Below are 144,179 nucleotides of genomic sequence, written 5' to 3' on the forward strand. Positions count from 1 at the left end.
AAGTATTGAGAAACTTTTGTTATTGACCAAATACTTATTTTCCACCATAATTTGCAAATAAATTCATTAAAAATCCTACAATGTGAATTTCTGGATTTTTTTTCTCATTTTGTCTGTCATAGTTGACGTGTACCTATGATGAAAATTACAGGCCTCTCTCATCTTTTTAAGTGGGAGAACTTGCACAATTGGTGGCTGACTAAATACTTTTTCCCCCCACTGTAGTAACATCTTCTAGCAAAGATTCAGAAAATAACTATGAACTCTGGACTTACACATGAAGTGTAAAACAGTAGGACTACCATGTTTAACATTAGTCCACTGTTGGTACAGTGTCAAATTGTGCATGTCAGTATTCAAGACTTCAAAATATATTGCTTTCTGTCTCCTGATGTCCATAAGTATATTGTGAAAATGTTGGACATACCGTTGGTGGATCTCATTCCCCTCACTCTGGGATCTGGTTGATGTAGCAACCACGTCCTCCTCAGGAGGCCCTCCGTTACAAGAACTGTCTGTGTCGGTGGGAAGGTTCACATCATCCTCACAGTACACACGATCCCCTTCCTCATCAGACAGCGATAGGTGCCTCTTCTTACTGTAGAGAAACACGGACAAATAGAATGATGTTATTCACCATCAATGTAACAAACTATTAGTTGTTGAAAACAATTTTAGTGAGTTTTAAATGCTTTTAGATGTGTTCAAATACAACTTGTAAATATTTAGTTTTTATAACAGAGTTTATTTTCGTAAAACTTTCTGTACTCAAGAACAGGTTAAAAAAACACCTCTATGGTGTTCATTGGTTTTAAAATTCATTGCAATTGAACTCAAGGTAAACTTAGAGTTGAGTTGCAACCAGGTAGATTTAGCAACATGACATCAACACACACAGTGTGGTGACTTCCTGCTTACATAATTCATCAACTGAATTCAAATCTGACAAGACTGCCACTATTGTCTGTTCCCAATGTGGGAGGGCGCAAATTGGGCATACCGTTGGTGGATCTCCTTCCCCTCACTGTGGGATCTGGTTGATATAGCAGCCACGTCCTCCTCAGGATGGCAACTATCAGAAGAACCGTCTGTGGTGGGAGAGTTCACATCATGCACTTCAGACAGGAGCCTCTTTTTACTGTAGAGGAGCATGAAGGAGAAATATAAACAAATGTATCATTATTACAAATGTAACTCACTTACAAACACACAGTGCCCCCCTCCTGGCTAAGTAGGTTTCTGTTTTTTTCCTCTATAAAGAAAAGTTGTATATGTAATAAGTCCTTAATTAATACCGTCATAACAAAGAACTATGTGGCAATAGTTTAAAATGCATAATCTGTGTCTTATAAAGATGGTTGTAGCACTTTACATGTGTGGCTCTACAGCGATCTTGGTAGCACTTTACATTACAGTAATAACATGGTAATAGTATAGTAACAATTTATTGTTACTTACAATAAATACATTATTTTGATGGTGAGTAACCATGTGTTACCATGTTATCACCACTTTATGCTGTGCTGTAATTTAAGTGCTACTAAGTGTCACGGATTCAGCCGAGGCTGCTCCTCCTCCTTGCTCGGGCAGGCTTCGGCGTTCGTCGTCCCCGGAGTACTAGCTGCTGCCGATCGATGTTTCGGTGTTTGTCTAGTTTAGCCTTATTGTTTACACCTGTTCCCCGTTATATTTGATTGTATTCCCTATATTTACCCCTGTCTCTCATTTGGTATTTTGTGTGTTATTGTTTGTTGTTACGTGTGTCATTGGTGAGCGGGTTAGTTCCTCCCTGTGTGGAGGTATTCTGTGTTGTGTTCTTTACTTATTTTAGTAAAGTACGTTTTTTAGAGTTCTGTGTCCTGCGCCTGACTTCTATCCACCGCATTACACTGACACTCGTGACACTAAGATGGCGGCAGTGCCCCAAACTGCTGCGTCACTCAGAGATCTTTTCCACTTTCAAGATAACACCAGTGGAGTCAGTACTCAAACTACAGCAGGTGCCGCCATACACACATTTGATCTAGTAAAACATTTTTCAGAAATACAAGGAACACACATGACGTATTCAGAACATCTATCTTTGTCATTTTAGGATTGGTCATAACCACAATCTTTATGATTTCAGATGCTGCAGGACATCCAGCATGAGGGTTCCTTCTATGGTCACTGTAGCGCAGAAGTAAAAATCTGCCCAAGTTTGACCTGTTCAATCACATTCATTCTCTTAAACAAAATATCATTACTGTTTTCTCATTAGTTGGGAATGTTCTTTGAAATGTTTCATACAACATATTTTGCACATCGTTATCAACCTACTGCGTACCCATTGTGTACATGGTATGCTATTAGCATGCTAACACTCATTAAGACAGACTGGTAGCATATCTAGCATAACTAGCCATTGCTAGCATTCACTGGTTGAAGTTGAAGTAACTTTTGAGTGTCATGGAGTTGACTGGTGACTATGACATGAAAATATATTCATTACAACGTTTGTACGGAAGCTATAATCCGGTTATGACACAAAACCATTTGTCATTTTTTGAAAACCCCCGGATAAGATGTCTCGACCAATATGGTCATTTCTCTGGGGTTTTCTGTAAAAAGGAATCAAAGGAAAGATAAATGTATATACTTACGGAAAGCAAGCCATCACAAAACTTTCACTTGCAATCTCGTCCATGTTTGTGTCTTTCGGTTTGAGGTTCACTGTCAGTCTACAACAGGGTTCTTCAATTCCGGTCCTGGATGGCCGAAACACTTCTGTTTTTTATTTCTACCTGGTAGTTAATTGCACTCAGCTGGTGTCCAGGGGCGGCAGGTAGCTTAGTGGTTAAGAGCGTTGTGCCAGTATCCGAAAGGTCGCTGGTTCTAATCCCCAAGCCGACTAGGTGAAAAATCTGTCGAAAAGTGCCTTGCCCTTGAGCAAGGCACTTAACCCTAATTGCTCCGGTAAATCGCTCTGGATAAGAGCGTCTGCTAAATGACTGAAATGTAAATGTAATGTCCAAGGTCTGAATTAGCCCCTGATTAGAAGGAGAGGATGAAAAACAGGTGTTTCGGCCCTCCAGGACAGGAATTGACGAACCCTTGTGTTTTTAATCTCTTCTGAATTTCTCGCTCTCTTCTATCTCTCTTTCTCAAGAAGAGGCATTTTAATTGGTCAGTGATAATCCAATAACAGTTGATTTCCTTGTCCCAGTCCTGTAGGACATTGCTCAGTAGAGAAGGGGATTTCCTCAGCCAGGTATTCTGACATTATGTGTTGGGTTACTACCAAACAGAAGTCATGTAGTCCCAACCTGTCTTTTACACTGGTCTGTTCTTCCCTTACTATCAGGCTGGTTACCTTATCCACGGCAACAAGGCAATTCCTTGTTTCATTTTCTCTATTCTGTTCTGCTACAGTATGCACTGAAGAAAAGATGGCACACTGTCAATACATTCTTGCTGTCATGACAACACTACTTGCCATTATTTTAACAAGTTATTATTTTTTAAATGTTTTATTTTTTGTGTGTGTTTGGAATCAGTATTATTTTGTACAGGAACTATCATTGCGAGAGAACATTCTGCATTAATATATTTTATGCTAACTATTAATACTCCAATGTTATTGTAACAAGTGTAGAGAGGAGTAGGCAGGAGGCAGTTGCAGGTTTAGAACTACTGAATTTATTAAAGCACCATAGCTTTAAGCAGGAGGAAACCCACAGTGCAAAATATAAAGTACTCAGGAAATAGTAGGAGATTCAGGAAAAAAAGCAACATATACAATGACCAACAAAGACAAATGACAAAGGGAGTATATTTACAGTGATAGAGTGGGGATTGGAACCAGGTGTGTGTAATGATGACAAGACAAGTCCGGGGTTGACGAGTGAAGGGCGTTTGCCAGCAGCAGGTTTGGCAGCAGCTAGAAGGCCGGCAACATTGAACACCTGAGCTGGGCAGGAGGGAGAGCCAAAGCGAAGGCTTGTGTGATTAGTTATAAAGGATGACGTTTCTGTGCTGAGATAATGGTATTTAACATGGACTGAATGACAGCCCTGTACCAATACCAATGCTACTAATAAAGAAAACAAATGTTTATCTATCATGCATTTTCAATTATCTATTACCTTATTGCCGATAACTAATAACTAATAATTCTTAAGTGAAATTCTATTATAGGCCCAATGCAGCTGTTTTTATTTCAATAGCTTTTCAAATACTTTCTTGGTAACAATGAAGTAAATGCAGAAGTGTCATAGTTTTCCATTAAAATGGTCAAAAAGAAGCAAAACACTATTTCTAGAACTTACTGAAGCTTGACTGCTACTTTCTACTTGAAAAAAATGGCAGTGATTACATAATAATTATTGTTTTTCCCCCCACCAGCCCCGCTTCAGAGGACCAATAGTATTTATAAATCAATACAATGATATAAATGACGAGTATAAAAAAAGAATGCACATACAGTACAAATGAGGAATTCACTTTTTTTATTAAAGCATAAGTTTACAGTACAGCAATTCACCATAGGGGGAGTGGAGACATCATTATCATGTCCAGCCCCCATACACATTCCCACCACCTTGAGTCAGTAGGTGTGATCTCCCACAGCAGAGGGTCTGGGTCGCTGCGTGTCCAGCTCCCATTCCCATTCCCAACCACTGAGGAGTGAGTGTCTGTGCTATGTGTAGTTAACTAGTATAATTAGTGTTTGTGAAGTAAATATGGAGATTTATTAAGGAGTCCTGTTTGGAGCTGGAATTTTTACTAGGATTAAATGTCAGGAATTGTGAAAAACTGAGTTAAATGTATTTGGCTAAGGTGTATGTAAACTTCCGACTTCAACTGTATATTTGAATAATCTTTAGCTCACAACCTCAATAAATGAATACGCAGCATGTATTCACATGTAGTTATTCAATAGGCTGTGGAAAGTGTTTAGTGGTAAGTGAAAAAACTGTAAATATTTCACAGGGTTCCTCCTGATGTGATTGAGGACTGTGATTCTATTAATATATTCACTAAGACCTCTAAGAATGGCTCGTTTAAGAAAAGTAGCCAATTGGTCTTCCATTGTTTTAGTCCACCATTCTATGAACTTTACTTTAGATCGATCTAAATCATTACCAATGTGTTTTACCAAATCAAATTTTTTAGCTAGACACTCCGAAAGTCTTAGATATTGATTAAGAGTTCCAAAATAGGGTATGGAAAAAGTTAGGTCAAGACTTTTATTTTTTTTTTTCTTATCGGTTTTCACATTTGTTTTATTATGATAATTGCTAATTGTCTTGAAAAAATTTGTCACTTTTTTATTGACATCGTTATGTTTTAGCAATCTGAAAGGTACTTCTGAAATGTTATTGGGCATAAATTGTTTACTAAAATCATAAAGTTCTTTGGGAAGTTCTACATCTTTAGAATTCTCATTCAAATTGACTAATTTATCACAATAGTCTGCATAATTAGAACTACTGAATATATAATTAAAGTGACTAAATGAGGGACTATTTTTATTCTTAAAGGTTTTCAAATCTCCAGTCAAACCGTACCATTTGCTGTATCCAACAATAGTTTCTATACCATAAGATATGTTCAGTTCTGCTGAAACCTTAAACAGTAAATCCATGCATGACTCATGACCATTATTTTGCAAACATGGAGAGTTGTATGTATAGATAAACAATTTAGTATTTCGCAATTTCTCATCGTTTTTCAATATTTTTTGGACTTCATCAAGAAGTAACTCTTCAGTATGAATAATAAAACATGTGCCCTTATCATTCTTCTTCCTCCCATCTTCTAATTTAAATAATCCAACAAATACAGGTTCTCCACCACAAGGTGACTCTATAAATGCCCATGCATGTTGCGTATCAAACTTTTGCTTGCAATCTGCATTTACTGATGAGTAGAACGTATCAATACATTCTCTAATGTTTTTAAAAGGACTTGGGATGTTTTGGTTTTCCATTGGCCAGTCTGGAACGATAGTTATTTGATACGTGTCTAGTTCTACCGCATACTTTATTTTATGACCTGTATATTGAGAAGGAGAGTTGAGCAAATAGATGGATATTTGTTTTTTTTTTAACATTTCTTTATATTTCTCAAAAAGAAAGTCTTTGGTATGACTAATATCTATTAGAGGTTTGTTTTCTATATTCTCAAGTTCCAAAATTGCAACATACAGAACACCAGTTGGATTTAAGAATGGCCATGTATATTTCTTATTCATTTTTTGAATGCAAACTTTTTTTTGTAAAATGCAAAATGTTTCACGTAAATCAAAATCAACTTGATTTTGGGGGTCCGTTGGCTGGTCTGGAGCGTTGATGATAATAGGACTGGGGCTCTCTCTGTAAGGGGAATCAAAATAGCTAAATTAGATGAGCAATTTGTAGCCTGTTAGTGAGGGGTGAAAGAGAGCTAAAGATACAGTGGGGAAAAAAAGTATTTAGTCAGCCACCAATTGTGCAAGTTCTCCCACTTAAAAAGATGAGAGAGGCCTGTAATTGTCATCATAGGTACACGTCAACTATGACAGACAAAATTAGAATTTTTTTTCCAGAAAATCACATTGTAGGATTTTTTATGAATTTATTTGCAAATTATGGTGGAAAATAAGTATTTAGTCACCTACAAACAAGCAAGATTTCTGGCTCTCACAGAACTGTAACTTCTTCTTTAAGAGGCTCCTCTGTCCTCCACTCGTTACCTGTATTAATGGCAACTGTTTGAACTTGTTATCAGTATAAAAGACACCTGTCCACAACCTCAAACAGTCACACTCCAAACTCCACTATGGCCAAGACCAAAGAGCTGTCAAAGGACACCAGAAACAACATTGTAGACCTGCACCAGGCTGGGAAGACTGAATCTGCAATAGGTAAGCAGCTTGGTTTGAAGAAATCAACTGTGGGAGCAATTATTAGGAAATGGAAGACATACAAGACCACTGATAATCTCACTCGATCTGGGGCTCCACGCAAGATCTCACCCCGTGGGGTCAAAATGATCACAAGAACGGTGAGCAAAAATCCCAGAACCACACGGGGGGACCTAGTGAATGACCTGCAGAGAGCTGGGACCAAAGTAACAAAGCCTACCATCAGTAACACACTACGCCGCCAGGGACTCAAATCCTGCAGTGCCAGACGTGTCCCCATGCATAAGCCAGTACATGTCCAGGCCCGTCTGAAGTTTGCTAGAGTGCATTTGGATGATCCAGAAGAGGATTGGGAGAATGTCATATGGTCAGATGAAACCAAAATAGAACTTTTTGGTAAAAACTCAACTCGTCGTGTTTGGAGGACAAAGAATGCTGAGTTGCATCCAAAGAACACCATACCTACTGTGAAGCATTGGGGTGGAAACATCATGCTTTGGGGCTGTTTTTCTGCAAAGGGACCAGGACGACTGATCCGTGTAAAGGAAAGAAGGAATGGGGTCATGTATCGTGAAATTTTGAGTGAAAACTTCCTTCCATCAGCAAGGGCATTGAAGATGAAACGTGGCTGGGTCTTTTAGCATGACAATGATCCCAAACACACCGCCTGGGCAACGAAGGAGTGGCTTCGTAAGAAGCATTTCAAGGTCCTGGAGTGGCCTAGCCAGTCTCCAGATCTCAACCCCATAGAAAATCTTTGGAGGGAGTTGAAAGTCCGTGTTGCCCAGCGACAGCCCCAAAACATCATTGCTCTAGAGGAGATCTGCATGGAGGAATGGGCCAAAATACCAGCAACAGTGTGTGAAAACCTTGTGAAGACTTACAGAAAACGTTTGACCTGTGTCATTGCCAACAAAGGGTATATAACAAAGTATTGAGAAACTTTTGTTATTGACCAAATACTTATTTTCCACCATAATTTGCAAATAAATTCATTAAAAATCCTACAATGTGGATTTCTGGATTTTTTTTCTCATTTTGTCTGTCATAGTTGACGTGTACCTATGATGAAAATTACAGGCCTCTCTCATCTTTTTAAGTGGGAGAACATGCACAATTGGTGGCTGACTAAATACTTTTTTTCCCCACTGTAGTAACATCTTCTAGCAAAGATTCAGAAAATAACTATGAACTCTGGACTTACACATGAAGTGTAAAACAGTAGGACTACCATGTTTAACATTAGTCCACTGTTGGTACAGTGTCAAATTGTGCATGTCAGTATTCAAGACTTCAAAATATATTGCTTTCTGTCTCCTGATGCCCATAAGCATATTGTGAAAATGTTGGACATACCGTTGGTGGATCTCATTCCCCTCACTCTGGGATCTGGTTGATGTAGCAACCACGTCCTCCTCAGGAGGCCCTCTGTTACAAGAACTGTCTGTGTCGGTGGGAAGGTTCACATCATCCTCACAGTACCCATGATCCCCTTCCTCATTAGACAGCGGTAGGTGCCTCTTCTTACTGTAGAGAAACACGGACAAATAGAATGATGTTATTCACCATCAATGTCACAAACTATTAGTTGTTGAAAACAATTTTTGTGAGTTTTAAATGCTTTTAGATGTGTTCAAATACAACTTGTAAATATTTAGTTTTTATAACAGAGTTTATTTTCGTAAAACTTTCTGTACTCAAGAACAGGTTAAAAAAAACACCTCTATGGTGTTCATTGGTTTTAAAATTCATTGCAATTGAACTCAAGGTAAACTTAGAGTTGAGTTGCAACCAGGTAGATTTAGCAGCATGACATCAACACACACAGTGTGGTAACTTCCTGCTTAGATAATTCATCAACTGAATTCAAATCTGACAAGACTGCCACTATTGTCTGTTCCCAATGTGGGAGGGCGCAAATTGGGCATACCGTTGGTGGATCTCCTTCCCCTCACTGCGGGATCTGGTTGATATAGCAGCCACGTCCTCCTCAGGATGGCAACTATCAGAAGAACCGTCTGTGGTGGGAGAGTTCACATCATGCACTTCAGACAGGATCCTCTTTTTACTGTAGAGGAGCATGAAGGAGAAATAGAAACAAATGTATCATTATTACAAATGTAACTCACTTACAAACACACAGTGCCCCCCTCCTGGCTAAATAGGTTTCTGTTTTTTTCCTCTATAAAGAAAAGTTGTATATGTAATAAGTCCTTAATTTATACTGTCATAACAAAGAACTATGTGGCAATAGTTTAAAATGCATAATCTGTGTCTTATAAAGATGGTTGTAGCACTTTACATGTGTGGCTCTACAGCGATCTTGGTAGCACTTTACATTACAGTAATAACATGGTAATAGTATATTAACAATTTATTGTTACTTACAATAAATACATTATTTTGATGGTGAGTAACCATGTGTTACCATGTTATCACCACTTTATGCTGTGCTGTAATTTAAGTGCTACTAAGTGTCACGGATTCAGCCGAGGCTGCTCCTCCTCCTTGCTCGGGCAGGCTTCGGCGTTCGTCGTCCCCGGAGTACTAGCTGCTGCCGATCGATGTTTCGGTGTTTGTCTAGTTTAGCCTTATTGTTTACACCTGTTCCCCGTTATATTTGATTGTATTCCCTATATTTACCCCTGTCTCTCATTTGGTATTTTTTGTGTTATTATTTGTTGTTACGTGTGTCATTGGTGAGCGGGTTAGTTCCTCCCTGTGTGGAGGTATTCTGTGTTGTGTTCTTTACTTATTTTAGTAAAGTACGTTTCTTAGAGTTCTGTGTCCTGCGCCTGACTTCTATCCACCGCATTACACTGACACTCGTGACACTAAGATGGCGGCAGTGCCCCAAACTGCTGCGTCACTCAGAGATCTTTTCCACTTTCAAGATAACACCAGTGGAGTCAGTACTCAAACTACAGCAGGTGCCGCCATACACACATTTGATCTAGTAAAACATTTTTCAGAAATACAAGGAACACACATGACGTATTCAGAACATCTATCTTTGTCATTTTAGGATTGGTCATAATCACAATATTTATGATATCAGATGCTGTAGGACATCCAGCATGAGGGTTCCTTCTATGGTCACTGTAGCGCAGAAGTAAAAATCTGCCCAAGTTTGACCTGTTCAATCACATTCATTCTCTTAAACAAAATATCATTACTGTTTTCTCATTAGTTGGGAATGTTCTTTGAAATGTTTCATACAACATATTTTGCACATCGTTATCAACCTACTGCGTACCCATTGTGTACATGGTATGCTATTAGCATGCTAACACTCATTAAGACAGACTGGTAGCATATCTAGCATAACTAGCCATTGCTAGCATTCACTGGTTGAAGTTGAAGTAACTTTTGAGTGTCATGGAGTTGACTGGTGACTATGACATGAAAATATATTAATTACAACGTTTGTACGGGAGCTATAATCCGGTTATGACACAAAACCATTTGTCATTTTTTTTAAACCCCCGGATAAGATGTCTCGACCAATATGGTCATTTTCTCTGGGGTTTTCTGTAAAAAGGAATCAAAGGAAAGATAAATGTATATACTTACGGAAAGCGAGGCATCACGAAACTTTCACTTGCAATCTCGTCCATGTTTGTGTCTTTCGGTTTGAGGTTCACTGTCAGTCTATAACAGGGTTCTTCAATTCCGGTCCTGGATGGCCGAAACACTTCTGTTTTTTATTTCTACCTGGTAGTTAATTGCACTCAGCTGGTGTCCAGGGGCGGCAGGTAGCTTAGTGGTTAAGAGCGTTGTGCCAGTATCCGAAAGGTCGCTGGTTCTAATCCCCAAGCCGACTAGGTGAAAAATCTGTCGAAAAGTGCCTTGCCCTTGAGCAAGGCACTTAACCCTAATTGCTCCTGTAAATCGCTCTGGATAAGAGCGTCTGCTAAATGACTGAAATGTAAATGTAATGTCCAAGGTCTGAATTAGCCCCTGATTAGAAGGAGAGGATGAAAAACAGGTGTTTCGGCCCTCCAGGACAGGAATTGACGAACCCTTGTGTTTTTAATCTCTTCTGAATTTCTCGCTCTCTTCTATCTCTCTTTCTCAAGAAGAGGCGTTTTAATTGGTCAGTGATAATCCAATAACAGTTGATTTCCTTGTCCCAGTCCTGTAGGACATTGCTCAGTAGAGAAGGGGATTTCCCCAGCCAGGTATTCTGACATTATGTGTTGGGTAACTACCAAACAGAAGTCATGTAGTCCCAACCTGTCTTTTACACTGGTCTGTTCTTCCCTTACTATCAGCCTAGTTACCTTATCCACGGCAACAAGGCAATTCCATTGTTTCATTTTCTCTATTCTGTTCTGCTACAGTATGCACTGAAGAAAAGATGGCACACTGTCAATACATTCTTGCTGTCATGACAACATTACTTGCCATTATTTTAACAAGTTATTATTTTTTAAATGTTTTATTTTTGTGTGTGTTTGGAATCAGTATTATTATGTACAGGAACTATCATTGTGAGAGAACATTCTGCATTAATATATTTTATGCTAACTATTAATACTCCAATGTTATTGTCACAAGTGTAGAGAGGAGTAGGCAGGAGGCAGTTGCAGGTTTAGAACTACTGAATTTATTAAAGCACCATAGCTTTAAGCAGGAGGAAACCCACAGTGCAAAATATAAAGTACTCAGGAAATAGTAGGAGATTCAGGAAAAAAAGCAACATATACAATGACCAACAAAGACAAATGACAAAGGGAGTATATTTACAGTGATAGAGTGGGGATTGGAACCAGGTGTGTGTAATGATGACAAGACAAGTCCGGGGTTGATGAGTGAAGGGCGTTTGCCAGCAGCAGGTTTGGCAGCAGCTAGAAGGCCGGCAACATTGAACACCTGAGCTGGACAGAAGGAAGAGCCAAAGCAAAGGCTTGTGTGATTAGTTATAAAGGATGACGTTTCTGTGCTGAGATAATGGTATTTAACATGGACTGAATGACAGCCCTGTACCAATACCAATGCTACTAATAAAGAAAACAAATGTTTATCTATCATGCGTTTTCAATTATCTATTACCTTATTGCCAATAACTAATAACTAATAATTCTTAAGTTAAATTCTATTCTAGGCCCAATGCAGCTGTTTTTATTTCAATAGCTTTTCAAATACTTTCTTGGTAACAATTAAGTAAATGCAGAAGTGTCATAGTTTTCCATTAAAATGGTCAAAAAGAAGCAAAACACTATTTCTAGAACTTACTGAAGCTTGACTGCTACTTTCTACTTGAAAAAAATGGCAGTGATTACATAATAATTATTGTTTTTCCCCCCACCAGCCCCGCTTCAGAGGACCAATAGTATTTATAAATCAATACAATGATAGAAATGACGAGTATAAAAAAAGAATGCACATACAGTACAAATGAGGAATTAACTTTTTTTATTAAAGCACAAGTTTACAGTACAGCAATTCACCATAGGGGGAGTGGAGACATCATTATCATGTCCAGCCCCCATACCCATTCCCACCACCTTGAGTCAGTAGGTGTGATCTCCCACAGCAGAGGGTCTGGGTCGCTGCGTGTCCAGCTCCCATACCCATTCCCAACCACTGAGGAGTGAGTGTCTGTGCTATGTGTAGTTAACTAGTATAATTAGTGTTTGTGAAGTAAATATGGAGATTTATTAAGGAGTCCTGTTTGGAGCTGGTTCTGGCCTTCTAAGGCAGGGGTACTCAACTCTGACCCTACAATGTCTGGATTCTACTGGTTTACTGTTCTACCTGATAGTTAATTACACATAACTGCTGTCCCAGGTCTAAATTAGTCCTTGATTAGAGGGTGTTATGACGAGTTTCTCTGGTATTGAGTACTTCAGGATGTAAGAGAATAGTTGAACACTTTATATGGAGAGTTGATTCATAGTTATTTAATAGTTACAGTACTGGATTTGTATGACAAGTGGTACGGGCGAAGCCTATTGTCATCCGAATTACTTACATAGAAAATATCTCAGTTTATGTAATGCTTTTCCGAGCTACTTCGATCCAACAGTTGCCAACCATTATTGAGTGTCACTCCTCTCCTACAATAGGATCCCCCTACATGTGTGGCACCCTAGCCAGGCTATTCCATCACACACCCCTTCTAAGATTAGCACAAGTGGCCCCCAATCTATCTTGGCACACAGACCTTCTGTCACCCACCAGTGACATAAATAACACATGGCTTGTCCTTATACTCTCTCCCACCTACAGCTCTGTCAGGAGGAATGGGCCAAAATTCACCCAACTTATTGTGGGAAGCTTGTGGAAGGCTACCCAAAACGTTTGACCCAAGTTAAACAATTTAAAGGCAATGCTACCAAATACTATTGAGTGTATGTAAACTTCTAACACACTGGGAATGTGATGAAATAAATAAAAGCTGAAATAAATCACTCTCTCTACTATTGTTCTGACATTTCACATTCTTAAAATAAAGTGGTGATCCTAACTGACCTAAAACAGGGAATTTTTACTAGGATTAAATGTCAGGAATTGTGAAAAACTGAGTTTGAATGTATTTGGTTAAGGTGTATGTAAACTTCCGACTTCAACTGTATATTTGAATAATCTTTAGCTCACAACCTCAATAAATGAATACACAGCATGTATTCACATGTAGTTATTCAATAGGCTGTGGAAAGTGTTTAGTGGTAAGTGACAAAACTGTAAATATTCTACAGGGTTCCTCCTGATGTGATTGAGGACTGTGATTCTATTAATATCTTCACTAGGACCTCTATCAATGGCTTGTTTAAGAAAAGTAGCCAATTGGTCTTCCATTGTTTTAGTCCACCATTCTATGAACTTTACTTTAGATCAATCTAAATCATTACCAATGTGTTTTACCAAATCAAATTTTTCAGCTAGACACTCCGAAAGTCTTAGAAATTGATTAAGAGTTCCAAAATAGGGTATGGAAAAAGTTAGGTCAAGACTTTTCTTATCTTTTTTCTTATCGGTTTTCACATTTGTTTTATTATGATAATTGCTAATTGACATGAATTTATTTTCCACATGTTTATAGACGTCGTTATATTTTAGCAATCTGAAAGGTACTTCTGAAATGTTATTGGGCAGAAATTGTTTAATAAAATCATAAAGTTAATTGGGAAGTTTTACATCTTTAGAATTCTCATTCAAAATGACAAATGTATCACAATAGTCTGCATAATTACAACTACTGATTATATAATTAAAGTGACTGAATGAGGGACTATGTGTATTCTTAAAGGTTTTCAAATCTCCAGTCAAACCGTACCATTTGCTGTATCCAACAATAGTTGTTATACCATAAGATCTGTTCAGTTCTGCTGAAACCTTAAACAGTAAATTCATGCATGACTCATGACCTATATTTAGCAAACATGGAGAGTTGTACGTATAGATAAACAAATTATTATTTCGCAATTTCTCATATTTTTTCAATATTTTTTTGACTTCCTCAAGAAGTAACTCTTCAGTATGAATAATAAAACATGTGCCCTTATCATTCTTCTTCCTCCCATCTTCTAATTTAAATAATCCAACAAATACAGGTTCTCCACCACAAGGTGACTTTATAAATGCCCATGCATGTTGCGTATCAAACTTTTGCTTGCAATCTGCATTTACTGATGAGTAGAACTTATCAATACATTCTCTAATGTTTTCAAAAGGACTTGGGATGTTTTGGTTTTCCATTGGCCAGTCTGGAACGATAGTTATTTGATACGTGTCTAGTTCTACCGCATACTTTATTTTATGACCTGTATATTGAGAAGGAGAGTTGAGCAAATAGATGGATATGTTTTTTTTTTGTTTTTTTTTATTATATTTCTCAAAAAGAAAGTCTTTGGTATAACTAATAACTATTAGAGGTTTGTTTTTCATATTCTCAAGTTCCAAAATTGCAACATACAGAACACCAGTTGGATTTAAGAATGGCCATGTATATTTCTTATTCATTTTTTGAATGCAAACTTTTTTTTGTAAAATGTCAAATGTATAACGTAAATCAAAATCAACTTGATTTTGGGGGTCCGTTGGCTGGTCTGGAGCGTTGATGATAGTAGGACTGGGGCTCTCTCTGTAAGGGGAATCAAAATAGCTAAATTAGATGAGCAATTTGTAGCCTGTTAGTGAGGGGTGAAAGAGAGCTAAAGATACAGTGGGGAAAAAAAGTATTTAGTCAGCCACCAATTGTGCAAGTTCTCCCACTTAAAAAGATGAGAGAGGCCTGTCATTTTCATCATAGGTACACGTCAACTATGACAGACAAATTGAGAAAAGAAAATCCAGAAAATCACATTGTAGGATTTTTTATGAATTTATTTGCAAATTATGGTGGAAAATAAGTATTTGGTCACCTACAAACAAGCAAGATTTCTGGCTCTCACAGACCAGTAACTTCTTCTTTAAGAGGCTCCTCTGTCCTCCACTCGTTACCTGTATTAATGGCACCTGTTTGAACTTGTTATCAGTATAAAAGACACCTGTCCACAACCTCAAACAGTCACACTCCAAACTCCACTATGGCCAAGACCAAAGAGCTGTCAAAGGACACCAGAAACAAAATTGTAGACCTGCACCAGGCTGGGAAGACTGAATCTGCAATAGGTAAGCAGCTTGGTTTGAAGAAATCAACTGTGGGAGCAATTATTAGGAAATGGAAGACATACAAGACCACTGATAATCTCCCTCGATCTGGGGCTCCACGCAAGATCTCACCCCGTGGGGTCAAAATGATCACAAGAACGGTGAGCAAAAATCCCAGAACCACACGGGGGGACCTAGTGAATGACCTGCAGAGAGCTGGGACCAAAGTAACAAAGCCTACCATCAGTAACACACTACGCCACCAGGGACTCAAATCCTGCAGTGCTAGACGTGTCCCCCTGCTTAAGCCAGTACATGTCCAGGCCCGTCTGAAGTTTGCTAGAGTGCATCCAGAAGAGGATTGGGAGAAAGTCATATGGTCAGATGAAACCAAAATATAACTTTTTGGCAAAAACTCAACTTGTCGTGTTTGGAGGACAAAGAATGCTGAGTTGCATCCAAAGAACACCATACCTACTGTGAAGCATGGGAGTGAAAACATCATCCTTTGGGGCTGTTTTTCTGCAAAGGGACCAGGACGACTGATCCGTGTAAAGGAAAAATGAATGGGGCCATGTATCGTGAGATTTTGAGTGAAAACCTCCTTCCATCAGCAAGGGCATTGAAGATGAAACGTGGCTGGGTCTTTCAGCATGACAATGATCCCAAACACACCGCCCGGGCAACGAAGGAGTGGCTTCGTAAGAAGCATTTCAAGGTCCTGGAGTCTCCAGATCTCAACCCCATAGAAAATCTTTGGAGGGAGTTGAAAGTCTGTGTTGCCCAGCGACAGCCCCAAAACATCACTGCTCTAGAGGAGATCTGCATGGAGGAATGGGCCAAAATACCAGCAACAGTGTGTGAAAACCTTGTGAAGACTTACAGAAAACGTTTGACCTGTGTCATTGCCAACAAAGGGTATATAAGAAAGTATTGAGAAACTTTTGATATTGACCAAATACTTATTTTCCACCATAATTTGCAAATAAATTCATAAAAAATCATACAATGTGATTTTCTGGAATTTTTTTTCTCATTTTGTCTGTCATAGTTGACGTGTACCTATGATGAAAATTACAGGTCTCTCTCATCTTTTTAAGTGGGAGAACTTGCACAATTGGTGGCTGACTAAATACTTTTTTTCCCCACTGTAGTAACATCTTCTAGCAAAGATTCAGAAAATAACTATGAACTCTGGACTTACACATGAAGTGTAAAACAGTAGGACTACCATGTTTAACATTAGTCCACTGTTGGTACAGTGTCAAATTGTGCATGTCAGTATTCAAGACTTCAAAATATATTGCTTTCTGTCTCCTGATGCCCATAAGCATATTGTGAAAATGTTGGACATACCGTTGGTGGATCTCATTCCCCTCACTCTGGGATCTGGTTGATGTAGCAACCACGTCCTCCTCAGGAGGCCCTCCGTTACAAGAACTGTCTGTGTCGGTGGGAAGGTTCACATCATCCTCACAGTACCCATGATCCCCTTCCTCATTAGACAGCGGTAGGTGCCTCTTCTTACTGTAGAGAAACACGGACAAATAGAATGATGTTATTCACCATCAATGTCACAAACTATTAGTTGTTGAAAACAATTTTAGTGAGTTTTAAATGCTTTTAGATGTGTTCAAATACAACTTGTAAATATTTAGTTTTTATAACAGAGTTTATTTTCGTAAAACTTTCTGTACTCAAGAACAGGTTAAAAAAACACCTCTATGGTGTTCATTGGTTTTAAAATTCATTGCAATTGAACTCAAGGTAAACTTAGAGTTGAGTTGCAACCAGGTAGATTTATCAACATGACATCAACACACACAGTGTGGTGACTTCCTGCTTAGATAATTCATCAACTGAATTCAAATCTGACAAGACTGCCACTATTGTCTGTTCCCAATGTGGGAGGGCGCAAATTGGGCATACCGTTGGTGGATCTCCTTCCCCTCACTGCGGGATCTGGTTGATATAGCAGCCACGTCCTCCTCAGGATGGCAACTATCAGAAGAACCGTCTGTGGTGGGAGAGTTCACATCATGCACTTCAGACAGGAGCCTCTTTTTACTGTAGAGAAGCATGAAGGAGAAATAGAAACAAATGTATCATTATTACAAATGTAACTCACTTACAAACACACAGTGCCCCCCTCCTGGCTAAGTAGGTTTCTGTTTTTTTCCTCTATAAAGAAAAGTTGTATATGTAATAAGTCCTTAATTTATACTGTCATAACAAAGAACTATGTGGCAATAGTTTAAAATGCATAATCTGTGGCTTATAAAGATGGTTGTAGCACTTTACATGTGTGGCTCTACAGCGATCTTGGTAGCACTTTACATTACAGTAATAACATGGTAATAGTATAGTAACAATTTATTGTTACTTACAATAAATACATTATTTTGATGGTGAGTAACCATGTGTTACCATGTTATCACCACTTTATGCTGTGCTGTAATTTAAGTGCTACTAAGTGTCACGGATTCAGCCGAGGCTGCTCCTCCTCCTTGCTCGGGCAGGCTTCGGCGTTCGTCGTCCCCGGAGTACTAGCTGCTGCCGATCGATGTTTCGGTGTTTGTCTAGTTTAGCCTTATTGTTTACACCTGTTCCCCGTTATATTTGATTGTATTCCCTATATTTACCCCTGTCTCTCATTTGGTATTTTGTGTGTTATTGTTTGTTGTTACGTGTGTCATTGGTGAGCGGGTTAGTTCCTCCCTGTGTGGAGGTATTCTGTGTTGTGTTCTTTACTTATTTTAGTAAAGTACGTTTCTTAGAGTTCTGTGTCCTGCGCCTGACTTCTATCCACCGCATTACACTGACACTCATGACACTAAGATGGCGGCAGTGCCCCAAACTGCTGCGTCACTCAGAGATCTTTTCCACTTTCAAGATAACACCAGTGGAGTCAGTACTCAAACTACAGCAGGTGCCGCCATACACACATTTGATCTAGTAAAACATTTTTCAGAAATACAAGGAACACACATGACGTATTCAGAACATCTATCTTTGTCATTTTAGGATTGGTCATAACCACAATCTTTATGATTTCAGATGCTGCAGGACATCCAGCATGAGGGTTCCTTCTATGGTCACTGTAGCGCAGAAGTAAAAATGTTGACCTGTTCAATCACATTCATTCTCTTAAACAAAATATCATTACTGTTTTCTCATTAGTTGGGAATGTTCTTTGAAATGTCTTGTCGTATCGGGTGAATGCTGGCAATTATTGCTGTCAACAAAGAGTCCGCTTAGGCTGCACCATGATTAGAGGCTTTTATTAATATCACAAGGTTACAGCATAAGTTACAGACCCGCGATGTCTGGAGAGCAGTGTCCTCGAATTCTAATGGCTGCTCTGCCCTTTCTTTGTCCAGCCCCTATTTATAAACAATGCAAAAAGATGGGTGGCTCCCTCTTCTGGCCAATCACCAGTCTCCCCTGGGGCGTCACCCTCCAAACGGCTACATTTGACCTAACATAAACAACATTCCATTTCTTCAGGAAAAACATTTAACAAAGACATCATCCCAATACACGACATTTCCCCCCTTCGAGACTAAACAGTCTCGAAAACAAACAGAATAGGATTATGACTAGTAACAATTTATCTTATTGAGTATCTTTAACATTAAACCAAAAACATTCTTCTCTAGAGTGTAAATACCTTTCTATGAAATATGAATAACTGTTTATGAAGTGTGAATACATTACTATGAAGTATGAACAAATCTTTATGGAGTGTAAGAGCGAAAAACTGTCTGGCAACCTTCGTTCCAAATCCATCCATCAATCAAGACAGTAAAATTCTCTCACGGTCCCTCTGCCCCAGGCAACCACCTCGGTACTCCAGATAAACTCATAAACAATGTAAATGCATTTGAAACTATGATGCAATTAAATACACATGTAAGCCCCTGCAAACAAAATCCTATCCAAAAAATATCCACTCTAAGGCTGGTCAACCCATTGGACCCTACAGTGGACCTCTCCCTGCCTAGACTCCCTGTCCCTAAGCATTCACGAAATAAACAAAAACATCTAAGATCCTCACATGTATTCAATAACATCAAACATCATTCTACAAAAATTAATACCTAAGAATATGACACAATTATGTATTACACATGCAAATATGTCTATATTTCATTGCAGACACTGGAATGTAGTCCACTACACTTCATCTCCCCGTAGTCTCCTCTTCCAATGCATTGTTGATGATGGAATCGGAATCTCTCCACACCTTCTTTGTTTCATCTCCTCCAGTCATTGTCCCTTCATATTGTCCTTGTTTGAGTATTTCAATCTCCACATGTTACCCCAAATGCTTCTGAAAGAAAAGAAAAGACCAAACAGTATATTTTGCAAAACAACACTTTCAAATTGAACATCAATATCAACTAAGAATATAGAAATGATATATAAATGATGTATGAATCACATTAAATAATAGAATAATGAACTAGGATAATTATTCATTCATACACTTCCCCCCTTTGATTCATAAAATCATACCAAAATCACCCTAATATTGAACAAAAAAATAATAATTTGAAAAATGATCAAATCATCAAAAATGATATTTATCCATTCAGTTCCACTTGTCCATCTTCATCCAGATCAGGAACAGTCAACACCGGCATCTGAGTGTTGTCTCCAGGCATCACTCTCCAACCTATCTCAATATCATAGCTTTCTCAAAGGTCAGTAACAAATTACAAACATCACACACAGTGCTATCAAAGTTGCCATTAAAATCTGAACCATCACTGCCCCTACTGGGCCTACCTGATCTTGCGACCAAGTCTTCGCTGACTTCCGCTCCTTCAGATCTACCAAATGCATCCCTTATATTCTTCAATGCATATATAACCCTAGTGATAATATCTGAACTATCTGGACTCAAAGTATAACTAATATTATCAATATGATCTTCCCAAATGTTACACCATACCATGGAAAAAGTCCCCCCTTCTCCCTTAGATTTATCCTTCAATGATAGGCTTGAAGACTATGACATGTCTCCATGTCTCTTTTCATCCTATTTCCAACCCTAGATTTATCTGTGTCCGGTGGTACCCCTCTTTTAATGGTAGAAACCTCATATGGAAGCTTCAACGTTGACATGTAACAACATCCTGTCCATCCATAGGGTAAGAATATATATGCTTTATCACCACAAACCCTCAAAATAGCTCTAAAATTCCCCATAGTCACATTGTCAGGCAAAAGCTAATATTTTAACCATCAAAGTCCTGCTCTTCTTACTAACTGGTACATAAAAAGTAACATATTATTTGTCATCTCTAACCTTATGTTCATGCTTATCCAAAGTCATCATATAATCATCACAATCTGATATTCCCATAAACATACCCCTTACATCATATGTTTTATTAGAACCAAACAACTTTTAGCCCTCAATGGTTTCACCTCAAATGCTCCAGGGTTTGCTGTTACCTGAGTTTCCTTCCCATCTAACAAATGCACACAAGTTAATTCACTTAACCCAATACCACCTAACCCTAGGCTTAAACAAATGTTTTGACAACGACATTATTTTATCGGTTACTGATTGTTGCTGATACCACAGTCATGACAAAGCATAAGATTGACACATACTTGATAGAGGTCGAGCGACCGTCTCTAACATGTTTGTCTGGAATTCTCAACAGACATGGACCCTCAAGATTCCTCCCTGATCTTACAGAATGAGTTAACCGCTGGAACCAAAGATTCCTACCTGGCCATCTATCTCTAATTTCCACAACAGAAGAATCAAACTACATGCATTTAGTTTCTCTCTTCCCTAACGAGCGGTACTGCAGATACCTCTCCTTGTCTGTCATCAAAATCAAAGACCTCATCCTGTACCTCCATGATGAATCTATATTCTCTCTACTACTATCTGTTCTCCTATTTTAACCCTATTCGTACTATCATTGACAGCACTCTCCATCCGTAACATAAACCCCTGAGTCCTTCTTGCTACCCCCTTTAATTTCAGAAAAGTTGTTGTCGGTGTCATACTTCCTACATTTGCTATTGCCATCGTATCATTAATCTCTTCCAAAGTTACCATTAAAGTAGTTGATCTAGTTGATGTATCAACCTTAATTATTTATAGTAGGAAAGCTACCGATATCCTATGTGCATTATTTACTGTTGGAGTGACTACTGTAATCTATCTACTTCTCCTGAACTCCCTCGGTGACTGTGGAAGCTTCAACAGACTTCAAATCTTCCATTATAAGCGTCACTTTACGAATTACATAGCCCTTTAACCAATCATTCTTAACCGGAACAAATTTTAATGCTTGCACTAGATAAGTATATTCTCCCTGATCTTTCTCTGTAACATTATGCAAAATGAATGAACAATCACTCATAACCCTCTTCCACTTCATATTGTTGTACAAACTATACCTCCTTTGATTAGATGCAACAGCTTGCTTCTACTTCTGGTCCTGATAACAATACTTCTTCTCCATAATTATCTCTCCATGTGGGAGGAACGTCCCCATCCTAACCCTAATACGTCTTTTTCCTCTAAAATTGGTGCTGGAGCCATTGGCTCCCTTATAATCAAATGCGATATATTTATGGCTTTAATAACTATCAATGTTGAAAGAGTTAAATTGCTTCCCACTGTTGTTTTAATAGACTGAAGTGTTAATGTCCTTAGTTACTTCATCAATTTTCCCCAAAGATTTGAAGTCTTTGCTTGTACTTCCATCTATCACCACTAGTGTCACTTTTTCCCAACTCTCAGTCCTACCTCTCAAACTTTTGATTATAAAAATACACCTATAATTACCTTGATCTCCCTGCTGGAACTGTAAATATAGATACTCAATCACCCTCAATCTTCTCTTATTTTTCAGCAACACATACTTTCTCAATGCATCTGCTCCTAACAGATCTAAACTCCTACCATATCTTCCCACTAAACTCTAAAATGTCCTTCACCACTGTTCTCTCTCTTACTACTAACTTTGAAACTTAGCTTACTGTCTTAGAATTCCTTCAACCCTAGTTCTCCTAACTTTTTAATCTAATCTTTTCTCCTAACCTTTAAAAACCTTTTCCCACTGATTTATTCACAAAATCCCTTTACCACCAATTTTTAGGATATGTGATTGGGAAAGTCCCCACCTGCTTCTGACTTCTTTACACACAGACTTGGCAAACGACTAAACACCTTTTAGCCTAGCCTGAAATCCCTTGGTGTAAGAATGTAACCCAGAATAACAGTCACCCCTTTTAACTTTATTTTTCAGACAGATTGTCTAATAGGCAGTCTAATAGATTATCATCCTTCCTATGATATTATCTTTTTAAGCCAATATGATTCCCAAAAACCCTACTTTTTTAAAATCTTCTACCAGACAGCCGTTAGTGTACATCTTATTGTACAATTCAATTTAAACAATGCATCTCTTCCCAACAATGCAATAGGTACTAATATTAGTATGTCTATTTTGATTTCTCTTTGAGTTCTATAGCAGAGCTCAATTGGTTCCTTAAGAGTAGCTGTTTTACTACCTCAAATCCCTATCCTTAGTTGATTTTACATAGTGAGATGTTTAACCTCTTTAGGCTGAACACAGATAAGTTTTTCCACTATTCACTATCACTTCTCATAGTCCTGTTTTTACTTCAATTGTTGGATATTTTCTCTTCTTCTCTAATCGATGCTATCAGCTGACACCCCCCTTCGTATCTTCTAGGCACTCTAGAATCCTTAGGGTTCACCTGGAGAACAGGTGATCTTGACTTGCTCCTTCATCTTCCTTAAAAATGTTCTCTGTTGTTTCCTCCTGACTTGTTGCACTCACAGGTAAAGTGACCAACCTGTCCATAATTATAACAGTCTTCTGAAAGTTGCTGGAAGTGTAGCTGAAATCTTCCTCCTCTTCTAAGCCTTCTCGTCCTCTTCCTCTCCAATTCTGTGTCTGTCCAGAAACTGTCTGTGGATATGAAACACCTGGTACCCCCCTTGGCTGGTACAATTGCATTTGATATTGTTCAGTTGAAGCTGTAGCAGTGATTGTTGATTTGGTTCACTCTGATTCTTCCTAACCAAAGCTTCTCTTCTCCACCATTTGTATGATTGAGTTTTCTGAGAGTTTCTTGATCCTGTTCTTTCTTGCTGTTGACATATCAGGATTCTTCAAAAGCTTATATTCTAAGTTCTGTCCTCGAAATATCATCTTCCATCATCTTCTTCCTTTTCTTCTGTGCCAGTCCTTGTAGGATAAACTCATTTTGAATACACAGCACCTCTAGTCTCCTCTTTATCGCTGTCTTCATCTGAACTCGAATCTCTTGTATCCTTCTTCCTTCAACTTCCATCAGAGATCAAATCTCTAGTATCCTTCTTCTTTCCTCTCTTGCCAACTTCCTTCTGATCACAGAGTCATATCCACCCATGACCTCTTCTCAATCACTCTCATCTTCATCATCCTCGTCTTCTTTAACCTCACTCTTCTCTTCCAGACATCTCATTTTCTTCCTTCTGGAGTTTTGGATTCATCTTTATCGTCGTTTCTGCTTGTCCTCTATCTATTATTCGTTCATCTCCATCTCTGATGCAATAATCACCCTCCTGGATGATCACTGGAAGCTGAGGATAAACATCTCTAAGCTCTACTTCCCTTAGCCTTATCTCTATAGCTTTGTTTATCTTATCGCTGGAATCTTTTATCAGTTTTTGTTTGAGAATGAAGGGCAACTTTTGTTTCACTTGCCGGATAACCTCGCAATACTTTAGTTAAAGGATTACCATTTTGCACTATATCAACCGGTGTAATCACTTTCATAGCCTTGCTGTCCTTTCTCCCCATTGTAACTACTCTTTTATATTCCTTTATTATGAATTATCTTATTTTAGACTATATAGCCTATGGCTTCCCCCCTTTAATTATTAATATAACTAAACAACTCCAAAAAAATAAAAATAAAACATTTTTTTTACCACAATCCATCAGGAAAGTAAATGTAAGTTAGTCAACTTCAAAGCAATCCCAAAAACAAAGCCTTCTAACCTTACAACACTACAATTCCCATAAACTCCATTGTTTAATATGCACCCAAGTATCTTAATTCCAGAATACTGTCAGTACCTGATTTCCAACCGAACTGTAATCCAGCCCAGTGATGCACAGAGACTCCAAAATGCAAATTTTATTCAAATCAGTATTTGCCAAGCCTATGTGAAATTGTCATAACATCACATATCCTGTTAGGGGAAGATTTTGTGAACTAGCCTGATATCTGATCCTCTGTCGCGTCACATGATGTCACGTCAGCACTTCCTGTATCTCCTCTCTCTCTCCTCTCGCTTATCGTTCCTCTCATATGACAGAAGAACAAAGACACAGAATAACATTTTAGTAGTTAATGCAATTACTGAGTATTTCCAACCATTCAATATTCGTTCGTTCTACATTTGCTCTAAGAATTAACTCAGGAATAATTATTGATCGCTCAAAAACATTTAATTTAATTTTAATCGTCTTCTAATTCAATTTATTATAATCCGTCAACATATCTCTCTCATTTATCAATTCAATAGGTCACAAAACAAGTTTCATCTTTAACCAACCGCCGCTTTACAACTAGAATACTCGTGTCCAAATATCTCTTTGTCTGTGTGTTTCAATCAATCAATCAATTTTATTTTATATAGCCCTTCTTACATCAGCTAATATCTCGAAGTGCTGTACAGAAACCCAGCCTAAAACCCCAAACAGCTAGTAATGCAGGTGTGTCTTCCTGCAGCCCCCAACAGAAATATGACCCATTAGCAAAAACGTGTTGTAATTTAGTACCGTCACACGCATGCGCATTACATTCAGAAATACAATTTCACCGTGGACGGGCGATTTTCTACTCTCTCCCCAAACCTAAACAGTTAACAGTCCTACTGTACCTCCATTTTCCCCTCATAGTCAAACAACATTTAACAGCGCTCACAAAACATATAACCTGAATTACACACACACACAGACAAGTTTAAGAGGCTTATCCCATCGCAATGGCCCTCTAAGGATATCCGTTAGCATGTAGCACGCAACACAATTAGCATTTTAGCATTTAGCATTTAGCCTTAGCCTTTGCGTACAATGTAGCCTGAAACACAACCCAGCATTTAGCATTAGCATTTAGCCAACCTGTGGCTTGCACCACGCAACATACATCCTGCACTGCCCTTTTTATTTTGACATATTTTCCTACCGTTTTGTGCTACCGTGGATTAATGACCATTTCACCGAGAAATTAGACCCAATCAAACCCCCCGTCGGACGAAAGTCGAGCCATAATCACAATCAGATAAACCCCATCAAACCGAGTTTTCTTTAAAACCCACCGACTGCACATTCTATCGTGCAAGCGGATTTGTCGGTCCATCATTTTCTAAATGGCCCCCCCGGGGTCTTAAGCGGTACAGTGCCCTAATGAATGCGCATATCTGCTTAATTGTACACCTTCAATACTTAATTCCTACCGTTTTATGCTCTAAAATTCCAATTACCTGCCGTTTACCAATGGAATATATTATTACAGACTCTAGTCGACCGCAATAACGCCACATGAGGCACATTTCGGTCGTATGGTACACCCCTCCAGTGTACACACGCAGTATCAAAACCAACAACTTAGCTGTGAGGAACACTCACCCTTGTCTGGTCATGACATCAGACCGAAGTTAGCTTGGCGGCTACGAATGAGCAAAGGAGAGATGCAGACCAGCCCCACGTTGGGCGCCATTTGTCGTATCGGGTGAATGCTGGCAATTATTGCTGTCAACAAAGAGTCCGCTTAGGCTGCACCATGATTAGAGGCTTTTATTAATATCACAAGGTTACAGCATAAGTTACAGACCCGCGATGTCTGGAGAGCAGTGTCCTCGAATTCTAATGGCTGCTCTGCCCTTTCTTTGTCTAGCCCCTATTTATAAACAATGCAAAAAGATGGGTGGCTCCCTCTTCTGGCCAATCACCAGTCTCCCCTGGGGCGTCACCCTCCAAACGGCTACATTTGACCTAACATAAACAACATTCCATTTCTTCAGGAAAAACATTTAACAAAGACATAATCCCAATACACGACAGTCTCATACAACATATTTTGCACATCGTTATCAACCTACTGCGTACCCATTGTGTACATGGTATGCTATTAGCATGCTAACACTCATTAAGACAGACTGGTAGCATATCTAGCATAACTAGCCATTGCTAGCATTCACTGGTTGAAGTTGAAGTAACTTTTGAGTGTCATGGAGTTGACTGGTGACTATGACATGAAAATATATTCATTACAACGTTTGTACGGGAGCTATAATCCGGTTATGACACAAAACCATTTGTCATTTTTTGAAAACCCCCGGATAAGATGTCTCGACCAATATGGTCATTTTCTCTGGGGTTTTCTGTAAAAACGAATCAAAGGAAAGATAAATGTATATACTTACGGAAAGCGAGCCATCATGAAACTTTCACTTGCAATCTCGTCCATGTTTGTGTCTTTCGGTTTGAGGTTCACTGTCAGTCTACAACAGGGTTCTTCAATTCCGGTCCTGGATGGCCGAAACACTTCTGTTTTTTATTTCTACCTGGTAGTTAATTGCACTCACCTGGTGTCCAGGGGCGGCAGGTAGCTTAGTGGTTAAGAGTGTTGTGCCAGTATCCGAAAGGTCGCTGGTTCTAATCCCCAAGCCGACTAGGTGAAAAATCTGTCGAAAAGTGCAAGGCACTTAACCCTAATTGCTCCTGTAAATCGCTCTGGATAAGAGCGTCTGCTAAATGACTGAAATGTAAATGTAATGTCCAAGGTCTGAATTAGCCCCTGATTAGAAGGAGAGGATGAAAAACAGAGGTGTTTCGGCCCTCCAGCACAGGAATTGAAGAACCCTGGTCTAGAGTATACCCACTTACATTGGCCCATTATAATGTGTTTCTCAGTTTGACCAATCCATTTTTACGTCAGGTGTCAGTACATGAAAGAATGCTGTCCTGTCCTGATGGGTGTGACAGATACTAGTGATAGGAATGCCCCATTGCCTGAGAGGGTGTGACATTATACCTTATGAAAGTGACACGTCATTTTTTGTATTAGACAGAGAGGGATTTTTTGTGTGTGTGAGAGAGAGAGCAGGCGAGGGGAAGGAGGAGAGAGACTGCCAGATGTGGGAATTCCCAGATTTTCTCCTCAGCGTGGAGTTGGTGATGAGAGGGAGGATGACGAGGAACCATCACTGCTTCGCACCTGCTGTTCTCTCACTAAGGGGGGTTGATGAAAGGGTGTGGGGAAAAAATCACTTTGTCACTCCTCTCTCTCTGACACACACACCTCCCTCTCTCATGCCATTCTCTCTTTCAATTCAATTTAAGGGCTTTATTGGTATGGGAAATATATATTTTACATTGCCAAACCAGTGAAATAGATAATAAACAAAGGTGAAATAAACAATATAAAAATGAACAGCAAACGTTACACACTCAGAAGTTCCAAAATAATAAAGACATTTCAAATGTCATATTATGGCTATATACAGTGTTGTAACGATGTGCAAATAGTTAAAGTACAAAAGGGAAAATAAAGAAACATATATGGGTTGTATTTACAATGGTGTTTATTCTTCACTGGTTGCCCTTTTCTTGTGGCAACAGGTCACAAATATTGCTGCTGTGATTGCACACTGTGGTATTCCACCCAATAAATATGGGAGTTTATCCAAATTGGATTTATTTTCTAATTCTTTGTGGGTCTGTGTAATCTGAGGGAAACATGTGTCACTAATTTGGTCATACATTTGGCAGGAGGTTAGGAAGTGCAACTCAGTTTCCACTTCATTTTGTGAGCAGTGCGCACATAGCCTGTTTTCTCGAGACAGGTCTGCCTACGGCGGCCTCTCTCAATAGCAAGGCTATGCTCTCTGAGTCAGTACATAGTCAAAGCTTTCCTTAATTTTGGGTCAGTCACAGTGGTCAGATATTCTGCCACTGTGTACTCTCTCTTTAGGGCCAAATAGCATTCTAGTTTGCTCTGTTTTTTGTCAATATGTCAAGTAATTCTCTTTTTGTTTTCTCATGATTTGGTTGGGTCTAATTGTGTTGCTGTTGTGAGGCAGACTGAGTATACGAAGACGCAGGAATTAACAAGGTCAAGGTTCACTTAACAATGAGCAAGAGAAATAACAAAGTTAGAGTAAACGACACGAAGGTAAACAATCACACACAACATCATCCAGAACAGTCCAGGGCTAAATAGGGGTGGTGATGAGATGATGAGGTGCAGGTGCACTGGAGGTGATTAGGGTGCATTGGGTTTCCATTCCGGTGTTGCCGAGGCGGTGCGCTCAGACCAGTGTCTCAGTAGACCGGCGAATCACAGCTGTCCTGGGGCTAAGGGGACTTTTGTCCAGGTTCATCTCTCTTTAGGTCATGGCTTTGTAATAGAAGGTTTGGGAATTGCTTCCTTTTAGGTGGGTGTAGAATTTGATGGCTCTTTTCTGGATTTTTATAAATAGTGGTTATCGGCCTAATTCTGCTCTGCATCTTTAATTAAAGGAACAATTCTGGGAGGAGTTGCCCTGTTGGAGCAGGGAAGGGGTCTCTTTCGAAGGAGGGACATCTCTGATTAGGATATTTTTGTTGAAGCAGAAGTATCCTGGTCAAAGACAGGGGTTGAGTTTCTCTGTTAGAGCAGAGGATTGGCCATGGGATGACATGACATGGTTTAGTATCGTAAGGTGCAAATCTACGGGTTATGTGATCCCAGGGCATAATCCTGAGAAAATATTCCTGCAGGTTAGAAAAATATTGTAAAATAAAATTAATTAATCAGTGGACTGGTAAAACAGTTGGTTATGATTGGGAAACCAGCTACACATTTAAAACCTACACAGAAATGTGCATAGGGGGAACTACCATGTGGGTACAACATTAAAAATTACATAGAGCAATTAACAAATATTTTGATGAAGAAGAAAAACTCCCTTTGAATTATAAGAAAGGAAGACGTTCCTAACCAAATACTGTTTGTTTTGTGTGTTTGTTTTTGTTTGTCTCTGAGTGTGTGTGTGTGTGTGTATGTATAGATGGAGTTTCATAATGGGAGCCAAGAGCAGCAGGGGAGAACCTTGTCTGCCCGACCCGCTGACCGGACCGGTGAAGGTAATGGTGGAGAAGTGGGGCAGGACATTCTGGAACAGGTACCGCTCTGCCACAAGGTAGTAGATTTTCCCTTAAAAGGCAAATTGGGTGAAGCTTTATTAGCAGAATGTAGAAAGAAGTTACAGGACTTTGAAGAAACCATGTGTTGACATTGTGTCAATGTGCCCTTTAACCTTTAAAGTTCCTCACGCAGTTCATGCTCTCATCTCACAGGCACGGACTGCCCACCTCACTCCAGCAAGGCTGCTACATTATCAAAATGTGCTGCACTTAACAATGTTCTGAAATCTATTTTCCAAAGGGTAAAAGTGGCTTAGTCCCACGGCGGGACTTAAATAACAGCCACTCCAGCTTGAGCCAACAGCAGGCTCAAGACGGGAGTCCAGCAAACAATAACCGCCCCATTGCTAGAAAAAGCAGGAGGTCGATGCTGAACCCTGGCAGTGTGGACAGTGTCAACGTGATGATTGTCCTCTTTGTACATCCAAAGAGTGTACTCCTTGTAACTGTTTAAATGATTTGTAACTGTTTAAAGATTCCCTTAAGAATGTTTTACACCATGTGAAGGAAAAAAAAGAATGCTCAATGGCTCAACGGAAGCCATTTAGAAAGATAATGTACTAGTGTAAGAAAGCCCTCTCCTACAATGTTTTATATTTTGCTTGGTTGAAGTTTAGCTTAGATTATGACATAATTGTCTTACTGTCACACCCTGGCTCTGGGACTCTATATGTTGAGCCAGGGTGTGTTCATTCTAGGTGTTGTATTTCTATGTTGGGAGTTCTAGTTTGTTTATTTCTATGTTGGCCTGAGTGACTCCCAATCAGAGGCAACGAGTGTCAGCTGTGCTGGTTGTCTCTGATTGGGAGCCATCTTTAAACTGTCTGTTTTTCCCTTTGTTTTTGTGGGTTCTTGTTCCGTGTTGGTCTATGTTACCTAGGACGTTACGAGTCGTTTGTTGTTTTGTTCATTGTCAGTATTTATCACTATAGATAAATAAACATGTTAGTTCATCACGCTGCGCCTTGGTCTATTCCCTACGACGATCGTGACAGAAGAACCCACCTTACAAGGACCAAGCAGCGTGTCCAGATTAGGAGAGGAGGCCACCGGGTTTTGGGGGCCTGAAGGCAGGTTGGCGGAGCCTGGATGGAGAGCGGAACCAACTTCCCGTACTCAGGCATGGCAGCATGGGACGGGGCAGGTTCCGCGGTATGCGGAGCGGCGTACTGTGCCACGAGTGGTCCGGCATAGTCCTGTACGTCCTGTGCGAGCACCCCGCACGAGTTGTGCGAAGGTGGGCATGCAGCCAGGACGGAGTGTGCCGGCTCAGCGCTCGTGGCTTCCAGTGCCTCTCCTCGGTCCCGGATATGCTGCGCCAGTGTCACGTGCTGTTATGCCAGTACGGGTACACAGCCCTGTACGTCCTGTGCTGATGCCTCACACAGAGTGTGTGAAGGTAGGCATTCAGCCAGGACGGGTTGTGGCAGCTCTTCATTCCAGGTCTCCTATCCGTCTCCACAGCCCGGCCCGGCCTGTCCCTGCTCCACGCACCAAGCCTACGGTGTGCGTCGCCAGCCCGGTCTGGCCTGTCCCTGCTCCACGCACCAAGCCTACGGTGTGCGTCGCCAGCCCGGTCCGGCCTGTCCCTGCTCCTCGCACCAAGCCTACGGTGTGCGTCGCCAGCCCGGTCCGGCCTGTCCCTGCTTCTCGCACCAAGCCTACGGTGTGCGTCGCCAGCCCGGTCCGGCCTGTCCCTGCTCCTCGCACCAAGCCTACGGTGTGCGTCGCCAGCCCGGTCCGGCCTGTCCCTGCTCCACGCACCAAGCCAGGGGTGCGCATCGTCAGCCCGGTCCGGCCCGTTCCTACTCCACGCACCAAGCCAGGGGTGCGAGTCGTCAGCCCGGTCCGGTCCGTTCCGGCTCCACGCACCAAGCCAGGGGTGCGCATCGTCAGCCCGGTCCGGCCCGTTCCTACTCCATGCACCAAGCCAGGGGTGCGAGTCGTCAGCCCGGTTCGGCCCGTTCCGGCTCCACGCACCAAGCCAGGGGTGCGCGTCGTCAGTCCAGCACAACCTGTGCCTGGGTCACCGGTGCCTAATCAGGTACCGCTCAACTGCTCCACAACGGAGCTGAAGCTAACCGCTCCTGCTACGTCCACTGCAGCTCCAGCCAGCGGGGCCAGACCGGACCAGGGGCGCTATGGGGGAAGTATTGGAGGGTGGTGGGCAAGGCCGGAGCCAGAACCGCCGCCGAGGAGGAATGCCCACCCAGCCCTCCCCTGTTTTGCTCTAGTTGAGGCGCGGTCGCAGTCCGCGCCTTTGGGGGGGGGGGTACTGTCACACCCTGGCTCTGGGACTCTATATGTTGAGCCAGGGTGTGTTCATTCTAGGTGTTGTATTTCTATGTTGGGAGTTCTAGTTTGTTTATTTCTATGTTGGCCTGAGTGACTCCCAATCAGAGGCAACGAGTGTCAGCTGTGCTGGTTGTCTCTGATTGGGAGCCATATTTAAACTGTCTGTTTTTCCCTTTGTTTTTGTGGGTTCTTGTTCCGTGTTGGTCTATGTTACCTAGGACGTTACGAGTCGTTTGTTGTTTTGTTGATTGTCAGTATTTATCACTAAAGATAAATAAACATGTTCGTTCATCACGCTGCGCCTTGGTCTATTCCCTACGACGATCGTGACACTTACATTATGAATGATTTCTTACATGCTTACTTGTAATTTTATATTAGGTTGAGATTAGTCTCAAAAGGGAGGAATGTGCTGGGAAAATTACAAAACTCTGTTATACACATGCGCTGTATAAGTCTTAAACCTGTAAACTTCCACTGTCTGTTTCTGTCATGTAAGAAGCTAGTGTTTTTCCTCTCTTGTCTCTGTGTAACTTGGTCATGAGGCCAAAGACAAAGGGCCGTCTAAGAGTGACCACAGTTTTTGGGTCCATCCTGTTGCTTTCGTATCTTTCAAGGGCGCAGCTGTGTGGAGATATGAAGAGAACAGAGGCTAGCTTGAGCAGCAGTGACAATTCTATCAACAGAAAGGAGTAACAAAACTGGCGTTATCACTTGTTTGTACGCTATGTTCCCACCATGATCTCACAAACCTGAGATTTTAATGGTAGGTTTATTTGAACAGTGAGAGACAGAATAACAACAAACAAATCCAGAAAAACGCATGTCAAAAATGTTATAAATTTATTTGCATTTTAATGAGGGAAATAAGTATTTGACCCCTCTGCAAAACATGACTTAGTACGTGGTGGCAAAACCCTTGTTGGCAATCACAGAGGTCAGACGTTTATTGTAGTTGGCCACCAGGTTTGCACACATCTCAGGAGGGGTTTTGTTCCACTCCTCTTTGCAGATCTTCTCCAAGTCATTAAGGTTTCGAGGCTGACGTTTGGCAACTCGAACCTTCAGCTCCCTCCACAGATTTTCTATGGGATTAAGGTCTGGAGACTGGTTAGGCCACTCCAGGACCTTAATGTGCTTCTTCTTGAGACACTCCTTTGTTGCCTTGGCCGTGTGTTTTGGGTCATTGTCATGCTGGAATACCCATCCACGACCCATTTTCAATGCCTTGCCTGAGGGATAGGAGGTTCTCACCCAAGATTTGACGGTACATGGCCCCGTCCATCATCCCTTTGATGCGGTGAAGTAGTCCTGTCCCCTTAGCAGAAAAACACCCCCAAAGCATAATGTTTCCACCTCCATGTTTGACGGTGGGGATGGTGTTCTTGGGGTCATAGGCAGCATTACTCCTCCTCCAAACACGGCGAGTTGAGTTGATGCCAAAGAGCTCGATTTTGGTCTTATCTGACCACAACACTTTCACCCAGTTCTCCTCTGAATCATTCAGATGTTAATTGGTAAACTTCAGATGGCCCTGTATATGTGCTTTCTTGAGCAGGGGGACCTTGCGGGCGCTGCAGGATTTTGGTCCTTCAAGGCGTAGTGTGTTACCAATTGTTTTCTTGGTGACTATGGTCCCAGCTGCCTTGAGATCATTGACAAGATCCTCCCGTGTAGTTCTGGGCTGATTCCTCACCGTTCTCATGATCATTGCAACTCCACGAGGTGAGATCTTGCATGGAGCCCCAGGCCGAGGGAGATTGACAGTTATTTTGTGTTTCTTCCATTTGCGAATAATCGCACCAACTGTTGTCACCTTCTCACCAAGCTGCTTGGCGATGGTCTTGTAGCCCATTCCAGCCTTGTGTAGGTCTACAATCTTGTCCCTGACATCCTTGGAGAGCTCTTTGGTCTTGGCCATGGTGGAGAGTTTGGAATCTGATTGATTGATTGCTTCTGTGGACAGGTGTCTTTTATACAGGTAACAAGCTGAGATTAGGAGCACTCCCTTTAAGAGTGTGCTCCTAATCTCAGCTCGTTACCTGTATAAAAGACACCTGGGAGCCAGAAATCTTTCTGATTGAGAGGGGGTCAAATACTTATTTCCCTCATTAAAATGAAAATCAATTTATAACATTTTTGACATGCGTTTTTCTGGATTTTTTTGTTGTTATTCTTTCTCTCACTGTTCAAATAAACCTACCATTAAAATTATAGACTGATCATTTCTTTGTCAGTGGGCAAACATACAAAATCAGCAGGGGATCAAATACTTTTTTCCCTCAGTGTATATGGACATAACCTGAAAGGCCGCTCAGCAAGGAAGAAGCCACTGCTCCAAAACCGCCATAAAAAAACCAGACTACGGTTTGCAACTGCACATGGGTACAAAGATCGTACTTTTTGGAGAAATGTCCTCTGGTCTGATGAAAGAAAAATAGAACTGTTAGGCCATAATGACCATCATTATGTTTGGAGGAAAAAGGGGGTGGCTTGCAAGCCGAAGAACACCATCCAAACCGTGAAGCACGGGGGTGGCAGCATCATGCTGTGGGGGTGCTTTGCTGCAGGAGGGACTGGTGCACTTCACAAAATAGATGGCATCATGAGGAAGGAAAATTATGTGGATATATTGACGCAACATCTCAAGACATCAGTCAGGAAGTTAAAGCTTGGTTGCAAATGGGTCTTCCAAATGGACAATGACCCCAAGCATACTTCCAAAGTTGTGGCAAAATGGCTTAAGGACAACAAAGTCAAGGTATTGGAGTGGCCATCACAAAGCCCAGACCTCATGCCTATAGAAAATATGTGGGCAGAACTGAAAAAGCGTGTGTAAGCAAGGAGGCCTACAAACCTGACTCAGTTACACAAGCTCTGTCAGGAGGAATGGGCCAAAATTCACCCAACTTCTTGTGGGAAGCTTGTGGAAGGCTACCCAAAATGTTTGACCCAAGTTAACCAATTTAAAGGCAATGCTACCAAATACTAATTGAGTGTATGTAAACTTCTGACCCACTGGGAATGTGATGAAAGAAATAAAAGCTTAAATAAATCACTCTCTACTATTGTTCTGACATTTCACATTCTTAAAATAAAGTGGTGATCCTAACTGAACTAACACAGGGAATATTTACTAGGATTAAATGTCAGGAATTGTGAAAAACTGAGTTTAAATGTATTTGGCTAAGGTGTATGTAAACTTCCGACTTCAACTGTACCTCAAGAGAAGACAGAACATAACAGTTTAGTTGAGTTCATTTCTAATCCAATAAATCCATATAAGCATTGACTATATGACAAATTATAATGTTTTATCAATTATTCTTAATACCAATTTCTAATATACTCCCCAATTTCTGTTAGGTAAACCCTCCACAGACAGAGAAATCAATGGTCTGAAAGTCAGTTGATTCTTGAAATTCTGGAAGATCTTGAAGTTCTTGGAGGTCTGTCCCTCCACCAAGGGAATCAGCCAGAACAGGTAGCTCATCAGTAGCATTCCCCTTGCCATCGTCTCCCATCACCTGATCCTTGCCAGCTCCAGCGTCCTCAGCTCCCTCATCTCTAGGTCGTCGGTTTCCTCGTAGTACTCTGTTACAGTGGTTTAGATGATACCAGGTCGATCTCCCCTCTATCCGTACATCTGTTGCTGTAGCCTGGGTGATGATTTATGGTCCTTTTAGCTCTGAACCTTCTTCAGTCACTAGGTCTCGGATCATGCAGAGTCTCTATTTATCAACATCGCACTGTGGAGTGTGTCCTTCTGGCAGCGTACCAATTGGGAAGTTGAGAGTCCCTGCTGCAAAGACACACAGACACAGACAGACACAAAAGAAAACAATGCTCCGCAGAGGCGATGTCATCTTCCTCCTCTGGGTTGGAACACTCCTACAGTGGGACATATGGATGCAGGTATCTCTCTCTGCTACTTTCCCCTCCATCGATGTAGCCAGCAACACCTAGTACTGACCTCCCTACCTAGGTTCTGTCCATCTCTTACTTCTGTACTCCTTTACCGCCAGTCTCCAGGGCGCATACCATGCCCAGATTCTCCTGTTAGGTTGGGCAGAGAAGCCTTCACCCGTAGGAAGAAAGTCTTAACATCATTGTTAGGTGCGGCACCGTATGCTACTATATCCTGTCTTCTTATCAGACAGGAGAAGCCTTGAGATTAGGAAGTGCACAATCCTGCAGCTTGTTATAGGTCACTAGTTTCATAGACAGGCCTCCTCTACACCCTGCCTCCTACCACAAATACACTTGCACCTAAAACATTTAATCTAACCCATAACACATTAATTACTACTGCTCATATTCTTGATATAATTTGCATATTTACCAAAAAGCCCCATGCGACCAGTACTTCCCCCCTTTGTACACATGACTCACATCGTGATTCATGCGTTCAAAAAACCAAAACAACAACATTGCCTTTTAAACCAAAAATAATACATTAAATTAAAATGACAACATTTGATAATACCTTAACTTAATTGTATCCCATAAAGTAAATCAAGGAATATTAAAATTAACTAGCGACAGGTGTTCCTCATTCAGGACTAGCTCTCTCACTCTGTCCTTGTTATGGTCCGATTCATATATGTATGACTATTGCCAAATTATAAACTTCTTCATAATTATCAGTATTATAAATTACCCTCAACTCGGTATAATAAATTACCTTAAATTCCTCATCCTATGCCTCTTGGCTTTCCAGTGTGGGTGATCAATTCACACTAGAAAGTCAGGACAGAGTTCAGAGGTCATTCAAACCCTTCAAAGAAGTGTTCCATTCTATAGTATAAACTAATCATTAACAACAGTCAAAACATTTCATACATTTTGTATCCCAAGTTTACAGTAAGTCCTCATTACATTTCTTCTCAAAGGAAATCACATGTTTAGCCAAAACTCACTCATTTAAACAAAAAACTTTAGAAAGTTCCATGTGTGTGCTCCTTTAAGACTTATCATCTCTAACCCGTTAAAACCTTCTAAAATATGCCTATATGCCCATTATGATAGGTAGGTTGTGTGTGGTTATTTGAAAAAACATATTGGAAAACAACAAACAAAAATGGCCTTATTTAATTTGGTAGCTCTTTCTTACGACCTAATTATGAGACTGCCGAATTTTACTAACTGCTCCCCCTAGCCCACAGACTTTGGAAGAGAAAGTATACATTTCGTTATCATTCAGTTATAATCAGCAATCCCAAAATAGTAATTACACACAAAACTTGATGCAGATATACACTGTCCTACCTCACATCAATAATTGTTTGTTTCACTCTAATTCCTCATAAATACTCCAAAGGAAGATTACATAAAATCTCTTAAAAGATGAAAACCACTCAAGGTTCTCTGAGTTTACAATGAGTATTTTTAATTGATAACCCTTTAGACCTCATTCTCTGTAATTCTCACAATGATTATTAAACCCCAAAATCTGCTCCATTTGATCCCATATGAAATTATCATGGTATCGTTAGTTGATCACTTTCCACCAACATAGTAAATATCTGTTTTCACTTAGATTGTTCCTGTCATCCCTCTAAATGTAATATTTTAGACATTCGCAAATATAATCAATTACTATGCGTAAAGAATCAGTGATATTTGATTCTAAGCGTCTATTAAAAAGTTGTTTGAGATGTGATCTCCTACGTCTTCCTTAACATACCTACTGTAGGGTACTTCCACCAATCCTATAAGAAATCGTTCTACTCAAAACACATCAGATAATACCACGTTTCATTAAGTGGACTACACCTTCTAATCTAAACCTATAACCCCTTTTTGTTAATGTAATCATCTCAACTTATTGCATTGATGTTTTAAAATATAAACCTATTGTTTAATAAATCCAGAACTTACAAAAAAATATATACTTCCCCATCAGCATAATAGTAAAAACTACCTCCCATTGTTCAACATACCAAAAACAGATTATTGTTTTAGAATTAATTAACTGTCTGCACAACTCACTGGAGTTACGCAAACTATAGAATTGAATAATAATAATAAAAAATTGTCAAAGAACGTTTCCTATTCACCTATTCAGAACTGTACTTACATTACCCTCTGCGTCCTTTACATCCCGATATAGCCCAGCGAGCACGACTCTGTCTTTCCATCTAACGTTACTTTAGCAGGTGACACATTATTGTGAAGTTATAGTCAAAACAAACAAAACATCTATTCACAGGGATGCCACTAATTACTATGTTATCCTATGCCGCCATGGGTTGGTAGCCCAATCTCTTTCGTATAATCTTATCAATTCAACCAGTGATTCTGGTCAACAGCATCAATGTAACAGTTTTCCTTCCTTCCCTACATGGTCTTTAACCAGGGACCCTCTGCACACATCGGCAACAGTCACCCTTGAAGCACCATTACTTGTTGGCCCACAAAAGGCACGACCTTGCAGAGCAAGGCAAACAACTACTTCAAGGTCTCAGAGCAAGTTATGTCTCGTAATCGAAACACTACTAGTTAACACCGCTAACTAGCTAGCCATTTCACACCGGTAACACTTTTACTTCCTCCTTTTCCGCAGCAACCATTGATCCGAATACACCAAACTTAACCCATTATGACACGTACAGCTCGCTCATGTTCAGCGAGCCCCAGTTGCTAACACCCACAGATCAACACCTAGAAACTTTCCAGACAACAAAGAAAAAACATTCTCAAACAGCGTTCTGTATTTACCTCTATGGTAGGGTTAAAAACTAACTTGACAACTTTCCCAATTCTAGATTGCTGTTGTAGCTTCATGTTTTAGTTCAGTGTCTCTGTTACGATATTGGGTCAGTAATATTTCTGTAGTGATCTCAGCTAAAAGTTGCTATATTCCTCAGTTACTGTTATCTTTCATACTCTGCTTCCTTCCAACACTGCTTCATTATCCCTGGTGCTTTTTTTAATACTCTTTTTATTATCTTTGTCCCCTTGCTTCACTTCCCATTAAGATACGACATTCACTTCCCTGTTCTTCTGCACTATACTATTATTATCCCCTGTTATCAACCAAGATAATAGCCACAGCTCTTATGAAACCACCAATACGCCATTATTAGAAGTCAGCAGATCTAGGTAACTTTCCTTTCTAAGTAGGCTACAAGTAATAAAAACCAAACAATTGCTGTAGTTGACAAGCATATATTGAATTTGTATCCATAGTATTAATATTCAATCTATTCATTGACCTTACGCTACCATTCTCAATCATTTAATCTAGCAAACCATTAGGCAACGCAAAAAAATGACTACCTCGAAATCGTCTCTCCATTCCAATGGCATAAGTGAGTCTTTCAATTTGCACCAAGGACGCTGCTAAATCTTCCATTGTACAGTGGGGAAAAAAAGTATTTAGTCAGCCACCAATTGTGCAAGTTCTCCCACTTAAAAAGATGAGAGAGGCCTGCAATTTTCATCATAGGTACACGTCAACTATGACAAACAAAATGAGGGAAAAAATATCCAGAAAATCACATTATAGGATTTTTAATGAATTTATTTCAAATTATGGTGGAAAATAAGTATTTGGTCAATAACAAAAGTTTCTCAATACTTTGTTATATACCCTTTGGTGGCAATGACACAGGTCAAACATTTTCTGTAAGTCTTCACAAGGTTTTCACACACTGTTGCTGGTATTTTGGCCCATTCCTCCATGCAGATCTCCTCTAGAGCAGTGATGTTTTGGGGCTGTCGCTGGGCAACACGGACATTCAACTCCCTCCAAAGATTTTCTATGGGGTTGAGATCTGGAGACTGGCTAGGCCACTCCAGGACCTTGAAATGCTTCTTACGAAGCCACTCCTTCGTTGCCCGGGCGGTGTGTTTGGGATCATTGTCATGCTGAAAGACCCAGCCACGTTTCATCTTCAATGCCCTTGCTGATGGAAGGAGGTTTTCACTCAAAATCTCACGATACATGGCCCCATTCATTCTTTCCTTTACACGGATCAGTCGTCCTGGTCCCTTTGCAGAAAAACAGCCCCAAAGCATGATGTTTCCACCCCCATGCTTCACAGTAGGTATGGTGTTCTTTGGATGCAACTCAGCATTCTTTGTCCTCCAAACACAACGAGTTGAGTTTTTACCAAAAAGTTATATTTTGGTTTCATATGACATTCTCCCAATCCTCTTCTGGATCATCCAAATACACTCTAGCAAACTTCAGATGGGCCTGGACATGTACTGGCTTAAACAGGGGGACACGTCTGGCACTGCAGGATTTGAGTCCCTGGCGGCGTAGTGTGTTACTGATGGTAGGCTTTGTTACTTTGGTCCCAGCTCTCTGCAGGTCATTCACTAGGCCCCCCCGTGTGGTTCTAGGATTTTTGCTTGTGATCATTTTGACCCCACGGGGTGAGATCTTGCGTGGAGCCCCAGATCGAGGGAGATTATCAGTGGTCTTGTATGTCTTCCATTTCCTAATAATTGCTCCCACAGTTGCTTTCTTCAAACCAAGCTGCTTACCTATTGCAGATTCAGTCTTCCCAAACTGGTGCAGGTCTACAATTTTGTTTCTGGTGTCCTTTGACAGCTCTTTGGTCTTGGCCATAGTGGAGTTTGGAGTGTGACTGTTTGAGGTTGTGGACAGGTGTCTTTTATACTGATAACAAGTTCAAACAGGTGCCATTAATACAGGTAACGAGTGGAGGACAGAGGAGCCTCTTAAAAAAGAAGTTACAGGTCTGTGAGAGCCAGAAATCTTGCTTGTTTGTAGGTGACCAAATACTTATTTTCCACCATAATTTGCAAATAAATTCATTAAAAATCCTACAATATGATTTTCTGGAGAAAAAAAATCTCAATTTGTCTGTCATAGTTGACGTGTACCTATGATGAAAATGACAGGCCTCTCTCATCTTTTTAAGTGGGAGAACTTGCACAATTGGTGGCTGACTAAATACTTTTTTTCCCCACTGTACATAACCAAACCAAATACTTTGTAGTATCTGTCTAAGCAACAGTTGAATTACACTCAGAAACCCAGATTTCATTCTATGCCAATGGCAAAATGGCTTAAGGACAACAAAGTCAAGGTATTGGAGTGGCCATCACAAAGCCTTGACCTCAATCCTATAGAAAATGTGTGGGCAGAACTGAAAAAGCATGTGCGAGCAAGGAGGACTACAAACCTGACTCAGTTACACCAGCTCTGTCAGGAGGAATGGGTCCTTAAAATGTCAGGAGGAATGGGTCCTTAAAATGTCAGGAGGAATGGGTCCTTAAAATGCAAATCAATTTATAACATTTTTGACATGCGTTTTTCTGGATTTTTTTGTTGTTATTCTGTCTCTCACTGTTCAAATAAACCTACCATTAAAATTATAGACTGATCATTTCTTTGTCAGTGAGCAAACGTAGAAAATCAGCAGGGGATCAAATACTTTTTTCCCTCACTGTATTTACAGTTGTCACATACCACAAAATGCTTTCCACAACCTATTGAAATACAAGTGAATACATGCTGCATATTCATTTATTGAGGTTGTGAGCTAAAGATTATTCAAATATACACTACCGTTCAAAAGTTTGGGGTCGCTTAGATATTTGCTTGTTTCGAAAGTGTATATACAAGTATTAAATAAAGTCACATTTTAATTGTTCCCCTCTAATCAAGGACTAATTTAGACTTGGAACAGCAGGTGTGTGTAATTAACTATCAGGTAGAACAGTAAACCAGTAGACTCCAGACATTGTAGGGTCAGAGTTGAGTACCCCTGCCTTAGAAGGCCAGAACCAGCTCCAAACAGGACTCCTTAATAAATCTCCATATTTACTTCACAAACACTAATTATACTAGTTGACTACACATAGCACAGACACTCACTCCTCAGTGGTTGGAAATGGGTATGGGAGCTGGACACGCAGCGACCCAGACCCTCTGCTGTGGGAGGTCATACCTACTGACTCAAGGTGGTGGGAATGGGTATGGGGGCTGGACATGATAATGATGTCTCCACTCCCCCTATGGTGAATTGCTGTACTGTAAACTTATGCTTTAATACTAATAAAAAATAGAATTGATGAAAACATTTTTGTTTCCTCATGTTGTACTGTATGTGGATTTCTTTTTTTATACATGTCATTTCTATAATTGTATTGATTTATATATACAATTGGTCCTCCAAAGCGGGTGGAGGGACAAACATTTTTAATTATGTAATCGGTACCATTTTTTCAAGTAGAAAGGAGCAGTCAAGCTTCAGTAAATGTCAAAAGCAAAGTTCTAGAAATAGTTTGCTAAAAAGCTATTTGTTTCCTTTTGACCATTTTAATGGAAAACTATTACACTTCGGCATCTACTTCATTGTTACCAAGAAATTATTTGAAAAGCTATTGAAATTAAAACAGCTGCATTGGGCCTAGAATATAATTTCACTTAAGAATTATTAGTTACTAGTTATTGGCAATAAGGTAATACATAATTGAAAACACATGATAGATGAAGATTTATTTTCTTTATTTGTAGCATTGTTATTGGTACATGACTGTCATTCAGTCCATGTTAAATACCATTATCTCAGCACAGAAACGTCTTATCCTTTATAACAGTGGAGTATTGACAGCTGGCACAAAATATATTAATGCAGAATATTCTCTCACAACGAGAGTTCCTGTACACAATAATACTGTTTCCAAACACACACAAATAAATCAACAATAAATATTTTAAAAAATGAAATGAACACTGGTTAAAATAATGTCAAGTAGCGTTGTCAGGACAGCAAGAATGTGTTTACAGTGTGTTCCATCTTTTCTTCAGTGCAAACTGTAGCAAAACAGAATTGAAAAAAGGAAACAATGGAATTGCCTTGTTGCCGTGGATAAGGTAACCAGCCTGATAGTAAGGGAAGAACAGACCAGTGTAAAAGACAGGTTGGGACTTCATGACTTCTGTTTGGTAGTTACCCAACACATAATGTCAGAATACCTGGCTGAGGAAATCCCCTTCTCTACTGAGCAATGTCCTACAGGACTGGGACAAAGAAATCAACTGTTATTGGGTTATCACTGACCAATTAAAATGCCTCTTCTTGAGAAAGAGAGATAGAAGAGAGTGAGAAATTCAGAAGAGATTAAAAACACAAGTAGCACTCTTCACAGCATAAGACCTTACAGAGGGGCTGAGGTGTCTCCTCTTAAAGAAATCCAATTTGATTTGTCCAATAAGAATTTAGATTAAAACCCAAAGAAAAGAGAGAACAAATACAAATCAAGTTTAAAAAAGCGGGAAAAAATACAAACCTGTATTCAAGAACAGAGTGATATAAGGCAAGCAGACTCATTTATACAGTTAGAGAATTGCTATTTACATACACTGTGTACATGTAAGTAACTCCGCAATCACTTCAGTAGCTCTAAAATGGTTGTGTGGGATATGTCTCCATCTACTGGTTCAAATCAGTGTCACACTGCAGACGGTGGCCCTGCCCCAGGCAGGCAAGGGCATGTCTCACATAAACCAACCCCTAACACACGTCCAATCCAGAGTCCAATCCAGAATCAACCCCTTCGGTTCCAACCCGAGACACACTAGATTTGAGAGAAGCACATGGTGGAAACTCAATGTAGCCTACAAGGAAGCTAGGTGGAGTTCTTATCACATTGTTTTGAGCTAAATCCATGCAATCCTTTGCAACCTACCAGAGTACCAGCAGTACCTAGGGGAGATTGACAAGAAGTTTCTGAAGGTTAGGGGTACTGCCCAACCAGTATGCTATGGACGGATGAATGTCTATGTCTTTCTGAAGTAAAACACTAGCAGAGCACATCGTTTTAACAGCTTTAGACCCTATTGGGAGATGGCATTACTTATCCAACTAAGATGTAATAACTTATCCACAGTATCCTATCTAACAGGGTAAGACAGTTTCCACCATGTTTGAGGAGGCTACAGTCAGAGATGACACATTAAGAGGATATGCTAGCATAGCTGCTCTCCTTATGGTTCAGAGAAACAATGATATGATCGAGACCCATAAAGCGTCTCAGAGTAGAGGGCTGATCTCGGATCAGTTTGGTCTTTCAGATCATAATTGATAAGCTCATATGGACCGGTCAGCACTACTACCCTGAGATGCTTTGTGGATACGGTCCCAGAAGTAGACGTCAGTCATGGAGAGCTAACCCATTCGGGAATATAAGTGAAAACACTCAACAAAATACTGTAAAGTGACAGTCATATATTATACAATACCTAGTGTGACAGTCATATATTATACAATAGTAGTAGACCCCTCAGATATTTGCCTAGTCAGACTGGGGTGATCTCACCCAGGTAAGACCCAGACGTAGCTAAGCCAGGCTCACCTGAAGGTCTTCCTAATAGGGTGCTACACCAGCCTGACACAGCCAGCTCTGATAACATAAACACATTGAAACAAGACAGGGATCCACAGCGGTGTTCCATAATGTAGCCTGGTGTCAACAGAGCATTAACATTAGCTTGGTGACCACTAAGCAACTCGTACATCCTATATGTCAGCCAACTTAGAGTAAACAAAAATAACCCTAAGAACAAGTCTAACAAAGTTAAATTAACTTTTGGTTGTCAGCCACAGGACTGTACTGTTTAGCTATGCTATGAGCTGCAGTGTAAGAGCTTGTGGATGGTTATGTTATTATAAGTGGTCATAGAACTCTAATGTCATTCTGTCTCTATGCAGTTGGGTCAACAGAGGAGAGGAAAACAGAAGCTTGGTCATGTTCCAAAAATATACACACGTCCGAAGCACACATGCACATCGTACACACACACACACAGTCAGACAGAAAAGGTAATGATGCCTGAAGCTGTGTGTCTTTCTGCTGGCCCGTTCTGTTCTGAGCTGAATTGAGTGAGGGTGGAGCTGTCCAGAGGGAGAGGAGAGAAAGAGAGAGAACAAACAGATTTCTTCATCTCTCTGTGGGCGCGTGACGAAGTGTTTATCAGTCTCAGAGGCTTCTACTGCTCCATTCCAGTAGAGTGAATGATATGATAAACCATGGCATCGGCTTAACACAGTTAGAGATCAGTGCTCCCAGAATGTCCTCTGCCTTTCAGAGATGACACGACCCCGTCCATGTAGTCAGACAGACTACCCAAAAGGGACAGAGACCTGCCCTGTGGACTACTGCTACAGCCAATGGTGAGACTGTAGTAGGGACATGTTGAGTAGAGGCTAGTTAGGCCAGGCCAACAACACTGATCCTATTGCACCCATCTCTCTCTCCTCTCTTCCCTGGCCTCCCTCTCCTTCACACATGCCTGGTCCACTAGTCTATCTTTCCATACATGGCGGCCCCCAGCTACCCTCCAATAGAGAGTTACCATACTCTGACTGGAATGTAAGCTTATAGAGAAACAATGCATCTCCAATAATCCAGTGGAGATCTCCTGGTAAGAGAAAAAGCCCTAGTATAGTGAGGGAGGTGGAGAGCCGTGGCGGATGCCCTAGCATAGTGAGGGAAGTGGAGATCCGTGGTGGATGCCCTAGCATAGTGAGGGAGGTGGAGAGCCGTGGTGGATGCCCTAGCATAGTGAGGGAAGTGGAGATCCGTGGTGGATGCCCTAGCATAGTGAGGGAGGTGGAGAGCCGTGGTGGATGCCCTAGCATAGTGAGGGAGGTGGAGAGCCGTGGTGGATGCCCTAGCATAGTGAGGGAGGTGGAGAGCCGTGGTGGATGCCCTAGCATAGTGAGGGAGGTGGAGAGCCGTGGTGGATGCCCTAGCATAGTGAGGGAGGTGGAGAGCCGTGGTGGATGCCCTAGCATAGTGAGGGAAGTGGAGAGCCGTGGCGGATGCCCTAGCATAGTGAGGGAAGTGGAGAGCCGTGGTGGATGCCCTAGCATAGTGAGGGAGGTGGAGAGCCGTGGTGGATGCCCTAGCATAGTGAGGGAGGTGGAGAGCCGTGGTGGATGCCCTAGCATAGTGAGGGAAGTGGAGATCCGTGGTGGATGCCCTAGCATAGTGAGGGACGTGGAGAGCCGTGGTGGATGCCCTAGCATAGTGAGGGAGGTGGAGAGCCGTGGTGGATGCCCTAGCATAGTGAGGGAAGTGGAGATCCGTGGCGGATGCCCTAGCATAGTGAGGGAGGTGGAGAGCCGTGGTGGATGCCCTAGCATAGTGAGGGAGGTGGAGAGCCGTGGTGGATGCCCTAGCATAGTGAGGGAGGTGGAGAGCCGTGGTGGATGCCCTAGCATAGTGAGGGACGTGGAGAGCCGTGGTTGATGCCCTAGCATATTGAGGGAGGTGGAGAGCCATGATGGATGCCCTATGCTCCCAAGGGGGCCAAGAGGATTATGTCAAGTCAATCCAGTGTGGGGCCTTGGATGGCCTGGGAGGGCCCCAACCGTACAGGAGGAAGGAAGCAACTCTTTTTCAGTCCAGATAACAGGCTATCACTGCCACACACCCACTGCGGGTAATGACTATAAAACCTAGAATGTAAGCAGCAGGCTAAATAAAACAACAGTGTTGTTGAGATCTACAGTAGAACTAAACCTGCTGGCCATAACCTACTGGCCATCTACAGTGGAACTAAACCTGCTGGCCATCTACAGTAGAACTAAACCTGCTGGCCATCTACAGTGGAACTAAACCTGCTGGCCATCTACAGTGGAACTAAACCTGCTGGCCATCTACAGTAGACCTAAACCTGCTGGCCATCTACAGTGGAACTAAAGCTGCTGGCCATCTACAGCAGAACTAAACCTGCTGGCCATCTACAGTAGAACTAAACCTGCTGGCCATCTACAGTAGAACTAAACCTGCTGGCCATCTACAGTGGAACTAAACCTGCTGGCCATCTACAGCAGAACTAAACCTGCTGGCCATCTACAGTAGAACTAAACCTGCTGGCCATCTACAGTAGAACTAAACCTGCTGGCCATCTACAGTAGAACTAAACCTGCTGGCCATCTACAGCAGAACTAAACCTGCGAGTTGCGCTTAACTGGCGAGAGTGACACTCCAGAGATCCGTTTGTGTGTGGACTGGAGAGACAGACAGAGGGTCTGCTGCGTGGCTGTAGTGGTGTGCAGTACAGTGTAGATGGGGACAGACTGAAGTGGTGTGCAGTACAGTGTAGATGGGGACAGACTGAAGTGGTGTGCAGTAAGGTGTAGATGGGGACAGACTGAGAGGGCCTGCTGCGTGGCTGTAGTGGAGTGCAGTACGGTGTAGATGGGGTCAGTAGATACAGGTATCATGGTGACTCAGCGTTGTTGCTGGCTGTAGCTGTGGTGGTTGTCTTCTTCTTTGGTGTCTTTTTCACCGTCTTAGTCGTAGTCTGACAGGAGGAAGAGAGGAGAGGGGGAAGAGAGATGGGGAAAAGGAAAGTTGACAAAACACCAGAGGACATGAGAAGTAGAAATAAAAAAAGGACAGAGAGATGTTCAGGAAATAACTAGGACAGGGGCTTATTGTGCCCTACGTGGGTAGACTTCTCTCAGTCAAACAAGAGTTGTTTCACAACCTACACACTGCATTCCCAAATTAATCCATGGCGCATACACAGAAATCTTCCAGTACAGTGTACATAACTCATTACTGATGATACAGACGGCAGTCCCGTATTATTGAGCCGTATATAACCCTGTGTAGGCTGTTACATAATGAGTACATCAACATGCTTCTATCATAGCATCTCTTCCATGGGAGCACATCTGATGGAGACTGCTTTAAATACCACAGGCCTGTCTGTACTGGTGTAGATGAGGTTGTCTGTACTGGAGTAGCTGAGGTTGTCTGTACTGGTGTAGATGAGGTTGTCTGTACTGGAGTAGATGAGGTTGTCTGTACTGGAGTAGATGAGGTTGTCTGTACTGGAGTAGATGAGGTTGTCTGTACTGGTGTAGATGAGGTTGTCTGTACTGGTGTAGATGAGGTTGTCTGTACTGGAGTAGATGAGGTTGTCTGTACTGGAGTAGATGAGGTTGTCTGTACTGGAGTAGATGAGGTTGTCTGTACTGGAGTAGATGAGGTTGTCTGTACTGGTGTAGATGAGGTTGTCTGTACTGGTGTAGATGAGGTTGTCTGTACTGGAGTAGATGAGGTTGTCTGTACTGGAGTAGATGAGGTTGTCTGTACTGGAGTAGATGAGGTTGTCTGTACTGGTGTAGATGAGGTTGTCTGTACTGGTGTAGATGAGGTTGTCTGTACTGGAGTAGATGAGGTTGTCTGTACTGGAGTAGATGAGGTTGTCTGTACTGGAGTAGATGAGGTTGTCTGTACTGGTGTAGATGAGGTTGTCTGTACTGGAGTAGATGAGGTTGTCTGTACTGGTGTAGATGAGGTTGTCTGTACTGGAGTAGATGAGGTTGTCTGTACTGGTGTAGATGAGGTTGTCTGTACTGGAGTAGATGAGGTTGTCTGTACTGGAGTAGATGAGGTTGTCTGTACTGGAGTAGATGAGGTTGTCTGTACTGGTGTAGATGAGGTTGTCTGTACTGGTGTAGATGAGGTTGTCTGTACTGGAGAGTGTGGAGCGGATATTCATATGAGCTAATATATTCTAGTATTTCTATTGGAGGAGGATTATACAGTCAAACTGTGGGTGTCTGACTTGCACGCACCCACCCACCCACCCACCCTGCATATTTAGACACATTAGTAGTTAGAGGGGGATGAGAATGCATTAGCTTCCTCTTTTACAGAGGGTTAGTGTTGTTACTTCTAGACAGAGTGGTGTGTGAGATTTTCCTCTTTTTGATGTAAATATTATAGACATTCACACAATGCTGGCACACACACACTGTGCACTTAAAATGATGTATCTTCTGACTCACCTCCTTAGCGCAGAAGAGGCAGTCACTCTCCTGTCAGAATGCCTAAACCCTGGTCCAACTCCTTTGTGTGTGTGTGTTTAACTATACTTGTGAGGACCAGAAGTGCCCACAAAAATAACGAACAAACAAACATTTGACCAACTGGGGACATTTTGTTAGTCCCCACAAGGTAAAATGCTATTTCTAGGGGGTTTATGCTTAAGGTTAGAATTAGTGTTATAATTAGGTTAAGAAGCAAGGTTTAGTTTTTTTGGGGGTTAGGGTTAAGGTTAGGTTTTGTGGTTATGGTAAGGGTTAGGGTTAGGAGCTAGGGTTAGGGTTAGGGAAAATAGGATTTTGAATGTGACTGAATTCTGTGTCCCCGCAAGGTTAGTTATACAAGACTATGTATGTATGTGTGCCCCTACTTCTGTCTTGGCGGCGGAGGGTTTCTTGGTTGCCTTGACGCTGGCCGTGCGTTTCACGGGGACCTTCTCCACGATGTCCTCATCAGAATGCTCTGTGGTGATGCTCCTGGTGTCTGATTGGTCTGAGCTGTGCTGCGATGATTCGTCGAGATGAGGAGTCGCAGATGAGGAACGAGCTGTGGGATTGGACAGAGGGGGATTGTGAGCTGTCATAATGAGAGGGATTGTGGGCTGTCATAATGAGAGGGATTGTGGGCTGTCATAATGAGAGGGATTGTGGGCTGTCATTATAAGAGGGATTGTGGGCTGCAATTATGAGAGGGATTGTTGGCTGTCATTATGAGAGGGATTGTGGGCTGTCATAATGAGAGGGATTGTGGGCTGTCATAATGAGAGGGATTGTGGGCTGTCATTATAAGAGGGATTGTGGGCTGTCATTATAAGAGGGATTGTGGGCTGTCATTATAAGAGGGATTGTGGGCTGTCATTATAAGAGGGATTGTGGGCTGTCATTATAAGAGGGATTGTGGGCTGTCATTATAAGAGGGATTGTGGGCTGTCATTATAAGAGGGATTGTGGGCTGTCATTATAAGAGGGATTGTGGGCTGTCATTATAAGAGGGATTGTGGGCTGTCATAATCAGTGAAATCACATTCCCACCAGTGTACCAGGTTTCTAGGTTCTCCTATCAGACACATAGGGAGAATCTCAATTGCATTTCCTTGATTCCTTGCATCCCCTCTCCTTACCCTCTTTCTCAGAACCTATTGGATGAGAAGCTCAAAAGGGAGGGAAGTCTGACCTCATCCAATGGTTTTGAGAAGGTGAGGAGAGAGGACGTGAGGAATAAAGGAAATGCAATTGAGATTATCCCATGGTTGGTGAACAAGACTGAAGGAACAGGCACCAGTCCTATATCTACTAATAGGAGCCTGCTCTTTAACCACATGACTGTCTTCCTTGTTTTATGTCCTGTTCTGCCTCTTTTACAGACTGCCTATCAGTCTGTCTCTCTGCTACACCAGTTTTCCCCTTTCCTGGCTTTCATCCCACAGTGCCCCTTAACTCAATGTATTCCCTTTCTCCATCCTTTCTCTACTTTCCTCCCTCAGTTTCCCCCCCTGTATTCACAGACTGCCAACCCCACAGAGACACAGACAGAAAGACCTCCCTCCTCCTCCCCACTGACATCACATGCTTTCTCTCCCGCTCTCTCCCTCTCTTCCTCCCCCCCTCCCTCGTCTCCCCCTCTGGAGAGTTTCCTCCCTGGCATTTTGCAGTGCTTTAAATCACATGACCCCTCCCTCCCCCCACCCTGTACCAATAAGAGCTATTACACAGACAAGTCAGCGTACTGTAATGCTATGACTAAAATGGCTGTCATTTCTTGTCTTCTTCCTTTCTGACCACTGATCTGACATATCTTTGTCAGATGTTACTATGTTATACTGAAGTATAATTACAAGCATTCCATAATTGTCAAAGGCTTTTATTGACAATTACATTAAGTTTATGCAAAGAGTCAATATTTGCAGTGTTGACCCTTCTTTTCAAGACCTCTGCAATCCGCCCTGGCATGCTGTCAATTAACTTCTGGGCAACATCCTGACTGATGGCAGCCCATTCTTGCATAATCAATGCTTGGAGTTTGTCAGAATTTGTGGGTTTTTGTTTGTCCTCCCGCCTCTTGAGGATCGACCAATGGGATTAAGTTCTCAATGGGATTAAGGTCTGGGGAGTTTCCTGGCCATGGACCCAAAATGTCGATGTTTTATTCCCCGAGCCACTTAGTTATCACTTTTGCCTTATGGCAAGGTGCTCCATCATGCTGGAAAAGGCATTGGTCGTCACCAAACTGTTCTTGGATGGTTGGAAGAAGTTGCTCTCTGAGGATGTGTTGGTACCATTCTTTATTCATGGCTGTGTTCTTAGGCAAAATTGTGAGTGAGCCCACTCCCTTGGCTGAGAAGCAACCCCACACATGAATGGTCTCAGAATGCTTTACTGTTGGCATGACACAGGACTGATGATAGCGCTCACCTTGTGTTCTCCGGACAAGGTGTTTTCCGGATGCCCCAAACAATCAGAAAGGGGATTCATCAGAGAAAATGACTTTACCCCAGTCCTCAGCAGTCCAATCCCTGTCCCTTTTGCAGAATATCAGTCTGTCCCTGATGTTTTTCCTGGAGAGAAGTGGCTTCTTTGCTGCCCTTCTTGACACCAGGCCATCCTCCAAAAGTATTCGACTCACTGTGCGTGCAAATGCACTCACACCTGCCTGCTGCCATTCCTGAGCAAGCTCTGCACTGGTGGTGCCCCGATCCCGCAGCTGAATCAACTTTAGGAGACGGTGCTGGCACTTGCTGGACTTTCTTGGGCACCCTGACGCCTTCTTCACAACAATTGAACCTCTTTCCTTGAGGTTCTTGATGATCCGATAAATGGTTGATTTAGGTGCAATCTTACTAGCAGCAATATCCTTGCCTGTGAAGCCCTTTTTGTGCAAAGCAATGATGACGGCACGTGTTTCCTTGCAGGTAACCATGGTTAACAGAGGAAGAACAATGATTTCAAGCACCACCCTCCTTTTAAAGCTTCCAGTCTGTTATTCTAACTCAATCAGCATGACAGAGTGATCTCCAGCCTTGTCCTCGTCAACACTCTCACCTGTGTTAACGAGAGAATCACTGACATGATGGCAGCTGGTCCTTATGTGGCAGGGCTGAAATGCAGTGGAAATGTTTTTGGGGGATTAAGTTTATTTTCATGGCAAAGACGGACTTTGCAATTAATTGCAATTCATCTGATCACTCTTCATGACATTCTGGAGTATATGCAAATTGCCATCATCAAAACTGAGGCAGCAGACTTTGTGAAAATAAGTATTTGTGTCATTCTCAAAACTTTTTGACCACGACTGTATAGGGAGCTGGTGAGTCTATAACGTTATATATCTATCAGCGAGTCTGTTGTGCGGCGCACAAGGTGATGAAGTTTTACACTTGTATGCAATTCACTACTAAATGTTTGCCATTAGATATCTTATAATGGCTTTCTGCCAGAATACAAAAGAGCCTACGCCTAGCAAACAGTTTTTGAAATTATGAGAGAAAAAATATTCAATTTTATTTAGAACGGCAAGCCAGACAAAATTAAACGGGCCTATTTATATAATGAATATGAATTTGGAGGACAGGAATTATTAAATATTAAAGCATTAGACATATCACTAAAAGCTTCAGTCATACAAAAGTTACACTTAAATCCGAACTGTCTCACCCCATGTTCAAGAATGGCCTTTTTCCCTTTATTCAGATTACAACCTCTCACTTTCAGTTATTTGTAAAGGAAATCACCTCGCAAATATCACCATTTCTAAAACAAGCCATAGAAAGTTGGTTGCAATTTCAAATGAATCACTATTTCTAAAACAAGCCATAGAAAGTTGGTTGCAATTTCAATTTAATCCTCCAGAAACTACAGAACAAATAATGAGACAAATATTGTGGTTAAACTCAAATATACTAATTGATTAAAAAAACATTGTATTTTGAAAAATGTTTTGAAAAGGTATAATCTTCGTAAATGATATCATAGGTAGGACTGGTGGAGTTGTCGCACATGCAGTTAACAAAAACATATGGAAATGTCTGCTCTACCCAAATCTACAACCAAATAATTCCAGAATTACCGCAATAATGGAAGAGGAAAGTGGAAGGGGGAAAAAGTAAGGAACTTGTCTGTCAGCCCTGCATTAAAGACCATAATTGGTTAAAGAAAATTGTGATAAATAAATAAGTATACCAGTTTCATTTAAGGACCAAAGGATTGACAGCCATTCCATATAGATTGCAAAATAGTTGGGAAGAGATTTTTGACGTACTGATTCCATGGCACATGGTTTATGAACTAATTTGCAAAACGACGCTGGATTCAAAATGTATAATTTTTCAATTTTAATTATTATACAAAATTCTTGCAACCAATATAATGTTATTTATAATGGGGATACAATCTTCCCAGCTCTGCAGATTTTGCTGCGAAGAGACAATCATTAGATCATTTGTTTTTGGACACAGGTCCAGGAATGGCTGAAGAATTGCAATTTTACCTGGAGCTAACCCTGCAGATAGCACTACTGGGTGATCTGAAGAGTCATAGTCAATCGATCAATAATATAATAATACTTTTAAGCAAAAAAAAATATCAATTTACAATCTGTAGAAACAATGAGAATAGAAAGGTTCAGAACTTTTGTGAAACATCACATTACAGTTGAGAAATATATGGCAAATAGAAATGGAATGAATGGAGCTGAAGGATGGGACTAATAACAACAACTAATAACAACAGGATAACTAATGTAAAACATACTGTGTCCATAATAAGTACAGTGGGGAGAACAAGTATTTGATACACTGCCGATTTTGCAGGTTTTCCTACTTACAAAGCATGTAGAGGTCTGTAATTTTTTATCATAGGTACACTTCAACTGTGAGAGACGGAATCTAAAACAAAAATCCAGAAAATCACATTGTATGATTTTAAAGTAATTAATTTGCATTTTATTGCATGACATAAGTATTTGATACATCAGAAAAGCAGAACTTAATATTTGGTACAGAAACCTTTGTTTGCAATTACAGAGATCATACGTTTCCTGTAGGTCTTGACCAGGTTTGCACACACTGCAGCAGGGATTTTGGCCCACTCCTCCATACAGACCTTCTCCAAATCCTTCAGGTTTCGGGGCTGTCGCTGGGCAATACAGACTTTCTGCTCCCTCCAAAGATTTTCTATTGGGTTCAGGTCTGGAGACTGGCTAGGCCACTCCAGGACCTTGAGATGCTTCTTACGGAGCCACTCCTTAGTTGCGCTGGCTGTGTGTTTCGGGTCGTTGTCATGCTGGAAGACCCAGCCACGACCCATCTTCAATGCTCTTACTGAGAGAGGTTGTTGGCCAAGATCTCGCGATACATGGCCCCACCCATCCTCCCCTCAATACGGTGCAGTCGTCCTGTCCCCTTTGCAGAAAAGCATCCCCAATGAATGATGTTTCCACCTCCATGCTTCACAGTTGGGATGGTGTTCTTGGGGTTGTACTCATCCTTCTTCTTCCTCCAAACACGGCGAGTGGAGTTTAGACCAAAAAGCTCTATTTTTGTCTCATCAGACCACATGACCTTCTCCCATTCCTCCTCTGGATCATCCAGATGGTCATTGGCAAACTTCAGACGGGCCTGGACATGCGCTGGCTTGAGCAGGGGGACCTTGCGTGTGCTGCAGGATTTTAATCCATGACGGCGTAGTGTGTTACTAATGGTTTTCTTTGAGACTGTGGTCCCAGCTCTCTTCAGGTCATTGACCAGGTCCTGCCGTGTAGTTCTGGGCTGATCCCTCACCTTCCTCATGATCATTGATGCCCCACGAGGTGAGATCTTGCATGGAGCCCCAGACCGAGGGTGTTGCCTTCTCACCAAGCTTATTGCCTGTTGCCTATTGTCCTGTAGCCCATCCCAGCCTTGTGCAGGTCTATAATTTTATCCCTGATGTCCTGTACTCCCGAGTGGCGCAGTGGTCTAAGGCACTGCATCGCAGTGCTAGCTGTGCCACTAGAGATCCTGGTTCGAATCCAGGCTCTGACGTAGCCGGCCGCGACCGGGAGACCCATGGGGCGGCGCACAATTGGCCCAGCGTCGTCCAGGGTAGGGGAGGGAATGGCCGGCAGGGATGTAGCTCAGTTGGTAGAGCATGGCGTTTGCAACGCCAGGGTTGTGGGTTCGTTTCCCACGGGGGGCCAGTATGGGGGGAAAAAATATATATAATAATAATAATAATAATAATAATGTAAGTCGCTCTGGATAAGAGCGTCTGCTAAATGACTAAAATGTAATGTAAATGTCCTTACACAGCTCTCTGGTCTTGGCCATTGTGGAGAGGTTGGAGTCTGTTTGATTGAGTGTGTGGACAGGACGGCTTCTTAAAGAAAAACTAACAGGTCTGTGAGAGCCGGAATTCTTACTGGTTGGTAGGTGATCAAATAATTATGTCATGCAATAAAATGCAAATGAATTACTTAAAAATCATACAAATGTGATTTTCTGGATTTTTGTTTTAAAATTACAGACCTCTACATGCTTTGTAAGTAGGAAAACCTGCAAAATCAGCAGTGTATCAATTACTTGTTCTCCCCACTGTATGTATGTATGTGGGTATGTATGTAGGTGTGTATGTATATACACACTGCTCAAAAAAATAAAGGGAACACTAAAATAACACATCCTAGATCTGAATGAATTAAATAATCTTATTAAATACTTTTTTCTTTACATAGTTGAATGTGTTGACAACAAAATCACACAAAAATTATCAATGGAAATCAAATGTATCAACCCATGGAGGTCTGGATTTGGAGTCACCCTCAAAATTAAAGTGGAAAACCACACTACAGGCTGATCCAACTTTGATGTAATGTCCTTAAAACAAGTCAAAATGTGGCTCAGTAGTGTGTGTGGCCAGACGTGGAGGAGGCCAGCAGACACATGCACATTTGTGGCCTGCTGGAGGTCATTTTGCAGGGCTCTGGCAGTGCTCCTCCTGCTCCTCCTTGCACAAAGGCGGAGGTAGCAGTCCTGCTGCTGGGTTTTTGCCCTCCTACGGCCTCCTCCACATCTCCTGATGTACTGGCCTGTTTCCTGGTAGCGCCTCCATGCTCTGGACACTACGCTGACAGACACAGCAAACCTTCTTGCCACAGCTTGCATTGATGTGCCATCCTGGATGAGCTGCACTACCTGAGCCACTTGTGTGGGTTGTAGACTCCGTCTCATGCTACCACTAGAGTGAAAGCACCGCCAGCATTCAAAAGTGACCAAAACATCAGCCAGGAAGCATAGGAACTGAGAAGTGGTCTATGGTCACCACCTGCAAAACCAGTCCTTTATTGGGGGTGTCTTGCTAATTGCCTATAATTTCCACCTGTTGTCTATTCCATTTGCACAACAGCATGTGAAATGTATTGTCAATCAGTGTTGCTTCCTAAGTGGACAGTTTGATTTCACAGAAGTGTGATTGACTTGGAGTTACATTGTGTTGTTTAAGTGTTCCCTTTATTTTTTTGAGCAGTGTATATATATAAAAAACATGGGGGATTGGAAGTGATTCAGGCAATTACATTGATGGATGTTACAATCTGCAATATTAAGCTGATCTACCACCAGGAAAAAAAAACACAACATGCCTACCACTTTCAAGATGCAAAATATGTTTTATTGTGAAACAAACAAGAAATAAGACTAAAAAACTGAAAACTTGAGCGTGCATAACTATTCACCCCCCAAAGTCAATACTTTGTAGAGCCACCTTTTGCAGTAATTACAGCTGCAAGTCTCTTGGGGTATATGTCTCTATAAGCTTGGCACATCTAGCCACTGGGATTTTTGCCCATTCTTCAAGGCAAAACTGCTCCAGCTCCTTCAAGTTTGATGGGTTCCGCTGGTGTACAGCAATCTTTAAGTCATACCACAGATTCTCAATTGGATTGAGGTCTGGGCTTTGACTAGGCCATTCCAAGACATTTAAATGTTTTCCCTTAAACCACTTGAGTGTTGCTTTAGCAGTATGCTTAGGGTCATTGTCCAGCTGGAAGGTGAACCTCAGTCCCAGTCTCAAATCTCTGGAAGACTGAAACAGGTTTCCCTCAAGGATTTCCCTGTATTTAATGCCATCCATCATTCCTTCAATTCTGACCAGTTTCCTAGTCCCTGTGGGGATGGTGTTCTCGGTGTGATGAGAGTTGTTGAGTTTGCGCCAGACATTTTCCTTGATGGCCAGAAAGCTCAATTTTAGTCTCATCTGACCAGAGTACCTTCTTCCATATGTTTGGGGAGTCTCACACATGCCTTTTGGCGAACACCAAACGTGTTTGCTTATTCTTTTCTTTAAGCAATGGCTTTTTTCTGGCCACTCTTCCGTAAAGCCCACTTCTGTGGAGTTTACAGCTTAAAGTGGTCCTATGGACAGATACTCTAATCTCCGCTGTGGCGCTTTGCAGCTCCTTCAGGGTTCTCTTTGGTGCCTCTCTGATTAATGCCCTCCTTGCCTGGTCCGTGAGTTTTGGTGGGCGGCCTTCTCTTGGCAGGTTTGTTGTGGTGCCATATTCTTTACATTTTTAAATAATGGATTTAAAATGGTGCTCCATGGGATGTTCAAAGTTCCGGATATTTTTTTATAACCCAACCCTGATCTGTACTTCTCTACAACTTTGTCCCTGACCTGTTTGGAGAGCTCCTTGGTCTTCATGGTGCCGCTTGCCTGGTGGTGCCCCTTACTTAGTGGTGTTGCAGACTCTGGGGTTTTTCAGAACAGGTGAAGTCAGAAGTTTACATACACCTTAGCCAAATACAGTCGTGGTCAAAAGTTTTGAGAATGACACAAATATTAATTTTCACAAAGTCTGCTGCCTCAGTTTTTGAGATAGCAAATTTGCATATACTCCAGAATGTTTGCTAGGCGTAGGCTCTATTGTATTCTGGCAGAAAGCCATTATAAGTTATCTAATGGCAAACATTTAGTAGTGAATTGCATACAAGTGTAAAACTTCATCACCTTGTGCGCCGCACAACAGACTCGCCGATAGATATATAACGATATAGACTCACCAGCTCCCTATACAGTCGTGGTCAAAAAGTTTTGAGAATGACACAAATACTTATTTTCACAAAGTCTGCTGCCTCAGTTTTGATGATGGCAATTTGCATATACTCCAGAATGTCATGAAGAGTGATCAGATGAATTGCAATTAATTGCAAAGTCCGTCTTTGCCATGAAAATAAACTTAATCCCCCAAAAACATTTCCACTGCATTTCAGCCCTGCCACATAAGGACCAGCTGCCATCATGTCAGTGATTCTCTCGTTAACACGGGGGAGAGGGTTGACGAGGACAGGGCTGGAGATCACTCTGTCGTGCTGATTGAGTTAGAATAACAGACTGGAAGCTTTAAAAGGAGGGTGGTGCTTGAAATCATTGTTCTTCCTCTGTTAACCATGGTTCCCTGCAAGGAAACACGTGCCGTCATCATTGCTTTGCACAAAAAGGGCTTCACAGGCAAGGATATTGCTGCTAGTAAGATTGCACCTAAATCAACCATTTATCGGATCATCAAGAACTTCAAGGAGAGAGGTTCAATTGTTGTGAAGAAGGCTTCAGGGCGCCCAAGAAAGTCCAGCAAGCGCCAGGACCGTCTCCTAAAGTTGATTCAGCTGCAGGATCGAGGCACCACCAGTGCAGAGCTTGCTCAGGAATGGCAGCAGGCAGGTGTGAGTGCATCTGCACGCACAGTGAATCGAATACTTTTGGAGGATGGCCTGGTGTCAAGAAGGGCAGCGAGGAAGCCACTTCTCTCCAGGAAAAACATCAGGGACAGACTGATATTCTGCAAAAGGTACAGGGATTGGACTGCTGAGGACTGGGGTAAAGTCATTTTCTCTGATGAATCCCCTTTCCGATTGTTTGGGACATCCGGACAAAAGCTTGTCCGGAGAATACAAGGTGAGCGCTACCATCAGTCCTGTATCATGCCAACAGTAAAGCATCCTGAGACCATTCATGTGTGGGGTTGCTTCTCAGCAAAGGGAGTGGGCTCACTCACAATTTTGCCTAAGAACACAGCCATGAATAAAGAATGGTACCAACACATCCTCCGAGAGCAACTTCTCCCAACCATCCAAGAACAGTTTGGTGACGACCAATGCCTTTTCCAGCACGATGGAGCACCTTGCCATAAGGCAAAATTGATAACTAAGTGGCTCGGGGAATAAAACATCGACATTTTGGGTCCATGGCCAGGAAACTCCCCAGTCCTTAATCCCATTGAGAACTTGTGGTCGATCCTCAAGAGGCGGGTGGACAAACAAAAACCCACAAATTCTGACAAACTCCAAGCATTGATTATGCAAGAATGGGCTGCCATCAGTCAGGATGTGGTCCAGAAGTTAATTGACAGCATGCCAGGTCTTGATAAAGAAGGGTCAACACTGCAAATATTGACTCTTTGCATAAACATAATGTAATTGTCAATAAAAGCCTTTGACACTTATGGAATGCTTGTAATTATACTTCAGTATACCATAGTAACATCTGATAAAAATATCTAAAAACACTGAAGCAGCAAACTTTGTGAAGACCAATACTTGTGCCATTCTCAAAACCTTTGACCACGACTGTACATTTAAATTCAGTTTTTCACAATTCCTGACATTTAATCATAGTAAAAATGCCCTGTCTTAGGTCAGTTAGGATCACCACTTTATTTTTTCGAATGTGAAACGTCAGAATAATAGTAGAGAGAATTATTTATTTCCGCTTTTATTTATTTCATCACATTCCCAGTGGGTCAGAAGTTTACGTACACTCAATTAGTATTTGGTAGCAGGGACGGCTTGTTCAATAGGGCGATATGGGCGACGCACTGCCAAACGGGAAAAGGAAGGGATTTTTTTTCTAATCAATTATAAAAAATAAAAATTTTTTTTTTTTTTTTTTTTATAAATTTATAAAAAATTATATCACGGCAACAGCAGTTATCAGTGTTCACGTCTGATCTGACAGCCACTAAATGTCAAATCAGGCTAAAGTCGTGCTTCAAATGGCCCCGCCCGTTTTTTGGGCGATTTCAGTCAGGTTGAAAATCGCCCAGAAGTCTCTCATAGCCTGTCATGTAAAATCTATTTTTTTCACATTTCAAAGCTTTCAATACATTCTCTATGGGTGTCTGTGGGCTTGCACTTACGCGCTTTCGTCATACATAACGTAACCACGAATGAACGTAACTAAGAAAAGACCAGGTAGCAGCCTCAATCAATTCACTACTACTATCAAAATGGCTAGGCTTCAGTCCAACTCGATTGTGTCTTTGAAAGAAGTTCCTTTTTGTCGGCGAACAAATTAAGATAAATTGGCAACGAAACAATTAGGACCTCCCAGACCAAATTTAATAATTCAACAGGTTTCTACTAAAGGCGGAAAGTCCTACACCCGAGGATTTTCCAAAAATTGGTACGAACGAAAAAAGACATTGCCACTCACTCAACTGGATGACGAGGGATACAGGCTAGCTGTCCGCCGCCACAACGATGAGGTTAGTGTTGATAATCACAAGTTTACTGGATGTGGATATGGTGTAATAAAGGCAGTTTATTCAGAGGTAAATATATCTGGAATCGCGTTCACGGACCCGTTCGTCAAACTCTTAGGGAGCTATACATTAAGCCCCATTACTTACCATATCAGATAAGAGAAATTGCTGCAGCTACATATATTTTACATCCTGGCCCTACATAGTTCACTATTTGCATCACTTACCAAAATATTACATGTGGTCATATATGCTTGGAAAGTGGAGATGCCATAGAACGTCAAAAAAGTAAACATTGCTGGAGACACATTGTCGTTTTGGAGAAGACATCGCGTTTGCTAGCGAAGAGATTTGTTGTGGCAAATGAACTTGGCCTGGGAATTGCCAGGAACCTCACGATAAGATATATGCATCAGCATTGCGAGTCTCATGATTCTATACGTATTGCGATTCGATACTGTGATTTTATTGCGCACCATATGTCTGTTGCAGAGGGATCAGAAAGCCATGAGAACGAGTTTTGATCAGTCATGGAAATAAAAGTGCTGAAAACTAATTGGCTCCCAATGTGAAAAGATTGAGAACAAGCTATGAAGGAACAATAATGGTGTTTTGGTGCAGGTACAGCCAACTAGCGCTAAAATATTGCGATATTGTCAATACAGTATATCGTAAAGTATCACTATGTAACTCGATTTCTTTCACCCCAATCCCTCAAATTAACGGTAAATAACTGAATTGTTTGCCCCACATTTAGCTAAGATGATTAGCTAGCCAGCTAAAATGTTTTATTTAGTTAGCAGTCGCATCTACAATAGTTTACTGTCAATAACATGTCTCCAAAAATGACGTGGTGTCTCCAATTGTGTTGACATTTTACAATTGCAATGCGCATCCATGAGTATCCACTTTCTGTAGCTCAGCTGGTAGAGCATGGTGCTTGTAACGCCAAGGTAGTGGGTTCGATCCCCGGGACCACCCATACGTAAAAATGTATGCACGCATGACTGTAAGTCGCTTTGGATAAAAGCGTCTGCTAAATGGCATATTATTATTATTATTATTATTATTATTATCTGAAGAGAGCCCCGAAACATTGTGTGCAGACATTTTATGCAATAAATGAAGTAGGTTCAATCTAGTAGTTCTGATCTTCTGATTGGTCCTGATGAGTTGGGCGAGGTCACCTCCAGGCTACTGTCACTGTTGCATTGGCTCTGAGTCGGGTTCTCTGTCTTCAAATGTTCAGCCTAAGAGAGGGGATTTTTGTGTGTGTGTGTGTGTGTGTGTGTTTAACAGTGATGATGTGTGTGTGTGTGTGTGTGTTTAACAGTGATGATGTGTGTGTGTGTGTGTGTGTTTGTGTGTGTGTGTGTCCTCAGAGCAAGAACTCGTGAGTTGGAAGAACTGAGAGGCCTATGGCGTGGGTGTTGTCCTTGGCCACCTGCTGACAAGGCTGACAAGATAGGACCCTTTTGTCCATTGTTATTGGATAGGAACAGAACTTATAACCAGCTCCTGACCTAAATAGATCTTAGCACAACATTTTACTCAACATATCATATTCCATATTCACTATAACAAATATATTTACTACGACATTAGCAAGAACCGCCACATCCTCAGCCGGCTAATCCAGTGTGTGAAGTTTTGCGGAGTGTTTGAGTTAGCTTTGCGAGGCAAAGATGAAACTGAGGGCTCCACCAACCCTGGTAAGCCAACACTTTTGAGATCAGTCAATAAATGCTTCTGGTATTGACTTATATGCTGCCCCTGTCTTCATGTTGTTGCTGGACATATCTTTTTTTTAAATGTGTGTAGGTCACCTAAATCATCAGAAAAATTGCCCCTCCTGAGAATTTTTTCAGGAGCCGCCACTGTTTGGTAGCATTGTCTTTAAATTGTTTAACTTGGGTCAAACGTTTTGGGTAGCCTTCCACAAGCTTCACACAATAAGTTGGGTGAATTTTGGCCCATTCCACCTGACAGAGCTGGTGTAACTGAGTCAGGTTTGTAGGCCTCCTTGCTCGCACACGCCTTTTCAGTTCTGCCCACAAATGTTCTATAGGATTGAGGTCAGGGCTTTGTGATGGCCACTCCAATACCTTGACTTTGTTGTCTTTAAGCCATTTTGCCACAACTTTGGAAGTATGCTTGGGGTCATTGTCCATTTGGAAGACCCATTTGTGACCAAGCTTTAACTTCCTGACTGATGTCTTGAGATGTTGCTTCAATATATCCACATAATTTTCCTTCCTCATGATGCCATTTATTTTGTGAAGTGCACCAGTCCCTCCTGCAGCAAAGCACCCCCACAGCATGATGCTGCCACCCCCGTGCTTCACGGTTGGGATGGTGTTCTTCGGCTTGCAAGCGTCCCCCTTTTTCCTCCAATCATAATGATGGTCATTATGGCCAAACAGTTCTATTTCTGTTTCATCAGACCGGAGGACAAAAAGTACGATCTTTGTCCCCATGTGCAGTTGCAAACCGTAGTCTGGCTTTTTTATGGTGGTTTTGGAGCAGTGGCTTCTTCCTTGCTGAGCGGCCTTTCAGGTTATTTCGATATAGGACTCGTTTTTCTGTGGATATAGATACTTTTGTACCCGTTTCCCCCAGCATCTTCACAAGGTCCTTTGCTGTTGTTCTGGGATTGATTTGCACTTTTCGCACCAAAGTACGTTCATCTCTAGGAGACAGAACGCGTCTCCTTCCTGAGCGGTATGACGGCTGCGTGGTCCCATGGTGTTTATACTTGCGTACTATTGTTTGTACAGATGAACATGGTACCTTCAGGCATTTGGAAATTGCTCCCAATGATGAACCAGACTTGTGGAGGTCTACAATTTATTTCCTGAGATCTTGGCTGATTTCTTTTGATTTTCCCATGATGTCAAGCAAAGAGGCACTGAGTTTGAAGGTAGGCCTTGAAATACATCCACAGGTACACTTCCAATTGACTCAAATGATGTCAATTAGCCTATCAGAAGCTTCTAAAGCCATGGCATCATTTTCTGGAACCCCCATAAAAATAACAAATATAAAAAAAGAGCTCTGGATTAGTTCTGTACAGCTGCCATTTTCCCCCTGATCTTCCTACTATCGTTTTTTTTTCTCTGTTCTTCTCCCCTCTGCTCTGTGTACACATGCAGCTCTTCCTTCAGAAAAGCATGCATCACAACTTTGTTCCTTTGCACGTTTCTCTCATTCACTTTCGATTGTAAATGTCCACACTCACAGAAAAGTACATTCGGTAGCTACTAGCTATGCTTGTATAACTTTAGGAGCTGGATTTGCCGGTCTTTGTAATTAGTTTATGTTCGCTTTCGCTCGTTAGCATTTTGCTAACAGCGTCTATGTGATTTCACTATTAGTTTGTGCTAATTTTGTTAGAATTCTGGTAATAGAGGCCCAATGGGCTTTTCTTACGTTTTTAGCGGCCCCTTGTGTGCTATGACGATATGACAATCTGGATATCCCCCAAGTCAAGTGTGTGTGTGTGTGTGGTACCTACTCTGGCGCGTGGTCTTGGCGCGGGGCAGCGTGCTGGCTCCAGTAGCCATGTCGTCCATGGCATCTCTCCTCATGCGGGGGTCAGAGGAGCGCAGGCCCATCTCCTCCCCGTCGTTGATCAGAGTCAGGTCCTGCATGCTGAAACTACGCAGCTTGTCCGACAGCACACCCTGGCCCTGCACAACACACACAACACACACACCTCAAACACGGTGGGGTATAGATGTACGCATATACAGACCAGGGTTTTTAAATCGGCTGTTGGCCGATAAAAAAATAAAAAGCTGATAAATACAATTGGCGCCGAATAATCGTCCGGGAGAAGAAGAAAGAATCCCATTGCAAAATAATGCTTTTTAGCCTCTTCATAGATGGAAATACATTTGACCGGTCATGCTTATCGGTCTATAGGTTAATTTCCATACTTTGGTGGTATTAAATTGCTGCGTGTGTATTTTCGTTATGTAGCCTATCTTATTTATCACACGCGCACAGCATACAGATACAGAACCTTTATTTGAGCGGAAAAATCTGTCCAGCTCCTCAACCTGCTTGTTGGTTGCAGCTGGAGTGAAACGTGATTTTATAAGCCCAATCATTGCGCAACAATTATAAATGCAATCACGTGTTAAAAACAGTTGATAGCCACGACTAAAAATAGCTACTATTTTTATTTCTCAACTGGTAATTGAAGCATGCTTCCCATTCGCCATTCAAGTGCAATGACAATGGAAGGCAGGCTTCAGCGCATCACACACACTATACTTAATTGTTTGAAACCTGAACGTTTTACTTCATATTATGTGGCATGTCTTACCTTGCTTCAAAGTAGAATATCCTAAATTATTTGATAAAGACTTCCATATTAAATTTTTTTTATGTAGCCTAGGCCTACTGGTTGTATAATTTTGGGATCCATCATCCCACAACATTTCCCAGTCTGTTTTGGAATAGGCTATTTCTTTCTCGCACAGAACAACAAGCTGACTAATAGAATAGGTCAACGTTTCTACTACGGGGGATAGTAGATTGACATAGGCTAGTGATTTTGATGTTCGTTACTTGTTTTGTTGGCTGAGGAAAAGTACATGTGGACAGTTATTCTAACATCTTCAAAGTGAGCATTGGAATTTGGTAAGAAGACGCACACCTCGAGTTGCATGTTCTGTTACAATGAATTACCATACTACAAATGGGATTTCTGTCATTCTGAGTAACATGGGTGGACGCCCTTATCAGGTTACGCACCCAATCCATATGGGTTCGGGTACATTTCTCAAATGTCCAGTAAATTTAAATGCTGCCGGTCAAATGTCTTGTGCCACATTTTCCTAACGGAAACCCTGACCCAGACAGACGCCCTGCAGCATCACATGATCATAAGAGCACACACCTGCAGAACACACACACGTCAAGACACTATGGTTGGGCGATGCCTGGAATGACACTTTCTCTCATCCACCTGTCCAAACATTGTTGATATACCATTGTATCATCTATTTTTACCCAGGGATGGGGGGGAGTGCGTCATTGCGTTGGCTAGCAACGCAGTAAACGATCTGTGTCATGCACAAACCACCAGATAAGAATCTAATCATTAGACTACAATGTGGAAATCATCTTTCCAATATTGTATTTTCTTGTGTGCAAATAAATAAATATCAACCAATCATATGGTGATATGTGACACCGATAACTTTGAATGGTGATTTAGAACCAACCATTGTAGGCCTTCAGCGTGATACAAGACCTTTTCAATGGTGATTTAGGACAATTTCGAGATCGAGTGCGCATGTTCACCATAGAAGACATCACTGGGCAGTCTTCTTGGGAGAGCAAACAGTCACACTCTGTGCGCAACAGCCGGCCACCGCAGAGCTCACATCCTACCTACTCTAAAATGTAATTGGAGGAGATGATGACCCACTGGCATGGTGGAGAGCGAATGAAGGGTCGCTTTCCGCTCTTGGCCAACATCGGCCACAAATATCTCTGCATCTGTGCAAAAAGCGTTCCGTCTGAATGTGTTTTCAGTAGGCAATATTGTTACCCCACTCCGCAGTCTATTAAAGCCAGGAAAGGTGAACATGCTTGTTTTCCTTGCCAGAAGCCTTTAGGTAAGTTAATATATAATGAAAAGAAAATAGTCGTAATGGTTCTAAATTGCACTTTATTTGTTTAATTTTCAAAGCCTGTATTCACAGATGCATCTTATTCTAAATAAATGTATCCTAGGCTAAAACATTACATTGTGTGTCTTAAACGTATTTTCACTGTCATTCATTTGGTTAATTTCGTACTTATTTAGTCATTTGTAGCCTATCCAAATGTGGGTTATTCTTTTTATAGGCGACATTTCTTTTTTGTTCCCGCTTATCGAAAGCGCTGCTGTGGGGGCTCATGTAATGCCCGTTGCACAATTCAAGGATTTGAATGAACACTTCCACAATAATATAAATATCTGTTTAGAAGTTTACTTGTACAATTTACGAAGTTTACGGCACACAATTTGTTTATCCTAAAGCTTTGTTCAGGTGGAGGCCAGAAACTTATAAGGTTTGTTTAAACTTCCCATTCGATTATTCCATCTTGCAATTGTTAGTTCTCTCTCGCTCTCATTATTACCATGCGTTTTTATTTAGGCTATTCACAAGCATAAAACTTTCTGAGATATAACGCTTGTTACTGGCCTCCTAGATTCATTTGAAAGTTGATCATGAAAGATATGCTTAGGCAAAAAAGTCACATTCAAATATAATGGTGATTGGGACAAAAAGGGAAATGAAGCTTTTAAAACATGTCCGCTGCAAAAGGCAAATGATCATCCGACATTGGAGAGGTGAGCGAGATAAATGTTATCTAACATTTTGCGCTGCTATTGGCACTCTCCACTCCGTCTACAATCTAGATTTTAGGCCTACTCTTGCATTATGTTAATAGTAGGCTAAGTCTACCTACATATTTATTGAAAAAGGCTATGACAAACAGGGGTAAGTCATTTGGCATGTCGCCCGGCTGTGCGCTGCCAGACTCCAGCGGTGCCAGTCAAGTTCAAATAGGTTAAACCCTCGTCTGTAAAAAAATCGAAATATATAAAAACGATCATCTGTCACATCATGATGTCGTTGCCATCGATGATGTCTGTCAAACATAATTGATTTCCGATTATATCGTAATATCGCCCAACCCTACAAGACACCAGAGTAATTTCTTGGCAAGAGCTCTCAAACTATGCAATAGACACTATCACTAACAACATTGATATAAAGACGTATTGGTATGCCAACGTATGACTAGGGCAGTTACGGTGACCATATTGCAGCCACACTGGCAGTCACCAGTCATGACCGCAGTCAAATTCCACGTGACGTTTAGGCAAGGTAACTAGGCTTCTCAAAACTGTCCTCTGATGCAGCTGATTGTCATTAGTAGCTTACCAAACTTGCTAACAACCAGTCGCTTATGGCTGGTACTCAGCGCTCTACTGTCCCTCGAATCACTCTGATATCAATGCAAATGCAATGCAATCGAAAAATCACAGCATGGTACATGCCCATGGGACGAAATATAGCTTCACACTCACACAAGGAAACACCATGTGCAGACAGACACACACACACACACACACACACACATTACCCTGCAGAGCATACACATCTCAAACATGATGACACACACACACACACACCCCTCTGGTCAGGGCCAGGGCCTTGCTTACCTTGCTAGCTGCGGTGACGGCAGCAGTAGCAGCCAAGTTCAGACCTCTCTTCCCAAACCTCATCATAGTCTCATAACTACGGTCTTTAGCCTGGGTGATGTACTCATCGATCTCCTACAGACGGGGGGTGGGGGGTGGGGGGGAGAAAGAGAGAGAAATAAAAAAGGGAGACAAAAAAAGGAGCGAGAGGGAAAGAAGTGAGACAGAAAGACAGAAAGAGAGAGAGAAACATACTGTATGACTCACTGCACCTAAACAATTGAGAATTGACAGATTGACAGAGAGCTGGATCTTACTGTGACATCTAACCTTCTCCTTATTGGACAGGGTTAGACGTTACATTCTCCTTGTTGGACAGGGTTAGACGTTACCTTCTCCTTATTGGACAGGGTTAGACGTTACCTACTCCTTGTTGGACAGGGTTAGACGTTACCTACTCCTTGTTGGACAGGGTTAGACGTTACCTTCTCCTTGTTGGACAGGGTTAGACGTTACCTTCTCCTTGTTATACAGGGTTAGACGTTACCTTCTCCTTGTTGGACAGGGTTAGACGTTACCTTCTCCTTGTTGGACAGGGTTAGACGTTACCTTCTCCTTATTGGACAGGGTTAGACGTTACCTTCTCCTTATTGGACAGGGTTAGACGTTACCTTCTCCTTGTTGGACAGGGTTAGACGTTACCTTCTCCTTATTGGACAGGGTTAGACGTTACCTTCTCCTTATTGGACAGGGTTAGACGTTACCTTCTCCTTATTGGACAGGGTTAGACGTTACCTTCTCCTTATTGGACAGGGTTAGACGTTACCTACTCCTTGTTGGACAGGGTTAGACGTTACCTTCTCCTTATTGGACAGGGTTAGACGTTACCTTCTCCTTATTGGACAGGGTTAGACGTTACCTTCTCCTTGTTGGACAGGGTTAGACGTTACCTTCTCCTTGTTGGACAGGGTTAGACGTTACCTTCTCCTTATTGGACAGGGTTAGACGTTACCTTCTCCTTATTGGACAGGGTTAGACGTTACCTTCTCCTTGTTGGACAGGGTTAGACGTTACCTACTCCTTGTTGGACAGGGTTAGACGTTACCTACTCCTTATTGGACAGGGTTAGATGTTACCTTCTCCTTATTGGACAGGGTTAGACGTTACCTGCTCCTTGTTGGACAGGGTTATACGTTACCTTCTCCTTATTGGACAGGGTTAGACGTTACCTTCTCCTTATTGGACAGGGTTAGACGTTACCTTCTCCTTATTGGACAGGGTTAGACGTTACCTTCTCCTTATTGGACAGGGTTAGACGTTACCTCTCCTTGTTGGACAGGGTTAGACGTTACCTTCTCCTTATTGGACAGGGTTAGACGTTACCTTCTCCTTATTGGACAGGGTTAGACGTTACCTTCTCCTTGTTGGACAGGGTTAGACGTTACCTTCTCCTTGTTGGACAGGGTTAGACGTTACCTTCTCCTTGTTGGACAGGGTTAGACGTTACCTTCTCCTTGTTGGACAGGGTTAGACGTTACCTTCTCCTTGTTGGACAGGGTTAGACGTTACCTTCTCCTTATTGGACAGGGTTAGACGTTACCTTCTCCTTATTGGACAGGGTTAGACGTTACCTCTCCTTGTTGGACAGGGTTAGACGTTACCTTCTCCTTATTGGACAGGGTTAGACGTTACCTTCTCCTTATTGGACAGGGTTAGACGTTACCTTCTCCTTGTTGGACAGGGTTAGACGTTACCTTCTCCTTATTGGACAGGGTTAGACGTTACCTTCTCCTTGTTGGACAGGGTTAGACGTTACCTTCTCCTTGTTGGACAGGGTTAGACGTTACCTACTCCTTGTTGGACCGGGTTAGACGTTACCTACTCCTTGTTGGACAGGGTTAGACGTTACCTTCTCCTTATTGGACAGGGTTAGACGTTACCTTCTCCTTATTGGACAGGGTTAGACGTTACCTACTCCTTGTTGGACAGGGTTAGACGTTACCTACTCCTTGTTGGACAGGGTTAGACGTTACCTACTCCTTATTGGACAGGGTTAGACGTTACCTTCTCCTTATTGGACAGGGTTAGACGTTACCTTCTCCTTATTGGACAGGGTTAGACGTTACCTGCTCCTTGTTGGACAGGGTTATACGTTACCTTCTCCTTATTGGACAGGGTTAGACGTTACCTTCTCCTTATTGGACAGGGTTAGACGTTACCTTCTCCTTATTGGACAGGGTTAGACGTTACCTTCTCCTTATTGGACAGGGTTAGACGTTACCTCTCCTTGTTGGACAGGGTTAGACGTTACCTACTCCTTGTTGGACCGGGTTAGAAGTTACCTACTCCTTGTTGGACAGGGTTAGACGTTACCTGCTCCTTATTGGACAGGGTTATACGTTACCTTCTCCTTATTGGACAGGGTTAGACGTTACCTTCTCCTTATTGGACAGGGTTAGACGTTACCTTCTCCTTATTGGACAGGGTTAGACGTTACCTTCTCCTTATTGGACAGGGTTAGACGTTACCTTCTCCTTATTGGACAGGGTTAGACGTTACCTCTCCTTGTTGGACAGGGTTAGACGTTACCTTCTCCTTATTGGACAGGGTTAGACGTTACCTTCTCCTTGTTGGACAGGGTTAGACGTTACCTTCTCCTTGTTGGACAGGGTTAGACGTTACCTTCTCCTTGTTGGACAGGGTTAGACGTTACCTTCTCCTTGTTGGACAGGGTTAGACGTTACCTTCTCCTTGTTGGACAGGGTTAGACGTTACCTACTCCTTGTTGGACCGGGTTAGACGTTACCTACTCCTTGTTGGACAGGGTTAGACGTTACCTTCTCCTTGTTGGACAGGGTTAGACGTTACCTTCTCCTTGTTGGACAGGGTTAGACGTTACCTTCTCCTTGTTGGACAGGGTTAGACGTTACCTTCTCCTTGTTGGACAGGGTTAGACGTTACCTTCTCCTTATTGGACAGGGTTAGACGTTACCTTCTCCTTATTGGACAGGGTTAGACGTTACCTTCTCCTTATTGGACAGGGTTAGACGTTACCTTCTCCTTGTTGGACAGGGTTAGACGTTACCTTCTCCTTGTTGGACAGGGTTAGACGTTACCTTCTCCTTGTTGGACAGGGTTAGACGTTACCTTCTCCTTGTTGGACAGGGTTAGACGTTACCTTCTCCTTGTTGGACAGGGTTAGACGTTACCTTCTCCTTGTTGGACAGGGTTAGACGTTACCTTCTCCTTGTTGGACAGGGTTAGACGTTACCTCTCCTTATTGGACAGGGTTAGACGTTACCTCTCCTTATTGGACAGGGTTAGACATTACCCTCTCCTTGTTGGACAGGGTTAGACGTTACCTTCTCCTTGTTGGACAGGGTTAGACGTTACCTTCTCCTTATTGGACAGGGTTAGACGTAACCTTCTCCTTGTTGGACAGGGTTAGACGTTACCTTCTCCTTGTTGGACAGGGTTAGACGTTACCTTCTCCTTGTTGGACAGGGTTAGACGTTACCTTCTCCTTATTGGACAGGGTTAGACGTTACCTTCTCCTTATTGGACAGGGTTAGACGTTACCTTCTCCTTATTGGACAGGGTGGGGTGGACAAACTTGCGGTAGAGCACGCTGGAGCCCTTAGTGTACGGAGACAGGAGCCAGATCACAAAGGCTATCTTCAGCTCAAAGTAGAAAGGAAACCTGCATGGCCAACCACACCAACAGGAGAGTTAATAGACAGGACAGAAGAATGGACGTAGGCTACAATTTTACTGAAACAATATCATTATTTCCTCTTTCAGGGTGTAACAAGCGTTTGCTCTGATATCCTGGTACTTTTCTGAAGACAATACACCATGACAAATGTAGACAATCAAAATTGAAGTTGATTTAAATATAGCAATTCTAGTGAACACATGTTGAAAATACATTTAACAGCTTTTCAACCAAAAATATGTATTTTCAAACGTATATATACACACACTAAATGCCCAAAAGTATGTGGACACCTGCTCGTCAAACATCTAATTCCAAAATCATGGGCATTAATATGGAGTTGGTTCCCCCTTTGCTGCTATACCAGCCTCCACTCTTCTGGGAAGGCTTTTCACTAGATGTTGGAACATTGTTGCGGGGACTTGCTTCCATTCAGCCACGAGCATTAGTGAGGTCGGGCACTGACTCGCGTTCGGTGTTCCAATTCATCCCAAAGGTGTTCGATGGGGTTGCGGTCAGGGCTCTGTGCAGGTCAGTCAAGTTCTTCCACACCGATCTCGACAATCCATTTCTGTATTGACCTCATTTTGTGCACAGGGGCATTGTCATGCTGAAACAGGATAGGTCCTTCCCCAAACGGTTGCCACAAAGTCTAGAATGTCATTGTATGCTGTAGCGTTAAGATTTCGCTTCACTGGAAGGGGACTAGCCCGAACCATGAAAAGCAGCCCCAGACCATTATTCCTCCTCCACCAACCTTTAAAATTGGCACTTTGCATTCGGGCAGGTAGCGTTCTCCTGGCATCCGCCAAACCCAGATTCGTCCGTCGGTCTGCCAGATTGGGAATTGTGATTCATCACTCCAGAGAACTGTTCCAGAGTCCAATGGCGGTGAGATTTACACCACTCCAGCCAACGCTGGTAACCAATTTCATGAAGCTCCCTACCAACAGTTATTGTGCTGACGTTGCTTCCAGAGGCAGTTTGGAAATCAGTAGTGAGTGTTGCAACAGAGGATAGACGATTTTGTACGCGCTACACATTTCAGCACTTGGCAATCCCATTCTGTGAGCTTGTGTGGCCTACCACTTCGCGGTTGAGTCGTTGTTGCTCCTAGACATCTCCACTTCACAATAACAGCACGGGGCAGCTCTAGCAGGGCAGAAATTCGACAAACTGATTGATAGGGTGGCATCCTATGACTGTGCCACATTGAAAGTCACTGAGCTCTTCAGTAAGGCCATTCTACTGCCAATGTTTGTCTATGGAGATTGCATGGCGGTGTGCTCGATTTTATATACCTGTCAGCAACGGGTGTGGCTGAAATAGCCGAATCCACTAATTTGAAGGGCTGTCCACTTTTGGCCATATAGTGTATATTGTTTTTCATATGGATGGTCCTAGGGGCTATTGTTGTAAGTGGCTGTAGGGCAGTGGTCAGAGATGACCCGCGTGACTCACCAGGACATGAACAAGTCTGTGAGGGTCTCCACCGTCGTGAATAACGCAAACACTATCCAGTACATCATCCATTTCACCTGGACACACACACACAGGATATAGAGGGGAGAGCGCATCACATATAGACCAAAGCATAGCCTACAGTAAGCAGTGACAAGACACATGTACAGCCACGCATCTCTCTCTCTCACACACACACACACACACACACACACACACACAGACACACGCATGCATAGTCATAAACACAACATATCTAGTTAGGGCCTTCATAGACCGAATCAGTATGCATGGTTGATCACTGCCAAACATAGGACGGAGTGTGTGTCATCAATTACTGCAATATGAAGTTGAAGTCGGAAGTTTACGTACCCCTTAGCCAAATACATTTAAACTCAGTTTTTCACAATTCCTGACATTTAATCCTAGTAAAAATTCCCTGTCTTAGGTCAGTTAGGATCACCACTTTATTTTAAGAATGTGAAATGTCAGAATAATAGTAGAGAGAATCATTTATTTCAGCTTTTATTTCTTTCATCACATTCCCAGAAGTTTACATACACTCAATTAGTATTTGGTAGCATTGCCTTTAAATTGTTTAACTTGGGTCAAACGTTTTGGGTAGCCTTCCACAAGCTTCCCACAATAAGTTGGGTGAATTTTGGCCCATTCCTCCTGACAGAGCTGGTGTAACTGAGTCAGGTTTGTAGGCCTCCTTGCTTGCACACGCTTTTTCAGTTCTGGCCACAAATGTTCTATAGGGTTGAGGTCAGGGCTTTGTGATGGCCACTCCAATACCTTGACTTTGTTGTCCTTAAGCCATTTTGCCACAACTTTGGAAGTATGCTTGGGGTCATTGTCCATTTGGAAGACCCATTTGCGACCAAGCTTTAACTTCCTGACTGATGTCTTGAGATGTTGCTTCAATATATCCACATCATTTTCCTTCCTCATGCACCAGTCCCTCCTGCAGCAAAGCACCCTCACAGCATGATGCTGCCAACCCCGTGCTTCACGGTTGGAATGGGTTTCTTCGGCTTGCAAGTACCCCCACCAAACATAACGATGGTCATTATGGCCAAACAGTTCTATTTTTGTTTCATCAGACCGGAGGACATTTCTCGAAAAAGTACGATCTTTATCCCCATGTGCAGTTGCAAACCGTAGTGTGGCTTTTTTATAGCGGTTTTGGAGCAGTGGCTTCTTCCTTGCTGAGCAGCCTTTCAGCTTATGTCGATATAAGACTCGTTTTACTGTGGATATAGATACTTTTGTACCCGTTTCCTCCAGCATCTTCCCAAGGTCCTTTGCTGTTGTTCTGGAATTGATTTGCACTTTTCACACCAAAGCACATTCATCTCTAGGAGACAGAACGTGTCTCCTTCCTGAGCGGTATGACGGCTGCGTGGTCCCATGGAGTTTATACTTGCGTACTATTGTTTGAACAGATGAACGTGGTACCTTCAGGCGTTTGGAAATTGCTCCCAAGAATGACAAAAAAAAAATCTGAGGTCTTGGCTGATTTCTTTTGATTTTCCCATGATGTCAAGCAAAGAGGCATTGAGTTTGAAGGTAGGCCTTGAAATACATCTACAGGTACACCTCCAATTGACTCAAATGATGTAAATTAGCCTATCAGAAGCTTCTACAGCCATGACATCATTTTCTGGAATTTCCCAAGCTATTTAAAGGCACAGTCAACTTAGTGTATGTAAACTTCTGACCCACTGGAATTGTGATACATTGAATTATAAGTGAAATAATCTGTCTGTAAACAATTGTTGGAAAAATTACTTGTATCATGCACAAAGTAGATGTCCTAACCAACTTGCCAAAACGATAGTTTGTTAACAAGAAATTTGTGGAGTGGTTGAAAAACAAGTTTTAATGACTCCAACCTAAGTGTATGTAAACTTACGACTTCAACTGTAAATAGCGAGATGATGTGGATGAATCCTAAATGTCACACTGACAGAGTTAAAACATTTCATCTATATATATATATATATCGGCATATGAAAAATATAAAGCACTAAACCCAGCTAGGGAATGCATTGAATAGCCTGAGAGGATGAGTCATATTTTTATGTCATACAGTGCATTCGGAAAGTATTCAGACCCCTTGACTTTTTCCACATTTTGTTACGTTACAGCCTTATTCTAAAATGGATTCAATGTTTATTTTTTCTCATCAATCTACACACAATACACCATAACAACAAAGCAAAAACAGGTTTTTAGACATTTTAGCACATTCTTTACAAATACAAAACGAAAATATCACATTCACATAAGTATTCAGACCCTTTACTCAGTACTTTGTTGAAGCACCTTTGGCAACGATTACAGCCTCGAGTCTTCTTGGGTATGACGCTACAAGCTTTGCACACCTGTATTTGGGGAGTTTTTCCCATTTTTCTCTGCAGATCCTCTCAAGCTCTGTCAGGTTGGTTGGGGATCGTCGTTGCACAGCTATTTTCAGGTCGCTCCAGAGATGTTCGATCGGGTTCAAGTCCGGGCTCTGGCTGGGCCACTCAAGGATATTCAGAGACTTGTTCCGAAGCCACTCCTGCGTTGTCTTGGCTGTGTGCTTAGGGTCATTGTCCTGTTGGAAGGTGAACCTTCACCCCAGTCTGAGGTACTGAGTGCTCTGGAGTAGGTTTTCATCAAGGATCTCTCTGTACTTTGCTCCATTCATCTTTCCCTTGATCCTGACTAGTCTCCCAGTCCCTGCAGCTGAAAAACATATCCACAGCATGATGCTGCCACCACCATGCTTCACCGTAGGGATGGTATTGGCCAGGTGATGAGCAGTGCCTGGTTTCCTCCAGAAGTGACGCTTAGCATTCAGGCCAAAGAGAATCAGAGAATCTTGTTTCTCATGGTCAGAGTCCTTTAGGTGCCTTTTGGCAAACTCCCAAGTGGGCTGTCATGTGCCTTTTACTGAGGAGTAAAGGCCTGATTGGTGGAGTGTGCCTTTCCAAATCATGTCCAATCAATTTCGAGACTCATAGCAAAGGGTCTGAATACTTACGTAAATAACGTCTCTCTTTTTTATTTGCAACCATTTAAATAACTGTTTTTGCTTTGTCATTATGGGGTATTGTGTGTAGATTGATGAGGAAATGTTTTTATTAAATCAATTTTAGAATAAGGCTGTAACGTAACAAATTGTGGAAAAAGTCAAGGGGTTTGAATACTTTCCGAATGCACTGTAGGAACAAAGCACATGCCAAATGTGTGATGTTATATAATTAGTATTTCTACTGTTGAATCATTAAAGGAAAAAATTGAAAAGGATAGCGAGAGAGCAAGAAAAATAAGAGATGGGAGGGAAAACATTTATAAAAACAACAGGGCTAAAAATGTCCTCTGTATCTCTCCCTCCCTCTCTCTGTCTGCATGTGCCCCAGCTAAGATATTGAGATGGGGGGGTTTCCATAGCAACCAGAGGGAGGAGAAGGCTCCGGAGAGGAGAGAGCTTGGTGGAGCTAGGCAGAGGGCCAGAACACAGAGTTCCACCGCTCCTCCTTCTCTACCACCCCTCCTCTTCCTCCTCCTCTTTCTTATCCCTCTGCTCCCTGACAGGAATGAGGTAAGCTGGGAGGCTCCCATTTTAAACGGATACTGTTTAACTGCTCTCTCATCCTCTGAGACAATGGAAACTTGCTGCAGCGCATTGAAAAGACTGAAAGCCATTTTAAAACCATCATAACTTTGTCCATTGTATTATCTCAATATGAATATTTGAAATAACTACAAGAGACTTAAAATATTTAGCCCATCACTGAAGACATTGTAAAGACATACTAATGCACTGCAACAATAGAGGTACAGTATGTATGTACAAAACTCACATATTCCTTCACATTCTTTGTCTTGACGGCCTTGTATGAGGAGTAGGCCGGGTAGAGGGTCCCGAAGGCCAGGCTGAAGGAAGAGGAGAGTCAGAGAGGAATGGGTCAGAGGTTAGGGGTTAAGGTACAGTAAACAACATCACCCGGGCAACATGACCTCTGGGTGGCAACACTGACACTAACCAAATGTTTCCCTCTGTTTCAATATTTATCCAGTAAAATGTGGCCTAACACCTGACTCCAGTCTAAAACCCATGATCTCACAGAGTCAACATAAATAGGTTGCTTTGAGGGAAAGTAGGCCATATTCTGGGCAGCTCTCAAAATATCCCTCTAGGTTAGCCTAGTTAGGGCACCTGACTCGCTGTATTGCAATACCAGATGGTTACATTTAAACAAAGGGCAGTGGTTTGTTGGAACAAATGATCAGTTCAGGAAACAGAAGATTGGAAAAGAATGGAAAGCGTTTCTGCTACTGATAGATGGACCAAACACAGGATAACGGCAGGTCACCGTATGTGAATCTGCCTACAACACACACACACACACACACACACACACACACACACACACACATTGCACTCTGTCCTGTCAGCCCGGCCGCAGGGTGATTACTGCTGATGTGTCAGGAAACTGAATGCTGAGCGAGGGGAGAGCTGGGAGGACCACGCCTGCTACCTTACTGTGAAGGCTAAGGGCATTTCTACCACTAGGTTAAATTGTGTTAATGTATTCCACCTTTCTGTCCAAATGTTTTCATTTCTCAGGCTTAGTCTGAGGAAATATTTTCCGCTATGGGTTTCCCTTGTTCCATCTATGTGTTTTTCGTGTGCACCGAGTCTATGTGTCTGTCTGGGTCTTTGTCTGTCTGTGATTTGCCCAGTAATGCTGCCAGGGCTGCTTTGCTCTACTCTGCGCTGTAGCTGTCCAGTAAGAGGAGACGCGTGGCAGGCCAGGCAAGCAGCAAGATTCAGACTCCCACAGCAGACGCCCAATGTCTCAGAGTCCCTCTCTCTCTCCCTCCCAGACTCCTCTCTGCTCTGTCCCATATCTCCTCAATCCCATACTGCTCAATGCACCCAAGGAGACACAGAACAAATGGCTACCAAACACTGACCAGGCTCAGATTCTGTGATTAGACCTATCGACTGTAATTCTACACCCCTTTTAAGTGGAAATATATAGCCATCCTGTTGTTGGGCACTTTGGCTTGTAGTGTCCAATTGAGGTTTTACAAGCCCAACAACACAGTTTGACTGGGGATATTTCCCCAAAGCTTATGCTAACATACATACCAAGTGAGAATGAGCATGACAGTCTGACTTTCATACTAGTACACAGAGATAAAGACAGGGTTGGCTAATCCCTGGGATAAGCATCCTCTTGTTTACAGGACCATTCAATCATGACGTTTCTTTGGTCTCTAACACATGATTACCTGCCAAGCAATGAGCCTTAAACCCTCTACACTAAAGTAAAGGTTGGCTCAGATGTTATTGGTTATGTAATCCAATGCAAAATCAGCTACATCAATGACATCTATACATCTATTATTTAAAAATGAGCAGGCAGGCAAGCTCCGCTCTTTACATCTGAGATTTAGGTAACTATAAAACTATTAAAGTTGTGGCTCTCATTCCATGCCAAGATGACAATTGCTACTGATGACATGATGAAAACATAATTTGATAGGTAAACTGTCCACATAAATCCTACCACCTAAATACAACACGGACTAACAAACACAAAGAGTTGATAACAGCTAGATATATTCTGAGGATGTAGGGTGATGACAGTGTGTGTGTATGACTCAACTGTATAAACAGCTGTTGACTCCAGCCTAGCTGTCAGGGTACAGGTAGGCCTATCCTAGCTTAGCTGGCTCATTACAACATCAAATGACATCTGCCTCCCTCTTGGGTCTCAGCCCTTATCAAACAGTACCACTGTCACGTAGACAGCTCGACCCGTTTCATAAATGACATCATGAGAATCAGGTAAAATCTTGACTGTCTCGATTGAGGTGACAGTGGGAATGGAAGAGCATCAATGATTTCTCTGGATGTCAGTGTCATGCTAGCAGTGCCGTTCCTGACACATGTTTTGATCATCATCACGCAAACCTTACTAAAATGCACTATTCACTATTATGCGTGATTAGCAATAATCAAGACTAGAGCATTTTGTTTTACTGACTTAGAATAACAACCCCTATATGAATTCACAAATTAGCTTCAGTGGATGGCATAAGCAAGCTTGTTAGCTAGCTAATCCATTCCACCTTCACTTGGCTAGCAGCGTTATCATTTGAGCTAATGTTAGCTAGCTAGCTAACTACCTGTTAGTTTTGCTCTCTGCCTACCAAACTGTCTTTATGAAACACCAGTGGTCAACATGCCCATTTCAGCACCATGGGCTATACATCAACGACAATTTAATTGCTAGCAAATTAGCTCGTTCGCTGTCATTCTGGCTATCAAGAGAACTGGCCGTGCGCGATTTGGGCACAAGCCATGGCAGCAGTAGTTAGTGTATGCAGCTGTAGAAAGCGATGTGGTATGGCAAGAGCCGATACAACAACAAACTGAGTCCATACTCACACTACCATCCTGGAGATAATCCACGACACCATCTTGATTGATTGTAGTGAGCTTTTCCTTATTCTCGGAAATCTAGCTAACTAGCTAGCTAGCTACCCCCCATTCCTCTGTCCACCACCGTGTTGCTGTGATGCGAGTGCGGTGCCTGCTGCTGTTCTGAAGTGCTCTATTTTACTGACAGGTAGCTAGGCTACTCCGTGGTGATGTGCAGCTCGCGAACGATTCGTGCTTTTTGAACGACTCTTTTTACTGACTGGAGTCATAATTCGATTTTCTGAGTGACTCGTTAATTTTAGTCGTTCGTTCGTTTAATACGCGCAACTCCGGTGGCGAGCTCCGACCAACTGTCTATCATGCTGCAGACAGCATAGCAAATAAAAATACATGTTTAGAACTGATAATTGATCGCATGGTGCAAGAATGAATACAATTAATTTATTATTGAACGTTATGATGGACACAACGTTGTAGAACCAAAACATACACAGCCTCTGCTCAACAAACTCCAATTTGAGAACGAATCGTTTGGGGTGCTGCAGTCAAGCAATGCATTCCGCCAAGAATCGTCCGGATGCGGCCACAACTAAACCTCGTTTCAAATGTACCAATAAATAATCTTATTTGTATGCCTAGCAATCAACAAATGTACATTGTTTAAAGAACGCTTTTACAAGTCTCAGTCACATGACAGCTCCAATAAGCCCCTTATGTGAAACGAGAGGCTTGTAGAATCATGATTATTTCGAGTTTTTAGTTCATTGTTCGCCGGTAGGGGGTACTGCGTGCTCTGGGCATTACTGACTCAAATGAACGAAATGAGTCTAAAGATTCGTTCTTTTGACTGAATTAATCGAAAAGATCAGAGTTATTAAAAAGAGCCGAACTTCCCATTACTACTATTGTGTATTCGGAATCTGTTGCATTGAAATCACTGAAATTCCTATTTCTCTTAAAGGGGCACGCCCACACTGTTTTGTCTAGCCCACAGAGAAGGCAACTGGTTACTGCCACAATTAAATTGGTCGTATGTATAGGAGCTGAATTAATTAGTGTAGCTATGCAGACACGACCAAAAGGCCCTGTACAGTGAAATGTCAGATGCACTGATGTCCCAGACCCAGACATTGCTTGATACTGTGTGTAGCTCAGTTGGTAGAGCATGGTGCTTGCAACGCCAGGGTCGTGGGTTCAATTCCCACAGGGGACCAGAATGAAAAGAATGTATGCACTCACTAACTGTAAGTCGCTCTGGATAAATGTAATGAGTATATAAACCCTGGATTGCTGATGCTTTGTATTGGCCATTGACAGGCTTTGAAGCCATCGGTCGGCCATTTTGGCACTCCCCAGTAGGAGAAGTCCTCCATAGAGCCCCACAGTGGCGGTGTCATAAAACCTAGCGGTCAAACAGGGAAATGGCTCCAATTGTTTTTCCACCATTCATTTTTCCGATAGGGGATTTTAGAGACACTTAAAATAAGGGCTGTGTAGGGGCTCCTGAGTGGTGCAGCGGTCTAAGGCACTGCAGCGCTTGAGGCATCACTACAGATCCGGGTTCGATCCCGGGCTGTGTTGCAGCCGGCTGCAACCAGGAGACCCATGAGGTGACGCACAATTGTCCGGGGATGTCCTTGTCCCATCGCGCTCTAGCGCTCCTGTGGTGGGCCGGGCGCCAGTTGTATGGTGTTTCTTCCCACACATTGGTGTGGCTGGCTTCCAGGTTAAGCAAGCAGTGTGGCTTGGCAGGGTCGTGTTTCGGAGGACGCATGGCTCTCGACTTTCGTCTCTCCCAAGTCAGTACAGGTGTTGCAGCGATGGGACAAGACTGTAACTACCAACTGGGAAGAAAAATGTGTAATAAAAATTAGGTCTGTGTAGGCGTGATGTTTTGATAACCATGTAAATCTCTCTCGGACAAGGTGACTGTTATCAATATTCGGATCCATTTACTCTCAGATTTTAAAATGCTAATTAGCATCAAAGTAGACATCATGCAAAACTACAAACCCCTGCAAGCTCCTGCACGTCATCTCTAGCTGACACCTTTGCTAACAGGTATTGTGTCAATTTAAAACTTGCACAAGACAGTTCACAGAATTGTCCATTTAAATAAATGTAGCCAATTTATTAATTACTACATTTAGCTAACATTAGACAGTTAATCTAGAGCACAGGCGGCTGGTGGCACCTTAATTGGGGAGGAGGGATCACAGTAATGGCTGGAATGGAATAAATGGAATGGTTTCCATGTGTTTGATGCCATTCCATTCACTCCATTCCAGCCATTATTATGAGCCGCCCTCCCCTCAGCAGCCTCCTGTGATCCAGAGATTCTTACATTTGCCTTGATTCAGCAGTCTCGTCCAGATCATCATGGCATTTCTAGCTCTTTCTTACAGCCACATTACAATTTCATTTTTGGGGGTTAAATACAGGCAAATATATTGATGAAAGTCACCTTGTCCTAGAGAGATTTACACAGTTATCAAAACGTCACGCCAGGGTAAGTCTACACAAAACACAGCCGTTATTTTATGTGTTTCTAAAATCCCCTATGGGAAAAAGGTATAGTGGGAAAATGATTGGAACCATTTCGCTGTTTGACTGCTAGGACAAAATTACATGTATTTAAGTATTTTTTTGCTGTGGTGGGGATAGTAACATTAGGAATCGCAAAAAATTATACTTTAAGGTATATGTTATATTTTAATTTTAAATGTTTATGTTTAGCTCACATAATATAATTTAAAAGTATGCATTAAAGAGTAAGTAATATACACTGAACAAAAATATAAACGCAAAATGTAAAGTGTTGGTCCCATGTTTCGGGGGCTTAAAGAAAAAATCCCAGAAATGTTCCATATACACAAAAAGCTTATTTCTCTCAAATGTTGTGCACAAATCTGTTTACATCCCTGTTAGTGAGCATTTCTCCTTTGCCAAGGTAATCCATCCACCTGACAGGTGTGTCATATTAAGAAGCTGATTAAACAGCATGCTCATTATACAGGTGCACCTTGTGCTGGGGACAATAAAAGGCCATTCTAAAATGTGCAATTTTGTCACACAACACAATGCCACAGATGTCTCAAGTTTTGAGGGAGCGTGCAATTGGCACGCTGACAGCAGGAATGTCCACCAGAGCTGTTTCCAGATAATTTTATGTTAATTTCTCTACCATAAGCTGCCTCCAAAGTCGTTTTAGAGAATTTGGCAGTACATCCAACCGGCCTCACAACTGCAGACCACATGTAACCATGCCAGCCCAGGACCTCCACATCCAGCTTCTTCACCTGCGGGATCGTTTGAGGGGGGGTTGGGCGGTGCTGAGGAGTATTTCAGTCTGTAATAAAGCCATTTTGTGGGGAAAAACTAATTGATTGGCTGAGCCTGGCTCCCAGGTGGGTGGGCCTATGCTCTCCAAGGCCCACCCATGGCTGCACCCCTGCCCAGTCATGTGAAATCCATAGATTAGGGTCTAATTTATTTATTTCAATTGACTAATTTCCTTATATGAACTGTTACTCAGTAAAATCTTTGAAATTGTTACATGTTGCATTTATATTTTTGTTCAGTAGAATAAATGTGGCAAAAACGAATGTAGACGTTAATGCATTTCTATAGCTTCCAAAAACATTTTTACAACGGCGGGGGAGTGCCAGGTTGGAGGCACGCTGACTTCAACACAGCACCCAGTATTAGTCATCTAGTGTATATACAAATAATTGGCAGGCACTAGGCAGCAGCCACAGCTTCAGTCTGTCTTCATTCATTCACTCCTAATAATATGGCAGGGTAATATGTATTTTGTTCTTTAAGGGATTGTGTTTAACATTTAATAATAATCTCTGTACAAGATAGCTCTGTCATTGTGTAACTGATTATCTGTTAAATCATATTCTATGTGATACAAAACAGCTGTTCAGGGTTTGTTAAATGAATTAGGTCCACATCGACCAATTATTTGCATGTGAATATACTAGATGTTCCATTATGCAGTGTCTTGTTCTCTGGGAATAGAGACTTCAGAGGGAGGGTATTATAAGAGTCTCTGCCTGCCCTGTTTCTGTCATCCATTTCCTAAAAGCCAATTTATGCTTGATCCAAAATGTGGTCGGAGGCTCCGTATGGAGGTTGTGACGCAATCGCAGAGCCTCCGGATTCCAAATTGAGCTCCATACCACATCGCTGTGCGCCTCCCAAATTTTCGAACAATGCGGGGGGCTCCGTATAGCTCCGCATTGACATGATTGGTTGACAGTAGGTTGGGGCGGGAGGACCTGTATAAACACAAACTCACTTTCTTGACAACAGCTCTACGCTGCTCCGCAAAGCGCAAGAAGTACGAATGCCCTGACTTCTGCAGAGGCTGTATCACCGTAAATGCTGCACAGCCAATGCAGACAATCGGATTGACCATGCAACGCCTTTAATTCAGAATCAGGCAGGTGATAGTCAGGAGGCATAAGAACATGGCCTATGAGCAAAATACTGTCTTTTTGGTTGAAAACGTTTTTTAAACAGTCTTGTGCTCACTAGGTGGGGTAAATCATGTTGAGTTATATGGATGTATTGTTTACAAATTGCTATTATTGACATGTTTGATTGACATGGCGAATCGCATCTCTGCATGTCTGGCAGACATATCAGTATGGATGACGGATCACCACCTCAAGCTGAACCCTGGCAAGACGGAGCTGCTCTTCCTCCCGGGGAAGGACTGCCCGTTCCATGATCTCGCCATCACGGTTGACAACTCCGTTGTGTCCTCCTCCCAGAGTGCGAAGAGCCTTGGCGTGACCCTGGACAACACCCTGTCGTTCTCCGCTAACATCAAGGCGGTGACCCGATCCTGTAGGTTCATGCTCTACAACATTCGGAGAGTACGACCCTGCCTTACACAGGAAGCGGCACAGGTCCTAATCCAGGCACTTGTCATCTCCCGTCTGGATTACTGCAACTCGCTGTTGGCTGGGCTCCCTGCCTGTGCCATTAAACCCCTACAACTCATCCAGAATGCCGCAGCCCGTCTGGTGTTCAACCTTCCCAAGTTCTCTCACGTCACCCCGCTCCTCCGCACACTCCACTGGCTTCCAGTTGAAGCTCGCATCTGTTACAAGACCATGGTGCTTGCCTATGGAGCTGTGAGGGGAATGGCACCTCCGTACCTTCAGGCTCTGATCAGTCCCTACACCCAAACGAGGGCATTGCGTTCATCCACCTCTGGCCTGCTGGCTCCCCTTCCTCTGCGGAAGCATAGTTCCCGCTCAGCCCAGTCAAAACTGTTCGCTGCTCTGGCACCCCAATGGTGGAACAAGCTCCCTCACGACGCCAGGACAGCGGAGTCACTCACCACCTTCCGGAGACATTTGAAACCCCACCTCTTTAAGGAATACCTGGGATAGGATAAAGTAATCCCTCTACCCCCCCGCCCCCCCCAAAAAAAAGAAGAAAAAAGAAAAGAATTTTTTATTTAAAAAATATAAATATAAAAATAAATCAATTAAATATATATAAAAGATAAAGAAAATATATTTTAAAAAACACATTGTTAAGTGGTTATCCCACTGGCTATAGGGTGAATGCACCAATTTGTAAGTCGCTCTGGATAAGAGCGTCTGCTAAATGACGTAAATGTAAAATGTAAATGTAATGGCGAGTGGGACATTCCCTTGAGGCTTATAGATGCCTCCCACCCTTTTCTATTGAAGGCTCTGATGAAGGCGATTACGCCGAAACATAAGCCTGTTTGTATGTCCCAATAATAAACGTATCAGATCAATGCAGAAACAGACATTTTTCTTTATATTCCTGGATAGTCATCTGTTGAAGTGACCGGAAGTAAGGAATATTTTTGTGAGTCCAGCACCTGATTCCCTTTTTGTTTAAGCTGGGGCTGAAGCGCATTTGTACACTTTTTTCCCCCCTATTGATCCATAAACATTACGATGTGAAGACATGTAACATTAGTTGGTGTTCATCATTAAATGACAACAATAAAACAGTTGTATGAATCACCTGAAATTAGGAGCACACAACAATAAATTGTATTTTTTGTAAACTTTATTTTGAAAAATCAAAACAGACTGCTAATATCATTAATATATATATTGATACACTGTTAACGGCCAGTCGTTTCTGTTCGGTTGGAATTGTGATCCTTGTACAATGTTTTGAAGTCTGCAGTTAATCTATTCAAACCTTGGGACAACAAAAGTGACCAAACCAATGGAGACATTTCTCTCCAAGCCACGCTCTGTCAAGCATTCAAAGACAATCTGAATTACCCCCCCCCCCCACAAAAAAGAACACGTAAGTCCTTGCTTTTAATTGAAAATAAGACAACAAAAAATACAACCCTTTGGTCTAGTTCCCTTCAATGCTTGTTTCTTTCAAAAGTCCCAATTCCACCACTGAAGGTGGAAGGAAAAGTTTTTTTTTTTAATCTACAAAAACAGGTGAACGGTTATCGCAAAACATTTAGTCAGACACTACAGAGAAGCTGAACCCCCTCACTCCAAAGGCACGTCAGCTCACATCACAGGCTCCCCTTCTCTTCCACACACAAACAGGACACGCTCTGATCTTAAATACTACGTTGATCAGAAGTAAATTGGAAAACAACTAAGACGTGTAGAGAGTGTTGTAACAGCGATGACTATAGACCCCCCCCCCCCCCCCCAACAAAAATAACAGTTGTGTGAGCACATCACAGCCCCTCTCTTTCTGCACACTGACACCTCTACTCTATCACTGCAGATAGTGTGTGTGTGTGTGTGTGTGTGTGTGTGTAGCGGGCACTAAGAGCGTGCTAGCTTGGGTTCGTGGGCCCTCAGTGTCCCCACAGCGTCCTTTACAGCATGGTAGATGATGTTCTTCACCTAGAGAACAGAGATCCCATAAAAATTACAATTCATTACAACAATACTGATTGTTTAGCTGATTGATAATAAATTCAAACCTTTATTCCTTCTCACAACATTGACCTACAGTGAATTCGGAAAGTATTCAGACCCCTTGACTTTTTCCACATTTATTTTTGTATTAATCTACACAATACCCCATAATGACAAAGCAAAAACTGGATTTTACATTTTTGCTAATTTATATATATTTTTAAAAGATATCACATTTACATAAGTATTCAGACCCTTTACTCAGTACTTTGTTGAAGCACCGTCGGCAGCGATTACAGCATCAAGTCTTTTTGGGTATGACGCTACAAGCTTGGCACACCTGTTTTTGGATAGTTTCTCCCATTCTTCTCTACAGATCCTCTCAAGCTCTGTCAGGTTGGATGGGGAGCGTTGCTGCACAGCTATTTTCAGGTCTCTCCAGAGATGTTTGATCGGGTTGAAGTCCGGGCTCTGGCTGGGACACTCAAGGACATTCAGAGACTTGTCCCGAAGCCACTCCTGCGTTGTCTTGACCGTGTGCTTAGGGTCGTTGTCCTGTTGGAAGGTGAACCTTCGCCCCATTCTGAGATCCTGAGCGCTCTAGAGCAGGTTTTCATCAAGGATCTCTCTCTGTACTTTGCTCCGTTCATCTTTGCCTCGATCCTACTAGTTTCCCAGTCCCTGCCACTGAAGAACATCCCCACAGCATGATGCTGCCACCACCATGCTTCACCGTAGGGATGGTGCCAGGTCTCCTCCAGACGTGACGCTTGACATTCAGGCCAAAGAATTCCATCTTGGTTTCATCAGACCAGAGAATCTGTTTCTCATGGTCTGAGAGTCTTTAGGTGCCTTTTGGCAAACTTCAAGCGGGCTGTCATGTGCCTTTTACTGAGGAGTGGCATCCGTATGGTCACTCTACCATAAAGGCCTGATTGGTGGAGTGCTGCAGAGATGGTTGTCCTTCTACAGATGAACTCTAGAGCTCTGTCAGAGTAACCATCGGGTTCTTGGTCTTCATGGCTTGGTTTTTGCTCTGACATGCAGTGTCAACTGTGGGACGTTATATAGACAGGTGTGTGCCTTTCCAAATCATGTCCAGTCAATTTAATTTACCACAGGTGGACTCCAATGAAGTTGTAGAAACAACTCAAGGATGATCTTAGGAAACAGGATGCACCTGAGCTCAATTTCAAGTCTGAATACTTATGTAAATAAGGTATTCCTGTTTTCGCTGTGTCATTATGTGGTATTGTGTGTAATTTGCTGAAGATTTTTATTTATTTAATCCATTTTAGAATAAGGCTGTAACGTAACAAAATGTGGAAAAAGTCAAGGGGTCTGAATACTTTCCGAAGGCACTGTATATTTAGTGGAGGCGTAGTTATAGTGCATTACTTTTGACCAGAACCCTGCTCAAAAGTAGTGCAATACATAGGGTGTCATTCAGGAGGCAGTCGAAGTGTACCTGCAGCTTGTCCTCATGGTTGGAGTGTGTGGTGGACAGGTGTCTGAACTCCTGGGTCAGTCTGAAACAGTGCCTCACGTGTTCAGGAGACACAAAGTCCTCCGCCACCTTGATACAGCTGTACAGGTTATGGACCTGGGGGGACAGCCAGGAGAGATGAGAAAGACAGAGGGAAGTGTGTGAAAGATTCGTTTTTGAAAGAGTGTGAGAGGTGGCAAGACAGAGAGAACGAGTGAATGTGTGTGTGAGAGAAGCAAGAGTATAAATATTATACAGCCAAAGGAACACCCCACGTGTACCCTCTGGCCCTATGTAACCATTAAACACCCCACGTGTACCCTCTGGCCCTATGTAACCATTAAATACCCCACGTGTACCCTCTGGCCCTATGTAACCATTAAACACCCCACGTGTACCCTCTGGCCCTATGTAACCATTAAACACCCCACGTGTACCCTCTGGCCCTATGTAACCATTAAACACCCCACGTGTACCCTCTGGCCCTATGTAACCATTAAACACCCCACGTGTACCCTCTGGCCCTATGTAACCATTAAACACCCCACGTGTACCCTCTGGCCCTATGTAACCATTAAACACCCCACGTGTACCCTCTGGCCCTATGTAACCATTAAACACCCCACGTGTACCCTCTGGCCCTATGTAACCATTAAACACCCCACGTGTACCCTCTGGCCCTATGTAACCATTAAACACCCCACGTGTACCCTCTGCCCCTATGTAACCATTAAACACCCCACGTGTACCCTCTGGCCCTATGTAACCATTAAACAACCCAAAACGTCTCAATCTAAACCTCCACTGTTACATCCAGTGTTTCCCCTAGTACCCACCTGGTGGGGAGCCCCGGCGGGGATGAAGACGGCGTCTCCCAGGAACTGTACGATGGCCCAGCCCTGCACACCATACTCCTCATACAGTCTCCTGCGCAGCACCCCGTCCAGGTACCAGCTCTGGTCGTGGATAGGGTCATGGTCCGGCGGGTTCTCCTGGCCCTGCTCCTCGCCCACCTGACACAGTCAGAGGGGAAAGACATGCTGATGGTAAAGCACCGTGACGAGCTAATGGTAAAGCACCGTGACGCGCTAATGGTAAAGCACCATGACGCGCTAATGGTAAAGCACCGTGACGCGCTAATGGTAAAGCACCGTGACGCGCTAATGGTAAAGCACTGTGACGCGCTAATGGTAAAGCACTGTGACGCGCTAATGGTAAAGCACCGTGACGCGCTAATGGTAAAGCACCGTGACGCGCTAATGGTAAAGCACTGTGACGTGCTAATGGTAAAGCATAATGACACGCTAATGGTAAAGCACCGTGACGCGCTAATGGTAAAGCATAATGACACGCTAATGGTAAAGCATAGTAACATGCTAATGGTATATCAGAGAGACAATGTCTATGTCCTAAATGGCACCCTATTCCCTATATCAGGGCTCTCCAACCCTCCTGTAGGTTTATACTCCAGCCCTGTTCCTGGAGAGCTACCCTCCTGTAGGTGTATACTCCACCCCTGTTCCTGGAGAGCTACCCTCCTGTAGGTGTATACTCCAACCCTGTTCCTGGAGAGCTACCCTCCTGTAGGTTTTCACTCCAACCCTGTTCATGGAAAGCTACCCTCCTGTAGATTTTCACTCCAACCCCAGTTGGAGCAAAAACTTACAGAAGGGTAGCTCTCCAGGAACAGGGTTGGAGTGAAAACTACAGAAGGGTAGCTCTCCATGAACAAGGTTGGAGAGCCCTGCCCTATATAGTGCACTACATTTGACCAGTCCTATGGGAATAGGGGCCCAAAAGTAGCGCACTATAGGGAATAGGGGTCAATTTGGGACTTCTCATGGGAACAGTAGAACTACAATAAAAAGCCAAGCAACCATTTTAGTTTCTTCCCTGACCATTTCCCAGAGATAATGCATAGACCAAAAATGAATGTCCAGATATGCATTACAATGAATGTGGTGACGGTGATCCCTGACCTTGCGGAGCAGCTCGCGGATCTTCTCGGCGTCCTTGGCAGAGTAGATGTGCCAGAGCGCCCCGGGTTTCTCCTTGGCCTCATACACCCTCCTCTTGGTAATCTCATCCACGTCACCCTCCTCGATGGTGGTCATCACCTCTGCAGGACCAAACAGACAGGGATGAGCAAACACCAGCCAGTCACTGATTGAACATTATCTCTAAGGGAACTACTAGTGTGTGTGTGTGGGCGAGAGAGAGACTAGATGTGTGGGCGAGGGAGAGACTAGATGTGTGGGCGAGGGAGAGACTAGATGTGTGGGCGAGGGAGAGACTAGATGTGTGGGCGAGGGAGAGACTAGATGTGTGTGTGTGGGCGAGGGAGAGACTAGATGTGTGTGTGTGGGCGAGGGAGAGACTAGATGTGCGTGTGGGCGAGGGAGAGATGTGCGTGTGGGCGAGCGAGAGATGTGCGTGTGGGCGAGCGAGAGAGGTGCGTGTGGGCGAGAGAGAGAGGTGCGTGTGGGCGAGAGAGAGAGGTGCGTGTGGGCGAGAGAGAGAGGTGCGTGTGGGCGAGAGAGAGATGTGCGTGTGGGCGAGGGAGAGATGTGCGTGTGGGCGAGGGAGAGACTAGATGTGCGTGTGGGCGAGGGAGAGACTAGATGTGCGTGTGGGCGAGGGAGAGATGTGCGTGTGGGTGAGCGAGAGATGTGCGTGTGGGCGAGCGAGAGATGTGCGTGTGGGCGAGCGAGAGATGTGCGTGTGGGCGAGATGTGCGTGTGGGCGAGATGTGCGTGTGGGCGAGCGCGAGATGTGCGTGTGGGCGAGCGAGAGATGTGCGTGTGGGCGAGCGAGAGATGTGCGTGTGGGCGAGCGAGAGATGTGCGTGTGGGCGAGGTGCGTGTGGGCGAGGGAGAGATGTGTGTGTGGGCGAGGGAGAGAGGTGCGTGTGGGCGAGGGAGAGATGCGTGTGTGGGCGAGGGAGAGAGGTGCGTGTGGGCGAGGGAGAGATGTGCGTGTGGGCGAGCGAGAGATGTGCGTGTGGGCGAGCGAGAGATGTGTGTGTGGGCGAGCGAGAGATGTGCGTGTGGGCGAGGGAGAGACTAGATGTGCGTGTGGGCGAGGGAGAGACTAGATGTGCGTGTGGGCGAGGGAGAGATGTGCGTGTGGGTGAGCGAGAGATGTGCGTGTGGGCGAGCGAGAGATGTGCGTGTGGGCGAGCGAGAGATGTGCGTGTGGGCGAGATGTGCGTGTGGGCGAGGGAGAGGTGTGTGTGGGCGAGGGAGAGATGTGCGTGTGGGCGAGCGAGAGATGTGCGTGTGGGCGAGATGTGCGTGTGGGCGAGCGCGAGATGTGCGTGTGGGCGAGCGAGAGATGTGCGTGTGGGCGAGCGAGAGATGTGCGTGTGGGCGAGGTGCGTGTGGGCGAGGGAGAGATGTGTGTGTGGGCGAGGGAGAGAGGTGCGTGTGGGCGAGGGAGAGATGCGTGTGTGGGCGAGGGAGAGAGGTGCGTGTGGGCGAGGGAGAGATGTGCGTGTGGGCGAGCGAGAGATGTGCGTGTGGGCGAGCGAGAGATGTGTGTGTGGGCGAGGGAGAGATGTGTGTGTGGGCGAGGGAGAGAGGTACGTGTGGGCGAGGGAGAGATGTGTGTGGGCGAGGGAGAGAGGTGCGTGTGGGCGAGGGAGAGATGTGCGTGTGGGCGAGGGAGAGGTGTGTGTGGGCGAGGGAGAGATGTGCGTGTGGGCGAGCGAGAGATGTGCGTGTGGGCGAGATGTGCGTGTGGGCGAGCGCGAGATGTGCGTGTGGGCGAGCGAGAGATGTGCGTGTGGGCGAGCGAGAGATGTGCGTGTGGGCGAGGTGCGTGTGGGCGAGGGAGAGATGTGTGTGTGGGCGAGGGAGAGAGGTGCGTGTGGGCGAGGGAGAGATGCGTGTGTGGGCGAGGGAGAGAGGTGCGTGTGGGCGAGGGAGAGATGTGCGTGTGGGCGAGCGAGAGATGTGCGTGTGGGCGAGCGAGAGATGTGTGTGTGGGCGAGGGAGAGATGTGTGTGTGGGCGAGGGAGAGAGGTGCGTGTGGGCGAGGGAGAGATGTGCGTGTGGGCGAGCGAGAGATGTGCGTGTGGGCGAGCGAGAGATGTGCGTGTGGGCGAGGGAGAGAGGTGCGTGTGGGCGAGGGAGAGGTGTGTGTGGGCGAGGGAGAGATGTGCGTGTGGGCGAGCGAGAGATGTGCGTGTGGGCGAGGGAGAGACTAGATGAGCGTGAGCTTGTTTGGTCCGACTTTCCTCCAGGCTAGGCAGCTCTAGATGCCAATCTCCAACAGTCAAGGCCAGAACACCAGTTATCCCAGACAACAGAAGATGCAATACATGAAAAAAAAAAAAATACCGACGTCTACCAGCGTAAAAAACTACTAGCGTCTACCAGCGTAAAACATTAACAATAATAAGTTGTGTTTTAAAAGGTTTTAAACAGGGTTTGACTGACTCTGGCTATCCGTGGGTTAATGAAGGTCATGTCTACACAGTGTAGAAGACCACAGGCAGATCCCACTCAGACCACAGATAAACCACAAAGGCTGTTAAATGGATGGCACCACCTTAGTGTTCTGGCCCCGACCCCATGGGGGAAAGGACATGGGGGGAGTGGCGGAGGCGAGAAAAGGAGGATGTTAGTCAAGAAGGGCATGCTAAGGAGGTGATAATGTTATAAAAATGCACAGACCTTTACATCCAGCGATATCCATCTCTGTGAACAAGAAATGTTACCACAATCAACATGTGAGACCCATGACAGGGTCTTTCCACCAGGCTCATGTCCATTGATTCATGGGGGGGGGGTTGGGCTAGTCAGAGGCCTCTAGTGATATAGTCCAGGGCCCGTATCCACAAAGCATCTCAGAGTACGAGTGCTGATTTAGGATCAGTTTAGCCTTTTAGATCATAATGAATGAGATGATATAGATTAGCACACCTTAGACACTTGGTGGATACAGGCCCAGCGTGGGAAACCTGGGAGAGGCCACAGGAGTGGCTGACAGGCTAAAATGGAACATTTACACCATTGTTCTGTCTCAATGCTGAGGAATGGCTTCCTTTTCTTAGTTCAATGGGACAATACAGTATTTGATCTTGGTCAACCTATCGATATTCCTTTAAAATACTCGGGAGCACCTCAAATCCAATTATACATGACTGGTTTTAATTTTATTCAATTTATTTTTCACTTTTTGTTTTTTTACACTTCCTTTAGATGTAAGGTGTTAAAATCTGTCATAATGATACTCCTGAAAATCAATTCAACAAACCCAAAGATAGTGCAGCATTGGATGGAATAAAAACATGACTGTCCAAGGACAAAGATCCAAGGACCACCATTTATGTACCAAAAAAAAAAAGTATCAATCATTAATGAGTGTTGCTGGATGGAGGTGCTGATGTCTGTGTGAGTAGCGGTGTGATCACTTGTGCTAAATTGCTAGCCATGCTAACAATTACATTGTTTAGTGTATGTACGTCAATGCTGTAATGGGTAAGCTGTGCTGTGTGAATATATGTTCTGCCTCACTGTGTGATAGGGTGTTGGTCCTACTCACCCTTGACGTGGTCTCCCTCTCCCTCAGGGATGCCCACGTACACCATAACGTTGACGGCATCAGACACGTCCAGATGCAGGTTGGTGGTGCCAACACTCCGGTCTTCTGTCTCCATCAGACCTGAGAGGGAGGGAGAGAAGACAAAGCCGGATGATAGTGGCAAGAGACGGAAAGAGATGGGAGATGTGGGGGTAGTGATAGATGGAAAGAAGAAGAGACTAAGATCAGAGATGCTGACATTGGTGCCATTGCTAACTAGCTATCTATTGACCAGCTATGGGATCCCAGTGTTAGTCTGTAAGGTTTCTCTCACCATAAGCATTGTACATCTTAGGCCCCAGGTCTGGCCTGACAAAGAAGTTGGGCAGGCGGGAGGCCAGGTTCAGACGGCCGTCTCTCTTAGTGTACTCTGGGAGGGGGAGGTTGTCCATCAGATCATCAAACCGTGTGGGCATCATGTCTCTGAAGTCTTCTCCAGGAGGCCAGTCCTTCAGCTTCAAAACCATGGGCTGACCATCACTACCCTTCAGACGCTCTGGAAAGAGAGATAAATGAGTGAGTGAGTGAATCAGTGAATACAGTGAGGGAAAAAAGTATTTGATCCCCTGCTGATTTTGTACGTTTGCCCACTGACAAAGACATGATCAGTCTATAATTTTAATGGTAGGTTTATTTGAACAGTGAGAGACAGAATAACAACAAAAATATCCAGAAAAACGCATGTCAACATTTTTTATAAATTGATTTGCATTTTAACGAGGGAAATAAGTATTTGACCCCTCTGCAAAACATGACTTAGTACTTGGTGGCAAAACCCTTGTTGGCAATCACAGAGGTCAGACGTTTCTTGTAGTTGGCCACCAGGTTTGCACACATCTCAGGAGGGATTTTTTCCCCACTCCTCTTTGCAGCTCTTCTCCAAGTCATTAAGGTTTCAAGGCTGACGTTTGGCAACTCGTACCTTCAGCTCCCTCCACAGATTTTCTATGGGATTAAGGTCTGGAGACTGGCTAGGCCACTCCAGGACCTTAATGTGCTTCTTCTTGAGCCACTCCTTTGTTGCCTTGGCCGTGTGTTTTGGGTCATTGTCATGCTGGAATACCCATCCACGACCCATTTTCAATGCCCTGGCTGAGCGAAGGAGGTTCTCACCCAAGATTTGACAGTACATGGCCCCGTCCATCGTCCCTTTGATACGGTGAAGTTGTCCTGTCCCCTTAGCAGAAAAACACCCCCAAAGCATAATGTTTCCACCTCCATGTTTGACGGTGGGGATGGTGTTTTTGGGGTCATAGGCAGCATTCCTCCTCCTCCAAACACGGCGAGTTGAGTTGATGCCAAAGAGCTCGATTTTGGTCTCATCTGACCACAACACTTTCATCCAGTTCTCCTCTGAATCATTCAGATGTTCATTGGCTAATTTCAGACGGCCCTGTATATGTGCTTTCTTGAGCAGGGGGACCTTGCGGGCGCTGCAGGATTTCAGTCCTTCATGGCGTAGTGTGTTACCAATTGTTTTCTTGGTGACTATGGTCCCAGCTGCCTTGAGATCATTGACAAGATCCTCCCGTGTAGTTCTGGGCTGATTCCTCACCGTTCTCATGATCATTGCAACTCCACGAGGTGAGATCTTGCATGGAGCCCCAGGCCGAGGGAGATTGACAGTTCTTTTGTGTTTCTTCCATTTGCGAATAATCGCACCAACTGTTGTCACCTTCTCACCAAGCTGCTTGGCGATGGTCTTGTAGCCCATTCCAGCCTTGTGTAGGTCTACAATCTTGTCCCTGACATCCTTGGAGAGCTCTTTGGTCTTGGCCATGGTGGAGAGTTTGGAATCTGATTGATTGATTGCTTCTGTGGACAGGTGTCTTTTATACAGGTAACAAGCTGATATTAGGAGCACTCCCTTTAAGAGTGTGCTCCTAATCTCAGCTCGTTACCTGTATAAAAAAGACACCTGGGAGCCAGAAATCTTTCTGATTGAGAGGGGGTCAAATACTTATTTCCCTCATTAAAGTGAAAATCAATTTATAACATTTTTGACATGCGTTTTTCTGGATTGTTTTGTTGTTATTCTGTCTCTCACTGTTCAAATAAACCTACCATAAAAATTATAGACTGATCATTTCTTTGTCAGTGAGCAAACGTACAAAATCAGCAGGGGATCAAATACTTTTTTCCCCTCACTGTAAATAGATGAACGAATGAATAATCCCATTACTTACTGGAGATGACCTGGAAGCCGTCCCAGAAGTCTCGAACCTTGACGTCAGAGATGATGGCACAGTTCCGACAGTTGACCAGGTCAACATCCTGGTCCCCAAACTCCTCGCTGAAGGCCTCAGGCCGCCACAGAGTCCCCTTCAGACGCTTATGGATACCAGACACCAGCACCGGCTGGAGAGACGGAGGGAAAGGGTTCAAACATAATCAACTTCTCTCACCCCTCATCTTTCACACTGCACATCCCCCTCTTCCAAACCTCACCCCCACTAATCTATTACATTGGCATGACGTAACAATGTACATATTGCCAAAGTGCGTCTCTTTCTCTCTCTGAAATAAAATATTTCCGAAATTCTCTCAAATTGTGCACAAATCTGTTTACATTCCTGTTAGTGAGCATTTCTCCTTTTACCAAGATAATCCATCCACCTGACAGGTGTGGCATATCAAGAAGCTGATTAAACAGCATGATCATTACAGAGGTGCACCTTGTGCTGGGGACAATAAACGGCCACTCTAAAATGTGCAGTTTTGTCACACAACACAATGCCACAGATGTCTGAAGTAGAGGGAGCGTGTAATTGGCATGCTGATTGCAGGAATGTCCACCAGAGCGGATTACAGAGAATCAAATGTTCATTTCTCTACCATAAGCCGCCTCCAACGTCATTTTAGAGAATTTGGAACCGTCTCAGGGAAGCTCATCTGCATGCTCGGCTGTCCTCACCAGGTTCTTGACCTGACTGCAGGTCAGCGCCATAACCGACTTCAGTGGGCAAATGCTCAACTTCGATGGCCACTAGCACGCTGGAGAAGTGTGCTCTTCATGGATGAATCCCGGTTTTAATTGTACCAGGCAGATGGCATGTATGGCGGCATGTATGGCGTTGTGTGGGCGAGAGGTTTGCTGATTTCAACGTTGTGAACAGAGTGCCCCATGGTGGCGGTGGGGTTATGGTATGGGCAGGTATAAGCATGCATACTCACCAGACATGTCATCAATTGAGCATGTACGACAGCGTGTTCCAGTTCCCACCAATATCCAGCAATTTCGCACAGCCATTGAAGATGAGTGGGAGAACATTCCACAGGCCACAAACAACAGCCTGATCAACTCTACGCGAAAGGAGATGTGTCACACTGCATGAGGCAAATGGTGGTGAAACCAGATACTGACTGGTTTTCTGATCCACGCCCCTAACTTACATTTTTTTTGGACTGATTTCCTTATATGAACTGTAACTCAGTAAAATCTTTGAAAATTGTTGCATGTTGCGTTTACAGTGCATTCGGAAAATATTCAGACCCCTTGACTTTTTCCACATTTTGTTACGTTACAGCCTTATTCTAAAATTGATTAAATTCTGTTTTTTCAATCTACACACAATACCCTATAATGACAAAGCAAAAACAGTTTTTTAGACAAATGGAAATATCATATAATTTTTGGATACTAGTGGTTTTATTCATTTGAGATCTATCGCATCCCACATCTGTCCGGGACGATGTTCGGAATATTTATTTCTCGCACAGAATAGGTCAACTTTTGTACTATGGGGCATAGTAGACATAGGCTAGTGCTTTTGCTGTTCGTTAGGCCTACTCATCTTGTTGGCTGACGAAAAGTAAAATGTGGACAGTTCTTCCAATATCTTCAATATGCACCTCTGAATTGGATAAGGACGCGCGCAGTTGCGTCCCCGATGTGTCCGTCTTCACTTGTAGCCTGTGAGAAAGACCCAATCACGTGATGGAGAGCCATGTGAGTGAGAGGTGCTTCGGAGTGCTCAGCACTCAGGGAGAAGAGCACAACGCAGCACTCCGGACCAAGGGCACAACGGCCACAAAAGGCATGTATTCTTTTAGGGTGCATTATGGCCACAAGGGGATGCCGCCGTGAAATTCAAGGCATTATCAAGTGCTTGTCAAATTGTGAATGAGAGATTGATAAAGTGTGTACAGCCTGCGCAAAAAACAAAGCAGAGCTCATGCCTTTCAAGCACCTTTTTTCAAAATCATCATTAGTTGCATCATGCAGCCTTACAATGATTTAAAAATCTAAACATATTGCCCAAAATTTGTAGAACAATGAAAGTTACATGAATAACTCTAAATTAAGCATAGAGGAGTAGCTATTTCTTTGTTAACCGCTCAACACAGAATAGCCGCATGTGCGCACTCCCTCAAATCGTTTGGAGAAAATATCCTTTATTTTATTCAGCTTTGTTCAAATGTATTCTTCATACTATAAAATATAAAAGAATGCCACAGAATTCTAAGCAAATCCTGTCTGCTAAATGAACTAGTGTAGCCCACAGCCATTTGGCATAGTCAAATCAGGACAACTCAGAGTACGCTATTCGGTTCTTCTGAAATAGACAACATTTTCTTCATATCATGCTTCTTTAGACCTGTCTAAAATAAATAATGGATTTATTGTTAAGGTGTAGGCTATATTACATGGATTTATTGGACTTTTTAAAATGTAGATGTTCCAAAAGGTCTGCATCAGTGGCTTATAGGCTGTGTGGGGAAGCTAGGAGATGCTAAATGTGTTTGTTAATTCACGTCAATTACAGTGAGACCGACAGTTATTTGCTTGACAATCACCGGCTGACGAGATTTCGTGACCGCCGCAGCCCAAACTCACACCACCACATTACTCACACCACCACATTACTACATATTACTCACACCACCACATTACTACACATTACTCACACCACCACATTACTCACACCACCACATTACTACACTACCATATTACTACATATTACTCACACCATCACATTACTCACACCACCATATTACTCACACCATCATATTACACACACCATCATATTACTCACACCACCACATTACTACACTACCATATTACTACATATTATTCACACCACCACATTACTACACTACCATATTACTAAATATTACTCACACCACCATATTACTCACATCTATTTTCTACCCCCCAGAAAGGTCTCTCACCTGGCCCTGTTTCCAGCACTCTCTGAAGATCTTCCAGTTGTTGGTGTTGGAGGGGTCCTGCAGGCAGAGAAGGCGTCCGTCACAGAGCCAGGAGTGGGAGGTGTGGGGGTCCAGCACACTGAGGCCCATCACCCCGTCCCTGCGGCCCACCCCGCCCAGCTCACTGCCCCCCTCCCCCGAACGACGGCCCTCCGCCTTCTTGGTCTCCACCACAGAGGCAATGATATGGTCCAGGAAGTTAGGCAGGCTGCCCTTCATCTTGTCCCCCTGATGGAGGTAGAGGAGGAGGGGTTAAACATGCAGTCCAGGGCCCTAGGGCTCCCATAGGGATCTGGCCAAAAGTAGTGCACTATATAGGGCATAGGGTGGCACTTGGGACACAAACTAGAACTGTGTGTAGATTCTATGAATTCTGGAATGATCCTCTAATATGAGCATTCTGAAATCTGAATTATCCTAGCTACTGTGGCAAGCTGACAGACACTCACAGCTGCTGAGGTGGAGAAGACAGAGGGGAAGGGTACTCCAGAGTCTCCGGGGCCCTGGGGGAGCCTCCCGGAGCCTGAGTTGAGCAGGTCTCGGAGGCTGGAGCCCTCTGTTTTGGCCTGGGTGTTGCTAGAGCCCAGCAGCAGGCTGTTGAACAACTTAGGACTGGAGGAAGAAGAGGAGGACGAAGGCTTGGACAGGGCGCTGAACGAGTCCAGGCCGAAGGGGGAGCGCGTGTCCCGGCCCTTCACCGAGCGAAGCGACCCAGAGTCTGGAGGGGTGGACAGGAGAGGAGACAAGGTTAGAGGATGGTTAGATACCTCACAGATCCTCTCATATTAACACATGTACAATACATTTAGAGTACCAACCAGAATATGACGTAGAACAGAGATAAGATGTATCTCTTTTACTGTTATTTTACTGCTTTTATTTTTTACTTATCTATTGTTTACTTAACTTATTTTTCTTAAAAACTGCATTGTTGGTTAAGGGCTTCTAAGTACCGTAATTTTCGGACTATAAGCCGCGCCTTTTTTCCAATTTTTCGACCCTGCGGCTTATATAACGGTGCGGCTAATCTATGGATTTTTACAGCTAACGGCCACTAGAAGACCTCCTAAATCTATGGATTTTACAGGTTACAGTCCACCAACTTTAACTCTATGGGCTCTATGACCGGTCCGCGCCCCCCACCTTTAAGCGGCGGGCTCCAGCAGGAAAAGCTGGAGGCCGGAAAAGAGTGAGACAGGTAGCGCGCAAAAGTAAAAGTGGAACCGAGAGTGGTACGAGAGACAGAACGAGAGACAGAACGAGAGCAAGACAGACAGACATTACGAGAGCGAGACAGTTTGTCTCTTTCCCGACAATCCCCTCTGTGCACGAACCCTTACATATGGTAATTAAACATTAAAACACATGCGGCTTATAGTCCAGTGCGGCTTATATATGTACACATCATTCAATATCATTCAATTTAGCTGCTGCGGCTTATACTCCGGTGCGCCTTATAGTGCAGAAAATACGGTAAGCATTTCACTGTAAGGTCTACACCTGTTGTATTCAGCGCATGTGACAAATACAATTTGATTTGATGTAGTGAAAGACATGCTGTCCTCCTGGCACTCTCACCTTTAGTGTCCTCCACCTTGGCTTTCTGAGTGGCAAGGTCTGCCAGCCAGTGCAGAGCGGTGGAGTTGCCCTCACCGGTGGAGGGGCGGGGGTCCTTGGGGGTGGGGGTCTGGGCAGGGTTATGGGGGGCGCTGGTACTGTTGGCCCTGTTAGTATCAACCCCAACTCCTCCCCCCTCTGATGACATTGTGGTGGAAGTAGGCTCTGTTTTGACCACTGTCATCTCCGCCCCCTCTGGCTTAGGAGTGGTTGAACCTGCTGGCCCCCCGCCACCTGTGATTGGTCCACTACCACTGCTCCCCGTGCTGGAAGAGACTGCAGACTGCTGGGACAGCCAAAAGGAAATATTAGCATTATATTGTATTCTAATAAAGCTCCTGACAACCAACATTTAAAACACGTGAGAAATATGTGTAAATGTTATACATTATGTTTTGGTACGACGTTCGAAGACACGAGGATGCAGTACCTGTGAGATGCCATTGGGGGCACTAGGGCGCACTAGGGGCCTGTGGTGCCGGCTGGTGCAGGGGCAGTTTGCCTTGATGCCCCATTTGCCCCTGGCTGAGTGCACCATATCCCCTATGTTATAGAGAGCTGTGGGAGAGATAAGTCAACATGGGATGACTTATGGAGAGAGATACAACACATACATGTTGGATGTCAAGTTAGGGCTGGGAATTTTTCCAGACAATGTGACCTGGGCCCGTTTCCACATAGCATCTCAGAGAAGGAATGATGATCTAGGATCAGGTCCTCCCTGTCCATAATAATCTGATTCATAATGATCTTAAAGGGAAAACTGATCTTAGATCAGTACTCTTATTCAACAAACATGAAGGCCCTAGTTCTAAGCTCCTATAGTTATGATCATGTTACCTGTTCCAGGTATGATCTGTGTGGGCATGAGGTTCTGAGGCTCGTGTCTCTGGCCCTTTACACACTTCAACCAGGAGAACACCTCGTCATCAGGCCCCTCGTCCACCTCTGAGAGACAAAACAAGTGATAGAAGAGTCATTTATACACACTCCCCTTTCAGCTCAATCTTCACTTCTTCAAAACAAACATCACTGAAAGAAAGAGCAGTCCAGGCCAAACACTGTATGTAAACTCAGCAAAAAAAAGAAACGTCCGCACTGTCAACTGCGTTTATTTTCAGTAAACTTAACATGTGGAAATATTTGTATGAACATAACAAGATTCAACAACAGACATAAACTGAACAAGTTCCACAGACATGTGACTAACAGAAATTGAATAATGTGTCCCCGAACAAAGGGGGGGGGGGGGGGGGGGGTCAGTATCTAGTGGCCACCAGCTGCATTAAATACTGCAGTGCATCTCCTCCTCATGGACTGCACCAGATTTGCCAGTTCTTGCTGTGAGATGTTACCCCACTCTTCCACCAATGCACCTGCAAGTTCCTGGACATTTCTGGGGGGAATGGCCCTAGCCCTCACCCTCCGATCCAACAGGTTCCAGACGTGCTCAATGGGACTGAGATCCGGGCTCTTCGCTGGCCATGGCAGAACACTGACATTCCTGTCTTGCAGGAAATCACGCACAGAACGAGCAGTATGGCTGGTGGCATTGTCATGCTGGAGGATCACGTCAGGATGAGCCTGCAGGAAGGGTACCACATGAGGGAGGAGGATGTCTTCCCTGTAACGCACAGCGTTGAGATTGCCTGCAATGACAACAAGCTCAGTCTGATGATGCTGTGACACACCGCCCCAGACCATGACGGACCCTCCAGCTCCAAATCGATCCCGCTCCAGAGTACAGGCCTCGGTGTAACACTCATTCCTTCGACGATAAACGTGAATCCGACCATCACCCCTGGTGAGACAAAACCGCGACTCGTCAGTGAAGAGCACTTTTTGCCAGTCCTGTCTGGTCCAGCGACGGTGGGTTTGTGCCCATAGGCGATGTTGTTGCCGGTGATGTCTGGTGAGGACCTGCCTTACAACAGGCCTACAAGCCCTCAGTCCAGCCTCTCTCAGCATATTGAGGACAGTCTGAGCACTGATGGAGGGATTGTGCGTTCCTGGTGTAACTCAGGCAGTTGTTGTTGCCATCCTGTACCTGTCCCGCAGGTGTGATGTTCGGATGTACCGATCCTGTGCAGGTGTTGTTACACGTGGTCTGCCACTGCGAGGACGATCAGCTGTCAGTCCTGTCTCCCTGTAGTGCTGTCTTAGGGGTCTCACAGTACGGACATTGCAATTTATTGCCCTGGCCACATCTGCAGTCCTCATGCCTCCTTGCAGCATGCCTAAGGCACGTTCACGCAGATGAGCAGGGACCCTGGGCATCTTTCTTTTGGTGTTTTTCAGAGTCAGTAGAAAGGCCTCTTTCGTGTCCTAAGTTTTCATAACTGTGACCTTAATTGCCTACCATCTGTAAGCCATTAGTGTCTTAACGACCGTTCCACAGGTGCATGTTCATTAATTTTGTATGGTTTATTGAACAAGCATGGGAAACAGTGTTTAAACCCTTTACAATGAAGATCTGTGAAGTTATTTGGATTTTTACTAATTATCTTTGAAAGACAGGGTCCTGAAAAAGGGATGTTTCTTTTTTTGCTGAGTTTAGTTGAACTGGACAATAACATACCCCAGTATGTCCCTGTGTGTGGAGTCACCATAGAGATCCTACAATCCACATTCTATATGTTCTAAAGATTTTGGATGGAATTCTATGACTCTCACCATCCATAGGGCGGTTCCTGCGTTGCCGGTAGCAGTCCAGACACACCCCGAAGCCACACTTCCTGCAGACCCAGTGGATGTTGAAGAGGGTGGTCTCACATACGTCGCACATCTCCCTGATGCCGCGCACCGCACGCTTCCACGCCACTTTCTCTGTAGAAGAGAACACAGACAGACACAGGGTAAGCATAAGTCACCTTACTGAAACCAACGCAAAACAGCAGGGGTTTATTATTAATGCACACTGTAGCAAAACACTTTGCAATGGAAAACGAGAGTTCAGGTTCAGACAAATTTCAGGTAGGTCCCTCCCCGTTTGGTTTGTAGTGAACCCACTGCAGCAGTATGCCTGCCAAGTAAGGTCAACTGTCACAGAGATCTGGATTTGAACAATAAAATATGTGACGGGGAGACAAACACACATCAAAAATACAAGGCTACACACACACTGAACAAGTGTCAGACTACTCACGGTGAGGCTCAACCATCATCATGGCCTCCTTCTCAGACATGACGAGCTGACAGAACTGGTCTCCCACGTTGGCCAGGATGTACTTGGAAGTGTCCAGGTCCAGGCCCTCCTGTACGGCCGGGGAGGGCAGCCACAGCCCCATGGCCATGGCATCGCTCTGCTGGGGGCTCAGGAAGCCCTCCACACGCAGGATGCCCTTACGCGTGAATGCCAGCCTGGGTAGGGGTCAAAGGTTAGATGAGGGCAGGTCGTATGTTTTAGATGACAGTGTAGAAAACGTTTGAGATGGAGGTTGATTAAATGACTGATGTACCATTACTTAGAAGAAGATACACACCACAACCCATTTCTCATACACACACACAGTCTTTGGTATAAACACACACAGACAGACGTACCTGCGGAAGTGGAAGAAGCGGCAGGCCACGTTGGGGTCATCGTCGTCAGGCTCCTGCTCCCGGTACTTCCTGTAGCGCTCCATGCGACACTCGCGACACTTGTGGAGGTGGGGCGCCACGTTGATACAGGAACCGTCCTGCAGGAACGACTCTCCTGACTGCTTCAGACGACGTACCTTAATCATGTCCTTCAGCACTGACTGGCCCACTGTACAACACAAAAGAGTTGACCTACAACATGAAGGGCTATAGAACCATGCAACCTATTCATGCGTGTAGTAAGGGGTAGTCAAAACCTCAGGGAAGAGTTGGTCAGCAATTTTACCACTCAGCGATATGACGTAGATGCAGAAAGTAAACAGCATAGTGGGTCAATTTCCACAACATCTAAGAGCGTTGAAGCATGAGGCTCAACTCCTCTGCTGTTTTGGTGCCCTGGCTACCACTCTGAACGGTGTGAAGCGAACCCGTGCACATGCGCAGATGCTGTGTGTGACTGTTTGAGAGAAGTCTTGCATCTCGCTCATCTCAATATCTGCGGTGCTGCTCGTGGCAGCCTCATTTAGCTGAGTCTACCTTTTAACGTTTCATGATCATGACCAAAATCGAATGATATCGATGACTGACATGTTACGCATGATGGAGGATCTCATTTACATACTGCTAATATCCGGAGGCTCCAGGTCTTACCTTTGAAGGGCTTGTTGCGTGGCCGGCTCTTGGCCACCCCGGGCCCTTTACCCTTCTGCAGCAGCATGGCTCCCTCCTTGACGGGCCCTGCGAGGCCCCCAGGGGCATGGCCTCTCTCCAGACCCTCCTCTGTCTCACTTAGGTCCGACAGGTCGCTGTTGTCGCTGGAGTCAGAGTCCCGTTTAGATGCCTGACCTCGCTCCTCCAGGGCAAACTTTTGGGCCTGGCCCTGGTCAAAAGGCATGGGTGCATTCTCACCACTCCCTCCAGGGACTGCACTCCCAAACATGGGGAAGCCTGAGGTGGAGCTGGGCCGATCATCCAGAGAACCACCCTCAGCTGAGGAGCCCTGATCCCCTGTGGAGGAACCCTCCTTGGGCTTGGAGGAGGTGACTGACTGGGGCCTCTGGGTGAAGGCAGGGCCAGGGGCTGGGGAGGAAGAACTGGAGGCAGCGGCAGCTGAGAGGGTGGCGAAGGGGGAAGACAGGATGCCCTTGGGCGGCTCGGCCATGGTGAACAGGTTGGATTTGCTCTCCGAGGCCGAAGAAGAGCCCAGGGTCTCAGGCTCCAGAGGGGCTGGTTTGCCACTGAAGGGGCTGTGGGAGAGCTTCTCCCCATAGGCCAGGAAGGGGTTGGAGGGCTCCTTGGAGCCCTGGAGGAACAGGTTCTGGTGGCTGTCTGTCATGGTGCCGAAGCCACCCACCGCTACACCGTTAGTGCCACTCCTGTTATTAGCACCACCCAGAGCTCCAGAGGCTGGAGCCAAGGGGGTGTCCATCGTCCCCATGCCCAGACCAGAGCACCTCATCCCCCCAGAGCCGCTGCTGAAGGAAGGCGAGAGTTTGTCCCCTGCAAAAGGCTTGTTGAGCACTCCGTTGCCTGCCGGCTGGGTCTCAGGCACTTTGGACTGCTCTTTGAGAGGAGCTGTAGCTGAGCTAAACAGGCCAGCTGATGCCGGGGCCAGAACAGAGGACTTGAACAGGCTAGGAGGCTTCTTACTCAAGCTCTCTGACACTGCTGTGAAGTAGTTAGTGTCCTTAGACTGGCACTGACCTGGAGTCTGGTTCTGGGTAGGACCACAAGGGTTCTGGGCATTCTTCTGACCTGTCATACACTGGAAGAATAAGTTCTGATCTTGCTGCTGCGGTTGGGCCTTGTTGTTCTTGGTGCCTCCGAAGGCAAATCCGAAGGGTCTAGAGGAATCCTGGGAGGCTGACGCTGTGTTGGAGGAAGTGTTGGTCTTGGAGCTCACCTCTCCGAACACAGAAGCCCCAGCAGGCTTGGACTGGGGCAGCCGGAACCCAGCCGCAGCCAGGATGAGAGTCTTAGAGCCCTGAGGAGCGGGAGGAAGAAATATAGGATATTAGTGACAGAACAATGGTGGTTAGCAATTACTATGTAAGGTATAAGACCATGGTAATGTAAAGTGTTACTAACTCACCTCCAACTGGTTGGTTGTTCCTGTCCAGGCGGGGGGTTTGGGGCTGAAGCCAAGGGAGGTAGAGAGAGCCACGCTGGGGGCACTGGCCTGAGATGGGGACGAGATGGTCACCGGGCCAGGGGAGACCAGGGCAGCCATCTTAGGGTAGGTAGACTGGGATGGCTCCTCTCTCTCTGGGGTGGGTCCTGCTGGGGTGGGTTTTGGGGCTAGAGCTCCAGGGACCAGGCTGGGCATCTGGCCCAGAGAGGGGAAGGAGGTGTTGGAGAAGGGGGAGGGGGCTGGTTTGAGGGGGGGTGGAGTGGGGGTGGCTGTGGTGGTGGAGTCAGCAGACCCCTGTCTGTCTTGTGTGGAGAGGACACGTCCGTTCTCCTTGATGTAGCGAGGTGGAGCGTTTGATTGGTCCATCTGGGAGGAAGTGCTGTTCGGGGAGGCGTAACCCTGTGTGACTTCGGAGGAACTGACGTTATTGTTGGTAGTGCTGTTCACTCTACTACCTCCTCCTCCTGCAGCTGCTAACTCCGCTCCCCATGTTACCATCCCTTCTTCAGAGGCCTTGGTGGAGCCGCTCCCGTTCTGTCCGTCCGCTGCTCCCTCTCCCGCCCCCTTAAAGCGCTTCAGGGTCACGTCCTCCTCGCCCTCCGAGGCTGTCCTCCGTCTACGGCCACTCTCGCCCTTCACTCCGTCGCTCTCCTTCCTCCGCCGAGCATTCTTCCCTTTCTGACCGAGGACAGGAAGAGATCAATGTAAAGGGATTAGATAAGGGTGTGCAGAACAATTACCCAAGTCAACCAACAACAAAATCCTTTAAAACAAAAGCAAGAGGGGGGAATGGGACTGTATACTTCGTCCAACTTACCTCATCAAAGTGATCTTCAGCCAGCATCACGTGTATTACCCGGGGATCCACCACCTGAGTCTCCTCTCCCTAAAACACATCTGGACATTAACAACACGTAGCTAACACCATCAACACATCTGGACATTAACAACACGAAGCTAACACCATCAACACATCTGGACATTAACAACACGTAGCTAACACCATCAACACATCTGGACATTAACAACACGAAGCTAACGCCATCAACACATCTGGACATTAACAACACGTAGCTAACACCATCAACACATCTGGACATTAACAACACGTAGCTAACACCATCAACACATCTGGGACATTAACAACACGTAGCTAACACCAACACATCTGGCACATTAACAACACGTAGCTAACACCATCAACACATCTGGCACATTAACAACACGTAGCTAACACCATCAACACATCTGGACATTAACAACACGTAGCTAACACCATCAACACATCTGGCACATTAACAACACGTAGCTAACAACCATCAACACATCTGGGACATTAACAACACATAGCTAACAACCATCAACACATCTGGCACATTAACAACACGTAGCTAACAACCATCAACACATCTGGCACATTAACAACACGTAGCTAACAACCATCAACACATCTGGGACATTAACAACACGTAGCTAACAACCATCAACACATCTGGCACATTAACAACACGTAGCTAACAACCATCAACACATCTGGGACATTAACAACACGTAGCTAACAACCATCAACACATCTGGCACATTAACAACACGTAGCTAACACCATCAACACATCTGGGACATTAACAACACGTAGCTAACAACCATCAACACATCTGGGACATTAACAACACGTAGCTAACAACCATCAACACATCTGGGACATTAACAACACGTAGCTAACAACCATCAACACATCTGGGACATTAACAACACGTAGCTAACACCATCAACACATCTGGCACATTAACAACACATAGCTAACAACCATCAACACATCTGGCACATTAACAACACGTAGCTAACACCATCAACACATCTGGCACATTAACAACACGTAGCTAACAACCATCAACACATCTGGGACATTAACAACACGTAGCTAACACCATCAACACATCTGGCACATTAACAACACATAGCTAACAACCATCAACACATCTGGCACATTAACAACACGTAGCTAACACCATCAACACATCTGGCACATTAACAACACGTAGCTAACAACCATCAACACATCTGGGACATTAACAACACGTAGCTAACAACCATCAACACATCTGGCACATTAACAACACGTAGCTAACAACCATCAACACATCTGGGACATTAACAACACGTAGCTAACACCATCAACACATCTGGCACATTAACAACACGTAGCTAACAACCATCAACACATCTGGCACATTAACAACACGTAGCTAACAACCATCAACACATCTGGCACATTAACAACACGTAGCTAACAACCATCAACACATCTGGCACATTAACAACACGTAGCTAACAACCATCAACACATCTGGCACATTAACAACACGTAGCTAACAACCATCAACACATCTGGGACATTAACAACACGAGCTAACAACCATCAACACATCTGGCACATTAACAACACGTAGCTAACAACCATCAACACATCTGGGACATTAACAACACGTAGCTAACACCATCAACACATCTGGGACATTAACAACACGTAGCTAACAACCATCAACACATCTGGCACATTAATAACATGTAGCTAACACCATCAACACATCTGGGACATTAACAACACGTAGCTAATACCATCAACACATCTGGGACATTAACAACACGTAGCTAACACCATCAACACATCTGGGACATTAACAAAACGTAGCTAACAACCATCAACACATCTGGGACATTAACAACACATAGCTAACACCATCAACACATCTGGGACATTAACAACACGTAGCTAACACCATCAACACATCTGGGACATTAACAACACGTAGCTAAAAACCATCAACACATCTGGGACATTAACAACACATCCAGAGAGGTAATAGTAAAAGCACATCCAGGCAGTGTGTGTGTGTACCTGGTCCATGGTAATCTCCATGATGTGTGAGTTGGGGTCGTGCCGAGAGACCAGGCCCAGGGCCCAGTGCTCCTCAAACTCACACTGGTATACCTGAACCTTCCGGCCCTGGACGGTGTAGGAGCCTGGAGACACACCAGCAGGACAAGGGTTAAAGACTCCTACACCTAGACTAGTGTGCCAGAAGGATATTATGGTGGGAGTGAAAAGTGGGAAGAGAGGACAATATTGAGGAGTAGAGACTAGCAAAGGCCAGTATTGAGGAGTAGAGACTAGCAAAGGCCAGTATTGAGGAGTAAAGACTAGCAAAGGCCAGTATTGAGGAGTAAAGAATAGCAATGGCCAGTATTGAGGAGTAGAGACTAGCAAAGGCCAGTATTGAGGAGTAAAGACTAGCAAAGGCCAGTATTGAGGAGTAGAGACTAGCAAAGGCCAGTATTGAGGAGTAGAGACTAGCAAAGGCCAGTATTGAGGAGTAGAGACTAGCAAAGGCCAGTATTGAGGAGTAGAGACTAGCAAAGGCCAGTATTGAGGAGTAGAGACTAGCAAAGGCCAGTATTGAGGAGTAAAGACTAGCAAAGTCCAGTATTGAGGAGTAAAGACTAGCAAAGTCCAGTATTGAGGAGTAAAGACTAGCAAAGTCCAGTATTGAGGAGTAAAGACTAGCAAAGTCCAGTATTGAGGAGTAAAGACTAGCAAAGTCCAGTATTGAGGAGTAAAGACTAGCAAAGTCCAGTATTGAGGAGTAAAGACTAGCAAAGTCCAGTATTGAGGAGTAAAGACTAGCAAAGTCCAGTATTGAGGAGTAAAGACTAGCAAAGTCCAGTATTGAGGAGTAAAGAATAGCAAAGGCCAGTATTGAGGAGTAGAGACTAGCAAAGTCCAGTATTGAGGAGTAGAGACTAGCAAAGACCAGTATTGAGGAGTAGAGACTAGCAAAGACCAGTATTGAGGAGTAGAGGCTAGCAAAGACCAGTATTGAGGAGTAGAGGCTAGCAAAGACCAGTATTGAGGAGTAGAGACTAGCAAAGGCCAGTATTGAGGAGTAAAGAATAGCAAAGGACAGTGTTGAGGAGTAAAGACTAGCAAAGGCCAGTATTGAGGAGTAGAGGCTAGCAAATGCCAGTATTGAGGAGTAAAGAATAGCAAAGGACAGTGTTGAGGAGTAAAGACTAGCAAAGGCCAGTATTGAGGAGTAGAGGCTAGCAAATGCCAGTATTGAGAAGTAGAGGCTAGCAAAGGCCAGTATTGAGAGGTAGAGGCTAGCAAAGTCCAGTATTGAGAAGTAGAGACTAGCAAAGTCCAGTATTGAGGAGTAGAGACTAGCAAAGGCCAGTATTGAGGAGTAGAGACTAGCAAAGGCCAGTATTGAGGAGTAGAGACTAGCAAAGGCCAGTATTGAGGAGTAGAGACTAGCAAAGGCCAGTATTGAGGAGTAGAGACTAGCAAAGGCCAGTATTGAGGAGTAGAGACTAGCAAAGGCCAGTATTGAGGAGTAGAGACTAGCAAAGGCCAGTGTTGAGGAGTAGAGACTAGCAAAGGCCAGTATTGAGGAGTAGAGGCTAGCAAATGCCAGTATTGAGAAGTAGAGACTAGCAAAGTCCAGTATTGTGGAGTAGAGACTAGCAAAGTCCAGTATTGAGGAGTAGAGACTAGCAAAGGCCAGTATTGAGGAGTAGAGACTAGCAAAGGCCAGTATTGAGGAGTAGAGACTAGCAAAGGCCAGTATTGAGGAGTAGAGACTAGCAAAGGCCAGTATTGAGGAGTAGAGACTAGCAAAGGCCAGTGTTGAGGAGTAGAGGCTAGCAAAGGCCAGTATTGAGGAGTAGAGGCTAGCAAATGCCAGTATTGAGGAGTAAAGACTAGCAAAGACCAGTATTAAAGAGTAGAGACTAGCAAAGGTCAGTATTGAGGAGTAGAGACTAGCAAAGTCCAGTATTGAGAAGTAGAGACTAGCAAAGTCCAGTATTGTGGAGTAGAGACTAGCAAAGTCCAGTATTGAGGAGTAAAGACTAGCAAAGGTCAGTATTGAGGAGTAAAGACTAGCAAAGGTCAGTATTGAGGAGTAGAGACTAGCAAAGTCCAGTATTGAGGAGTAAAGACTAGCAAAGGTCAGTATTGAGGAGTAAAGACTAGCAAAGGTCAGTATTGAGGAGTAAAGACTAGCAAAGGTCAGTATTGAGGAGTAGAGACTAGCAAAGTCCAGTATTGAGGAGTAAAGACTAGCAAAGGCCAGTATTGAGAAGTAGAGACTAGCAAAGGCCAGTATTGAGGAGTAGAGACTAGCAAAGGTCAGTATTGAGGAGTGCAATGTAGGAGAACATGGGTGAGCAATGAAAGGAAGGAGGAAAGTCAACGTGCACCGTACACAGGTCATTGTACAATAGGTTTCAAGTCATTCCATAGATAGTCTAATAGACTCACCCTTCCTGAGGATCTCCTGGAGCTCAAAGTCACTGTGCCAGCTGGACACTGCAGCCTGCAGAGAAGGCTGCTCCAGCAAGAGAGAGTGCCTCACGTCTTTCTCTGCCTACAGAGGGAGAGACCATGTCACACAGTGATAACACACTCCAGTATAATAATAAAATAATAAATAATAATAGGTCATTTAGCAGACGCTCTTATCCAGAGCGACTTACAGGAGCAATTAGGGTTAAGTGCCTTGCTCAAGGGCACATCGACAGATTTTTCACCTAGTGGGCTCGGGGATTAGAACCAGCGACCTTTCGGTTACTGGCACAACGCTCTTACCCACTAAGCTACCTGCCTCCCTAGTATAATACACACGTCAGATGAAAGTTGACACACAGGACTTTGAGCAATGTAAGCCCACCTCAAATCTCTGGAGTGAATTCCCATCAGGGAGGAAGTCCAGGGTTCTGCTCCCAAAGAACTCCACTGGGACCAGGGAACCCAGACCCACACGGTCCACTAGACACCGGAACGCCTAGCAGGGGAAGAGGAACATCGCTAGGACAAGATCCACTAAATTTGAAGGCTGAGATATTATATAACATTCCCATCTGATTTAAATGGTGGAGTGGCTGGAGAATGAGAGTCTGATATGTCTAATGATCTTATCATCTGGCAAACCATAAGAGGGCCCATGTTGAACTGTTCTATAGAAAAGAGCAGCAGGTTGCTGTGTGTGTGTTCTCCCTCTTATGTAAATCTAACAGGACCTAAAGACATCCCCTGCTAGGACGACTGCATTTCCACCAGCTGGTCTGGCCTCACTTCAAGGTGCAGGTGTGCCTCAGGGAGCCAGCCAGGTAAGTGAGAGAGGGGAGAGCATACATATCACATACACCCTCTGAACTAACCATGACCCAATACCCTCCCCCACCAGGGGCATTCACAAGGAACCAAAGAGAACGAAACAGGGAGGGACTACCTGAAAACAATTGTTTTCGTAGCGATTTATTTTTGCTATGGTCCTCTCTAGTGAATACACCCCAGATCATGCTAATGGTAACTGGTCCAGGGTCAGATCAGTTGCTTAGCTCATCATATTGTAGTCCAAACAGGATATGGTAAACCCTAATTCTCAGTTAACCCAGAAATAAAGACTCACGTAATGGGTCAGCTGGTCGATTAAGTTCTGGGTCCAAACATGTTAAGAGAACGAGGAACTCACGTCTCTCTTTGCAAGTTTACGGGCCGAATGTCCCCTCCCCTTCCGAAATATGCTAACACCTGCAAAATTGTGATTTGTCCAAATAACCAGAGATGAAACACCATAACTACTGTTCCTCTTACCCTACACATCCTATTCAGTCCTGACTGATTCTCTCAGTTTACACGCAGAATCTTTCCAGGAGAGATTAGGTCAACCCTAACCCAGAGAGGTGGCTACTCACCAGGGCTGGCCCAGAGGCTCCTCCAGCTGCAGGGTGGTTCTGGTTGGGCTCACTGCAGTTAGCCCAGACAATGGCACTCTCTACCAGTACAGCTCTCACCTCCTCCCCATACACCTGTACCCAGGAGCGCCTGCGCCACGCACAGTCCTCAAACTCCACAAACACCTACAGGATGGGGAAGAAAATGGAGGGGAAAGATGGTGGGAGAGTGGTGCCGTTTCTGTAAGACTAGCTATATTAACTTAGGCTAGGTGACATGTTCAGAGGCCATTTTCAAAAGAGCAGAGGTGAGACAAACACACAATATTTGGTTGATGGGAAAAAAGACGCAACATACAGGCTACAGACAGACAGAGTCAGCAGGACAGGCCTTGGTAGGATCACACAGTCAGCAGAGCCCGGGCAGCACTGGCTCACAAACACAGCCCATCTACTCCTCCAAGTCTAAGCAAGGCCATCTCTATCAGGAAGACAAGTCAATCATTAGAAATAGGCTTGTCAATTCCAAACCAGTCTCCCCTTCTCATTAACCCCTCATCTCAATAAGTAGCCTAGAGCAACATTATTGATAACGATTACAATGTAACAATGGATTGCATTTATATGGGTTAATGATTTACTCAAGGGGCAAGATATAGTTGTAAGCAAAAGCCCATTTTAAATGTGAAACTTGCTGACTCACTCTGCATACAAAGCCAAACAGTACAGCATTGTGGATTTTAACGGTGTGGTTATGTGAGAGAGGAGAAACAACTGCTGTGATTTAAAGAGTGCCCTCCTACCAAGACCTGAGAAGCTGCAGAGAATACATTGTGTTTATTATGATGATCAACGCAAACGTAGGCTAGTCCATGCAAACGCAAAAACAAACACATTTACAGCCAGTAACATCAACCAGCCCACCCCATAGACAGACACCTAACAGAAACAAGAACAAGAGCTGGGGCTGAGTGGAGAGCACTGAGGTTTCTGTGGCAACCATCTGCACCTATTAAAAAGCCTTTTCCAAGAATGGTCCTGGAGACTTCCTTGAAAATCGCATAATCTGGATTAACTACTCCAACCAACACCGGTCCCTTTCTAAAATTTGGATTTGGCAATTGCTTTGGTGCAGGCCTGCCTTGTCATCAAATGGTGCAAGATAATGCATGCATCAACAAATTACACCGGCTAAACTACTGTTCGGCCTAGCTACATATCACCAAACAATATCTAGCCTACATTTGGTTATTTGAGGCATGCAAACCTTTTAGACTGACATTAACATTTTAATGAGGCTATGGTACATGATTTTAATTCTGGATACTATGTTAAAATTGGTTAGCTAGCTAACTAGCTGACAACAAAATCTGTCAAAGGCCCAAAATCCTCGGGATAGAGTATGGGGGCAGCTGCTATCAGGGCAAGCGAAACACAGCGGCCCCCATTGACTACCTTTTGGTAGCTAAAATGCGTTGGCTAGATAATGCCAGCAAAGCACAGACAACAGGTGAAATATTTTTATTTTTCTGCTGAAATCAGTTTCGTTAAATACGTAGTCAGGTTATTAGCTTGTTAGTTAACGCCAGCTGTCTTTATTCACATGTAAACACTGACCGTCAGCCCCGCAGTTGCTGTTGTTGTCGCCTCTCCTCCGCTCACCTCTACCCCTGGGCTGGCCAAACCTATGACGCTGACCGCCCGGACGGTCCCCCGGAGCCAGTCACGAGTCCAGGTGGACTGCTCCTCTTCGGGTCCGGCTGCGGACCTGCCATCGTTGAGGAGCAGTAGAAGTCGCTTCCCAATCAGTTCAAGAGAGTCCCCCATATTTAACTAGCCACCATGAATTGAAATAGCAACTTCCTTCGCTGTATTCTGTTGACAACTCCGATGCACTTAGCTAGCTAGCCAGGTTTTATCGGCCTATGTGACAGATTTAAGCCTACCGCAACTTTGCTGCATGCACCGGAGTACCCTCTTCTGTAGGATACACGGGAATAAACGGCGGATCAAGTCACGCCACAAATAGAGAAGTACCGAGATGTTATTGTCCTCAAAGCCACTGTCCCGCTCTATCCGCCATTGAGGCTCTCAACAATCAAACGCACTCCTCGTACTAAGCGCCACTGCGGAGATAGCGAGCGTGTGAATTGCAACAGCGACTCATGCTGGTTCATATCAGGTATTACACATAACCTGTTTAATCTGGAATGCCAAGTAAAAGGCTGCGTTTACACAGCCAGCCCAATTCTGATATTTTTTTCACTAATTGGTCATTTGACCAATCAGATCAGCTCTGAAAAGAGCTGATATGAAAAGATATGATATGATTCAAAATACCAATTATTGGAAAAATATATATATCAGAAGTGTGCTGCCTGTGTAAACACAGCCAAAGTGTCTGGCTATCTGGAGAAAAAAATAACATTTAGCCTAAAACGGAAATCCCCAAAAAAAAATCCTGAGCAAAATTACTTCTGCCTGGACTCCACAGAGATGCGGTATACTCTAGAACGCAGACACACAGCGTTTAGAAGCAGTAATTATTTACCCTTTGCTCTCCTTCACCCACAAACTGCCAATATGTCAATTTGGTTCACAGTCTACCACATACATTTTAGTGTGGGGTTTTACCAGTTGGAGATGATATAACTTTGAAACGATGTAAATCCACTGCTCTGAATGGACCTCCAATTCTGCTGAAGTCATGATTGAGGGCCCCATAAGACTGTGGCACCACCCTAACATTATAGACCTAGTACTACCATTTACATTTCATGTGCACTCTAGTAAAGCATACATTTTTTACCTTCACCTTTTTTATTTGATGGCATTCATTTCCCTGTCCTGTTTGACAGTGCGTGATTACTTTTGCAGTCTTGCATTGCATGGTGAAATGATTGAGATTGTCATCTACAACAGGGGTTCCAAAACTTTTTAGATCAGGCCCCCCTTCCAGCATTGGGGAACATCTCGCACCCCACGTCTATTTCTATGGGCACAAGCACTGTCCATGACACAAACTGTTCACACCCCTCTTGTTGGCGAAGAGAACATTTTGCAGGTTTAAAGCTTATTTCCTGCAATTCTACACATTGTCATGGGGACAGAGAACATTTAGCCGTTTTAAAGCTAATTTTCTTGCAAATCTATACATTTTGCCATGTCAAATGTGTATTCATGTGATGTTTAAGTGACTCAAACATTACAAAAAAAATTATGGGCTAAAAATCCTAGCTATAAAACGTTAGGTGACATGGGCTAGTTGATCTGGACATTTCTGACAAGTTATAAATAGGCTCTCTAAGATAGGCAATGACTGAAATGACAAGAGGAAAACTGATTATGCACTACCCAATATCGAAATTGCAGCTTGTGCATTCTACTACAATAGTAAGTTGAAAGCCTGACTGAGTTTCTTAAAAAATATATATTTCTTTGTTGTTGTTTTTTTTGGGGGGGGGGGGGCCCACGCCGACCCCTACAAGAAAATTCATGTGTCCCAGTGTCAACCACAAGGTGGTGCCATAACATTTAAAAACGCACAGCATGTCCAAAGACCATGTGACAGGCACAGCACTCAGTCGTAGATGGAGATAATAAAAGCAAGATATAAATGCATCATGAAATAGAACAGTTGTTTGATCATTCATTATTCGAGTATGAAGAGTGTTTATTGTGTACAAGGTTTTGAAAACTGAATCTGTGTTCAGCCAGCACTATTGATTAGCATAAATTATTGAGCTTTGAATGGTGATACAGACTTGGGGCTCTATTCAATCCGCATTGCTGAAGTTCAGCTTTACAGCGTGATTGACATGTAATGTTCCCGCGTTAGCAAAGACTACATTCACAGTAAACGCTGTATATGTCGGCTCAATCGTAAATTACCTTTACATTTCTATCGCGGAATCTGTAACGTCCTGTCCAGGGAATGTACTTGTACACCAAGCTTGATTGTGGCTTGGACAAGGCTTAGGCCCTATGGAGGACTAAAAGTGCCACAATTAAATAAATAAATACACCATTAAATAATTACTTAAATGTGTCATTAATTAATTAAAATTAGAATTAAATACATAAATGTGTTATTAAATGTGTCATTAATTAATTCAAATACCGATTCATTTTATGTAAAATACATATATAATAATTTCACTATTTACATTTACATTTCATGGTCCTGCGTTGGAGTGCTTCCTGAATTACTTAAAACTGTCAAACTGACCCATCAAAAGTTGGTAGGCGGAACCTAACGCCTGATTGGTTACCCTCTGCATCAAGCCAAGACAAATCAATTCCGGATAATGTCAGCAGGTCCTGCTTCTACATCCTCTGCTAAGTTTAAAATGTCTCTAACCAACTCCCTGGAAAGTTCACGGAGATCCTCCATTGTCTCTATCCAGGTTGGCCTACTCTACTTCAGACCAAAGCAATGGATCAGACTAGATTCGCGTTAGCCCCGCCCACTGACTTTGATGGGTCAGTTTGACAGTTTTAAGTAATTCATGAATCACTGCAATGCAGGATCATGAAATGTAAATGTAAATAGTGAAATAATTATATATGTATTTTACATTAAATGAATCGGTATTTGAATTAATTAATGATACATTTAATTACACATTTATGTATTTAATTCTAATTTGAATTAATTAATGACACATTTAAGTAATTATTTAATGGTGTATTTATTTATTTAATTGTGGCACTTTTAGTCCTCCATAAGGCCCACTGAATAGTGCTACAAATGCATTTTCTTTCATTCAACATTAAGAGTGTAGTGCTTTTCCCTCTTGTATATCTGTTGATATGACATAGCCTTCATTTACTGAATCAATGTCCATGACGTTTAATGTCTTTATTTAGTAGGTAAAGGCCTTAGCCAGACCAATAAAGAAGTGTCAATACTGTTAAAATTACACATGATACAAATAAATGGATGTCTTTGTGGATTACTGGAACTCCTATTAGACATAATTCAAGGGTGTTCTTCAGTGTGACAGGAGTTTCACATTTGGACAAGGCCTTTTCATAACTAACACGTTAAGGCTGTTCAGCTCCCTTGGCATTGTCAGAAACCAAATATCAAAGACGTTTCTATTTACAGAAAACACCTTCATATGTATTTATTTCATCATGAGTTACACAAGACACAACATAACATACAGTATATACAAAATGTGTCCTACAAATTGAAAGAGAGTAAACAGATATAACTGCTAAAAAAAACGGTCTCCATTTTTCTTTTATAAAACCGCCTCGCTCCAACTTGGCTTGGGTTTCCTGACATGGGGTACCAGGCTATAGTTAGCCTTCAGTTGTGTCTTGTGAAAAGGGTATTTATAAATTTGTCTGTGTGGTTGTTGAATGATGGCTGTGCGCTGAGCTGAGCATCGTGTAGGATTCCCATGTAAATCAATGCCCCAGGTTCCACAAAGTAAGAGAGTATTATTTATGTGCAAGGACATACTCTACATAGCTTTGTGTCGCTCATGTCCACTGATAATGTCATTGTTCTCTTTTGTCATGTGGATGCTTGTCATGTCCACTGATAATGTCATTGTTCTCTTTTGTCATGTGGATGCTTGTCATCGGTCAACAACAGTGTTTCTTAATACAAGTCCTCAAGGAAATGTATTGGAGGACTGGTTGGAATTTAGATTGGTAGAGTACTCTATACCAAGACCACATCAAAAAGTCAACTCCATTTAAGACTAAACTGGCATTCTGCAGTGAAAGAGTCCATTGCTTGCATTATTGTTTTCTGTTTGTGGAGTCCGGCACTGTGTATGAGTCCCAGTGTTACCTTGGAGACGGGCATGGGAGTTGCTCCAACTAGAATTTCCCCCTAAGAACAGTTCTAAGATCAGCATACCGTCCCCAACCGAATCCGAACCTTACTGGCCTAAACCTAAAATACTTTAGATCAGTGTCTAGGGGCAACTTCACCCTACTCAACCATGGGTCACTGGGGCTTCAGGCAGTTGTGTGGCGTGCACTCAGTCTGTTCCTCCAGCTCAGGACAGGGGGCTCCAGTGTTAGCCGGCCACAGGAGGATGTAGCGGGTACGGTGGCGGACCCCTCCCCTGGAGCAGGGCCCCAGACACAGACCCCAGGACGACCACAGAGACACCTCACAGTCCAAAGGTGTCTCTGGGAGGTGGATAGAAAGAGAGAGAGAGAGAGAGAGAGAGAGAGAGAGAGAGAGAGAGAGAGAGAGAGAGAGAGAGAATGTAGTGAATGAATAACACAGAAATACACTGAATTGTGATAAACACACAGAGAGAGAGAGAGAAAGAGAGAGATTTAAAAGAGAGGCATGCACATGACCGTGTCCATGTAAACCTACCTGAGAAGTGTTGAGGGTGGATAGGTTGAGGCAGAATGTGATTGGACATGGGAGTTTGACGGGAGGATGAACGGCTCTGTCTGGTTAGCCGTATTGAGGCTATGGGCGGGAGCTCTGTGAGACGGGGGTAGTAGAAGGAGTTGGCTGGGTGGTTGGGCATCTGGGAAGTTATCTGGAAGGGGACAACAGCATATAGAAAACTGTCAACATCAAACCCTAAAACACAAAATAAAATCACAGATTATTATCAGTACTTATTAATAATTCAAAGCTGTGTGCTTGAATTGTGACATTATGTTAGTGGAAAAAACTCAATTAGGCCTACACTTTCAAGTCTTTCATGTTAGGGTAATGGTAGCAGTATACCTACATAATAGAGGGTGGCCCGCCTCCCCTATACAGGCTACGTTTGGTCTATTTAAAGCTAGTCATTATAGAAGAAGGGGTAACCTCCATGGCCCTTTTTCCACCTAAGGTGAAAGTGAAAAGAGGGGAGAAGTCGTCTGTCTCACCCGTGTGATGTTTTCCTGGGGGACGGTGGGGTAGTTAGGTGAGGAGAACGTGAAGCCGCTGTCTGTTCCCGCGTCAAAGGGTTGGAGGTCAAGGGTCACTTCCTGTTTCCACTGGCCGCCTTCACAGAGGTTGAGACTGTCCATCCCCACGAACCAATCAGGGCTGGGGATCACTTTCACCATCAGAGAGAGCTGTGTCCATAGAGAGAGGGAGGGAAGGAAAGGAGGGGGAGAGTGGGAATGAGAGAGTTTAGTTACAGTACACTATTCAGATCCTGTTTGTGTAATATTGGCTGTGCTAATAAGACAGGATTATAGCTGAAGCTAACACACACAAGGGTGGACAAAATTGGTCCTGGTTGTGTAAAACCCTGAAGTGTGTCCGCTGTTTCCTGTATGGGGTTAAATGGCCGCTATTCAGGGCTCTGGGCTGGGCTGGGCTGGGCTGGGACAAGATTGGGTGGGGTGGACGGGCTTGGATGGGGGAGGATGGATGAGCTTGGTTGGGGTAGTGTGGGGGAGGATGGATGGGCTTGGATGAGGTAGTGTGGCGGAGGATGGGGAGCCAGGTAGCCTAGCTGTTAAGTGCGTTGGGCCAGTAACCGAAAGGTTGCCGGTTTGAATCCCCGAGCTGAGTAGGTGAAAAATCTGTCGATGTGCCCTTCAACAAGGCTTATTGCTCCTGTAAGTCGCTCTGGATAAGTGCTTTTGCTAAATGACTAAAATGTAATGTAAAATGATGGGCTAGGATGGGGTAGGATGGGACAGACATTAAACTAGTGCATTACGGTGGTGTGGTTTGGAAAGTTGGGCCTCTGGGAAGCAGCAACAGCAGGTAAAAGCGGATGAGGGATCCCAGTACTCAGGAGGACACAGAGAGACTATCGACATCTCTACTGTTCCATTCGCTTTAAGAGTCTGACCTCCTCATTCCCTTCGCTCATATGCCTCCGTCCTTTGCTCATATGCCTCCGTCCTTCGCTCATATGCCTCCGTCCTCCGCTCATATGCCTCCGTCCCTCGCTCATATGCCTCCGTCCTTCACTCATATGCCTCCTTCCTTTGCTCATATGCCTCCGTCCTTCGCTCACATGCCTCCGTCCCTCGCTCATATGCCTCCGTCCCTCGCTCATATGCCTCCATTCTTCCTCTCATCTTTTGAAGCCTTCTCTCAAACTGTTTTTTTCCAGGAATTCCTCCTACTTTATCAATTACCAAACTGTTCTTGGATGGTTGGGAGAAGTTGCTCTCGGAGGATGTGTTGGTACCATTCTTTATTCATGACTGTATTCTTAGGCAAAATTGTGAGTGACCCCACTTCCTTGGCTGAGTAGCAACCCCACACATGAATGGTCTCAGGATGATTTACTGTTGGCATGACACAGGACTGATGGTAGCGCTCACCTTGTCTTCTCCGGACAAGGTGTTTTCCGGCTGCCCCAAACAATCGGAAAGGGGATTCATCAGAGAAAATGACTTTACCACAGTCCTCAGCAGTCCAATCCCTGTACCTTTTGCAGAATATCAGTCTGTCGCTGATGTTTTTCCTGGAGAGAAGTGGCTTCCTCGCTGCCCTTCTTGACACCAGGCCATCCTCCAAAAGTCTTCGCCTCACTGTGCGTGCAGATGCACTCACACCTGCCTGCTGCCATTCCTGAGCAAGCTCTGCACTGGTGGTGCCCCGATCCCACAGCTGAATCAACTTTAGGAGACGGTCCTGGCGCTTGCTGGACTTTCTTGGGCGCCCTGAAGCCTTCTTCACAACAATTGAACCTCTCTCCTTGAAGTTCTTGATGATCCGATAAATGGTTGATTTAGGTGCAATCTTACTAGCAGCAATATCATTGCCTGTGAAGCCCTTTTTGTGCAAAGCAATGATGACGGCCGTGTTTCCTTGCAGGTCACCATGGTTAACAGAGGAAGAACAATGATTTCAAGCACCACCCTCCTTTTAAAGCTTCCAGTCTGTTATTCTAACTCAATCAGCATGACAGAATGATCTCCAGCCTTGTCCTCGTCAACACTCATCTGTGTTAACGAGAGAATCACTGACATGATGTCAGCTGGTCCTTTTGTGGCAGGGCTGAAATGCAGTGGAAATGTTTTTGGGGGATTAAGTTAATTTTCATGGCAAAGAGGGACTTTGCAATTAATTGCAATTCATCTGATCACTCTTCATAACATCCTGGAGTATATGCAAATTGCCATCATAAAAACAGAGGCAGCAGACTTTGTGAAAATTAATACCTGTGTCATTCTGTAGAGTTGTGGGTTCGTTTCCCACGGGGGACCAGGATGAAAAAAAAATTATGCACTCACTAACTGTAAGTCGCTCTGGATAAGTGCGTCTGCTAAATTACTAAAATGTAAATGTAATTCTCAACTTTTGACCACGACATTCGGAAATTATTCAGACCCCTTGACTTTTTCCACATTTTGTTATGTTACAGCCTTATTCTAAAATTGATTAAATTGTTTTTTCCCCTCATTAATCTACACAATTCCCCATAATGACAAAACAAAAACAGTTTTTTTAGAAATGTTTGTAAATGTATATTTTTTTAAACCCTGAAATATCACATTTACATAAGTATTCAGACCCTTTACTCAGCACTTTGTTGAAGCACCTTTGGCAGCGATTACAGCCTCAAGTCTTCTTGGGTATGACGCTACAAGCTTGGCACACCTGTATATGAGGAGTTTCTCCCATTCTTCTCTGCAGATCCTCTCAAGCTCTGCCAGGTTGGATGGGGAGCGTCGCTGCACAGCTATTTTCAGGTCTCTCCAGAGATGTTCGATCGGGTTCAAGTCTGGGCTCTGGCTGGGCCACTCAAGGCTCAATTTCGAGTCTCATAGGTGGTCCTCTGTAGCTCAGCTGGTAGAGCACGGCGCTTGTAACGCCAAGGTAGTGGGTTCGATCCCCGGGACCACCCATACACAAAAAAAAATGTATGCACGCATGACTGTAAGTCGCTTTGGATAAAAGCGTCTGCTAAATGGCATATTATTATTATCATAGCAAAGGGTCTGAATACTTATGTAAATAAGGGATCTTTAAAAATATATATATATACATTTGCAAAAAAATCTAAATACCGGTTTTTGCTTTGTTATTATGGGGTATTGTGTAGAATGATGAGGATTTTTATTTATTTAATCAATTTTAGAATAAGGCTGTAACTGTGCAGCGAGTGGGAGAACAGTGTATCTATCTTAGCACGCTCTGGCTTGATCTGTCCACGGTGGGCGCAGCGGTTTGTACTTGAAGGCCAGAGACACTCGCTGACACACACGGATACCTAATAATCACACTCGCACTCCATCTAGGCATGATCTCCCCAGGGCCCACATAATCGCAGCCTCAGGTACAGAGAATGAAAAATCCCCAACCTCAACCCACCCAAACCTGGCAGTACCAGAAGTTTAGGGGAAATATGCATTACTGTCCCATTTTCTCTGGTAGCACTAATCTGTGGAAATGCAGTGGTTTCCTCATGCAGAGTAGACTGGATTGGTTCTGGTAATTGGTGAGTTGTTCGTTGTTGTCTGGTTCCAATTATGTAGAGTGGGGTTTTTATGAATTTGAAGATGAGAATCATGAGATTTTTGGAGCATTGTGAATGTGTTTGCTTAGTGGAATAGAGGATGTGTGAGAGTGGTTGTGTGTGTGTGTGTGTGTGTGTGTGTGTGTGTGTGTGTGTGTGTGTGTGTGTGTCAGGCTCCGCAACAGGATGACATACCTGAGGGGGCATTTTAAATCCATGGGGGGGCACAAATAGTATTGCTTAGAGCCCTAATAACACAAGGTAGATTGGTCCTACTGCTGTTTAAATGTACAAACATTTATTTGAAATGTAGCCGTACACATCAACAACTGTCGTTTTATAGAATAACACAAGAAAGATATGCGCCCCACTAAGACATACAAGTGTATCTGAAATGCAGTTGTAGCTGCTGTAGGCCTACACATTATTTGTGTCTACCAACACAAACAGATCAGCAACACTGTGTGTGTGTGTGTGTGTGTGTGAGCATGTGTGCATTAGCCTACGTGTGTTTCTCTTTGTGTATTTCCAGATACGGACAATTTGATCCATCATTGTTACGTTCCACACAAAGGTAGACACATCTCCATGCCCCCGTTCTCAGCCTTGCTGCCCACTGATCTAGAAACAGATTGGCCAAACCAGCACAAACATCACAGTCAGCACAGATCAGAGAATGGCAGACAAATGCTAGCCTTCAGTATGGGGCAGCCAGCACTGGAGGGAGATGCTTTTCATGGGGGTTGTTTGTGCTCCAGGCTCCAGGTGCAGACAGGGGGTGGAATTACTAATAAACAAACTGTTGGTCACCAGCACCACACTGTGCCTCTTCCATTTCCAAACCTCCAGGAACTACCCACCTTCCACTTCTCCCCCTCTCTTCCCCTCTCTCCACTTCTCTTCCCCTTTCCACTTCTCTCCCCTTCTCTTCCCCTCTCTCCACTTCAGTCCTCAACTAAGTGCGAGGAAAAACAAACATCCACCAGAAGCAGACAGCAGCCCCAGGCAGCCTAGAACCCACCTAGCCTGGCTAGCATCCCTCCCAGTCCCAGTCCCAACCCCAGCCTCAGCCCCAGGCAGCCTAGAACCCACCTAGCCTGGCTAGCATCCCTCCCAGTCCCAGCCTCAGCCCCAGGCAGCCTAGAACCCACCTAGCCTGGCTAGCATCCCTCCCAGTCCCAGCCTCAGCCCCAGGCAGCCTAGAACCCACCTAGCCTGGCTAGCATCCCTCCCAGTCCCAGCCTCAGCCCCAGGCAGCCTAGAACCCACCTAGCCTGGCTAGCATCCCTCCCAGTCCCAGCCTCAGCCCCAGGCAGCCTAGAACCCACCTAGCCTGGCTAGCATCCCTCCCAGTCCCAGCCTCAGCCCCAGGCAGCCTAGAACCCACCTAGCCTGGCTAGCATCCCTCCCAGTCCCAGCCCCACCCTCATCCGGGTCATGAGTTGACTATGGATTGAGTTGAGGAGTTGTTGTCGCTTAGACTTTGTGGTGGGAGCGGAGAGCGGAACAGAGTTGATAAAGTCATGGCGTGTCCGTATATTTAGAGAGAGAGAGGAACTGGACTATGGAAAGGGTTGTGGAGAGGTTTATGGAAAGTTATAACGTGTGTGTAAATAGTGGTGTGTGTGTGTGTGCATGTGCGTGTTGGTTTTTCTATCCTTGTGGGGACCTAAAATCCCCCAAAGTCCCCACAATTCTCCCTTGTGGGGACATTTCCCACATCCCCATGAGGACAAGGGCTATTTTAAGCTTAGGGGTTAGGTTTAGGGTTACAATTAGGGTTAGAATTAGGGTAAGAAGTTAGGTTTAGGTTTATAGTTTGGGTTAAGGTAAGGGTTAGGGAAAATAGGATTTTGAATGGAAATTAATTTTAGATCCCCACTAGGATAGAATAACAAACCCACTAGGATAGAATAACAAAACGTGTATGTGTGTGTGTGTGTGTGTGTGTGTGTGTGTCTGCCGTCTAACTTTACTATCCTTTTGGGTTCCAAAAACAAACATTTAGCCAGTCCCCAAAAGGAAAAAGGCTATTTTAGGCTTATGGGTTAGGTTTAGGGTTAGAATTAGGGTAAGGGGTTAGGATTAGGTTTACAATTAGGGTTAGAATTAGGAGTAGGAGCTAGGGTTAGGTTTAGGGTTAGGTTAAGGGTTAGGGAAAATAGGATTTTGAATGGGAATACATTTTCCGGTCCCCACTTGGATAGTAAAACCAACGTGTGTGTGTGTGTGTGTGTGTGTGTGTGTGTGTGTGTGCCTGTGTCTGTGTGTGTGTGTGTGTGTGCCTGTGTCTATGTGTGTGTGTGCCTGTGTCTGTGTGTGTGTGTGTGCCTGTGTCTGTGTGTGTGTGTGCCTGTGTGTGTGTGTGTGTGCCTGTGTGTGTGTGCCTGTGTGTGTGTGTGCCTGTGTGTGTGTGTGTGCCTGTGTGTGTGTGCCTGTGTGTGTGTGTCATGCCTACCAGTGGGCTCCGTGGTTGCAGCAGCAGTTCTGTGGAGCTGTGCCCAATGCCAGTGGCGATGCCCGCTGTTCTGTACATGGCACCGACAGCCCGTCTCTTCCTGGCATCCTTCGCCCCCTTCACCAGCTCTACCGTCACCCCGACCTCAGCGAAGTTCTGCACCCCTATACTAGCCAGCGCCCCCTCCTGAAACAGCCGGTGCTGCTTGTTATGGGTGATAGCTGTTGGGAGAGGACAGGAAGACAGGTTCTTTTCTAATCCTCTGAAAACACATCTCTCCTTCCTTAATGTCATTATTATTTCATCTAGCATCAGTTCATCTCACTGCATTCAACATCTTTACTAATACCAAGACCTTTACGCATACCAAGATCTTTACTCATACCAAGACCTTTACTCATACTAAGATCTTTACCCCCCCTTTCTGATATCTCACAGACCCACTGTTCTCTTTACTTTGAGAGGGATGATTGCCTTTGTTCTCTCTTTGCCCTTAAGAACTGATTCTGAGTCAGATTTCTGTTCTTTGTCCTGTCACTCCCCATTATAAGCCACGCGTGACCTGATTATAAGGCTTGCAGAGGGTCAGCCAGACGAACTAACGACCACACAGTCTCAGTCTGTCTCATAACATCTCTGCCTTACCTCACCACACGCACGCATGTACACACACACTCCCAATGCACCCAAAAAAACACACATCACACACTATCCTGTTTCTCCTCAACCACTGTCACTTACACACTTAATTTAATTTCCATACTAACAGGTTTCCCACAAGCGTCAAGTCCCTGAAACTCAATAATAATACGTCACGTTTCAAATTCTTCTTGCAAATGAACGATCCCCCTCCTCAACTCCTAGACCCCTAACTCCCAAACTTTCTTCCCTTGTCCCATGTCCCTGACCCCCTGGTCCCCTCCAGTCTAAAGCCATCAGAGACATGTCCTTGTCCCCAGGGCCTACAGTATGTGTACGGTTATGGTCTCTATATGCAGAAACAGGCCATCACCCTCTGGCAGGCTGACAGGGCATGGCTGGGAGTTCTGGAAGCCAGACAAACCAACAGCGGCCACAGACAGTGATGCAGAGAGCAAGTGTGGCACCCGCACACATCTCTGGCACATACACACATCTCTGGCACATACACACATCTGCCATCCATCCATGTTGGCAAGGCAGAGCAGCAGAGCTTCCCCCCTCCCTGAGTGAGGTAAGCCATCTGACCCCACCACACCCTAAAAACCATCTTAGCCCCCATATGCCTCCAGGACCCCAGCAGCCCCCAGATGGAGAGAAGAAGGCGAGAGAGAAGGAGAGCGAGAGAGAGAGAGAGAGAGAGAGAGAGAGAGAGAGAGAGATACCCGCCCTGCATCATCTGGCAGTATTTAGCCTCACCACTCTCTCTCTTTTGAGAGGCGGGGTTTAACTGGCCAGCTGTGAGCCCTCAAACCTCGCAACACATGATCAGGTGTGGAAAGGAGAAGGTCGAGCCAGTATCCCTGACTGGTCTACTATCCCTGATCAGCTCTCTGAAGGGGGGGGGGGGGGGGGGGAGTATGACCACAAATGGAGACATGCCACTCTCAAGGCTCGACCTAAGCCTGCTGAGGACAAAGCAGCCTTTTATTTACCTGGCCTGTCAACTCACCACAAGAGTTCCTTGAGTCTCAGTCTCTCTCTCTCTCTCCCCCCCCTCCTCCTCCTCCTCTCTCTCTCCCTCCTCCCCCCCCCCCTCCTCCTCTCTCTCTCTCTCTCTCTCAAAATAGCCCCCCTCATTCCCCCTTTTTAATTGGGAGCCCTGATGTGAAAGGACTTGAGTGATGAGTGTCCTTTCCTTTCACCAACCAGTTGTTATGAGGGGAAAAAGGCAAAGAGAGGAGGCCATTATATGTCATTGAGACACTACCAATATGGTTTGGAATACTGTAAGGAGTTTATGCTGTATGTGTTCACATCCACTTCTTTCTGATCATCAAAGGGGTTTCATGAAGTGTCTGGTAGTGGCTAGGGCCTGATTTTAGACTGAGTTGGTGGCTCATCTTACCTATGAGTTTGGACCACTGTGCAGGGGGACGGAACAGTGGGTACTGTTTAGGGAACGTCTGGGGGCTCCAGTGACCCGTAAAGACCAGGATGTAGGAGGCAGGACCTCTAGCCGTACACTCTGTCCAATTGGTCGGTCCGGCGGAGGACAGGGTGAGCTTCAGGAGCACCACCAGCAGCTGTTGCAGCCAACAAAAGGACAGGAGTTCCGATGACATCATCTAAAGTGGACACAGAGAGAAGACAAGTGTCAATCGAAAGTGTCCTCAACAGGAAAAGGGTTAGGGTTAGCGAAAATGCTCTCCTAACCTGCAACGAAAAGTCACTTCCGGTCGTAGCTGTATCGAAGTGGCATGTTTTTAGGGAGTCACGACCCTAAGACTCCAGGTCAGGATTTGGGGCAGTTCGGTAAACTGATCATCAGGTGTATGTGTGTCAGGGAAGGGGCAGTCAGAGGGCAAGGTAGAGGGTAGAGGCCATCGAACTGTTAGCATTCATCACTGTCACTGTAATGTCTGCATAAGACCCTGGTCCAAAATAAACATGGCTCACATTCTAAGGATAGACATAACGCTTGCAGACTGGCTGGGAGAGTGGCCCATACCATACAGTGGGTAAAAAAGTATTTAGTCAGCCACCAATTGTGCAAGTTCTCCCACTTAAAAAGATGAGAGAGGCCTGTAATTTTCATCATAGGTACACATCAACTATGACAGACAAAATGAGAGAAAAAAAATCCAGAAAATCCCATTGTAGGATTTTTTATGAATTTATTTGCAAATTATGGTGGAAAACAAGTATTTGGTCAATAACAAAAGTTTCTCAATACTTTGTTATATACCCTTTGTTGGCAATGACACAGGTCAAACGTTTTCTGTAAGTCTTTTCACACACTGTTGCTGGTATTTTGGCCCATTCCTCCATGCAGATCTCCTCTAGAGCAGTGATGTTTTGGGGCTGTCGCTGGGCAACACAGACTTTCAACTCCCTCCAAAGATTTTCTATGGGGTTGAGATCTGGAGACTGGCTAGGCCACTCCAGGACCTTGAAATGCTTCTTACGAAGCCACTCCTTCGTTGCCCGGGCGGTGTGTTTGGAATCATTGTCATGCTGAAAGACCCAGCCACGTTTCATCTTCAATGCCCTTGCTGATGGAAGGAGGTTTTCACTCAAAATCTCACGATACATGGCCCCATTCATTCTTTCCTTTACACGGATCAGTCGTCCTGGTCCCAGATGTGGAGCCCCAGATCGAGGGAGATTATCAGTGGTCTTGTATGTCTTCCATTTCCTAATAATTGCTCCCACAGTTGATTTCTTCAAACCAAGCTGCTTACCTATTGCAGATTCAGTCTTCCCAGCCTGGTGCAGGTCTACAATTTTGTTTCTGGTGTCCTTTGACAGCTCTTTGGTCTTGGCCATAGTGGAGTTTGGAGTGTGACTGTTTGAGGTTGTGGACAGGTGTCTTTTATACTGATAACATGTTCAAACAGGTGCCATTAATACAGGTAACGAGTGGAGGACAGAGGAGCCTCTTAAAGAAGAAGTTACAGGTCTGTGAGAGCCAGAAATCTTGCTTGTTTGTAGGTGACCAAATACTTATTTTCCACCATAATTTGCAAATAAATTCATAAAAAATCCTACAATGTGATTTTCTGGATTTTTTTCCTCAATTTGTCTGTCATAGTTGACGTGTACCTATGATGAAAATTACAGGCCTCTCTCATCTTTTTAAGTGGGAGAACATGCACAATTGGTGGCTGACTAAATACTTTTTCCCCCCACTGTATATGAACATTGTTTGTCTACAAAGACATCTGGCTGGGAGAGACATCTGTGTACATGCAGGTGCACATGCATGTGAGCGTACTGTTTATGCATGTGCATATACTGTATGTGTGTGTATGTGTGTGTGTCCCAGTTCCCTGTACTCTGCCATTGTCCAGCAGGCCTTTAGCAGGTTTATGATGCTCCTGGAGATGATGTAAATCAGCTGTTCTGCCTGAGCCACGCTGCATGTCCCTCTGTCCCCCGCCCCTCTGTCCCCCGCCCTCATCCCTACCTTCCCCCCATAGCCTAGCCCCTATCCTGATTTACCGCCCTGTTTATTAGGCAGGTAGAATTAAAATAACAGAATAAGGTTATTTTCAGTGTGTGTAAATGTGTGCGTGAGTGCGTGTGTGTATGCATTTTGGGTGCCTGTGTCTGTATGCGTGTTTGCATGCATGCATACTGTCCACACTAGGGTGTGTGTAGGCAGCATGGTTTCCGCTCTGTACAGTGAGGGAATAGACTATGACTACATTGGCGCTTCCTTCTCTCTGTCATAGTCTGAATATTGACCGTCCTGGACCAAAGCAGGACTGAAGAGGGGAAAGTGGTTTTCCAGCTTATTCTCAGACTGCCCTCAGAGTGTCTATGGCTGCATCCCAAATGGCACTCTATTCCCAATGTAGTGCACTGCTTTGGACCAGAGACCTATAGAGAGTGAGTAGTGCACTATGTAGGGAATAGGGTGCCATTTGGGACGCTTCCTATGTGTGTGGCTAATGTGACCAGTCCCTTCTCTCTGCAGTACTGGCTAATGTGACCAGTCCCTTCTCCCTGCAGTATTGGCTAATGTGACCAGTCCCTTCTCTCTGCAGTATTGGCTAATGTGACCAGTCCCTTCTCTCTGCAGTACTGGCTAATGTGACCAGTCCCTTCTCCCTGCAGTATTGGCTAATGTGACCAGTCCCTTCTCTCTGCAGTATTGGCTAATGTGACCAGTCCCTTCTCTCTGCAGTACTGGCTAATGTGACCAGTCCCTTCTCTCTGCAGTATTGGCTAATGTGACCAGTCCCTTCTCTCTGCAGTACTGGCTAATGTGACCAGTCCCTTCTCTTTGCAGTATTGGCTAATGTGACCAGTCCCTTCTCTCTGCAGTATTGGCTAATGTGACCAGTCCCTTCTCCCTACAGTATTGGCTAATGTGACCAGTCCCTTCTCTCTGCAGTACTGGCTAATGTGACCAGTCCCTTCTCTCTGCAGTACTGGCTAATGTGACCAGTCCCTTCTCTCTGCAGTACTGGCTAATGTGACCAGTCCCTTCTCCCTACAGTACTGGCTAATGTGACCAGTCCCTTCTCCCTACAGTACTGGCTAATGTGACCAGTCCCTTCTCCCTGCAGTACTGGCTAATGTGACCAGTCCCTTCTCTCTGCAGTACTGGCTAATGTGACCAGTCCCTTCTCCCTGCAGTACTGGCTAATGTGACCAGTCCCTTCTCCCTACAGTACTGGCTAATGTGACCAGTCCCTTCTCCCTGCAGTACTGGCTAATGTGACCAGTCCCTTCTCTCTGCAGTACTGGCTAATGTGACCAGTCCCTTCTCTCTGCAGTACTGGCTAATGTGACCAGTCCCTTCTCCCTACAGTACTGGCTAATGTGACCAGTCCCTTCTCCCTACAGTACTGGCTAATGTGACCAGTCCCTTCTCCCTACAGTACTGGCTAATGTGACCAGTCCCTTCTCTCTGCAGTACTGGCTAATGTGACCAGTCCCTTCTCTCTGCAGTATTGGCTAATGTGACCAGTCCCTTCTCCCTACAGTACTGGCTAATGTGACCAGTCCCTTCTCTCTGCAGTATTGGCTAATGTGACCAGTCCCTTCTCTCTGCAGTACTGGCTAATGTGACCAGTCCCTTCTCCCTACAGTACTGGTACAGCGGAGCTACAGCTGCTGAGATGATCAGATGACAGAACTGTGCGATCAAAGCAGGTTCCTCTCTGCCTCCATACTCATGGTATTTTTATGGTTGCCTGTTAAACTTTGCGGTTCATAATATAGGTTTAGATGGAAAAGGGAATGGGTAACATGCTGACATATACGGCTGCAGACAGTGACCTATCGCTGCAGCCTACTCGTGATACGCCACGAGAAAAACAGTCGAGTTTTGGAGCAGCCTACATTAGAGGTAACAATATCTGGCACTAGAAATAGGATTCAGGGACAATGTGTTGTATGATGGGTTTGTGTGTGTGTGTGTGTGTGTGTGTGCTCGTTTGAACTGTCTGCATTCTGTGCCTGCCAGCTGTTTATGGGGCTCAGACATGTTAACCTATAGAAACATCATATACCATGCAGGTCTGTTAACCTATAGAAACATCATATACCATGCAGATATGTTAACCTATAGAAACATCATATACCATGCAGATATGTTAACCTATAGAAACATAATATACCATGCAACGACCTTTCAATATCCCTCTCCCTTTCCCTCTGGAGTCTAGACAGTGGCAATGGAAAGTTGTTTGGTGCAAATCTCTCAACAACCAGTATGCCATCATATGGGACTGATATGAATCTCTTTAACTGACGTTAGAAATATAAGGGCTGGTAGTGCAGTCAGGACAGGATGAAATATACCAGTAACTGACTCACCAAGATTAACACACCACAGACCACTGACACACCACAGACCACTAACACACCACAGACGACTGATACAGCACAGACCACTGATACAGCACAGACCACTGATAGAGCACAGACCACTAACACACCACAGACCACTGATATACCACAGACCATTAACACACCACAGACCACTGATACAGCACAGACCACTGATACAGCACAGACCACTAACACACCACAGACCACTAACACACCACAGACCACTGACACACCAGAGACAGACCACAGACCACAGACCACTGACACACCACATACATACCACAGACAGGCCACAGACCACTGACACACCACAGACCACTAACACACCACAGACCACTGACACAGCACAGACATACCACAGACAAACCACAGACAGGCCACATACCACTGACACACCACTGACACACCACAGACACAGCACAGACATACCACTGACCACTGACACACCAGAGACAGACCACAGACCACTGACAGACCACAGATCACTGACACACCACAGATCATTGACACACCACAGACCCACCATAGACCACTGACACAGACAAACAGTCACAGCACCAACACATTCATTATCATCAGCCAACTCAGACACATCCCAGACAGCCTCAAACTCAGACACATCCCAGACAGCCTCATACTCAGACACATCCCAGACAGCCTCATACTCAGACACATCCCAGACAGCCTCATACTCAGACACATCCCAGACAGCCTCATACTCAGACTCATACTCAGACACATCCCAGACAGCCTCATACTCAGACACATCCCAGACAGCCTCATACTCAGACTCATACTCAGACACATCCCAGACAGCCTCATACTCAGACACATCCCAGACAGCCTCATACTCAGACACATCCCAGACAGCCTCATACTCAGACACATCCCAGACAGCCTCATACTCAGACACATCCCAGACAGCCTCATACTCAGACACATCCCAGACAGCCTCATACTCAGACTCATACTCAGACACATCCCAGACAGCCTCATACTCAGACACATCCCAGACAGCCTCATACTCAGACACATCCCAGACAGACTCATACTCAGACACATCCCAGACAGCCTCATACTCAGACACATCCCAGACAGCCTCATACTCAGACACATCCCAGACAGACTCATACTCAGACACATCCCAGACAGCCTCATACTCAGACTCATACTCAGACACATCCCAGACAGCCTCATACTCAGACACATCCCAGACAGCCTCATACTCAGACACATCCCAGACAGCCTCATACTCAGACACACCCAGACAGCCTCATACTCAGACACATCCCGACACAGCCCAGACACATCCCAGACAGACTCATACTCAGACACATCCCAGACAGCCTCATACTCAGACTCATACTCAGACACATCCCAGACAGCCTCATACTCAGACACATCCAAGACAGACTCATACTCAGACACATCCCAGACAGCCTCATACTCAGACACATCCCAGACAGCCTCATACTCAGACACATCCCAGACAGCCTCTTACTCAGACACATCCCAGACAGCCTCATACTCAGACACATCCCAGACAGCCTCATACTCAGACACATCCCAGACAGACTCATACTCAGACACATCCCAGACAGCCTCATACTCAGACTCATACTCAGACACATCCCAGACAGCCTCATACTCAGACTCATACTCAGACACATCCCAGACAGCCTCATACTCAGACTCATACTCAGACACATCCCAGACAGCCTCATACTCAGACTCATACTCAGACACATCCCAGACAGCCTCATACTCAGACACACAGCTACAGTAAACATGCATGAGTTTTCATCAGGGGACACACTAACAGACGTAGACACAGCGGTTTGTCTGGGTTTCTCTGGGGCACAACACAATAAAATGTGGAGTGGTGCCAAACAGAGTGCCTGTGGTCATTCGGGCTCTTACACTGTGTAGTTACACCAACCTCATGCAGTGCAGGGCTCTGTCACACACACACACACACACACACCATTAAAGGAGGTCATATTATTACTCTCTTCCAAATGCAAGCTGAAGACATACCACAGTGTGGACAGTGCAGGCAGGAGTTTACAGAAAGTGAAATGGGAGAAGTGCAGATGAATGCAGGCTGGGTTTGGAGAGAGAGAGAGAGAGAGAAAGAGAGAGAGAGAAAGAGAGAGAGACAGGAGAGAGAGAGAGAGAGAGAGAGAGGGGGGGGGGGAGAGAGAGAGAGGAAGGAGAGAGAGAGACAGAGAGACAGACAGACAGACAGACAGACAGAGACAGAGACAGAGAGAGAGACATACTGTACCATCCCACATACTGTACCAATCCACATACTATACCATCCCACATACTGTACCATCCCACATACTGTACCATCCCACATACTATACCATCCCACATACTGTACCATCCCACATACTGTACCATCCCACATACTGTACCATCCCACATACTATACCATCCCACATACTGTACCATCCCACATACTGTACCAACCCACATACTGTACCATCCCACATACTATACCATCCCACATACTGTACCATCCCACATACTGTACCAACCCACATACTATACCATCCCACATACTATACCATCCCACATACTGTACCATCCCACATACTATACCATCCCACATACTGTACCATCCCACATACTGTACCATCCCACATACTATACCATCCCACATACTGTACCATCCCACATACTGTACCAACCCACATACTATACCATCCCACATACTATACCATCCCACATACTGTACCATCCCACATACTGTACCATCCCACATACTGTACCATCCCACATACTATACCATCCCACATACTATACCAACCCACATACTATACCATCCCACATACTGTACCATCCCACATACTATACCATCCCACATACTGTACCAATCCACATACTATACCATCCCACATACTGTACCATCCCACATACTGTACCATCCCACATACTATACCATCCCACATACTGTACCATCCCACATACTGTACCATCCCACATACTGTACCATCCCACATACTATACCATCCCACATACTGTACCATCCCACATACTGTACCAACCCACATACTGTACCATCCCACATACTATACCATCCCACATACTGTACCATCCCACATACTGTACCAACCCACATACTATACCATCCCACATACTATACCATCCCACATACTGTACCATCCCACATACTATACCATCCCACATACTGTACCATCCCACATACTGTACCATCCCACATACTATACCATCCCACATACTGTACCATCCCACATACTGTACCAACCCACATACTATACCATCCCACATACTATACCATCCCACATACTGTACCATCCCACATACTGTACCATCCCACATACTGTACCATCCCACATACTATACCATCCCACATACTATACCAACCCACATACTATACCATCCCACATACTGTACCATCCCACATACTATACCATCCCACATACTGTACCATCCCACATACTATACCATCCCACATACTGTATCATCCCACATACTGTACCAACCCACATACTATACCATCCCACATACTATACCATCCCACATACTGTACCATCCCACATACTGTACCATCCCACATACTGTACCATCCCACATACTGTACCATCCCACATACTATACCATCCCACATACTGTACCAACCCACATACTATACCAACCCACATACTGTACCATCCCACATACTATACCAACCCACATACTGTACCAACCCACATACTGTACCATCCCACATACTGTACCATCCCACATACTGTACCATCCCACATACTATACCAATCCACATACTGTACCGACACACATACTGCAAATACAGACTCACGCACACAGGGATGCACAAATACAGACTCACGCACACAGGGATGCACAAATACAGACTCACGCACACAGGGATGCACAAATACAGACTCACACACACAGGGATGCACAAATACAGACTCACACACACAGGGATGCACAAATACAGACTCACACACACAGGGATGCACAAATACAGACTCACACACACAGGGATGCACAAATACAGACTCACACACACAGGGATGCACAAATACAGACTTACACACAAATATAAAAACATTTAGAGACGTGCAGTTGGTACCGGTACATACACACACACACAGAGAACCACACATTCATGCTGACTAATACTCATGCTGGTACTCAGTGTCTGAATGGAGCCTTAACGGCTACAGATTGAGTTTCTTACCTGGTCAGAACGAGTCGGACAGTGACAGAGGATATATCAGCAAGACTGCAGGACAGCTCAGGAATACTCAGCTCCAGCCACTCTCTCTCTTCTTCTCTCTCTCTCTCTCTCTATACTCTGTGTGGTTGCAGGATCAGGGACCTTATCAGTCTTTCTCCCTCACTCTCTTCTATCTCTCTCCAGATCTACCTTTCTACCACCCTCCTCCTTCATCATATCCCCTTGTATTCCCCTTTTCTCCTCCCCCCTCTCTCTCTTTGGCTTTCTCTCCCCCTACCTCTCCTTGTATGGAAAGGCAGTGCACAGCCCCCCCCCCCCCCCCCCCCCCCCCCCCACAGTATCTATCTCTCTTTCTCCCTCCTTCTCATTCTCTCCCACTCTCTGTGTGTACACACAACTTCTACCACTGTCTCTCTGTAAACTCAGTAACCCCTAACCTCATATTGCTGACGAGGTAATGAACACCATGTTACCCACAACTTAATAGATCTTACTTGGCAGTCAGTGCATTCCTATTGTACAGTATTTCCGTTTTCCATGAACCATTTAACTGTTACAGTTGGAGCAGAGAAATCCCAAGAGTCTGGTTGTTTAATGATGACAGATCAGCAGTCTGGCTATGGAAAAGAGATGTCCATGTAATAATCCATGGAGCAGGGCTGAGTCTTAGTGGTCAATCCACTGGACAAACTTCCTCTGGTCAGTGAAGTGAAGGAGAGTGGGTTAAAGTATGTCTGTCTGTGTCTTGAAATAACTATTCCCCCCACAGCTGGCAAACACATGGACAACGTATTACTGCTCCACTACTGAGCTGGCTATTGATCCATGTGTTGGGGCTCAGTATGAAGCTCAGTGTGAATGAGCCTACCTCAAAGATCAGGGTGTAAGACTGGGCTTATCCCACAGCTAAGGATGGTCCTTCTCCTAAACTGTTCTATGATGGAATGATGAGAAGCAGCCTGGGTTACTGGACCACTATTGCCTCACAGTGAACCCTCTATTAGGAAACAACTGGAAGCGAGAAGGTGAGGAGGAAGAGGAGAGATAGATGGAGGAATGATTTAAGCCAAAGAATGTTCCACACTTATCTTCCATCGCTCCTTGTTTCTCTCTATCTCCATTTCTCCTCCCTTCACTCCATCCCTCTCTCTCGTTTTACCCCCTCTTCTCTCTCCCCCTCTCAAGCCCTCTTTACCCCCCCCCCCCCCCCAATCTCCCTCTCTCCACCAGGTTTCATCTCTCCTCTGACCTTCTCTCTTGCTGAAAGTAGGTTACGGGAAAACCTAGACTTCCCCTGCCCGCTGATTAATGACAGAGATGGGCGTCCACACTGGCTGACTCACATTGGCCTAAAGGAGAACGTCTCACACACACAGGGCCTTCGGAAAGTATTCAGACCCCATGACTTTTTCCAAATTTTGTTAGGTTACAGCCTTATTCTAAAATTGATTAAATAGTTTTTTACCCCCTCATCAATCTACACACAAAACCCCATAATGACAAAGCAAAAACAGGTAAACAAATTCCTGCTAATTTATTACAAATAAAAAACAGAATTACATTCACATAAGTACTCAGAACTTTTACTCAGTACTTTGTTGAAGCACCTTTGGCAGCATCGAGTCTTTCTGGGTATGATGCTACAAGCTTGGCACACCTGTATTTGGGGAGTTTCTCCCATTCTTCTCTGCAGTTCATCTCAAACTTTGTCAGGTTGGATGGTGAGTGTTGCTGCACAACTATTTTCAGGTCTCTCCAGAGATGTTCGATCGGGTTCAAGTCCGGGCTCTGGCTGGGCCACTCAAGGACATTCAGAGACCCGAAGCCACTCCTGTGTTGTCTTGGCTGTGTGCTTAGGGTCGTTGTCCAGTTGGAAGGTGAACCTTCGCCCCAGTCTGAAGTCCTGAGCGCTCTGGAGCAGCTTTCATCAAGGATCTCTCTGTACTTTGCTCCGTTCATCTTTGCCTCGATCCTACTAGTCTCCCAGTCCCTGCCGCTGAAAAACATCCCCACAGCATGATGCTGCCACCACCATGCTTCACCGTAGGGATGGTGCCAGGTTTCCTCCAGACGTGACGCTTGGCATTCAGGCCAAAGAGTTCAATCTTGGTTTAATCAGACCAGAGAATCTTGAGGTGCCTTTTGGCAAACTCCAAGTGGGCTGTCATGTGCCTTTTGCTGAGGAGTGGCTTCCGTCTGGTCACTCTACCATAAAGGCCTAATTGGTGGAGTGCTGCAGAGATGGTTGTCCTTCTGGAAGGTTCTCCCATCTCCACAGAGGAACTCTGTCACCTCCCTGACCAAGACCCTTTCCCCCCCGATTGCTCAGTTTGGCTGGGCGGCCAGCTCTAGGAAGAGTCTTGGTGGTTCCAAACTTCTTCCATTTAAGAATGATGGAAGCCACTGTGTTCTTGGGGACCTTCAATACTAAATAAATGTTTTGGTACCCTTCCCCAGATCTGTGCCTCGACACAATCCTGTCTCGGAGCTCTACGGACAATTCCTTTGACCTCATGGCTTGCTTTGTGCTCTGACATGCACTGTCAACTATGGAACCTTATATAGACAGGTGTGTGCCTTTCCAAATCATGTCCAATCAATTGAATCTACCACAGGTGGACTTCAATGAAGTTGTAGAAACATCTCAAGGATGATCAATGGAAACAGGATGCACTTGAGCTCAATTTCGAGTCTCATAGTAAAAAGTCTGAATACTTTTCTCTTTTTTTTGTATACATTTGCAAAAATGTCTAAATACCTGTTTTCGCTTTGTCATTATTTGGTATTGTGTGTAGATTGCTGAGGATGATTATTTTTTAAATCCATTTTAGAATAAGGCTGAAACGTAACAAAATGTTGAAAAAGTCAATGGGTCAGAATACTTTCCGAATGCACTGTACATTTACACACACACACACAGAGACATGCACACCAAACACACACACGCATAAAAAACTGCAACATACACACCGGCACTGAACATCATACTGGCCTGTGACAGCAGAATGAGGACTTCCACAGAGCAGTTTACCACTTGCCGCACGTCACACATACTCTAAACAATTGATATCGAACCGGCACACACATCGATAGGCATACACATACACACACACACACACACACACAGTCCCCTCGTCAAACACTCACTAACACTTGCCAAGTAAAAGTGCCAGAAGCCAATTGAGAGAATAACATTGAAAAACAATGTCTGGTGCCATAACCACTTCAGCTGGGTTTATGCCATACTAGCCACAGCTGGAGTTTAGGGTTCAGAACTCCATTATTGAGACACCCTAATAAAGGATAGCAGGGATGGAGAAAGTAGGCCAGATACAATGTTGTAGTTGTTATCGGAAATAAACACAGAACTCTACCAATGTGACCCCTGATGATGTCATCTCCAAGCCATCCATTGTAAAGACTAATATTTAGATGGGGGATGGGTAAATATTAGCTGTCTCATCTTTGGGTTGCTAAAACAATCCCTGGATTGAACGTTTCAATCTCACTTAGACAATATAACCTTCCACAGCTTACCTCATCCATGGAGCTTCTCTCTAGGGCTCCTGGCCCTAGGCTCGACCAGTGGATCCCAAATGTTTTTTTTATTACTGACCTACCTAAAGCTTTTTACAAGTAAAGCTAGTTAGTAAACAAAACAGAGGTTTCTAGCTGACAGGATGTAGTCTGGTCTTCAGTGACAACCCCTATTTCCCATCATATGACCCCAACCCTCCATGACAGTAACCAATCAACTTCCCTAAAGTCCATTTTTACAGGTCCACCAATGTATTCCAAGGTTGTATTGATGTCTCTGGGGATCAGCATTCCCCCACCCCCTGTATAACACACACAAGCGCCAGATAAATATCCTGGTCCAGGGTCAGTGTGGGGTCTGACAGGGGAATGCAGCACCAGGGCTGGGGATAGAGGACAGAGAGCAGAGCAGCCCAGTCTGTTGCACAACAACCAGCTCTGAGTGGGAAACAGTGAGCACAGAGGCCAGTGAATCAGCCTGTTAAAAAGCTGTTTTCTCCCCGGGCCTCCGTCAGAAAAGAGTTTGTTACGCAACCTGCTCTCCCTCTGGCGAAGGCTTCTCACGAAAGCAGGGTGGCTGGCACCCCAACAGTGACTATACAGGAAGAGAGCTCAATGACCGTAACACACTCATATTTTTTTATTTTACCTTTATTTAACCAGGTAAGCCAGTTGAGAACAAGTTCTCATTTACAACTGCGACCTGGCCAAGATAAAGCAAAGCAGTGCGATAAAAACAACAACACAGAGTTACATATGGGGTAAAACAAAACATAAAGTCAAAAATACAACAGAAAATATATATACAGTGTGTGCAAATGTAGCAAGTTATGGAGGTAAGGCAATAAATAGGCTATAGTGCAAAATAATTACAATTAGTATTAACACTGGAATGATAGATGTGCAAGAAATGATGTGCAAATAGAGATACTGGGGTGCAAATTAGCAAAATAAATAACAATATGGGGATGAGGTAGTTGGGTGGGCTAATTTCAGATGGGCTGTGTACAGGTGCAGTGATCGGTAAGGTGCTCTGACAACTGATGCTTAAAGTTAGTGAGGGAGATAAGAGTCTCCAGCTTCAGAGATTTTTGCAATTCGTTCCAATCATTGGCAGCAGAGAACTGGAAGGAATGGCGGCCAAAGGAGGTGTTGGCTTTGGGGATGACCAGTGAGATATACCTGCTGGAACGCATACTACGGGTGGGTGTTGCTATGGTGACCAATGAGCTAAGATACGGCGGGGATTTGCCTAGCAGTGATTTATAGATGGCCTGGAGCCAGTGGGTTTGGCAACGAATATGTAGTGAGGACCAGCCAACAAGAGCGTACAGGTCACAGTGGTGGGTAGTATATGGGGCTTTGGTGACAAAACGGATGGCACTGTGATAGACTACATCCAATTTGCTGAGTAGTGTTGGAGGCTATTTTGTAAATGACATCGCCGAAGTCAAGGATCGGTAGGATAGTCAGTTTTACAAGGGCATGTTTGGCAGCATGAGTGAAGGAGGCTTTGTTGCGAAACAGGAAGCCGATTCTAGATTTTACTTTGGATTGGAGATTCTTAATGTGAGTCTGGAAGGAGAGTTTACAGTCTAACCAGACACCTAGGTATTTGTAGTTGTCCACATACTCTAGGTCAGACCCGCCGAGAGTAGTGATTCTAGTCGGGCGGGCGGGTGCAAGCAGCGTTCGATTGAAGAGCATGCATTTAGTTTTACTAGCGTTTAAGAGCAGTTGGAGGCCACAGAAGGAGTGTTGTATGGCATTGAAGCTCGTTTGGAGGTTTGTTAACACAGTGTCCAATGAAGGGCCAGATGTATACAAAATGGTGTCGTCTGCGTAGAGGTGGATCTGAGAGTCACCAGCAGCAAGAGCGACATCATTGATATACACGAAGAAAAGAGTCGGCCCAAGAATTGAACCCTGTGGCACCCCCATAGAGACTGCCATAGGTCCAGACAACAGGCCCTCCGATTTGACACATTGAGCTCTATCTGAGAAGTAGTTGGTGAACCAGGTGAGGCAGTCATTTGAGAAACCAAGGCTATAAATGGACTTTCATGACAAGTGAACACCAAAGGCCCTTAAAACTAGCTAACTGTTGAGAAAGGTAGTATACCTTCTAGAATCTGCAATAAACTGTATATTTCACTCCATATGATGCAATGTAATGTATAACAGCAACCAGGAAGGGACTACAGTTGCTGTGTACTGACCTATTGAACTACTGACCTATTGAACTACTGACCTATGGAAATACTGACCTATGGAAAATGCAGTTCGTTGTAAGGAAGTAAAATAAACAAGTCAAGAGGAAAACAAACTCACATCCTGTCCACCTCTTCCTCCCACTCCACCTCCTCCTCTCCCAGCTAGTTACAAGCCTACAGTGTTGTTTATCTGGTAGAGAGATGGAGTGTTGGTCTGAGGGCATAGGACTCTGAGGAAATTCTTCAGAGGTAGTAGGGAGAACATATTAAATGGGCTAGTCATAAAACGTTTCACGTTAATCTAAGGTGGCATTGCATCCTAGGTAGCGTCCATGCAAGTGTGCACCCAAGATAGCCTTCTCCTAAGGGTGCCTTAGCTCAGCCTAGGGGAGTATCCTGGTAGACAGAGTACCTCCAAGGGGGCCTCCCTCCAGCGATGGGACCATGAGGTTTAGACCATTCTCTCATCAGGGATTAGGGATGGTACATGTGGTAGCAATTTTGGAGTTGGCATTCCCTCTTCTCAGCCACATTATGGTATGACTGTACCCTTCTCCCCTGCCTGCACCCCCACCATGCCTGCCTACTCGTAAAGCTGCCGTGAGCTCTGGAGCGCTTGGCACTGCATCACCCCAGTGCCCATATAAAGACAGATACATAGGTTGTAAACACTTAGTTAGGGGGGCCAGGGGTTTGTAAACCCTGCTCCTATCCCCAGGGCTGGACTTCATAAACAGGAGAAAGGCAGGCAGCACACATGGGGCATCACTGCTATACTGCAAACCTCTCACACAAGTATACACACACTGAATGAATCCCGTAAAGCTTAAGGCTGAGGGTAATATCCATACAGGCAATATGATAGAAGATTCTCCTTGTTCTCAGAGTTTGAGGACACACTGCACAGGCTGTAGCTAAATTCACTCTTCAGATGAAGCAAGAGCAACTGCCAGTCAAATCAGTTAAAGGTTTCACACACACAGAGAGAGAGACTGAAAGACCACTACCCTCAACAGAAGAAAGCAGCGCGAGAAAGCAAAGGGTTAATTTTTTAGATTTTATTAAAATATGGTGTGGAGTTTACCATCACAAACATGATTGTTTCTAATAGAAAAGTAAGCAAAACAAAAAGAAAGCTTAAGAGCCTAGTTACAGGAGACTGTTTTTCTATATATTTTTTAAGGTTTTTGCAGTCTGGTGAAAGAAAATCAATTAATTCATGACAAAGAGTGAAAGACCCCCCCAAAAAATAATCATGTTCACATGTTGTAAAAATACATTTCCCAAATTTCAACATTACACACAGCTAATTTAAAACATTCATTCATTCATTCATTATTAGATTAAGGTTAGATGTCAGTGCCAAAGAACAGAACAGACGGTAAAACCAAATACAGAACTCACAAAGGGAGGAAGGGAAGGACAGAATGGTGAGGGCTTCTGGAGGTCAGGAGACTGCTCTACATTCTGAGGAGGGTACAACACGAAACAGACGGAGAGAGACTGCAGGAGGGTACAACACGAAACAGACAGGGAGAGAGACTGCAGGAGGGTGGAACACGAAACAGACTGAGAGAGACTGCAGGAGGGTACAACACGAAACAGACAGGGAGAGAGACTGCAGGAGGGTGGAACACGAAACAGACGGAGAGACTGCAGGAGGGTGGAACACGAAAGAGACAGAGAGAGACTGCAGGAGGGTGGAACACGAAACAGACGGAGAGAGACTGCAGGAGGGTGGAACACGAAACAGACGGAGAGAGACTGCAGGAGGGTGGGAACACGAAACAGACGGAGAGAGACTGCAGGAGGGTGGGAACACGAAACAGACAGGGAGAGAGACTGCAGGAGGGTGGAACACGAAACAGACAGGGAGAGAGACTGCAGGAGGGTGGAACACGAAACAGACAGGGAGAGAGACTGCATGAGGGTGGAACACGAAACAGACAGGGACAGAGACTGCAGGAGGGTGGAACACGAAACAGACAGGGAGAGACTGCAGGAGGGTGGAACACGAAACAGAGAAGAAGAAAAAATGACTGCAGGAGGGTGGAACACGAAACGGACGGGGAGAGAGACTGCAGGAGTGTGGAACATGAAACGGATGGAGAGGGAGAGAGAGAGAGAGAGTGTGCAGGAGGGTACGTTTGCATTTGAACCCTGAGAGATTAAAGTGACCAATTCTGTCCATCATTTGCTGCTTGTCTGACAGACCACACCAGTGTCCGCTGAGGCTCCAGGCTGGCCATTAAAGACCCTTTCAGAGCGCCGTAGCAGAGGGGGAACATTCTCACACCCCAGAGTGAAATATCAGGTGGACTTTCCTTCAGTCTGTAGCACTGCCAGTGACCTGCTGGGTTACATGTAGGGCATATTCAATCAAAACGGTTAACCAGGTTACCTG

At 44.1% G+C, this 144,179-nt stretch overlaps 3 protein-coding genes and 1 long non-coding RNA gene across 8 annotated transcripts; all 4 read right to left on the minus strand.

The window, feature by feature from the left end:
* Positions 1-4,471: 4,471 nt before the first annotated feature.
* LOC311105272 lies at positions 4,472-10,930 on the minus strand. Its single transcript, XR_014610230.1, has 4 exons — positions 10,460-10,930; positions 8,817-8,954; positions 8,243-8,413; positions 4,472-6,356 (listed from the first exon to the last, which is right to left on the minus strand). It is a non-coding gene; the product is annotated as an uncharacterized lncRNA (long non-coding RNA).
* A 31,567-nt stretch (positions 10,931-42,497) lies between these two features.
* On the minus strand, positions 42,498-79,561 carry LOC311105343 (receptor expression-enhancing protein 2-like). Its single transcript, XM_084147467.1, has 8 exons — positions 79,210-79,561; positions 76,610-76,682; positions 72,753-72,829; positions 71,156-71,276; positions 67,598-67,711; positions 63,881-64,055; positions 49,229-49,404; positions 42,498-47,323 (listed from the first exon to the last, which is right to left on the minus strand). Exons 1-8 carry the CDS (start codon positions 79,239-79,241, stop codon positions 47,240-47,242), a joined length of 852 nt encoding a protein of 283 aa, XP_084003593.1. The 5' UTR covers positions 79,242-79,561; the 3' UTR covers positions 42,498-47,239.
* Positions 79,562-85,254: 5,693 nt separating this feature from the next.
* On the minus strand, positions 85,255-114,574 carry LOC311105215 (lysine-specific demethylase 3B-like). 5 transcript variants are annotated; one of them, XM_084147281.1, is made up of 24 exons: positions 114,119-114,574; positions 112,478-112,642; positions 111,451-111,564; positions 111,042-111,147; positions 108,618-108,742; positions 106,536-106,604; positions 105,680-106,396; positions 104,239-105,571; positions 103,549-103,756; positions 103,151-103,365; positions 102,679-102,831; positions 100,846-100,953; positions 100,436-100,563; positions 99,967-100,291; positions 98,838-99,106; positions 98,350-98,616; positions 95,364-95,535; positions 93,452-93,673; positions 93,139-93,258; positions 92,268-92,291; positions 89,571-89,710; positions 88,428-88,604; positions 87,574-87,708; positions 85,255-86,090 (listed from the first exon to the last, which is right to left on the minus strand). In XM_084147281.1, exons 1-24 carry the CDS (start codon positions 114,281-114,283, stop codon positions 86,010-86,012), a joined length of 5,538 nt encoding a protein of 1,845 aa, XP_084003407.1. In that variant the 5' UTR covers positions 114,284-114,574; the 3' UTR covers positions 85,255-86,009. The 5 variants fall into 5 exon arrangements, with proteins under 5 accessions (XP_084003407.1, XP_084003405.1, XP_084003404.1 ...); XM_084147279.1 differs by having other exon boundaries at positions 99,967-100,288; positions 114,074-114,574; XM_084147278.1 differs by having other exon boundaries at positions 114,074-114,574.
* Positions 114,575-117,303: 2,729 nt separating this feature from the next.
* LOC311105342 (spondin-2-like) lies at positions 117,304-136,226 on the minus strand. Its single transcript, XM_084147466.1, has 6 exons — positions 136,026-136,226; positions 127,371-127,590; positions 125,324-125,544; positions 119,321-119,512; positions 118,809-118,980; positions 117,304-118,612 (listed from the first exon to the last, which is right to left on the minus strand). The coding sequence occupies exons 2-6, from the start codon at positions 127,588-127,590 to the stop codon at positions 118,425-118,427; spliced, it is 993 nt and encodes a 330-aa protein (XP_084003592.1). The 5' UTR covers positions 136,026-136,226; the 3' UTR covers positions 117,304-118,424.
* Positions 136,227-144,179: the final 7,953 nt, after the last annotated feature.

The sequence above is a fragment of the Coregonus lavaretus genome (assembly GCF_964263955.1).
Source record: "Coregonus lavaretus genome assembly, chromosome: 29".
In the NCBI taxonomy this organism is placed as follows: Eukaryota; Metazoa; Chordata; class Actinopteri; order Salmoniformes; family Salmonidae; genus Coregonus; species Coregonus lavaretus.

What these genes read in the sequence shown, in the direction of transcription:
- LOC311105343 (XM_084147467.1), bottom strand. Translation starts at nt 79,241, where the DNA reads ATGGTGTCGTGGATTATCTCCAGGATGGTAGT. An exon ending in ATTATCTCCAGGATGGTAGT is followed by an intron (nt 76,683 to 79,209) that starts GTGAGTATGGAC and finishes CTCTTCCTTCAG; the next exon opens with CCTGGCCTTCGGGACCCTCT. An exon ending in CCGTCACCGCAGCTAGCAAG is followed by an intron (nt 64,056 to 67,597) that starts GTAAGCAAGGCC and finishes TGTGTTGTGCAG; the next exon opens with GGCCAGGGTGTGCTGTCGGA.
- LOC311105215 (XM_084147278.1), bottom strand. Translation starts at nt 114,283, where the DNA reads ATGGGGGACTCTCTTGAACTGATTGGGAAGCGACTTCTACTGCTCCTC. An exon ending in CTGAAGATCACTTTGATGAG is followed by an intron (nt 106,397 to 106,535) that starts GTAAGTTGGACG and finishes GTCCTCGGTCAG; the next exon opens with AAAGGGAAGAATGCTCGGCG. An exon ending in AGAGGGAGACCACGTCAAGG is followed by an intron (nt 92,292 to 93,138) that starts GTGAGTAGGACC and finishes TCTTGTTCACAG; the next exon opens with AGATGGATATCGCTGGATGT.
- LOC311105342 (XM_084147466.1), bottom strand. Translation starts at nt 127,590, where the DNA reads ATGATGTCATCGGAACTCCTGTCCTTTTGTTGGCTGCAACAGCTGCTG. An exon ending in TGCAACCACGGAGCCCACTG is followed by an intron (nt 119,513 to 125,323) that starts GTAGGCATGACA and finishes CTATGGACACAG; the next exon opens with CTCTCTCTGATGGTGAAAGT. An exon ending in CCCAGGAAAACATCACACGG is followed by an intron (nt 118,981 to 119,320) that starts GTGAGACAGACG and finishes GTCCCCTTCCAG; the next exon opens with ATAACTTCCCAGATGCCCAA.